At 42.3% G+C, this 144,179-nt stretch overlaps 2 protein-coding genes and 1 long non-coding RNA gene across 6 annotated transcripts; 2 read left to right on the top strand and 1 right to left on the bottom strand.

Annotated features, from left to right (window-relative positions):
• Positions 1 to 24,180: 24,180 nt before the first annotated feature.
• On the bottom strand, positions 24,181 to 46,110 carry WRNIP1 (WRN helicase interacting protein 1). 2 transcript variants are annotated; one of them, XM_023624359.2, is made up of 7 exons: positions 45,100 to 46,110; positions 42,751 to 42,942; positions 41,007 to 41,248; positions 30,458 to 30,687; positions 26,306 to 26,461; positions 25,510 to 25,589; positions 24,181 to 24,921 (listed from the first exon to the last, which is right to left on the bottom strand). In XM_023624359.2, exons 1-7 carry the CDS (start codon positions 45,925 to 45,927, stop codon positions 24,646 to 24,648), a joined length of 2,004 nt encoding a protein of 667 aa, XP_023480127.1. In that variant the 5' UTR covers positions 45,928 to 46,110; the 3' UTR covers positions 24,181 to 24,645. The 2 variants fall into 2 exon arrangements, with proteins under 2 accessions (XP_023480127.1, XP_023480128.1); XM_023624360.2 differs by lacking the exon at positions 25,510 to 25,589.
• Positions 46,111 to 46,249: 139 nt separating this feature from the next.
• On the top strand, positions 46,250 to 48,967 carry LOC138919324 (uncharacterized). Its single transcript, XR_011429442.1, has 2 exons — positions 46,250 to 46,398; positions 48,652 to 48,967. It is a non-coding gene; the product is annotated as an uncharacterized lncRNA (long non-coding RNA).
• Positions 48,968 to 63,683: 14,716 nt separating this feature from the next.
• On the top strand, positions 63,684 to 137,407 carry MYLK4 (myosin light chain kinase family member 4). 3 transcript variants are annotated; one of them, XM_014734696.3, is made up of 13 exons: positions 63,684 to 63,938; positions 65,267 to 65,537; positions 114,307 to 114,385; positions 117,898 to 118,003; positions 120,645 to 120,738; positions 120,811 to 120,920; positions 121,828 to 121,969; positions 124,744 to 124,814; positions 125,622 to 125,750; positions 126,393 to 126,545; positions 129,324 to 129,402; positions 132,917 to 132,986; positions 135,670 to 137,407. In XM_014734696.3, the coding sequence occupies exons 1-12, from the start codon at positions 63,922 to 63,924 to the stop codon at positions 132,959 to 132,961; spliced, it is 1,296 nt and encodes a 431-aa protein (XP_014590182.2). In that variant the 5' UTR covers positions 63,684 to 63,921; the 3' UTR covers positions 132,962 to 132,986; positions 135,670 to 137,407. The 3 variants fall into 3 exon arrangements, with proteins under 3 accessions (XP_014590182.2, XP_001488116.3, XP_070100148.1); XM_001488066.4 differs by having other exon boundaries at positions 132,914 to 132,986; XM_070244047.1 differs by lacking the exons at positions 63,684 to 63,938; positions 65,267 to 65,537 and adding an exon at positions 69,238 to 69,561.
• Positions 137,408 to 144,179: the final 6,772 nt, after the last annotated feature.

The following is a 144,179-nucleotide window of genomic DNA, read 5'->3' as shown; positions in this document are numbered from 1 at the left end:
AGCAATTCGGGGTCTTTTGTTGCCCCATATGAATTTTTGGATTCTTTGCTCAATTTCTGTAAAGAATGACATTGGAATTCTGATTGGGATAGCGTTGAATCTGTAGATTGCTTTAGGTAGTATGGACATTTTAACTATGTTTATTCTTCCAATCCATGTGCATGGAATGTCTTTCCATCTCTTTATGTCGTTGTCAATTTCTTTCAAGAAGGTCTTGTAGTTTTCGTTGTATAGATCTTTCACTTCCTTGGTTAAATTTATCCCAAGGTATTTTATTCTTTTTGTTGCGATCGTGACTAGGATTGAGTTCTTGAGATCTTTTTCTGTTAGTTCATTGTTAATGTATAGAAATGCTACTGATTTATGTATGTTGATTTTATACCCTGCAACTTTGCTGTAGTTGTTGATTGTTTCTAATAGTTTTTCTATGGATTCTTTGGGGTTTTCTATATATAAGATCATGTCATCTGCAAACAGCAAGAGTTTTACTTCTTCATTGCCTATTTGGAATCCTTTTATTTCTTTTTCCTGCCAAATAGCTCTGGCCAACACCTCCAGTACTATGTTGAATAAGAGTGGTGAAAGTGGGCACCCTTGTCTTGTTCCTGTTCTGAGAGGGATGGGTTTCAGTTTTTGTCCGTTGAGTATGATGTTGGCTGTGGGTTTGTCATATATGGCCTCTATTATGTTGAGGTAGTTTCCTTCTATATCTATTTTATTGAGGGTTTTTATCATAAATGGATGTTGGATCTTGTCGAATGCTTTCTCTGCATCTATTGAGATGATCATGTGGTTTTTGTTTCTCATATTGTTAATGTAGTGAATCACGTTGATTGACTTGCGGATGTTGAACCATCCCTGTGTCCCTGGTATAAATCCCACTTGATCATGGTGTATAATCTTTTTGATATTTTGCTGTATTCGGTTTGCCAAAATTTTGTTGAGGATTTTTGCATCTGTGTTCATCAGTGATATTGGCCTGTAGTTTTCCTTCTTTGTGTTGTCCTTGTCAGGTTTGGGGATCAGGGTGATGTTGGCTTCATAGAATGTATTAGGGAGTGCTCCATCTTCCTCTATCTTCTGGAACAGTTTGAGAAGGATAGGTATTAAATCTTCTTTGAATGTTTGGTAGAATTCTCCAGAGAAGCCGTCTGGTCCTGGACTCTTATTTTTGGGGAGGTTTTTGATTACTGTTTCTATTTCTTTACTTGTGATTGGTCTATTCAGATTCTCTATTTCTTCCTGATTCAGTTTGGGGAGGTTGTATGAGGCTAGGAATTTATCCATTTCTTCTAGGTTGTTCAATTTGTTGGCGTATGGTTTTTCATAGTATTCTCTTATGATCCTTTGTATTTCTTCGGTATCTGTTGTGATTTCTCCTCTCTCGTTTCTAATTTTATTTATTTGAGATTTCTCTCTTTTTCTTTAGTGAGTCTTGCTAAGGGTTTGTCGATTTTGTTAATTTTTCGAAGAACCAACTCTTTGTTTCATTGATCCTTTCTACTGTCTTTTTTGTTTCATTTATTTCTGCTCTAATTCTTATTATTTCCCTCCTTCTACTGACTTTGGGCTTTGTTTGTTCTTCTTTTTCTAATTCCATTAGGTGTCATTTGAGGTTGTTTATGTAAGATTTTTCTTGCTTATTGAGGTGAGCCTGTATTGCAATGAATTTCCCTCTTAGGACTGCCTTTGCTGCGTCCCAAATAATTTGGTATGGTGTGTTTTCATTTTCATTTGTCTCCCGATAATATTTGATTTCTTCTTTAATTTCTTCAATAATCCATTGTTTGTTCAGTAGCATGTTGTTTAGTCTCCACATTTTTTGCCCTTTCCCAGCTTTATTCTTGTAGTTGATTTCTAGTTTCATAGCATTGTGATCAGAAAAGATGCTTGATATTATTTCAACCCCCTTGAACTTATTGATGCTTGCTTTGTTTCCCAAGATATGGTCTATCCTTGAGAATGTTCCATGCGCGCTTGAGAAGAATGTGTAACCTACTGTTTTTGGATGAAGTGTCCTATATATATCTATTAGGTCCGTCTGATCTAATTTTTCATTTAATTCTGTAATTTCCTTGTTGATTTTCTGTCTGGATGATCTGTCCATTGGTGTTAATGGGGTGTTGAGGTCCCCTACTATTATTGTATTGCTGTTGATGTCTCCTTTTAGTTTTGTTAATAGTTTCTTTACGAATTTTGGTGTTCCTGTGTTAGGTGCATATATATTTATAACTGTTATGTCATCTTGGTGGAGAGTCCCTTTTATCATTATATACTGCCCCTCTTTGTCTTTCTTTATCTGTTTTGCTTTGAAGTCTACTGTGTCTGATATAAGTATGGCAACACCTGCTTTCTTTTGTTCATTATTGGCTTGGAGTACTGTCTTCCATCCCTTCACTCTGAGCCTGTGTTTGTCTTTGGGGCTGAGGTGTGTTTCCTGGAGGCAGCATATTGTTGGATCTTGTTCTTTGATCCATCCTGCCACTCTGTGCCTTTTGATTGGAGAGTTCAATCCATTCACGTTTAGTGTGATTATTGAAATGTGGGGGCCTACTGTTGCAATTTTATCACTTGTTTTCTGGTTCTTTTGCATTTTGTCCTGATGGAGAGCTGTTACTTTGTGTTATTGTCCTTCTGCTTATCTCCTTTGTTCTGGATTTTGTAACCCCTTTCCTTTTTTGGATTTTTCAGGAATGAGTTTCTTCCTGAGCAATTCTTGAAGAGGAGGTTTTGTGGTGATGAACTCCCTTAACTTTTGTTTATCTGGGAAAGTTTTTATTTCTCCATCGTATTTGAAGGATATTTTTGCTGGGTAGAGTATTCTTGGCTGCAGGTTTTTGTCCTTCAGAGTTTTGAATATTTCATTCCAATCTCTTCTAGCCTGTAAGGTCTCTCCTGAGAAATCTGCTGATAGACTTATGGGGTTTCCTTTGTAAGTTATTTTCTTCTGCCTGGCTGCCCTTAGTATTTTCTCTTTGTCATTGACTTTTGCTAGTTTCACTACTATATGTCTTGGGGTTGGTCTTCTTGCATTAATAAAGTTTGGAGAGCTATTGGCTTCTGTGATGTGAACTTCCATCTCTCTTCCCAAGTTTGGAAAGTTCTCAGCCATTATTTCTTTCAACAGGCCTTCTGCCCTCTTCTCCTTCTCTTCTCCCTCTGGTATACCTATAATCCTTATGTTGCATCTCCTAATTGAGTCGGATAATTCTCGGAGAGTTTCTTCATTTCTTTTTAGTCTTAATTCTCTCTCCTCCTCTGCCTGCAGCATTTCTATATTCCTATCCTCCAAATTGCTAATTCTGTCCTCCATATTATCGACCCTACTGTTCAGAGAGTCCAGATTTTTCTTAATCTCCTCCATTGTGTTCTTCATCTCCAGTATTTCTAATTGGTTCTTCTTTATAGTGTCAAGCTCTTTTGTGACATAGCTCCTGAGCTCATTGAGTTGTCTATCTGAATTCTCTTTTAGGTCGTTGAGTTTTTTCATAATGGCAGTTTTGAAATCATCGTCATTTAGGTTATAGATTTCGTTGTCTTTGGGATTGTTTTCTGGGTGCTTATCATTTTCCTTCTGTTCTGGAGATTTAATATATTTTTTCATACTGCTTGATGGCATGGATTTGTGCCTCCTCCTAGAGATAGAGTTTAGTCGCTGCTTCCACTTGTTGCATCTGGTGTGTGTGGGGGAGCAGCTGTTTAGACTGCCCCAACCAGGAACCCTGTCAGCTGTTACTGACTGGGCCTGGACCCCTCCTCATAGTCACAGTGGTCCTGTGGGGTCCCTCGTCGGTTGTGGGGGCAATCGCAAGGGAGTCTCAGGCTGCTGGTGCCTACTGCTGCAGCCCACCTAGATGCGCTCCCTCCTTGTGGTCTGCAGCAGTGTTGTGGGCTTTCCCATCAGCCAGGAGCAGGATCACCTATAATCTCCGATTTGTCCCTAACAGAGCCCACCAGATCACACTTGTCCACTATAGGTCCCAGCAGAGCTATGGGTATCTTCTGCAGTCTGTCATTACCTCACCCGTGCTGCTTTTTCCCCAGGGCCTTCCTGCCTTGCAATTGCCAGTTGGGACCTCTCCACTAGTGCTGTGCAGAGGCTTTCGCTGAGGCTGCTGTAAGAACCTGGAGATCCCCCCTGGGCTACGTAGCCATTTCACTGGAGCTCTACTCTGCCCCACTTCACTCTCATGGGATCTCTGGGAGCCCCTTGCCTCGTCTGGGACACGGCCAGAGTCCGTGGGCCTGGTGGTGGCTTGTAAGCTGCTGCCTTGTGGGGAATTCTGCTCTAGGGAGCTTCCTGGTGTTCCGAATGCTGGGTGGGGCCTCCCTGCCAATGGCGAGCAGAGGCCCTCCCTGCTGGGGAGGTGCGGGACCCTGGAGCGACCCCCTGGGCTGCAGAGCTGGGTGTTGGAGCTCCACCCAGTCCCCAAGCATGTCCACGGGAAGTCTGGGCACCCCCTGCACCAACCCGTGTGCAGGAGAACATGAGCCCAGCAGCTTGTGGCCTGGAGCTACCCCAGGGGATCCTCCCACTGGGAGCTTCCCTTTGTCCTGGATTCGGGGCGTGGCCTCCCTGCTAATGGCGAGCAGAGGCTTTCCCTGCTAGGGATATGTGGGACCCTGGAGCCTTCCCCCGTGCCACAGAGCCAGGCGCTGGAGCTCCAACCATGTCCCCAAGCACGTCTATGGGAAGTCCGGGCACCCCCTGCACCGAGCCATGCACCTGAGACTGTGAGCCCAGCAGCAGCTTGCGGTCTGGAGCTGCCCCGGTGGATCCGCCCACCAGGAGCTTCCTTTTGTCCTGGATTCTGGGCGTGGCCTCCCTGCTAATGGCGAGTAGAGGCTTTCCCTGCCAGGGAGATGCGGGGCCCTGGAGCCTTCCCCCGTGCCGCAGAGCCAGGCGCTGGAGCTCCAACCGTGTCCCCAAGCACGTCTACAGGAAGTCCAAGCACCCCCTGCACCGAGCTGTGCCCCGGAGACCATGAGCTCAGTGGCAGCTTGTGGTCTGGTGTTGTGCTGAGCCCGCCAGGAGCTTCTCTTTGTTCTGGCTTCTGGGCGGGCCCTCCCTGCTAATGGTGAGTGGAGGCCTTCCCTGCCGTTGGCTGCAGGACCCTGGGGATTTCTCCCTGGGCTTAGGTGTGATCGCGGGGTCTTGGGTAGGGGTGTTGTCACCTGTTTCCACCATCGCTCCGCTGTTGAGTGCACACTCCTGCCCTTGGTGTGTGGCGATGCTATGGGGGAGTTCGCTGGAAGAGAGCCTCCTGCAGGAACTAGGCTGTCCGGGGGTCGGGGGTCCGGGGTCAGAGAGTTTTCACGTATTTCCACCTCCTCCTGGGAGGAAGTCTGTCCGCCTTCCGATGTGTAGTAGCATGAGACTTTTAGGCATCTTGAGATGCTATCTGGATATCCTTTGTTAATCGGTGAATGCCCAATTAGTTGTAGATTCGGCGAGGGAGAGACAAAGAAGACCTCTCACTCTGCCATCTTGGTCCCGCCCTCTATCTCTTGTCTTTTTTAATTAGAGCCGCTCCAACAGGTGTGAGGTGATTATTTCATTGTGGTTTTCATTTGCATTTCCCTGATGATTAGGTGATGTTGAGCACCTTTTCGTGTACCTGTTGACCATTTATATGTCTTTTTTGGAAAAATGTCTATTCACTTCCTTTGTCCATTTTTAAATCAAATTGTTTGTATTTTTGCTAATGAGTTGGATGAATTCTTTATGTTTTTGATATTAACCCTTATTAGATATATGATTTGCAAATATTTTCGCTGGTTCTGTTGGCTGCCTTTTCATTTTTTTGATAGTTTCTTTTGCTGTGCAGAAGCTTTGTAGTGTGACATAGTCCCACTTATTTATTTTTGCTTTTGTTGCTTTTATTTTTGGTGTCATATCCAGGAAATTGCTGCCAACACCAATGTCAAGGCGATTTCCCTCTATGTTTTCTTCTAGGAATTTTATGGTATCAGATATTATGTTTAAGTCTTTAGTCCTTTTGGAGTTAACTTTTGTGAGCAGTATAAGATTGGAGTCCAACTTCATTCTTCTGTATGTGGTTATCCAGTTTTCCCACTATCATTTATTGAAGAGACTTATTAGTCGACCATATATGTGAGGGTTTATTTCTGGGCTCTTAGTTCTGCTTCATTGGTCCATGTGTCTATTTTTATGCCAGTACCACACTGTTTTGATTACTATAGCTTTGTAGTATAGTGTGAAATCAGGAAGTGTGATGTCTCCAGCTTTGTTCTACTTTCTCAGTATTGCTTTGGCTTTTTGGGGTCTTTTGTGGTTCCACACAAATTTTCTATTTCTGTTTTTTCTACAGTGTAAAATGCCACTGGAATTTTAATTGAATCTGTAAATTCAAGTGTTGAATTTATTTATGGCTTTGGATAGTATGGTCATTTAAAAATATTAATTCTTCTGATCTGTGAACACAGATGTCTTTCCATTTGTTTGTATCTTCTTCAATTTCTTTCACCAAACTCTTGTAGTTTTCCATGTATAGATCTTTCACTTCCTTGGTTAAATTTATTCCTAAGTATTTTATTGTCTTTGATGCTGTTGTGAATGCAATTGTGTTCTTTATTTCTTTTTCAGATATTTCATTGTTAGTGTATAAATATGCAACTGATTCCTGCATGTTGATTTTGTATCCTGCACCTTTACCGAATTTGTTGATTAGTTGTAACAGTTTTTCAGTTCAGCCTTTAGGATTTTCAATATGTAAGAGCATATCATCTACAAACAAAAACAATTTTACTTCTTCCTTTCTGATTTGGATGCCTTTTATTTCTTTTTCTTGCCTGGTTGCTCTGGCTGAGACTTCCCTTACTATGCTGAATAGCTGTGGTAGAGTGAGCACCCTTGTCTTGTTCCTGATCTTAGAGGAAAAGATTTCAACCTTTCACCTTTGAGTATGATGTTAGCTGTGGGCTTGTTGTATACGGCCTTTACTACATTGAGGCATGTTCCTGCTATACCCAGCTTATTGAGCATTTTTATCATGAAAGTATGTAGTAGTTTGTCAAATGCTTTTTTTTTTTTTGCATATATTGAGAAAATAATATGATTTTTACCTTTAATTCTATTAATGTGGTGTATCACATTTATTGATTTGCAGATGTTGAAACATCCTTGCATCCCAGTGACATATACCGCTTGATCATGGGGTATCATCCTTGTAATGTGCTGTTGAATTCAGTTTGCTATAATTTTGTTCAGAATTTTTTTTTTTTAAAGATTGGCACCTGAGCTAACAACTTGCTAATCTCTTTTTTTTTTTTTTGATTTTTCTCCCCAAATCCCCCCCAGTAGATAGTTGTATACTTTTAGTTGTGGATCCTTCTAGTTGTGGCATGTGGGACGCCGCCTCAACATGGCCTGATGAGTGGTGCCATGTCTGCACCCAGGATCCGAACTGGCGACACCCTGGCCCACGGAAGCAGAGGGCTCGAACTTAACCACTCGGCCATGGGGCCAGCCCCTATTCAGAATTTTTGTATCTATAATTATCAGGGTGATTAGTCTGTAGTTTTCTTTTCTTGTAGTGTCCTTATCTGGCTTTGGTATCAGGGTAATGCTGGCCTCATAAAATGAGTTTGGTAGTGTTCCCTCTTCAATTTTTTGGAAGAGTTTGAGAAGGATTGGTGTTAATTCTTCTTTAAGTATTTAGTAACTAAGCTGGTGAAAACATCTGTCCGGTCTGTGAGTGATTGTCTGAGACAAGTATCTTCTTGGGGCTCCAGGACCATGGCTGAAACGAACTGGAAATGGCTCACAGGCCATTGCGGGGTCCACAGTAGGGACCAAGGTCTTTCTGCCTATTACTCAACTCGCAGGTGGGCGACACTCCTCCCAGCTCCCTTGGCTTATGGTCCTGGATCCCACAGCTCCCACAAAGCCACTTTGTTCTTGAATGGATGCTGAATTTTTCTTGTTGAGAGGAAGATAACGTGAGAGTCGTCTTGTACTGCCATGATACTGCCATCATTCCCTCATATATAGTTTTAATATGCAAAAATTAACTACAAAAGGAAACCCAGACCCAAATGTAAGAGCTAAAAAAGGCATAACATCTAGAATAAAATATAGCAGAAAAATCTTAGTGACATTGGGTTTGGCAAAGGTATCTATATATGACTTAAAAAGATTAAACTATAAAAGAAAAAAATCAATATATTGATCTTATCAAAACAAAACAAAACAAGAAAACCTTGCTTCTCAAAATCAAGCAATAGGGGGCCAGTCCTGTGGTGGAGTGGTGAAATTCACACACTCCTCTTTGGTGGCCCAGGGTTTCACCAGTATGGATCCTGGGCATGGACCTAGCACCACTCATCAAGCCACACTGAGGTGGCAACCCACATAGCAGAACCAGAAGGACCTACAACTAGAATATACAACTAGGTACTGGGGGGCTTTGAGGAGAAGAAGAAGGAAAAAAAAGATTGGCAACAGATGTTAGCTCAGGGCCAATCTTAAAGAAAAAAAAATCAAGCCATAGACCAGGAGAAAATATTTGTAAGACACATATTTGACAACAGACATTACATAGATTATATAAAGAATACTTCCTACATAATAAGATAAACAGCTCAATTTTTTAAAAGAAGCAAAAGATTTGAACAGATACAGCAGCAAAGAAGATATATGGATGGTAAATAAACAAAAGAAAAGATGCTCAACATCATTAGCCGTTAGGGAAATGCAAATTGAAACCACAATGAGATATATACCCACTAGAATGAATAAAATGAGAAACATTGGCCACAGTAAGAGCATATTGCCGGTAGAAATGTAAGCCTCTACACCATTTTGGAAAAAAATTTCTTAGGAGTTTAAATATGTATGCCACATACGACCCAGCCGTTCCACTTCTAGATATTTACTAGAAAAGAAAGCATATGTTCACACAAAGACTTGTATCCAAAAGTTCATAGCAGTTTTCTTTGTAATAGCCAAAGACTGGAAACAACCCCAACATCAAACAGGTAATGAAGAAACAAATTTTAGTGAACCATACAGTGGAATTCTACTCTGCAAAAAAATAACAAATTATTGATACACTCAGCAACATGGATGATTCTCAAAATAACTATGCTGAATGAAAGAAGTCAGACCAAAACAAAGCCCCCTCTGAATAATTGCATTTATGTGACATTCTAATAATTGTAAACTGATCTGAAGTGACACAAAGCAGATCAATGGTTGCCTTGGGACAAGACTAGGGGTGAAGAGTCTAGGAAGGATTACAAAAGAGAATGAGGACATTTAGGGGGCTGATGGATATGTGCACTATCTTGATTGTGATGGTGATTTCACAGGTGTATATGCATGTCAAACTCAGCAAATTATACCCTTTAAATATGTGCAGTTTACTGTATGTCAATATGGGTCAACAGAGTTGTTTAAAATCTCTCTCTCACATCCCTTCTAGCTTTTCCATTCCCACTGACACCACCTATGTTCAGGCCCTTATATTTCATGTCTGCCCTACAGTTACACCTTAATACCCTCTAATTGACCCAACTGTCGATACCACAGGATTCAACTTTCTAAACTCTAGCTAAGAACACACCAATACCCTGCTCCAAAATCTTCAGCAACTCCCATTATCCACTGATTTAAGGAACAGTGATAACTCTATGCACCAGAGACTTTACATACATTATCTTATTTAATCTTTACAGTAACCTTTTAATGTAGGTATTATTACCGTCATTCTCGTTTTCAGAGAAGTTGAAAGACTTGTCCAAGTTCATACAGTAGCACCAGGAATAAACCCCACGTCTGTCTGACCATATTACCCTTTAGCATCCCTCTACAAAGCACACTAGCATAAACTATTCAGCTTGACATTCACAATGGGGCACCGCTTAACTTTCCCAGCTGTATCTATCGCTACTACAGCTTACATCATCTATCTTGTTGAGCCATATAAAATTGCCATTTGCAGGACAAAAATGGTGAAATATTGACAATTTCAAATGTTTTGACTATATATATGTACACACATATACATTATATATATATATATATATATCCTCATGTATGTGTGTCTGTGTGTTGGTATATATTCTGTATCAGGGTTCTTAACTGAGGTGGTTTTGCCCCCAATCCCAGGGGACACATGGCAACATCTGGAGACATTTTTGGTTGCTGTGACTGGAGAGAGGAGCTGCTGGCATCTAGTCGGCAGAGGTCAGGGAAGGGGTGAAACATCCTACAATGCACAGGACACCCCAAAACAAAGAATTATCTGACCCAAAATGTCAACAGTGCTGCGGTTGAGAAACTGTTTTCTATACCGAAGCAGAGCTGTTCACGCCCTTTCCTCTTGCTAGAACGCTGATTTTGACTGTCTGTATCTGTTGAAATGCAGCCAGCCCTGGTGGTCTAGTGGTAGATTAGGTGCTTTCATAGCCACTGCCCAGGTTCATTTCCTGGTTAGGGACCCACACATCTCCAGAAGATGAGAGGATGGCCCAAAAAGACTGGGTGGAACCAGCAGGAATCGACTTGATCGACTTGATTGCACTGACAACAAAAACCTGTTGAAATGGTACTTAGCCTCCGAGTCCCTTGTCAGATATTCCTCCTCCGCCCGAATCTCTTCCTGACGGAACCATCTTCTCACTTGCATTCTTGACGCTCCTTTTCTCTTTGCTGGCACCTCCTTCAACACTTACCAGATACTTCTTTGAATTATCACTGGTGTCCCTGTCTCAAAGCTGCAAATAGACTATAAAAACTCCTTGAGAGCAAAGACTCACTTCTTGTTTACCTTTGTATCTTCTTCAGATCCCAGTAGTTTAACTAAAATCCAAAGCAGACCATGAAAAGTACTAAAGTAGCGAAGATGCTGTACCAGCCCTGTTGGAGTATAAGGGAGAGAAAGATTAATTTTGATTGAGAGACATCTAGGAGATGGCATCAAACCAACCTGCCTGCTACTAGCAAATTTACTAGCTGACATAAAGTACCAACTCTTTTTCAATTATACATGAAAGTATTTTAATTATGTTTATATTCATTCTGCCATCTTGACTTGGAACTTCCCTCACTGATTTTTATATTCCCAACACTTACACACTGAATCTTTATTAAATGACTGAGGGAGGGAATGAATGAATGAATGTAATTAGGTAACCATGTCCTGTGACCAAATAGGGATTTAAATTGAGATGCTGTGCTGGGAGGTGGAGACTCTAAAATGACAGGCTGATCTCCTACTTCTTTCTTCTAAACTCAAGCCAAAGGAAATCTTTCTAGATCTTTCTCCAGCGAACTTGGACCATCCATAGAAACTGTGAGGGAATGGTGGGAATGTGGTGAAGTGCACAGAGCCTGTGCCATACTTGCTGAAAGGAGTCAGGTCTCAAGTTAAAATCTCCATAACTATAGCCTACCATTATTTTATTTATTTATTTATTTTGGGTGAGGAAGACTGGCCCTGAGCTAACATCTGTTGCCAATCTTCCTCTTTCTTTTTTTAAGATTGACCCCTGAGTTAACACCTGTTGCCAATTTCTTTTTTGTTTTTCCTTCTTCTCCCCAAAGCGCCCCAGTACATAGTTCTATATTCTAGTTGTAGGTCCTTCTGGTCGTGCTATGTGGGAGGCTGCTCCAGCATGGCCTGATGAGCAGTGCTAAGTCTGCACCCAGGATCTGAACTAGTGAAACCCTGGGCTACTGAAGCAGAGTGCACAAACTTAACTATTCAGCCACAGGGCCAACCCACCAATCTTCCTCTTTTTGCTTGAAGAATATTGTTGCTGAGCTAACATCTGTGCCAATCTTCGTCCATTTTGTATGTGAGACACCACCACAGCATGGCTTGATGAGCAGTATGTAGATCTGTGACCAGGATCCAAACCCACAAACACTGGGCCACTGAAGCAGAGCACACAAACTTAACCACTATGCCACTGGGCCAGCACCCTACCATTATTTTTTTTAATGTGCTATTTATTTGTTTTCAGGCAGAAATGTTATCAAGATGATTAAATTAGGGAATGATGTTTACTAGTGTAGATTAATGGAAAAAGTTATGCTTGGACAAATGATCTATCAAAATAACTGTGATTTTGATCTTTTCTTTCCCATCACGGTCAAGTCTCTGTCACATGGGCAGTGAGAGATAAGTGATTACTGTAGGAACTGCATTAAATGACTCAGAAGTTCCTTTCCAGTCCTGTGATACTATGTGAGACCGTGTTGATTACCTGTAAGTGATCTGGTCTTAGGGATGAAGCAGAGATTGTCAACCAGCACTATTTGTATATGTTTTAACAACACAAAGGAAAGGATCCCCAGGAGGAAATCACAGAAGGAAAGTTTGGCACACCTGGCTTCACAGGTTGAAGGAAAAATCACATCTGGACCAGTCCCAGCACATTGAAACACATCGGCCCCTTCTGAAAAAACCCAGGATCAGAAAGAAAAATCCTTACTTTCGATGGAAAGGGGTATTAACATGGGTCTTTCAAGATCTATAACAAAACACCTTCTATGTGCCAGGCGTTTTATGGTCATTATTTCGACTCCTCTATGGCCCTATAAGTAGGTGTGGTTTTACCATTTTACCAGTGAAGAGACCAAGCTCCAGAGTTCAGATGTAGTGAGTCAGGACTCAAACCAGGCTTGACTCCACAGCCCATGCTCTCCTCTCCTTCCCTCTGCACCTTGCGAGTGATTCTGGTATCAGGGCATGGGGTAGGGACGGATGGACTGGCCCAGAGGGACAGACGTGCAACCCTGGTTGCTGTCGATTGAGATCTCAAAAAATTAGAGAGGAGAGATATTCCCACCAGACTTTTATAGTTCTTGGAGACAAAGATCCTCTCCTTTGCCCCCATTTCAAAATAAATTTGGAGGTTTTCAATAAGAAATCTGAAATCCCACGTTCCGGATCAACAATGGGTGTGAGGTTTCCTCCACCCTACACCTCTCCGCTTCGACAGCTGCTGTGTCACGATGGAATAGTGGCCCCATCCTTGCTACATCCCCCAATCCCAGTCCCCCACCCCTAGCCCTTGCTGTCCATTGGTCAGAACTCTTGGTTGCAAGTTATTGAAACCCCATTAAAACTGGATTAAGAGGAAAGAAAGAGGGGATTACTGGAAGCTTGAAGCTACCACAGAAATGGAGGGGGCCAGCTGACCTCAGAAACACCTTCACTAAGGCCTTGGAGGCTCCTAGCTTCTCTTGCCCAGTTCCTTCTTCTGTGTTAGCCTTCTTTGCTCATAACGGCTTTCCTTGCAAAGCAGGAAACACATTTCACATCTCTGAGCATTATGACCAAAGAAGCACCAGACTTGCTCTCTCTGGTCCCAGGGAAGAACTTGGGCTGAAGGGTTGGGCCTGAAGGTGGGTACCAAACGAAGCCACCACTGGGGCTGCGGCTGGGTCGATTGGACCTGTGACAAGTTCACAGCTCCCCTTCATACCACAGACATAGAGCAGAGGGAGCATAATGTCCCCGAAGAAAGGGATTATCGAGAGATGTATGCAAAATTGTGGGTGTCCGTCACTGTCCGGGGCATCACAGCAGGTGCGTTCCCATCCACTTGCAGGAAGAGGGGCGCAGCTCTGTGAATTTGGCCGGTAGCCGTCCATATTGCAACATGTTTTATACAAGGATTGAAATCTAGTGGAGGGCTTTACATGAATTTTATGTTAAAAATATTATTTATTTAGTAGTTACAATCACTAACTCATATCTTTAAATCTCAACAAATATTTATTTAAAAAGTATCTTTTTGATACTGAAAAAAGATGAAACTATGACATTCAAACAAATTTGGGCTTAAAGGAGGAATTCATTTGAAGAAAGTGGCCTGCATTAGCTTGAAGCCAGTGGGGAATCTGAGTCTGAAGTAAGAAACAGCTTTCTCACCTCTCCTCCCAGAAATCCCCCAAAGCAACTGGGAGGAGGAGGAGCAGGAGACACCCTTCACCTCTGATGAAGCCAGGTGGTGACTGAAGCCTGCGTGTTGGTGTCCAAGTTTGGGGCTTCTTAGTTTGTGTGAATTTGAGTGGATTAGCTCCTGGGCAGCCGTCCCTGTTCCTTGCGTGCTCGTCTTCTTGAGGGCCTTCAGCGGGGACTGGGAATGGTGCTACAGAGCACGCTGCTCCTGTGAACGTCAGCTGCGCGCTGCCCTGGCGGGATGTTGGTGTGGGGAGGGCAGAGGAGGGAAGGGAGGAATCACTGCTCAGTATACTGAGGACACAGTCCTTCTCCGTCCTAACGTGAGGCTCCAGGGACATGTTTTGTCTCACTCCATCACTGGGGCCAACCCCTTGTCTCCCACCCTCACCAGCTTGGGGAGACTCAGGGGGCTTCTTTCACCTAGAATTCAAACTCCTGGATGAAAGGAGCCTGGAAGCAGATGAACCAAGTTCTGGAACACTGGAGGAATGGATTTGGTGTTGAGCTTCTGGGTCGTAGAGCCCAGCGTCAAATCCGGGGAGCTTCTCCTCACCTCCTTTCTTCTCCTGCGGGGCCTCGGTTTCTCAGTTCACTATATCACTTACTCCTCCAGCTGGGCTCCCTCTGTGTCTTGGTTCTGCAGACTCAGCAGAACCCCATGTGGGCCTCGTGGGGCCCAGCATGTGGGGCTGTCCCACGCAGCTCCTCTCTCCACCAGGGCCCACTGGAATATTTTCCCCCTAAACCCAGAAGGAATGGGTGGGCCAAAAGCAAGTAACGTGGTGGGCTTTGGACATACAAACATCTGAGTCGAGTAAGATTTTCCTCCACTGAGGGATATTCAGCCACAGCGTGTCCTGGACATTTCCTTCCAGGAAGAGATTTGAAGCTGAGGAAAAGGAGGGAGAAGAGGGGAGTGGATTTGCTCTCTAGAGACCAGGTTTTTGGCCGGTGTTGGAGGAGGGCACCGGATGGGTAGAGGAGTGGCCTGCCTTCTCCTCCCTTTAGGATGTCCACTGCTGCCCTGCAAATTTACTGGCACTGTGGGGAGATGAGCAAGGTCTCTCTGGCTCCCAGTAAAAGGCAAGGGAAGTCCCAGTGAGGATCCTGAGAAGATGGAGGAGAATCTGGAGAACCTGATGAGCTCTTTGATATTATCTGACTGTTACTGAACCACGATCCATTTCCCCGGTATGGTGACACCGAAGTGTTCCAGGGTAACTTAGAATTTAGTTTCTTAAAATTTAATGACACAAAAATCACATGAGACTTTGTTAAAACATAGACTCCTGGGCCTCCGCCCTTAGAAACACGGATCTAGCAGCACTGGGGCTTGGGTCCCACATCCTGCATTCTCATAAGCTCCGGGGATGCTGCTGCTGCTGGGCCGGGCGCCCCACTTTGAGCAGCCCTCACTTAGAAGACAGAGCTGGTTGTCCTGCAGAATCATAGAAGAGTTGTTGTCCAGCCTGGAGTCAGACAACACTCCCAATTCAAGTGTGACAGGAAGATGTTTGCAAAGATTTCCTAAGCCTGGATGTCATAACACCTTCTCTTGTCTCTTCCCAGTTCTGTCCTTCATGTCACTGTGACACTCACATGACAGAAGAAACTAAAGAGGTTCCTGATATGAAGGGGCCTGAGGTCTCATCTCCTTTGATCTTTCATGATTTCAACACCATTACAGTTTCTTATTCTGGGAATGGGGAAGTGGAGGCAGATAGGCCATGAGAGATTCAGCTAACGCTGCCAAAGGGGAAAAAGAACAAATAGAAACTCATTCAGGCCTGCGGCTGCTAGGGCCGCTCATTGGCGGGGAAGTAGCAAGGGCTGCAGGGAGAGAAGGAGGTGAGGAGACGGGAGAGGAGGACATATGTATCAGTTTTCCACTGCAATTCCTTCCTTTCCCTTTGGAATATCAAGCAAGCTAATGAAAAAACCTGGCTTCCATAACATTTGGTCCTTGAAACTTGCTAATATCTCCTAACACTTTCATATATAAATAATAGTCAAAAAAGTAATAGCCCCTTACTTCTAGATGGCACTGGATGGTTAATAAAGTACTTTCACCTATGCTATCTTACTTGATTTTCATAAGAAACTTCCAGTGGAAAAGTGGGCCTGGTGCATGCACGCATACTCTCACACACACACAGACACACACAAAGTGGGCCTGCAGCCTAAAATGTACAGTCAGCCTCACTGCAGAGCTGGAAAATTGAGGCTTGATCGAGTTCAGTGACTTACCAAAGACTGGGGCTTTGTCTCAAAATCTAGTTTTCCCAACAATGAAGAATACTGGAAGGATGTGAAATGTATACTTTAATTGAATGACTCATTAGCAAAATGTGGAGCTTCCTTTAAGAGGTTTTAGGATGTGGATAGCAACCATGTATCTTCAAATTGCAAGAGTTTTTAGAGGTTACTATAATCTGTATCTTCAAAAGATAAAGACCTTGAGGCTCAGAGAGACTAATTAGTATTCTGTGATTCCAGAAGTTGTCCATATCTTTTTTATGACTTATCACCTTAAGTATGTTAATTATATATTTTTTATCCTACTTCATGAAAACATCATGGGAAGGTAAAGAATACTGACTTTGCAACCGAGTTATTGCTTAAACAAAGGTATTCCAAAAGGGACATGGATCCTGTTCTTAGTGCAGACGCAGAAAATTCACACCATATCCTAAACTACACAGTCATTCCACAGGAACTTAGCAAGCCAGCCCAGGAAGCGGATCCCAAGACGTGACTGCTCCGTCGCCCTGAACCAGGGCAGGTCACGCCTGCACCGTCCGGGGCAGGGTGGTGTCTGCTCTTCACCGTCACCACCTTCTCTGCAATAAAGTCAACTAAACAAATTCTTGCTGAAGACCTACTAGGAGCCAGGCGTTAGGAGGTTAACATGGTCATTACTGTGATTGCCCTGGGAAGGCTCATCACCCATAGCTGAAGAGACGGAACCCATGCAACATTAGCTGCCAGGTGTGATGTGAGCAGAGGAAAGAGCAATTTAGTCTAACTGGATGGGTAAGTAGTGAAGACTTCACATTTTTGATGGATCTTGGGGCAGGATTTCAAAAAACAGACAATGGGAGAAATGTAGAATTCCAACTCAATACTTTCTGCTTCAAAAAACAGTTGAGCACTCGTAAGTCTGCCAGTTATGTAACTTCCGCTCACAGTAAAGACCCACCAGATCCAGGGCTTTGCAGGTTGCTCAAGCAGATGGCCTCCTCGACTCGACCCTCGCTTCCTCAGAGCGGCTTGAACCAAAGCACACACAACCCCTGGGGAGTGGCAGGGCGCCTTCCTCTTGTGCCCACCGTGACTCAGCTTCCCATACCTGTGGTCTGGGTGAGTTTCTCCACGCTTTCAGACCAAAAAGAGACGTTTTGTTTTCACTGATTGTCACAGGCCAGGTGGGGAGGCAGGCAGGCTGCAACATGAAGGCCATGTATTTGACTCCTCACTAAGGAGCCAAGTGAGGGCAAAGGTGTGTTTTCACTAAAAGCTGAAACTTAATCAAATAGGCAAGAAGCACAGAAATTGCCTTGTTCAAAAGTCTCCCCTCGCTCAGGGCCTGGCGAGCCCATGAGATGCCTTTGTGAGAGTTAGGAAAAGTCGCCCTTTCTGATTTCAGCTGACACACCCCTGGCACGCCTGGCTGGCACACTCACAGCCCTGCTTCTCCACTCACGCATCAATTTCACACATGGAAGACTGAAACAAGCTACACTCAGAGAAAACTAGCGGCTGCCATTTGAAGGGGCTGACAAATAGAAATGGCAAGCAATAGGATATATTGGAGCATATGAGGAAGCCATTTGGTATAAACCTAATTCGGCCTGACTTTCTCCAAAAGGGCCTGACGTGTCCATTGAGCATGCACTGTATATCTGCTTTAAACATTTGCCATGGCAAGAATAAAGGCCCTTAAGATAAAGGTGCAACTTCCCCCCATATTGGCATTTCCTTAAGGATAAGCATCTCTCCCTAGGCTAGGAACTGATTGCTGTGCTCACCTGTGATCACATAGCTCCAGACAACAGACTTGCCACCCCACTGTGTCCACTGAGACAGCAGACCTACTACCTGCTGTGTTTATTAATCGCTGTGCCGACAGAACAGTCTTGTGACTATTGTAAAAGGGACATTTCAATCATATGTGAAACATCCTCTTTGGGGGTATATAACCACATCGTATACCCCACTTCTTTGGTGCCCTTTCTTCTTCGGGAAGAAAGGCCCCGGGCCATGGTCCTCACATTTTGGTTCAGAATAAACTCACCCAGATTTTCATTTATAGATTGGTTATGGATTATTTTCGTTGACAGGGGCAAGGGATGAAGGTGGGGAGAGAAAGGAGGGAGGCCCAGGTGGCACAGGGATCTTGACAGGCCTCCTGGCTTCATTAGTCACTGAATGTGTTTGGAGCAAGAAAGAAAAGAAAAATGAGCATACAGATAGAGGTGGAGGGGGTAGGGCGGGAGACAAACCTTAAGGTTTTACTCTGGGTCTGAAAAGAGCCTGTTTGCCATTGAAAACTTCTTTCTAGGGTATTGATGGCAGAGAGCACAGCAAAGGGCAGCAGTTCTCAAAGTGTGGTCTGCACGGACCAGGAGCAATAGCATCACCTGGGAACTGAGAAACAGGAATTCTCAGGTCCATCGCACATTGACTGAATTATAAATTCTGGAGTTTTAGCCAGGCCTCCAGGCACTTCTGGTGCACCCACGAGTTTGAGAACCTCTGCAAGTGGCTCATCAGTTCAGATTGCAGTGACCTTGGGGCAGTCACTTAACCGCCCTGAGTCCCAAAGTCCTTCTCTCTACATAAAATAGATGTAACGACAGTACTAGCTCAGATAGCCATTTCGCAAATTGAGATTATAAATGTGAAACACTTTGAATAGTGCCCAACACATATCAGTCAGTACATACATGTTTGCAATGATTAATGCCAGCCAAAATTAAGTGTCAAGCGTCCTTGGAAGACTACAACCCTCCACTGTCCCCAGGTTAGCCCTCAGAGAAGGAAATGAAAGAGGATGCAGGCCAAGCGCTGGCCTCACATAGCTCAGGCCACAGGGAGAGAGTGATATTCAGTCAATGACCTGAGGCCCACAGAACTCTGAGCCAAAGTATCCGGCTGTGTGAGCATACCTTGGGCCTGTGCACCCTGGGTGGGAACCTGACTTGGCCTAAGGAGTCAGAGAAGGCTGCCCTAAGAAAGCGATGTTTGACCTGAGATAAAAAGAATGGGTAGTGGTCATAACAAACTTTCTGAGCACTTCTGTGTGCCAGGCATTATTCTCAGCAACTATGTATTTTAAACCAGGTAATCCCCACCGTGATTAGGTAATTTTTTGATCCCCGTTTTACAGATGAGGAGAATGACAAAGGTGATGACCTTGACTAAGATCACATAGTGGAGAAATGGCACAGACAGGATTTGAACCCAAGCGGATGATCGCCGGACCCTCATTCTTCACGTGCAGTTGGTGGAAGAGCTGAAAGAACCTGGGGGCAGGGGCTGAAGGGCAAGGCGGCATGGACAGTGGTGTGAAATGATGCTGGAGAGCGGGTCGGGGCCCTGGTGCAGGTCTCGTGGACTATAAATTAGGGACTTCTGTTTTTATACTAGGAGCAGAGAAATACCACACAGGGATTTTATGAAGGAGGAGGGGCTGACGGTGTATGATGGGTGCCCTTCCTGCCTGGGCGGACAGTGCAGACTGGAGGGGAGTTGGGGGCGGGGGCAGGGAGGAGTGTGCCAAAGGCCAGGTAAGGGGTGAGGGCAGCCGAGGCCAGCGGGCTGGCAAAGGAGATGGAGGAAGTGGGTCAAGGCCTTCAGAATGGCTTCCAAATTTCTCTAACGGTTCCTAAATCCAGTTCTGAGGTGCCTGCCGTTTCCTAGCCTATGTGAATGGCCCAGCCGGTGGTGGGCAACACACAAAACGTGAGAACCCCTGGTGTCTCCGCATGCAGCCATTAAATATCATATGCTGAAAGACTAATTTTGTGAGGTGAAAAATCATGTGGCAAGGTGAGAAAAAGCCAGCTGCAAAACAGGTGATGTACACTTCCAACACACACATACATACTCACACACGTTGGAAAAATATCAAGATGTATACTAAAATGTAACAGTGGCTATGCTTGAGAAGAAATATTAAAGTTTATTTTTATTTTTTTTCTATTTTATGTTTTGTTTTGTTGCATCCCCTGCTGTATGTTTTTTGCAATGATCACATAACTTTTATAATCAGACAAATAAATAAGCTCTTTTTAAAAACTGTTTATTAATCCATGAGGTTAATGACAAATACTGGAAGAGTCTTGGCTGACTGGTCATCTGTACCAGGCGGAAGCTCTGGTGAGATACTTAAATAGTGGCTCATTCTTTCACAGCTGAAGCCTGACTCCTGGTGGACAGAAATATCAAGGACAGACTTCTATTTTAAGGCATCTACATAAACATCTCAATGAAAGTTTACTTATTCACTCATTTTGTCATTCAACAAACAGGTACTGATCACATTCTAAACGCCAAGCATGATGAGACTATAGAAACAAGTTTAAAGAATGTTTATAATAAATGATGTTTCTAATAAAATCACATTTAGGATATGGCTTCTCTCGACTTCTGTCCAAGTTCTCTTCTTGTCTCAGTAGTTTGGCAGTTTCTTCCCTTGGGTCCTGCTCCTCAGAGCCTGCTGAGTGCATCTCTGGGCTGTTACTGAGAACAGGTTTCCTGGTACATTTTCTGATTACAATTAGCAGTGCAGAAGCTACTAATTTTCATATATTGTTTACATCTGACCATTTTCCTGGACTATATCATTAGTTTTTCAGACTATTCTCTTTGGTTCTCAAGGTATGCAATCATGTAGAAACAATTTTGTTTCTTTTAAAATTTAGTAGTTATATCTCTTATTTCAGAGACCTGTCCATCCTGGGTCTCCTCCAGCTGTTCCTTCAAAGATGTGCAGTGGCTGCTCAGTTCTTCTACCTCGATTTAAGGCCCCAGCTCTCGTCAGAAGGCCGTTGGCACTACCATTGCAGTCCTAGGCTTCCCTTTAGCTCCCTCCCCTTGCCTCTTCAGGATGTGAGGTGGAAAAGCTTCCCGTGGTTGTGAGCTGCAAATATCTTCATTATCTTAAATTAAATATCTTAAATATTAGTAAAGATGATATACTGAACCCATGTCTGATATCATTTTCTCCCAAGGCCCCACCAACACCACAGTAAAGGAATCTTTAAAAGCCATCAAACTTTAAGATGGGAGAACAAGTGATAATGACAACATTATGTTGGAGGTTGGGAAAATAATGGGTAACTGACTTGGCAGATGCAAGTGGGGGGAAGTCAAGAACCTGCCTCATCAATGTGGCAGTTGTCTCAAAGGCTAGGACAGTGGCAGACACCCTCTCCTACTCCAGGCCATTGGAAGATCTCTGAACTGGACCCCAGATAGAGCTGGGGGCCTGGGCCCCATTTCAGAATCAGAGATCAAGGGCCATACACACACTTGTTGCTGTATGATGACTGCCGTCTTTCCCTACATGGACCTCAGAGTGTAGGGAGCCAGTTACCTACTTGGTGGGAGAAGAGAAGAGTTTCTCTGGGGCTCTCACCAGCCCAAGAGGAAAGCCCTAAAATCAATGACTTCCAGGGTTTCCAATTGGCTCAGCAAGGATCAAAGTCACCCCCTCCGTCCCCAGCACACGTTCAGAGCATCCAAGCTGCTTTTCACTTCTTTATGTCTAAACGTGAGCATATAACCCAGGGTTATAGGAATCGACTGATATGAAAGACAGAGTCCAAAACGAGCAGGAAAAATACAGGAGGAGAGAGTACGCAGGGAGAAAAGGAAAAACAAATTTAACATCCTCAGGAAGATAAGCAGTCACCAAACAAGTAAGTAGATAAACACAGGCAACTACAAAAAAAGGGACACTAAGAGAAAAGTGAGCTCTTGGAAATTTAAAATAAATTTAAACAATGATGGCAAAATTGAGGGATGAAAAGTAAAGTTGAGGAAATCTCCCAGAGAGTAGAGCAAAAGACAAAAGGAGGGGAAATAAGGAGGAAAGAAGCATATCCAAGGACCAGTTCAAGAGGGCCAACATTTGTACTAGGAGTTCCAGAAAGAGGGACGAGAGAAAATGGAGGTGAGAAAAACCCATAGATGAGAACATGGGCTGTGCCTCAGACTACCTAATGTTCAAACCTTGGCTCCACCACTTATTAGCTGGGTGGTCCTGAGCAAATTACTAGACCTTTCTGTGTCCCAGTCTCCTTATCCTGAAAACGGAAATAATGGTACTTAGCTTATTGGGTTATTATGAGGATTCAAACAACGAATCCACGCAGCGTGCTGCGAAGCAGTAGGTATGTACATACTATATTCTCAATATCCGACAGCCATCACTAATCTTCTTTCACAGGTATGCGCTACATACAATCTGTCACCAACTTCTATTGGCTCTCCTTTCAAATATATTCATAATCAAACCACATCTTAGCATCTCCACTACCACCACTCTTCTACTCTCACCTCTCCCGAACACTGCAAATTCTGACTCCCCCTCTCCCGCCTCTGCACTCCCCACCATCTTGTTTCAACACTGCAGCAAAGGTGATCCTTACAAAGTTTGTCCCATTGTGACATTCCTTTGCAAGAAACCTTGAGTAAAAACCAGTCTCTCCCATGACCAAAAAGGTTCCACATAACAAGAGCCCCATCATCTCCTGACCTCAACTACTACTTCCTTCCCTCACTCATTAGACTGGCCTCCTTACTGCACCTTGAGTCTCCGGCACCTTCCTCCCCCAGGGCCTTTGTACTTGCTCTTCTCTGCCTGAAGAATCTTCCCCCAGGTATCTGAATGGTATCCTGCCTCCAATTCTCGACTCAAATACCACCTTTGTGATGAGCTCTACTTGACTACTGTAAAATCCAGATCCCAACTCCACCCTTTGTTTCCTGATTCAGTATTTTCTCCTTAGCACTTATTATTAACTGACATATTAAAATACTATTTTTCATACTATTCCACGAGCACAGGATTTTCGCTCTTTTGTTCATTGATGTGCCCCCAACAAGAGTGCTTAGCACAAGGCAGGCACTCAATATTTACTGAATGAATAAAAAAAGGAACTTTCCCAGAACTGAAAGACATGAGTTTCCAGATTGACAGGGTCCACTGAGCGCCCATTAAAATCACTGCAAACTTCCTGAACACCAGGAAAAAAAGAGAGAAGATTCTATAAGCTTGCAGAGGTCACAAATCAGAATGTCTTCAAACTTCTTGACAGCAACATGGGCAAGAGGAGGACAACTGACAAATAATTTCTGACCTAGAATTTATTCCCAAACTATTAAACAAGTTTGAGGGTAGAAAAAAGCATTTTCAGATTCACAGGGTCTAAATATATTTTTCCTCCCATGCACCCCTGCTCCATGAAGCTACTGAAGGATGTGTATAACTGAAGCAGAAAGAGCAAAGCATAGGCTCCTGCAATCAGATGTGATGCAGGCACAAAACAAAGGAAATCTCCAGGATGACAACGAAGGGAGATTCTCGGGATGACAAGAGCACTAATGGGCAACCAATCCAGACCGAAGAGGGGAGGGTCACGACATCAGACCTGGTGAGCGCCTGTCTCTCCAGCCTCATAAAACTAGCAGGGGATATGTTGCACAAAAATAATGGAATAAAGCAAGACGACAGGACAATAATACTACGCAGAAGACAGAATTCTCACTCAGGAGGGAGGCAGAGGAAGTCCCAGGACGAGAGCTGCGCAGCATTTCAGGCAGACACAAGTGGCTGCGCCCAGGAGGGATCAGAACCAACAGATTACCCCAGGGGACCATCCTTGTGGACATGTGTGCAAAACGGCTATTAAGGAGTTTGAAAAGACATCAATAGATACAAAGAAAACCAAGCTGAGTGTGCATGTGGCATTTAACTTTAGGAAACACAAAAACAAGAAGGCATCATTTAGAAAGAATGGAACTGGAGACTACTGCATCCCTTTATAAACCATTTAAAACTATATATATTCCTTTAAAAAATTAACTTTCAAGAGATACACTGACTTCTCACTGAGCTTTCCAATCTCACCTATGACAATTTTTCTTCCACAGTATTACCTACCAAAATGTGGTGGTGACAGATGTTGGTACCTAGGATCCCAGGTGGGAAAAACATGAAAGAACTGAAGAGTACTTTGAAATAGTTTTATTGGCTCATAAGACCTTTGCATATAAAAAAAATACCCAAAACACTATGCAGTATTAAATCACAATTACATTTTTTTTACCAATTGAAACTACCCAGAATATACATTTTTTAAAGAAAAAAAATCCTACAGAACTAAATTCTGAAATGACATTATGACTTAAATACTATGACAAAATAGATAATTCCTTGTAACATTAAATCATTGCACAAAGCTGCCGGATATTTTCATAAGCATAACCATTGCACAGAGTGCAAGTGAACACAATTTCAATGTCACACATTTAGTTGAAGTGACTGTGCCTCCCCCTAAGGAACTCTTACATTTCTGGCACAAAATGTTGGTCTGTTTTGACTTCCACCAAGTAAACAACTTCACAATTCAGTTCCTCTCTCTTTCTGGCCCTCCCTAAAAACAACGAAACGGCTTGTGCTGTCACAGCCTCCGAGTCAGCAGCGCCTCTGCTTGAAGAAGTCGACTCCTCTCAACTCCTCCGGCAGGTACTCCTGGGCCACGGGCTCGCTGTACGCGGGGTTGTACTTGTAGCCCTTGCCGTAGCCTAGATCCTTCATCAGCCTGGTGGGCGCATTCCTCAGGTGCAGCGGGACGGGGGGCAGTGGGCCCTGGTGGTTTCGCAGGCACGCTTTGACGTTGTTGTAGGCGCTGTACACCTCAATAGACTTTGGGGCTCTGGCAAAATAGACGACACACTGGGCCAGGAGCACCTGGGGCAAAAAGGAAACATTTTATTATGAAGGTGCCAGAAGGTCTGTTTTGGAGAAAACTTTCTGATGTCTCTAGTTAGTTCTGCAAAGATTCCCACCATGCTTTTATTATCCCTACTTTGCCTACAGTCTGGATAACCACCTCTGAGAGAAAGAAGAAATTCCTACAGGAGGCAAAAGGTTGACCAGACCAGCTGTTTTCTTTCTTTTCTAAACTAAAGACTTTTTATTAAGTGCAATTTTTCTTAAAACCCCAACACATAAAACAGATAACTATGAAGCTGCCCTGTGGTGGGTGAGCTTTCAGAGACTTCCTGCTCAGCTCCTTCAACACTTCTGCCCCCAGGAAACCCTGAGTACTTCCCCTGAACCCAGGACGCCTGGAAACAGTCTGAAACAGGACCTTGTTGAGATCCAGGTGCCCTCTCTCTAGCATCTAAGCTTCTAAAATGGGAGTTAAAAAGCCAAGTAGCTTCTTCAGTGGGCCCATACACTACTGGCGAGGGCAGACCATAGACTGAAATCCACAAAGGGACAGAGCACAGGAGAAAGGAACTGGTTTGCAGAGAACTGAGCTGATTACGTTACCTCACATTCGGGCATGCCTATAAAATGACAGCCTTGGTAGGCAGCAACTGCTTGTGTTAATGCAGATGGGTCTGCCAGACCTGTCACACACACAGAAAGACAAAGGAAAGTTTAAGTCTTGATGCACACCCCCATCCTGACCTGTCCACCTGCTGCCGTGACCACAGACCGTCACTGCCTGTAGACTCTGCCGACCAAAAACTCCCAGCTAGCAAAACAGACTGACCTGACTCTGACCTCATTAGCTTATTCAAGAAATATGTACTGAGTGGTGACTGTGTGGTGTCAAGAAGTATTTCCTTGTGGATAAAAACTCTACATCTCCTAGGAAAAGTAAGGGACTACAACAAACATAAGGAGGAAAGGCCATGAAGACAGTCACAAGGTTGGAGACATTATACACAACACATTTACTAACAGCAAAGAAAAGTAAAGCTTTTCTGATCTTTTTCTTAAGTGCCAGAATCTTCTGGTTCCATCTCAGGAGCCATCAATGAAAATCTGAACCCCTGACTGTAAAGCAAATTTAAAATATTTCTTTTATTCCAATACTCATGCTAAGAAAATCACCACTGAAGAGGAAACAGAAAACGGTGAGTTTAGGAACACACAGTGAAAAACACACACACGATCCCAGGAAATAAACCACTAAGTGCATTCTGAAGTCTCCTTATCTTCTCCTTACCTTTCCCACATGGTACCAAGAAATTCTTAGGCCAAAAAGCAGCAGCATTCCCTCCCCAACGCCACGCCACCCTGCGTGGACACCAGTTCTGGGCCCTCTCATCACACTTACCTATGTCCTCGCTGGCAAACCTCACAAGCCTCCTGGCCACGTACAGCGGGTCCTCTCCTCCTTCAAGCATGCGCGCGAGCCAGTAGAGGGAGGCGCTCTGGTCCGAGCCCCGCATCGACTTGTGAAGCGCAGAGATGCAGTTATAGTGCTCTTCCCCTGACACCACAAAAAGCACGCACTCAATGACAGGCAGGAAGAGGGAATCCAGAGAGCTCACGGGAGGGTTATCCAAGCCATACGTCCACCTCACTTGGCTGACTGTAAGGAAGCCTGGACTAATTTAAAGGGACCTAGGAAAGCCTGGGGAGAGCGAGGTTGGACAGCTGTCCTCAAGAGGCTCAGTGGAGGGTGCGGTTCCACTGCATGGGATGCTGGAGCAGACCCACGCAGTTCCCTGTGGGGCCTGAGGGCGTCTGGGAAGCTGGGCCCATTCAGAGTAGGTAGCTGCTGGAAAACCTGGGGTTGCCCACGCCAAGTGAGCACAGACCAGGCGAGGGGAGGAGACATTCACTTTGAAAGGTGGTCCTCCTGGATCTCAATGGATCTGCCACAGCCAAGAGAGGAGGGAGAGAGATTCTGAAGTTCTGGTCCCACTGTGTGCCCCAACTTTGAGGAAAGCAGACCCTGCCGTTAGGATAGAGAATCAAGTGGCAGGGACAGCTGTTACAGCCCATTTGTTCCTCAGTGTCATTTCCAGCTGCCTTTCCGGCATCTGAAGCTTGCGGTCATTTAAACCCCATGTAGGGACACCTGTCTGGCAGGATCCCAGAAGGACTGAGACGCCAACCAACAGCTCAGGCCCTGAATGCACTGAAGCCTTTCTCCCTCACCACTGGGTCTACGCCCTTTTCACTTGAGATTCACATGTAAACAAATCAATGAAATGTGCTTTAGAAAAACCTATTTAAGGAGGGAAACGTATAGCTAAACATTTGCATTTGCACACATTTCACTATTTTCTGCCCATCATCTCTTCCTTAAGTTTGAGGAAAGGGCATCCTCCTTGTAAGAAAGCAGGGGCATTATTTGTATTAGTGTTAGTCCTTCCACAGAAGCACCAATGTCCACAATGAGACCATGACCTGCTTTGCACAGCATTTGGGCCCCAGTAACAAGTCCCGACAGCTGACCATGCTACTAAGACAACACTTGGCCTTCAGATGAAGAGAACGCGGGACAAGACGCCGGGCTGCCTAAGAGGAAAGGCCCGAGAGGCTGACGGCAGGGGAGTGACCACCCCCACTGCAGACAGACACCAGGGCAGACCAAGGGCTTCAGCCCAGTTACTGGATTTCTGCGGACAAACCGAGTGGTCACCTATCCCAGGGCTTCTTCAGCCAAGTTACAATGCTATAGAGACTGGCTGGGAAAGCATCCTGGGGAGAACCCACATGGTTCTGGCCAACCCCCATTCCCAGGCCTGCCACGCTGCCCCTGGGCTCTGCTCCTCTCCAGAGCTGAGCCTGGACATGGGGAGAGGACCGGGAAGTGCAGCCTCGGCCATCTCATGCCACCTCCACTTCACTTGCTATCAAATGTACTGACACAAAGTTTATTCATTTTCTCATCGCTTGACTGGGGGTCAACGCTGAAAGGCAGTAAGGTTATGAGCATGGGCGCTGGGTTTGAATGCCAAACCTACCAGTCACATGAGCACGGGCAAGTTCCCCATCCCCTTTATGCCTCGGGTTTCTCAGCTATACAGGGGGATTACACAACTACCTAGCTCATAGGATTGTATAACATATGCCTGGAAGGAGTAAGCGCTATAGAAACATGGGAAGTGTCAGATGTTCTTCTGTGCTAGCTTCCATTTTTGCTTTCATCATATACCTATTTATAACCTAAAATTTCACATTATTTACGCAGAACCCTGACCTCAGAGTATGGCAGAGAACTTATTTTCATTTGGAAATTTCTTTACTTTAATGCAGAAATATCTGAGCTAGTTACTGGATCCCAGAAGTGGCTATATACTAGATGACGTTAAAAGAAAAAATTAAAATTCTGGGGGTGGGGGTCTGTGTCTCACCAGAGTTATAAAAAGGCCTAAGAGCATAAGCTAGCAGGTTTCCAGGGCAATGCTTCTATCATCCCTGTTTATGGAACAAAGCCTGAAAGAGAACGATTCTCTAGGATCTGAATTGTATTTGAGTGTCTACAGACCCACTGTGCAGCAGACAGGCTACAGTGGGGTAGGCTGAGGTGTGGTTACACTAAGTGTAGGGCTTGGAGAATGTGTGGGTTCTCAAGCCTGGCCCCAGGCGGCCTCCACTGGGGCAGCAGAGCTACAGAGAAGGTGATTCCCAACATGCACGGCTCCCTGAGATGGGACGTGAGCCCCAAGAAGTAGGAACCAGAGGACTGGACATGTCTGACATCCGATGTGTGAGTGTGAGCAAGTGCGAGGGGGCGTGTGGGTGTGAGAGAGGAGGTGAGAGTGTGAGTGCATGTGAGTGTGAGGGAACGTGCTCCAGTAGTGAGACTGGTGACTACCTGGTGGGGCTGGCAAGAAGGCAGCACCAACCATGGGAAAGGACAGAGTCCTGGGAACCGATGAGACCTGGAGCGGAGGATGAGTTTTACCACTTGCTTTGTGAACTTAGGCAAGCTCCGTCATCTGTAAAATGAGGATAATAGTAATAGCTACCTCCTAAGGTTCTTTTGAGAATTTTAAAAAAACCCAATGTATATAAAATACTAAAAAAATATTCAATGTTAGCTACTGTTATGTTAAATGGTAGCTTTCTGGCTACTAAATGCCAGTGTGAGACACATGAAAGAGCAGTTCCAGTCGGCCCAGTCAAAATGGAGAGTCCCTTTTAGGACACCTAAGAAGGGAGAAAGACCCCTGTGCTGGAAGCCCCAGAAACAACACGGAGTCCAGCATGTGGGAATACAGTCTCCCTCTTAAAAGTTTTAATTTTGTTCATATCTCCATTTCTTGTATTTGGCCAAAAGTAAAGCAAAGCTCCACAGCCAGAATGTCTTACTTTTCAGATTTCCCAAGCATTTCTATGACATTCAGGAGTGCAGAGAGCTGGCCATCTGAGATCCTTGGGCTGTGCCAGCAGAGGCCCTGCTGAGAGGCAGTCACATCAGAAAGCAGACAGCACTGTTGGTTGAAATGTCTCTAACGCGTCCTGAGTGCTAATTAGCCCCTCCCCCATCAGCTGAGGAGCACTAAGGCCGAAGAGCTTCCCCAAGGTCACACAGGGGTCCTATTCACTCATCAGGAGGCAGTGCCTGGAACCAAAGGCATTCTTAAGCTCCCCTGTCCCCTTCTCTAACCAGTAAGAAGTCCTTTCCATCATCAAAAAGCTTTTGGAAATATTACAGACATAGTACAGCCTACGTGATATCTAGAATCTTCAATTGTCAGCTTCCTTTTCTGGCACAGCTTTTAAAGGCGTGGAAATTCTACTCCAGTTACTGCAATATGACTCTGTCCAGAATCAAACAAACACTCAAGCCCCAGAAGTCCAGCCTAATCTACCGTACACTATCTTCATCACCCACTTCTTTTATAAAAAGATACAAATGTGCTGTGCTTATGACATTTAATATTGCCAGGTCACGAATTTAATAAGAGCTAGTATCAAATGTGATATTTGTAAAAGTGGCTCTATAAAAACAGATACAGACACATAACAAAATTAATTTTTAAAAAAGCTACGCAAAATAAAAGCATCAAGATCCATGTAAACTTAATTTTTAGTTGAGACTCTAGAAATTAAGAGTTTTAATTCTCATTAAACTAATAAAAATAAGTCACTGCAACAGTCCTCGTTATTTACTATCATTATAAAAGATCACAAGAATTACCATCAATTGAATGTATGAGCTTTCAAAAATGCTTGTCTTCCTAAAAGGTGCTATCAGAATGGAAAAATATCTCCCTTATAAGGTAAGTTTGAAGCCTGCAATTTCAAACCCAAAAACTCATCTCCGTTCTATCAGGACAGCTTCTGCTCTGTGCCTCTCTGCAGAAAGGTGAGGCAGAGCCTTTGAAGCCAGGCTCTGAGGGGGAGGTTAACTCTATTACCAACATGGAGAGCCAGCTGAGAATCATGGCTATGCTTTGGACACAGCTGAAGGTCAGAGGTCTGGAAATAAGAATGTGCGCACTCTTTTGACATTTCAGTTACTCACCTGCTCGGTCATATAAAATGTGAGATCGCTGGAGGCCTTCCTTCACATCATTTTCAGTGATCAGAACTCTACTAGGAGAATAGGTTTGCCCACTCTTCTTACAAAACATTTTCCTAGAGCTTAATCTGGCCAGCACCGCCAGTTGCAGTCCATTCAATCCAGCTCGGGCGTCCCCGTCGCTGAGATAAGCCAGAGTGTCTACAGCTTTATCCTCTATGAACACAGAGGGCCTGCAACACAACCAGTGTTAGTTACTGTTACACATTTTTCATTCTGTAGCACTTCTCAGTGAACTCAGGTATCTTAGCAAGGTCACTAAAAAGGCTTCTGCCCTTTATCCTTAACTCACGTTATTAATGCAGTTAAGCATTTTCAAGACTGAGAACTAACCTAACCTTGAGTCATGAGGGTATTTCGCTGTATAGACACCCACACATAAGCATATATGAAGGAGACAAGGAAAGTTTGAAAGTCACTGTTGACATGCATCTCTCTGGTACTCTCCTACAGAATAACGAAAATTACAGAAATACTAGCGCCCTATCGCAGTGTAGAGAGCACGTGCTTCAAATGCGGTCCAGAGCCCGACGTGCTTCAAATGTGGTCAGACCACTGTCCACACAGGACAGGAGCAGACTCGCACCACAATGCTAGCCCTGAAAGGCTCCAGATCATGCAGTTCAGTTCCCTCAGTTTACAAACAACAACCCAGGGCCCCAGTTACTCGGGACACACTGGGACCTAGACGCAGGCCTCTAGAATTTTGGCCTGGGGCACACTTCCAAGAGGGTATTAATCACATGAAGTCTGCAAGGAGTGGCAGAGAGGTCACTAGTCTGGGCTCTCAGAAGGGCTAGCTACCAGAATTTAGCTCTGAGATCTCGGGTAAGTCACCTAACCTCTCTCTGAATGTAAGGAGTAGAATTTATCATTATATTTCTAAATGTGGACCTTCATAAACAAGGTCTAACTAGGATTCGTTGTCAAGTCTAATTCAGCAAAATTTTCTATTTCTAGTCCAGTTAGACAAGATACCTAACACATCTGGTCACTTAGAGGGGTCTTATTAATTCTTGGCTAGCCGCTTGCTGCACATTTGCACAGCAAAAAGTAATTCTTCGAAGTTACACCTCACCCATGTCGTTGTCAACCTTCAGCTGAAAATGTCTATAGTAATTCTAAGTCGATTAGGACTGCCCAAATCAGTTACTTGGAAAATAATGCACAGGCACCCACTGGGCTGGGCCAAGGCAGGGCGGCCATGAGAGGGAGCCCAGCTTGTCTGTGCAGGTCCGTGCTGAATCCCCTTCTGTACACCCAGCCCCTCTACTTCGCTTTGGTGAATCGCTTGAATAACACCAATTTGCATTTTTTTCACTACAAGATTTGTTTCTAACATCTTAAAGATTGCTTCATCTCATTCCCTTATTTACCAAAGCCAAGACTTCCAGTTATTCATGTCTCACCACACACAAGCACGTTTCGTCTTAGCTTTAAAATGAATGACTCTCTCATCAGACTCCTGATCTCCACCTGGGTCCCAGGGCCATGGTTACAGTCCAGAGGCCCATTCTCCTCCCTTCCTGCCCAGACACTACAACACACATCACTGGCACTTTGTAAAGGCGACAGACCATTTCCCAAGCAGATACTGTTCAGGAGACTTTAGGTGATTTGGAAGAAAATGACAGACAACACATACTAAAGAAAATGTGTTAGAAGGGACCAAAATCAGAGGGGGTGCAGCAGAACCCCATGTGCCTGAAAGGGAAGGGCGCTCCTGGGGCTCGGTTAGTGCACATCATCTGCGTGTCCGTGGGGGCTGGGGGGGGGGCAAGGAGAACCACACTGCCTGATCATCTCATTTCAGCCTCAGAACTAATAAAAGCAATGCCATCTCTTTGGAAAGCTTCCTAGCAACCAAGAGCCTGCAGGATCATTCGCAGGAAGAAAAAGGAGTAAAGCAGGAGCCCTAATCAGTCCTGGCTGACTGAGGCGTCACTAGAGGCTGGCCATCTGTTGGTCACGGTGGCTCTCTCTCCATCCCCACTACATGTCACGCACTGAGGAGAGGAATTACATTTTATTCTTTCTTTGTATCCCCAGTGCCTGGTAGAGAATAGCAATATGAATAGGCTAATTTCAATTTTTCACAATCTCAGAGTGAAACATTTATTTTTTTAAAATTATAACATAAGTATAAAAAACCCTTATCTCCATCACCTAGAGATAAAAAGTTACTTGTTCAATTTCCTTTATGACCCATCCACCCATGCAATCATCAACCACATATTTAATTTTTAAAACAAAACTGGTATCATACCATGTATAGTTTGCATCCCTAACAATTAAATAATATTTTGAAAAACAAGCTACTTAAAACTCTGAATATTACTTTTTTACAAATTGCATATTATATAAAATTTAAAAAATAGACACAAAGGGGTAAAAATCACCTATTGCAGTATTACCTTAACATTAGTATTTTGGTGTATATCCGTTTTCTGCGAATTTGTCCGTGGTATATACTTGAGGCATTAAGTGCTTCTGGGATAGAGGAAAGATGGGAGGCCTTATATAAATGTGTACTTACTATACTGCCGATTTCCACTAGCCCTCACAGAGAGTCAGAGAGTGGACCTTATTAATTATGAGAAGCCAACTAGCAGACTGCCCACAGACGTATAAACAGTACACTGTGAATAAGCCTTTAAAAAAGGGTATGTATTTTATGTGGTTGGAAAATAGGATTCTTCCTTCAATTTTTAAACTCTTAACCAAAGTCCAAGTTCTACTCTCACTCTTCAATCAGGTTTGGAGCCATGGGGAACGGGAGTGCGGCCGCGATAAACCCAGACCTGGGTGCTTTTTCACCCAAGCTCCCACTGCTCCATCCTTCCTCCCCTTCAATAGGGTCCACATTCCAAGTTTCAGCCCTGTCCAAAATGCGTGAGTATTTTTAAACACAAATGAATCCGTCAGCAACTCTGTTCAACTAATAAAAGGCGACTGCTGACGGCACTCACAATGGTCACACAAGTAAATTACCAAATGGAATTCACCATGAAGTATACTGAACAGAACGTTCAAGAGGTTCTACCCACGCCCCAATAAATCCTGAACCCCAGTTTACACTACCTAGGTTCTGAGGAGTAATAAAATGTGTTAAAATACCTTGAGATCTTAGGAGAGAGAGCAGAGGAGAGTCCTTATGCCACAAATGATGAAATAAGGGAGAGTTTTATTGATATTCGCAAAGTTCCCCAGCAAATACTAACTATTGCACAAACTATCTTGAAAGAGTGTGCCTGGTCCAGAGAATTTAACATTATTTTTAAATGTAAGCATAAACTTATAAAATGTTTTCCATTTGGAAGTAACTGTCCAAAGTCAGAATAGAATTAAATGAAGCAAAATCTACTTTGGGGTTAGAGTGCTTGAAATTTCATAGCATCCTATAGAGAAATAAGCAATAGATAATAAGTTCTATTGTTATAATGTGATTAAAAAATCTGTTCGATAATAAGGAAAAAAATAGTTACGTGCATCAGAAAAGACCATAATCCTAATTAATAAAACCTAAAGATAAAAGACTTAGAAACTCTTTGGAAAGCTTCCTGTTTCCCCAGCTGAAGTGAAATGCTGGTCTTAGGGAGACGGGAAGCACACTGTAAAGACAGCCCCCTCCCGTCCTTTTCTCTTTCAACGCCCTGAATCTTTCTGCACAGTAATATCGGCATTTTGAGGATTCTATTTAGATGTTCAGATGTTTAAGCTAGACAAGGAGTGAAGACCGTGAAAAAGTACCTCTTATTTCACGGCATAACAAACAACATATATGGTTCAATTAAACTCTCTCTCCCTAAATTACAAAACAATACCCCACAAATCTCTTTCACTAAGGAAAAGGAACAGTCCACAACTAAGGCAAAAATTGCTAACCCATGATTCTCAACCAGGGATGTGCATCAGATTACAGAGAACTTTCCTAAAATTCTCTGTGTACACCTTACCACAGACTTACTGATTCTGAAATCTCCAGGGACAGACCATGGGCACGTGTATTTTCAAAATGTATTCCTGGTAAATGTGATGTACCACATCTGGTTCAAAGGCAGTACTCCGAACTATAGATGGGAATCTTTTGTCCCTAATCCTTTACAAATTAATACAGTGTTGCCCTTACATGAAGAAACATAGAGAAAAGTTAGAATTTTAATACCCACCAGTAGCATTTTAACTTGGTACTAAGTGAAAGTTACTTTTTTGGGTTTTTTTTTGTTTTTTTTTGTGGGGTTTTTTGCTGAGGAAGATTTGCCCTGAACTAACATCTGTGCCAATCCTCCTCTATTTTTCAGTATGTGGGCTGTGAGCACAGCATGGGTGCTAACAGAGCAGTATAGATCTGTGCCTGGGAAGTGAACCTGGGCTGCCGAAGCAGAGCACACCAAACTTAACCACTAGGCCACCAAGCCTGGCCAGAAGTACTCTTTTAACTTGGTACCTAGGCCCCTTCTAACAGCTGAGTAGTTAGAAACACACCTTCAAAAACTGACTCCATTCCATTGAAGTTGGGTGATCTTGGGTACGTTTACTTAACCTTTTGGTGCCTCGGTTTTCTCATCTAATAAAGGAGATAATAACACCTACCTGGAAGAGGATTAAACAAGGTAAGCTAGGTAAAGTGCTTAGAGCAGTGCCTGGCACATCATCAGCACTAAAAAATGTTAGCTATGTTTAACAGCAGTGACGAGCATTGATTTAATCAGACTGTTCAGTATCATTCTCTCTAGAACTGCAAATCTTCAAGGCAGATCCCTAAACTCTGCTGCTTCCATGATAACCAGAGTGAAAGTAAAACAGAACCAAACCTTACTTTCTGCAAGAGAGAACACAAACTTCACAGATGCTGCCTGTCTAATCCCACGAAGGCACACATCTTTCCTAACTACGCTACACTATGTACCTGGTAGGCTGCAGTGGGATGAACAGTGGCCCTAAAAGATGAGTTAAAGTCCTCATCCCTAACCCTCTGTATGTGACCTGTGAATGTAACTATGTTCAGGATCTCAAGTGTGGGCCCTAAATCCAACAACCAACGTCCTTACAGGCAACAGTCAAAGAGAAGCTAGAGGGACACAGATGAGATGGCGGTGTGAAGATGGAGACAGAGATTAGACTGATGCTGCCACAAGCCTAGGAATGCCAGGATCCACCAGTCCTGGAAGGAAGGACTCTCTCCTAGAGCCTTCGGAGGGAGTGGCGTGCCAACAGCTTGATTTCAGACCGGGAGCCTCCAGAACTGAGAGAGAATACACTTCTGTTCTTTTAGCCTCTCAGTTTGTGGTAATTTGTTACTGCAGCCCCAGGAAACCAATACAAGGTTTGGGAGATCTGTGTTTCTGGTTGCCAGTGTTTTTATGTCATCATTTTAATAATGCACATTAAGGTATCTTTTTTCTTTATATTAAAATGTTTTAAGGAAAATTATTAAAACCCACTCTAAACCCACAACTCACACTGATCAGTATCTTCTACTGTGGTGTTCCACGACCTTTCTTCCTCTTCAATGTGAGAAAAGATCATTACTAAAAGGCAGCAAAACTGTTTAAACTTCTATTAAAAACAAAACCAAAACTAAGAAACAATCCTGCAGCCATCCTGTTTTGGGGCCATCTTGTCTGGGCTCTCCTCTCAGGACGATCAGAGAAAAGCCCCAGTCTGAGTCAAGCCACAGCACCTTCACTTCAGAAGGACAGACGCCCCTTCAACTCTTTCAACCAACTCTCAGAACTCTGTCTAGTTAGACAGTAACAGAGCAATTAGGGCATCTCATTTCACTCTCTTCATATCCACCAACTTATGCACTGTCATCTGTGCATGAACAACTGATTCTTTAGGGGTATTTTTGAATACGCATGTGTTCCGTGATCTGGAGTCTACAATCCCTCAAAGCAGCAAGTACCGCAGGGTGATAAACACTAGTTTACTTTCTCACTGTCAGCAGTACATGCTCATCAGAGGATAGGGACCATGGATTTTCCCCCTGGCCTCCAAAATTAACCCAGTGCATAGATAATGTGCTTCACTGTTCGTACCATGTGACCAAAATGCTTAGAGAGCAAAATACATGAAAACTGTTCATTAACCATACAGACCAAGGGAACTATGGTACAGATAATTCCACATAAATTACCAGCTTACCTCTATTTCTCTCTTCACAAACAAATCACAACTGACTATAGAGTAGTCATGTGCTATACAACGACATTTCGGTTGACGACAAACCGCATGTACAACGGTGGTCCCACAAGGTTAGTACCATAGAGCCTAGGTGTGTAGTAGACTATATCATCCAGGTTTGTGTAAGGACACTCTACGATGTTTGCACAACAACAAAATCAACTAATGATGCATTTCTTAGAACACATCCCCATTGTACTATTTTACAGATGTCTCATTAAAGCTGGGAGGTAGTAAAAAGAGGGAGGAAGATCCTGTTCTTTGGCCATTTGTCCTTCCTGTTGCCTGAAATGCAGATATAACGGCTAGAGTTGCAGTAGCCACCTTGGGGCATGAGGTGGAAGCCAGTGCTGAAGGTGGAAGAGCAGAAAGTTAAGGGCCCAGGCGCCTGACCATACTGTGAAGCTGACTAGGAGCCGCATGTTTTATACCTGTCTACCTTCAGACTCTTTTACACAAGAAGGCAAATTCTATCTTGTTTATGCCACAGTTAATTTGATTTTTTCCTGTTACATGCAGCCAAACCTATCCTAATTGGTGCAACAATGCTGAATAGTCCCTCCTTGCAGAAGCTCTTCTCTGTGGGTATCCTCTGGTTTTCCTCCTGCCTTTCCAGACTTCGTCTCCTCGGGCTCTTCTTCCACCCAATAAATGCTGACCAGTCCTCAACTCACTGCCCTCAGCTCCTGGCTTAGGTCTCCCAGGGGAATTTTTCAAATGCATGGGCTCTACTATCTCTGAATGCGGGTGGTTCCCAAATCTCTGTCTCAAACCTCTCTACAGGCTCCTGACTTCTACATCTAACTGCCTAGGGGGCCTCTCCATACGAATCACCCGGAGGCCCCACAAACTGAACAAGTCCCAGACTGAACTTCACATCTTCTCTGCTCCTCTTCCCATGATACCTTTCTTGTTCAAAAGTGTAAACTACTTGCCCAGTCACTAGATACGAGTCATCTTGATACCCCTCTTCTTCCCTCCTCACACCCAGGCCTATAGACCTGACCGTGCAATTTCTGAGAGCAGCTCCTGCCTTTGTTCAAGTCACCTGTATTTGTCATTTGTCCTCAGCATCACTGCGATAGCCTCCTAACTGGTCTCCCTGCTGCCCCAGGGGTGGGGGGTGGGGCATCTCAACTCCCTCCAATCCACTCTCCAATGCTGCACTCACCTTCCTAAATGTACATCTGAGCATGTCATTCTCTTGCTCAAGATCTTTCTATGGTTTCTCATAGCTCTCCACATCGCTTTTCTTACCTTAGAACACAGGTCTTTCATAATCTGGCCCTGCTTCCCTCCCTGGCCTCACTGACCACCACTTTCTCATGCCTACTCTTCCATCAAGCCACAATGGATGGATCATGCTATTTATTACCACCTTGCCTTTCACATGCTATATCCCCTTGTCAAAATGAGCTTTCCATTTCATCTAGTTAAATTTGCTTATTCTTCAAAATCCAATTCAGCATCCTTTCATCCAGGAGGTGAAATATTTGATTTCACATATCCTAGATGCCTCTTCTCTATACTCACTGCTCCGCGGGCATAACTCAATCATAGCATGTCACTGCAAGCCAATTACTCATCTATCCCTTTATCACACTTGGAGCTCTCTAAAGGCACAAGGAATGTGTTTCTCAACACTCAGCCAATGCCTGGCACATGCAGGGCCTTCAATTTATACTGAATAAATAAACATAGGAGGGAAATTAAAAAAAAACACTTATCTCATATTAATGGGAATTTATCATGTACACGTGTATACTGTATGAGAATTCACAATTCCTCAAGTAAAATCAAGAACGGTGTAAGCATCAGCTTGCTTAGTTGCCAGATCCAGCACCTGCTCAGCTCCTCTAAAGCACAGCTTTAAACAATCTGGGAATTCTCTGTAAATGTTCTAGTTGCTATCTATGGCACCATAACATGACATAAAAAAACAAATGCACACATTTCCCAGAGAGAGAAAGTAATTACTTTGGGTTAAGTCCTTCCTTCCAGCTAGATTAGTGTAACCAAATCTAATTTACGTCTACAAGAATGCATATACAGTTGATGCCAGTCAGCAGGGATTTCAAAGTAAAATTTTACCTAAAATTGAAAGAACGCGATCCACTCTTAATTATCCATAGCAATTGGGGTGGCCGGGTACTAGGAAATCCTTATAATGTAAGAATTGGTTTTATGGCCCATGATATCTCCCAAATTAACTTCTTGTCAGAAGTGCTAACAAGCAGACCAATTAATTAAGCTTAAAAATCTTTAATTTTACTCTGCTTGCTGCTATAGTTTGCTTGGGCAATAGTACTAAAGAATAAGGTTCTTGATACCTAGATAATCAGCCCTTATGTTGGACCATACCAAAAAAACCCACAAAAATTAAACTATTTCTCTCATATCGAAAGCCACAATTTATTCATTCACGAACCATTTACTAAGCACATATTATATGCTAGGCAGTGTGCTGGGTGCTGGGGATATGAACAAGGAGGACAAGTTCCCAATCTCCGAGCCCCTTCAGGAAGGTGGGAGATATAAGAAAGTAAACAAGAGAATAAAAAGAAGTCATAATTAGGATCAATTCTAAATGAATGATAGTGGAAAAAGTAAAACAATCTACTAGATATGGGAGGTTTTCTCTCACTAAAATGCAATTTTAGCAAATTAAGAATCACTGGCTCATCTTTGTATCAGGCTCTCAGTTTCTGTAACTAAAGAAATCTTAATTCTTTCATTTCATCCTCTCAAATTTTAATGTGCATGCAAACGACCTGGAGATCATGTTAAAATGCAGAAATCCTTTTTAAGATGAGTACTGTGGTTCTACCATCCTTCTCATTCACTTAAATTATGGCATGGCAGTGATCAAGGAGAGGAAAAACCTGAGGGTATCTGAGGAGCCATGCTATAACATGATGACACGAATGAAATAAAATTACTCTAGAGAAATAAAATGCAGAATATAAAATTGTAGATATACTACAATAACCAGTACACAGAAAAATGTTGCATTGTTCCCCCCGCCTTTCAATTTTTCTTTATCACTTGGTTATATGAATTTTGTAGTGAAACTGTTGTTTAAAAGAAAGCTACACTAGAAGTGTGGAGCTGGCAGTAGCCCCTTTGACCCCGACAAGAGCCCAGCAAACACAGAGCTCGTAAGTACGAGCACACCTGACTGGTACCGGCAGGTTCCATACTTCTTGTTAGCCCCAATTCTGATGGCAATCTCATCACAATTCTCCTCTAAAATGATGCGACTTCGCTCTGCTGGGGGTCCCTGGCCATGTTTCAGGGCTTTCAGGAGGCACGGCATAAGTCCTCCTACATCTGAGACAGGAACAAATGGGAGGCCAGACACACAGGGAGAGACTGTTGAAAGCTAAACCCTGAGCCTAAAACTCTGTCTTGTTCTTTAATCCTCGGAGAAGAGTGGCTTCAGAACTGGGCCTCAGGACAGGCATAGCAGCTGTGGGGTCCACAGCATAAAGAGGCAGGCTTTAGCCTCTCATCAGACCAGATTACGTTCCACTGCATTATTTCAGCTGACACATGAATAAACGACATCTGAAGAATATATCCTAATATAAATAAAGGAGAACCTCTGACCCAAGAAATCAAATTGACTATCCACAATATATACCCTGTGTATTAATGAACTTACGCAGCACTCATGATACAGAAATAGATTACCTAAAGGAAAGGGACAACCTCTGATGTGTCAGTTTCAGTTAAAATTCCTTTACTCTCATGGAACTGATGAGTTTGACTTTTAGAGTGTGAAAAATCATTCTGAAAAGATTTAAACAATTCTATGGTAACAATTACATTAATTTTCACTTAATATTTTTAAAAGAAGAGTAACCTTCAGGAAAAAAGAAACTAGAATCCGAGTATAAATCTCAAAAGATTTGTCAGTTAAGACTATTCCATGAAAGAAAATAATCAATAAGGCTTCCCATAGTCTTCCAAGCCTTTAAGAAAGGGTGCTAGGAAAAGAACCAAATCCCTAACACAAAAGCAAACATCCAAGAACTAAACTAATAGGCAAGGCAATCTCAGAGCTTGAAAAATTACAGATGCGCCCACTATAAACTATAAAATGCATCTTAAAAGAAAGGAAATGTTTGCAGAGATATGTGTGTCGTATAACTGAGCACTTCCCTCCTCTTTTGTTTTCATTACTAGACCAACATTTCTTTTCTATTCCCACCCTCTCCTTCTGCTGTCCAGCCCTTTCTGGCCCTGTGCCAGGGGATTCTCCGGGAGGTGTGTGCCCCTAGGCTACTGCCCACAGTCAACTTACTCGGAACTGCTGTTGCTGCTGTGGCTCAGAGGGTCAGTGGGACGGCTGGAGTCTAGGACGTGGATTCCCAGTGAGTTGATCGCTCGCATTAAAATAGTCACCATTGCCTCTACTGGAAGCTTCTCAAGAACAATAACCCGACAGCGGCTCAGAAGAGCAGCATTGACCTGGAAGGAAGGGTTTTCTGTGGTTGCCCCAATCAGAGTGATCGTTCCACATTCCACGTGAGGAAGGAAAGTGTCCTAATCATGGGAGGAAAACAGAAGAAACTGATTCCAGTCAAGAACAACCTGCAGAATCCTATGTAAGTTGCTTATCCATTCCTTCCTCTTTCTAATTTTGAGTTCAGGAATAGCAGCTTTATATTCAGTGAATGTGGATGCAACACTGGGAGAGCACAGCTTGTGCTTTTTAAGCCTAAAACACATCTTCTGGAATGCCAATGTCTAAGCCTGTTCTCTTGTTGGTAGACTAACAGCTTAAAGTAGAATTCTAATTTCATTTCAACATAAATGATTTCTTTACTGAGAAAAGCATCTTCTATCCCAAGGCTGAACTGACACACCGCTTAAATACAACAGCTATTTATTTACAGAAGTTTAAGAAAACACAAAAATATTAATATTTCCAAAATCTCCTTCCCCTGTGATAGTCAATCATACTGTTATTCTTCCTAACAAACTTAGTAAATATGTACCAGTGAGTACGTAACCACCAGATGCTGCTGTCCTATGGGGGGGGGAAATGGTCCAATATGAAACCTGGAGCACTAACACCCAGTCAGAACTCTAAAGGGTCTATATAGTCAAAGAGATTCAAATCAGGAAAAAAACCTTAGTAGGGTTTTGTAAAATGTTTCTATCACTGATTAAAAGCTGCAAGAAATATATCAAAGAAAAAAGTATACCTAAAACAAAAGTTAATGTTTATTTAGGAAAAATACAAAAGTGGCTTTGTTTATAAAAATAAATTGTATTTTTACTTTTATTTCAGAAAGCCACTTAAATAAGTAGTAATGATTAAATCTTGTAAAATTCGTCTTGACAAGAGCCTGACGTTACAGAAAATCGAATCTTTAATTTTGAAAATAACAAGTAACACTCTATAGGGGAGAAATTAAAAAACATTAATGATTTTAAAATCAGTTAACCTGATCACTATGACTCCTAACATTTAGATAAAAAATTTCTGGTGGCTGGCCCGGTGGCGCAGCGGTTAAGTTCACATGTCCCGCTCTGGCGGCCCGGGGTTCACCAGTTTGGATCCCGGGTGCAGACCTACACATTGCTTATCAAGCCATGCTGTGGCAGGCATTCCATGTATAAAGTAGAGGAAGATCGGCACACATGTTAGCTCAGGGTCAGTCCTCCTCAGCAAAAAGAGGAGGATTGACAGATGTTAGCCCCAGGGCTAATCTTCCTCAAAAAGAAAAAAATTTCTGAAAGTCGGAAACTTGATCCAAAGCTGCTTTTCTGCTATGTATAGCTCAGGGATATCCCAACAATTTCATTTATTACACAAAGAAAGCATTTTATTGTCACCAAAAAGCACTAAAAAAAAGCGGGGAAATCAACTCAAAGGGCTTGGGCTGACAACCTATGCTTCTTTGTAGACAAGAAGTTAATAATGGTAACTACAGTCCCTAGCATTTGTACAGTGCTTTATGCTTTTCAAAGTGATCTCATCTACTTTATATTCTAGTTAATGTTCACAATGACCAAAAGGTAGAAGGAAGTTAATATACCTGCTGAGATTTATTGAATCGATGAATCTCATCAATAAAAAGGATGGTTTTCCTTTTGAAAAAGCTCTTTTCATTTTGAGCCTGTTTTATGACATCTCGCACATCATTTGTCTTGGCATTTGTTGCAGACAATGTCACAAATCTTATGCTATGTTTCTTGCTGTTGTTGGCTATGATGTGAGCCAGAGTGGTCTAGAAAAGATGAGAGATTTCGGAAAGCTGATCAGAGAGAAAAGCACCCATGGGTACTAACACAAGCAGCATAAGCACTATTTACCAAGCAACCTGAACTCTGAAGAATGCTTAGCAGCACAGATACAATCTGAAATACCACAGCACATTTTTAAAAGTTTTTTAAAAAATGTTATAAATAAAACAGGAAAGTAGCTAAACCTTAGGCTAATCCTGACCTTTTCTCCTTTGTACCTAACCCCATTTGATTCCTTTTTTGGGGACTCTGAGATCTTTGGAATCCCAGTTAAGAGCGGCTGTCTTGATTTAGCAGAGCCTGGGTGACAGCTGTGACTGCTTCCAGCCAAGAAAGCATTACTGCTGAAGGCCTAGGTGTAGAACTGGAGTGCAGGACCACAGAAGCAATCAGCTCTACAACTGGATGCTCATCAGTACAGCCGAGAAAAGGAAAGGAGAGTGAGCCTTTGAACGGAAAGGCCAATGACAACTGCCCAGTATTTAAGATGACCGCACGCCACTTCTGAATGTCTGCTTTGGAAGCAGATGAAACACCACCACTTTGATGGTGTTAGTATGTAGCAAAAAACAACAGAGAGATCCCAGGAAAACACTGCTCAGTACCTAGTACTTAACGGGTGCTCGATAAATACCCGTATGCTGTTATTAACATTATTATTGTCAGTGGTATAGTAATAAAGATGGGAATAAAGAAAAAGGAAGACTGTTTAAGAGAGGGACAAATGTGCTCCTGAATGAACGGAAAGGTGGCACTTTATTTTCTAGTAGTTATATTAGTAACATTAGATACTGCGGCTGCTTCTTCAGTAAACCCCAGCCTATGGGCTCCCAGGCCACGTACTCCTAGGCTTAGGAGTGATCACCAACCACTAAACTGAGAGCCAGCCCACTAAATCTCTTGACCAGCATCTTCTATAAGGTCGCCCTACTCATCTCCCTAGGGACTTTTTTCTTGCCATCTGGGACCATCAACAACAGGCTGATCAGGCGTTCTGACCATCTTACGTAAAGAGTTCATGGACAATTAAAAGAATGCTACTGCTCAATCCCCTAAATGGGGTAACAACTAAATCCACCACCACAGTACAACGTTATTCCGGACAGACCTGATTTATTCCTGGCCAAAGGAAAAGTGTGAGTGCAAACAAGGCAGCAAAACGACTAAGATGTATGCCAGGAATTGGAGTAAAGGGAGATGTGACTAACTATTGGGAAATGAAGCTGGAAAGAAAAAGTGCAGAAAAATCTAAAAGTTTTTGTTTACTAAGAAGTCAACCTCAAAGCTATGAGAGCCCCTTTCCACTCACATGCTGAATTTTGCCTTTCACCCACTGGTGCTCATTCCCCTCCCTCTTACTGCGGACAAAAACAATGCTATATTTAAACACTTCTTAGCCGCCTCCTTTTTCAGTCTTAACTCCTCCACCGTTTCTCAAGTGCTCTTCCAATGACATGTTTTAAGATTCCAATATCCTAACTGTCCTCCTCTGGACTCGTGCTAATTCCTAACAAAGTACACAGAACTGGACACCAAGGTGCACCGAAGTTTCTTCTGTAAAGTGCAAGACGTTGAGAAGACACTCACGGAAACGGCTAGATGAAAATGACTTGCAGAGGGAAAAGTTTTCATACTAGTCTTGTTAATATAGTCTCAAGGACAAATAAAAACCACTCTCTTAAAAGAAGCCAGCAGCTAGAAGGAGGGGAAGGAAGCACAATAGAAATAAAAAGTTTTTGATTATTTTTTTCAAAGCTGAATCCATATACCTACAAATGGAATATACAAATGTTCCTTTGCAATTTGTAGCATGCTGTTTCCTTGAGAATTAGGTCATTAAGGTGGAGCTGGAACACAAAGGCAGATCATAATCTAGGTCCACGTATTCTTGTAAACCTATGGATTCAGGCATTTTCATTTTGAAAACGACCAGAAAACACGTCTTAGGAATCTGGGAGGGTGTGCCTTTTTCACACCCATCACAGACTCGACCTGTGGACGCTGCTCTCTTAGGCCTTAACATCCAGGGGCGACGGGGAGATTCTCCGGAGGCGGCCTCTGCCACGGCTCTCTGACCGTCAGATCCACGGCCGACCCGTAGACATCTATACTCGGAACCCTTCGGCCAAGGCAGCACTCACCTTGCCGCAGCCCGGCGGCCCCCACAGGATGAGCGAGGGGATTTCGTTCGTCTCCAGGAGGGACCGCAGCAGGGTCTCCTGCCCCACGGCTCTGCTCTGTCCGATGTAGTCCTGCAGCGTGTCGGGGCGCATCTTGTCGGCCAACGGCTTGCCCTCCAGCATCTGCCGGACCTCCTCCGCCGCCAGCGCCCGGCCGTGCGCGCGGCCCCCGCCGCTGGCCCCGAAGGCGGCGGCAGCAGCAGCGGCGGCGTCGGCATCCCAGTGGCCCGGGTCGTCCTCGCCGTCCGCATCGGCGTCCCCGTCGCCATCGCCGTCGCCCCCCGCCTCCTCCTCCTCCTGCGCCTCCGCCTCGTCCCAGCTCCGCGGAGACGCGCTGCCCGCCGCCGCGGCCGCGGCCGCCGGCCTCTTCCCCGAGCCCTTCCTCCCGGGACTGCTGGAGCGGGCCACCGGGAAGTCGGGGATGAGGCGGGCGCCGCTGGGCGTGGGCGGCGCGTCATAACTCTCCCGGCTCTCGGTCTCGCCGCCGTCGTCGCCCTCCTCTCCCTCGCCCTCGCTGCTCTCGGCCGCCGTCGGGGTGGCCGGCTGCTTCAGCGCCGAGCTCTCCGACAGCCGCCGCCTCTTGGCGCTGGGCGGCGAGAGCCCCTTGGCCCGCTCCCCGGCGCGAAGCGGCCCGGCCGCGGGCTCCGCGTGCCCCGCGGGGTTGAGCAGCAGGCAGCGGTCCAGGTGCGAGTTGATGTGCGCGGCGGGCATCATCTGCAGGCACACGGGGCACTGCACCTGGTGCAGCTGCGACAGGAAGGGGTCGTCTTCCGGCCCGCTCACCTCCATGGTGGCCGCCACCCGCGCCCACGCCCGCGAGGCCGCAGCAGCCCCTGCGCACGCCGAGGGCTCGCGATGCCCCCGCTAGGCCCCACGCCGCGCGCCGCTCGCTCGGGGAGGCAGCAGGACGCGCGCGGACCGGGGGAGGGCGCGCTCTGCCTCACGTCCGGAGCTTCCCGCGGCGGCCCACCCTCGCGCGGCGCGTCGGGAAGAGTAGTCCAGCGTGGTTTGCCCCAGCCGCCGCGGGCAGCGTCTCGCGCGGCCTGTCGGGAAATGTAGTCTGCGGCGTTCGCCCTGGCCGCCGCGCGTCCACTTCCGGCCGGCGCCTCCAGCCACCCTTGCGAGCGGCCGAGGAGGCGGGTGCGCTGCGCGCGCGTGGCCTGCGCGGCGGCGAAGGGGGCGGCCCGGGGCCCCAAGCAGGAGTTCGCGGGCTCCGCGGTTGCGCCTGGGAAAGCGCTTCCTACGTCGGGGGAGCTGAGCGTGCGTGCGGGGAGGGCGGAGGGACGGGAGGGGGTCGGCACAGGCAGGAGAGCCCAAAACGCTCCAGTGGAAAACTGGTCAGAGGGCCTGAACCAAAGAAGGGGTGCGAACAGTTGCGCTGGGAGGAGACTCCCGCCTCAGCGGCGGTCAGGGAAACGCAAAGAGAGAGAACGCGCCCCGCCCGCGAGGGTTTTGCCTTTTTCTCCAGGGCTTCTAGCCGGAAGCGCGTACCTGGGTGATTGCCTCCCGTCTGCTGTTTAGCGGTTAAATATTAGAAATGGACAGTTCTACGCGGGGGTGGGTCCAGTTAGGGCATGTCTAGATGCTGTGAGGCAACCGATTAAAATTACGTTATAGACGGTGACAGACAACGCCCGCCATAAATGAAAAAAGATTAAAACCCAAGTGTGGTGTTCTCCATCTCTGAATGATTGGATTGCCATTTTCTGTGACTTCTGTAAACATCTCCTTCAAAAATGTATCATAAACCTGCATGTTTGGTCTTTGAGGAAGAAAAGAAACTGAGGGAGAATGAAGGATGAAAAAACAAGGAATTTTAGAAAGGAACGAACTTTTCTAAAAGTTGACAAAAATGGGATTTTTATTTCATCTTCTGCACAAGAGCATCTCCTTGGAACTTATGCAAAAGCAAACTCCTAAGGGTTTTAGGAGCCTCTTCCCGGAGATCATTTTACAAAAAGAGGAATGACTCACAAGGCACTAGAGTTAGGTAAAGGTTAATAATGAAAGAAAGGGCCAAAGAAGTATTTTTTCAATTGATATTGGATGTAAAAGTATGTGTCCCAACCTCCTGGCAATTGTTAAAAGGAGTGAAATCTGATTTTTTGATGGTTCTTCTAGCTAGATATGTTAGGCTCAAAAATAAGGTTAATAGAAAAGGTAAGTAAAAGTGAGTTAAGTAAAGGATCTTTATTGTTTGGCTATCATATGAATTGAAATTCTGCAAAAATGGAGGATTATGAGCCTTTATAGCCTTTGACTTATCTCTCAGAGGAACCATCACAGGAACCTCACAAAAGCAAGTACTTGGAGAAGAGGTCTGCAGAGGAGGGAAAAATCTTTTTTTCTGCCCATCTTAGGTTTATTAGCTGAGACTGTAAATTAAACTGATGAAAGACAGGTGAAAAAGAGAAAAATTGGGTAGCACACGCAGCACTCATACACATGGAAATACTTGGAGATGGACTCAGGCTTATATAGCATCTTAGCAAAAGAACAGTACAATTGCAGAGAAGTGATAAGACAAAGGGAAAGGACGTCCAGCTTCAGGGGTGGCGAATCGTGGGAAGGTGGCTGAAGGAAGCGGGGGAAGATGGGGCTCGTTGGTAAAGCGTGTCACGCAGTTTCCTCTGGTACCGTCTCTGGGCTGACAGGGTCTAGAGTCGTCTCTGTTGATTGACTTCCCTCCTTCCTGGCAGAGACTGCAAGGGGGCCACTGTTACAAATTTATGTGCTGCTTCTAGGCAAATAGGGGGAGAGCAGAGAGCTTTTCTTGTATCTGCTGCTTCTCACTTGCCTTCAACTCAAAATAATCCTTATGCCTCAGTGGAATGTTTTGGTGTGGCATATTCTGCTACTCTTCAGCTTCTACGGCTGCTCTCAAAACGGGGTTTGAAGGAAAGTATTACTAAATACGGAAATCTAATATGCTACATTAATTTTAAACCTTTATAGAAATATATGGAAACCCCTGTATATAATGGTTGCCCCTAATACAAGCAATATATTTTAAAATAATGACAACAAACTGGACAACGACTGTGAAGTTTCTTGAATCTCTTTTCTTTTAGTAAATGTAAGACAATTTTTCTAAGAAATAATACATACTTATTATGGAAAATCCACTCAGAGATCATCATTATTAATATTTTAGCACTTTCTTCCAGTCTGTTTAAATGCATTTCAACATCACGCTATTTACGTATAAATGTAATTCTATATCTGTCTTTATTGTTACTATGTATTTTCAAAAGTATTTATTTTAATGGGAAAATATTCAGTATGTAATATGGAGTGACAAATAAAAATGGCAAGCAATAGGATATATTGGAGTATATGAAGAAGCCATTTGGTATAAACCTAATTTGGCCTGACTTCTTTTTTTTTCCTCCAAAAGGGCCTGACTGGCTATTGAGCACGCACTGCATATCTGCTTAGACATTTCCTTTGGCCAGAACAAAGGCCCTTGAGATAAAGATGCAACTTCCCCCCAACATTAGCATTTTTCTTTAGGCTAGGAACTGATTGCTGCACTCACCTCCCAGCTCACCTGTGACCACCCAGCTGGAGACAACAGACTGCCACCCTGCTGTGTTCACTGAGACAGAAGACCTACCTGCTATTTCCATCAATCGCTGTGCCGACAGAGCAGTCTCGCGACTATTGTAAAAGGGACATTTCAATCCTATGTGAAACATCCTCTTTGAGGGTATATAACCACCCTTATACCCCCACTTCTTTGGAGTGCTCTGTTCCTTTGTGGAAAGACTCTCCCGGGTTATAATCCTCAGATTTAAGCTCAGAATAAACTCACCCAAATTTTCATTTATAGATTGGATATGGATTATTTTCGTCGACAGGAGTAAAAACTAGAAGATACAAAACTAATTTATACAGTATAATCCTATTTTCTATTTATATATGTGCTTGCTCCTATATATATTATATAAGAAAAAAGAAAAAGGAAAAATATAAAGAAAAGACAAAATTCTCCATGTATGTTTATATATATTTTACTCCCACGATCAAATACATGAATAAAATTGAGCTCTTTGGATGTAGTGTGAGGTGAAAATGGCATAGACTTGGACTTCAAAAATCTGTGTTTGAGTTGGCCAGTGTGACCTTGGGCAAGCAACTTAACTTCTCTGACTCAGTTTCCAAATCGAAAAGAGGAACAATAATGCCTACCTCACAATCTGTTGTGAGAATTAGATGATCTCATAAATGTAAAAGTGTTTAGTACAGTGCCTGCCACATGGTAAGCCCTCTATTCTTTTTTTCCTGAACCCTAACTCATTCTGTTGAAGTTTAAAGTTTTCACCACTAGGTGGTGATGGTAGAAAAATAAAATGAATAAACCACAACCAGCTTTTCTAAACAAATTAAACATTCTTTTAAAATCAGCATAAATACAAATAAATTTAAACTCTATTATAAGGTCTTAGGAAATGAGATCAATGTAAAGCAATAAAACCTGGGCTTAAGTTTTCTCATTTAATACCTCACTGCTTGATTGTTTTCGCCTGGCCTTGGCAGTTTACTGTGAGCCGTGTAAGCATCTTCTCTGTCCTCCTTCCACAGAGTCAGAATGGGGACGATGTATTCAGTGGGTGACTCAAATAAGCCCTCTGTTCAGCGGCCACAACGTCTCAGCGCGGCTGCAGTGCTTAAGCACAGGTATCTAGTAAGCCTCCTGGTGTTAGCGAACCTCCAGGCGTCATCTTGCACCCTCATATTCATACCCAAGGTATGTTGGACATTTTGAGTCCAGCTAATCCCACCATGACCCACATCCCTGACGTCTGGAGTCACCATCTTAAAAGTTGCCCTAGGGTTTTCTGCTCTCCCTGCTTTGCAATTCCTTTCTCCTAACCCAACCTCCTGCTCCTTTCTTTTCCTGACTTTCCCCTGTATCCTCTGGAATCTATGCCACATTTCTTACTAAGTTTATTCTAATAAATTATATACATTTTCTTGCTATTGTAATAAGACCTTTTAATTGTTCTATTTTCTTACTGGTCTTATTGGTATAAAAGAAATGCATTGATTTTTATTATTTCATATTTGACCTTTTTTTGAACTCATTAGTTTTAAGTGATTTTCAAAGCATACTTGTAGTGTAAAAAAACATATCTGAACTTTGTCCCTGGTTCCTGGCACAGAGCTTCAAAAACCCTTCGAATTTCCTGAGTGATAGGAAAGCCTTTGTTATGCTGATAAGGTTACTCCTAGTGGCTCCCTAGATAGCTTCAGGATAGGAGCTGGTCACCAGAAAGACCAACAACATAATTAGAGGGTTGGAACTTCAGGCCAGCCATTTCTAGGGAGGAGAAGGGTGTTGGAGATTGAGTTCAATCACGTGACCAGTGATGTAATCAATCATGCCTACATTATGAAACCCCAATAAAAGCTCTGGACACCAAAACTCAGTGCAACTTCTTGGATGGTGAACATACTGACGGGTGGGCGGGTGATGAGCCCTGTCTCCATAGGGAGAGTGCATGGCAGCTTTGTGTCCAGGACCCTCCCAGACTTTGCATTTGTGTATCGTTTATTAAAAACTGTAATTGCAAGTAGAACACTTTCAGTGAGTTCTATGATTTGTTCTAGTGAATTATCAAACCTGAGGGGGTTATGGAAGCCCCCAAATTTGTAGCCAGTTGGTCAGGAGTACAGCTGCTCCCTGAGTCTTGAGGCTGGTGTCTGAAGCGAGGGCAGTCTGGTGGGGACCTTGTTCTTGACTGTGGAGTCTGATGCTAAGTCCAGGTAGTGTCAGAATTGAATTGAATTGCAAGACACCCAGTTGGTGTCAACAATACTTTTGCCTCTTCCATTCCAATACATTTGTCTATTCTTTTCATTTTGAATTGTGTTGTCGAGTGTTAGATATTCTTAAATTACTGGAGAAAGCAGTTCTTTTATAAAGTGAAATGTGAAGCAACATAGACAAAATTCTTCTTCAATCCCTAATTTTAATAAACTTCTAGTAAAATGGAGAAAGATGCTTTCTTAACATGATGGTTTTTTTTTTTTCGCCTCAAACTAGCAGCCATTATTATGTTTAATGGTAAAAACACTAAAGGTATTTGTCATAATCTTCTCAAACCTGCACATCTCACATCCTTGCCCTGGAGTACCTTTCTAGCCCCTTGCCATGTCTGGCTTTACTATTTACCCTTCAGTTTAGATAAATCCTGTTAGCCTTCCCTGACCCTCCAGGCTGGTTTGGTACTCTTTGCCATATGCTTATTTGACACCTTGTCTATCCCTTATAACAGATTCTTCCTAGTATTATAATTTCCCATTTACATGTGTTTCCACTCCTGCCTCTACTTTCACCTTGCACCCCCAGTGCCGGACCCAATGCCTGCCATATAGTGGGCAGTAGGCACGTGCCTGAACAGAATCAGTGAGAGAAGACAACCAGGCAGCTTAAAGTATAGGCTTAACTCTTCCCCTAATGTTCACATTTGGAGCATTCTGTTTCTTCTGGAAAAACCAGCTGAATGGGGCTTTTAGTTATAAAAAGGTAGATGAAGGTTTTGTGCTGACATGGAGATATTTAGAGAACCCTTCCATAAAGAAAAAAGAAACTTTTTGAGGTGAGAATAAGATGGTTACCTTGGAATGATGGAGAATTGCCACTGGGTAGAAAGACTGGGTTACTTTTGGGAGAGATGGATTTTTAATTGAAGAAGGATGAGAATGTGAAGGGTACACTATGACATCTGTCTCCTTCTTGTCCATCGAACTGAATTTGAAACCCTGTGGTGAGAGAGCTGAAGACCAGAATGAACAAACTGTTCTTGAGAAGCTGGGTGTTCTGGGCATAAATGGTCCTGCTTTGGTATCTAGAAGACCCAGCAACTCCGAGTTTGAGAGGAGGCCGTATTCCCTAGCTCTGCTCTGGCCCCCGAGGATGGGCAGCTTAATGAGTACCTGTGGACAGCACCCGCAGCGCAGACCTCGGTGTTGGCAGCATGAGCACCATCAGCAGTGCCAGTGGTCAGGCTTCTTCAAGGAGGTTGATTTTAAAAAACACAATAAGATTCCATTTCATGCCCATGAGAATCGTTAAAATTCAAATGACTGAGAATACCAAACATTAGCAAGGATTTAGAGCAACTGGAACTCTCACACATTGCTGGTACATTGCTGGTGGATGCATAAAATAGTACGAACACTTTGAAAAACTTGTTGGTTTCTTATAAAATTAAACATACACTTACCCTATGACTCAGCAATTGCATTCCTAGGTATTCACCCAAAAGAAATGGAAACATATGTCTACAAAAAGACTTGTAGAAGAATATTTATAGAAGCTCTATTCATAATAGCAACAAAACAGAACTGGAAACAATGTAAATCAGTAGGTTCAGGGATAAAAAATATGGGTCTGTTTATACAGTGAAGTACTACACTGTAATAAAAAAGGATGAACGACAGATACAACAACATAGATGAGTCTCATAAATATTACGTTGAATGAAAGAAGCCAGATGCAAAAGGGCACAGATTACGATTCCATTGATAGGGAGCTCAAGAATAGGCAAGACTAGGGAAACTATAGTGTTAGAAATCACAAGGATGGTTGTCTCTGAGAGAAGGGGAATTGACTGAAAGGGAGCATAATGGAAATGTTCTGTGTCCTGATTGGGGTATTCAAAGCCCATCAAGTTGTGTATTTAAGATCTGTGCATTGCACTTTAAGCAAATTTTATCTCAATTAAAAAAATTAATGTGAGGGCCTTCTATTTCCAATAATAGCAGCTGGTAAATTCAGATCAACATCCCTGCTGAAAACAACTAAAAATGCCAAATAAAACATTTCAAAAATCTTAAAAGTATCAAAGATCTGTTAAAATAGTAAAGAAAACTACCAGGCAAAAATTCAAGGGGAATTCAAATCCAAAGAGGCAAGAGGAACCTGAGCACAAGAGTTCCCTTTGCCCTGAGGGCTTTTGCCAGTTCTGCCAATTATGGGCTTGGCTTTGGGTGGCCTCATGGGGCACGGGCGATGGTAGCAGAGCCCAGGGCCTACACACACTGAGGAGTCTGCTAGACCTTTCTCCGTTAAGCTGGCATCCCAAAGGACAACACCCTGTTGGTAAGGGTGGACCAGAAGTAAATCCAACCCCAACAACTCCTCCTGTGGGGCTGTGGGGAGGGCTGCCGTGACTCTGAGCAAAAGCAGGGAGACGAAAATGTTGAAAGTTCCTGTCTTTGAGCAGAGTGCCGGCGGGCTCAGCCTCCCGGGGATTTGCAGCCCGGCTTTACCGTCACCGGGCTGGAGCCTGGAGCCGCAGACTTGTTGGGTCCTGAACTGCCGAGAAGTGTTCCCAGGGGCTTTGCAGAGAGAGAGGGAGACCCTCTCCAGGGGAAGTAACACACTCCAGATAAACCATGAGTCAAAGAAGTCAGATTGGAAATAAGAAAATATTTTGAGCTAAATGATACAAAAATATTACACAGCAACAATGAGAGATACAACTAAAGCAATATTTGGAGAGGAATTTGTAACTTTAATTGCATATAACAGAAGAAAGATTGAAAATCCAATAAGGACTTTTTTAAAAAGGAAAATTATGGGCCAATCTCATTCAACAACCATAGAGGCAAAAATCTTAAAAATAAAATATTAACAAACCTCATTCAGTACTATATGAAAAGGATAACACATGGTAACCAAGTTGAGTTATCCCAGAAACTCGAGGTTGATTTTACACTAGAAAATCAGTAATGTAATTCACCACAATAACAATTAAAGGAGAAAATCATACAGTTATCTTAAAAGATGCAAAAAATAAAAGCATTTTATAAAATTTAATGTCCATTCATGATTTAAAATCTCTTAGGAAACTAGGAATAAAATGGAAATTTCTTAATATGATAATGAATATCCATGAAAATCTTAGAGCAAACATTAGTCTTAATAGTGAGATGCTAAAAGCTCTCCTTCTGCAATCAGGGACAGAAGCAGGATGCATGCTCTCACCATTTCTATTCAACGCCGTACTAGAAGCCCTAAAAGGTAAGAAAAAATCAAAGGGTATAAGGATTGGAAAGGAAGATAAGAAACTATCTTTATTTGTAGATTGCATGATTGTAGATGTGGAAAATGAAAAAATAAAAATTATGTACATATAAACTTTTTGAACTTAGAAGTTATATACATATATATGTAAAACTGCAAGTTTTCTGCATGTGTGATCAATTTAAAACTTCAATATTATTTTTATAAACAGGAAGAGACACAAAATGAAATTTAAAAACAAAACATTCACAGCATCAAAAATATGAAGTACATAAGAATAAACCTGATATGAAATGTGAAAGATCTCTTCAGAGAAAGAAAATGGTAAAATCTCACTGAGAGAAAGTAAAGAAGACCTAAATAAATGGAGTGATATGCCATATTCTCAGTTTGGAACACTCAGTAGCGTAAAGATGCAAATTCTTTTCATGCTCATTTATGGATGCAACGCAATCCCCACCTATGTCCCACAGGTGTGTGAAGGGTGTGTGTGTAACTTGACAAGTTGATTTAAAAAGTTTTTCAAATGTGCCAAGAATAGGCAAGACACTCCTGAAGAAAAACAAGTGGGAAGAATTGTTCTACTACATAGGAAGGCTTCGTATAAAGACAATAGAAATCAAGACAGTATGACATCAGCAGAGGGACAGGCAAATAGACGTTGAAACAGCATAGACAGTTCAGAAACATATGGATATTTGATATATGGCAGAGGTAGCTCTGAAAATTAGAAAAGGATAGACTTTTCAGCAAATGATGCTGTGGCAATACGTTAAAAATCGAACTGGACCTGCTTTATACTATGCTAAATAAAATCATCTCCTAAATATGAAGGGCAAACTATAAAATTTTTAGAAAATAATATGGGAGAACTTTTTTATTACCTCAGGGTGAGAAAGAGAGGAAGGGGTTCTTAAATAAGACACGAAAAGCATTAACCATGAAGGAAGAGATTAATGCGTCTTACTACATAAAAAATGAAAAGCTTCTATTTATTTATCGTAAAACACCACAAAAAAGAATGAAAATACAAGCCACAGAGAGGGAGAAGGTATTTGCAACACATATTGCTGTCAAGCACAGTATTTAGAATGAATTAAAAATTATTTTCTATAATTAAATCAATAAAATATATTAAAAACTTATATGGCAATAAGAAAAATGATAGAAAATGTAATAAAAATTGACCAAGAACTTAAATATGTACTTAACAAAAGATAATGCCTGAATGACATATATATGTGTATTTATGTGAAAAAGTCCTCAACCCTTTAGTGACCAAAGAAATGCAATTTAAATAAAAAGTGATGTATTATTGCACATCCACTAGATTAGCAAAAATTAAAGTGTTGTTAAAGACATAGGGCAACAGGGGCATTCTCACAGTGCTGGCAGGAGCCTATACTGGAATATGCATCAGGCGTGCACAATAATGTTCTTAGAAGCCCCAAAGTGAAAACAGCCCAAATGTCTATTAATAGTAGAGTACATGCTTAAATTTTGTAATATTTATTCAATGGAATCTTGTATCATAATGAAAACTAACAAAGACAGCTATTCATAATAATATGATGAATCAAAGAATTTTGACTGAAAAATGATACAAAATAATACAAATAGCGTGAATACATTTATGCACAAAACCAAAACCGGCGAAAAAAACCTCTACGTTTAGAATGCACATTTAAGTGGTAAAAACTACGAAGGAAATCAAGGAAATTATTCATAAAATTCAGATTAGTGGTTGATTCAAGGGAGAGGACAAAGGGATGAGGTTCTTGGGATGCTGGCAATATTCTAGTTCTTGGCCTGGTGGTGGCTTTATGGATGTATACTTTATAGTTATTTCTTAAACTGTACTGTACTTACAGTTTTATGTGCTTTCCATATGTATATATTCCAATGAAAGGAAAAAATATATTTTAAATGAACATGACTTCATTTTGCAGCCATAGGCAGGTGTGGCCCTGGCACACAGTGACAGTGGGTGATCTTGTATTTTGACTTTAGAAAACTCAGATACTTGCGAGTATCTTTTCCTCTTTAGGCTCTAAATTTCTAAATTTCTCAGCGGGATAATCTTTAATTTTTTAATAAGATTTAGTAACATTAATATCAATAATATTACCAATGATAATCATAAAGGCTGCCATTTATCAAGTCCCTCTGATACACCAGCCATTTTAATCTCATTTCCTAGATCTCAATGACCCTGTAAGGAAAATGTTATTATCTTCATTTATTTAGCAGATGAGAAAAACCGAGGCTTGGGAAGACTGAGCAACTGTTGTGAGTTGACACAGCTAGTAAACCTCAAATGCAAACCCCACCTATCTGTCTCTAATGCTTATGTTTTCCGTACTAGGCTCTTTATTACAGCATTTATACATTTATTTTGATGGAAGATTTTCAGATTAAAAAATACGCATTTTAGAAAAACTGTTAACTCTAACAAAGCACAAACCATAATTCCCATCCCTACTCTAGAGATAACCGTTGTTAACATTTGGAGTAGCAATCTTGTCTATTTTTCTAATTAGATATCCATCTGTGTTATCATCCATCTATATATTGATAGTGTATCTTTTTTTTAGTCAAAATTGTGATCTTGCTATATACTGTCTGCCCTTTCCCCCCTGATTGTCACATTCATTTTTTTCTCTTTTATTGTTAAATATTCTTCTACACGTGACTTAATGGAAGCATAGTCTTTCTTATCTAATATACCATATCTATTCTACCATATTTATCTACTCTATCTATCTATCTATCTACAATAACTATACTATATCATTATGCCATATCTATTCAACCAACTTGTCCTTAGGTTTTATTTCAATGTTTTAAATATAATAAATAACGTCATCATGGGTATCCTCAAAGATAATATATTGTGTGCAACTCTTATTTCTTTGGGGCAAAATTTTTAGAAATGCAATTGTGGGGTGAAAGTGCATGGCCAAATTACCTCCCATAAAGCAATTTACATTCCGATCAGAAGTTTATTAGCGTGCCCATTGCCCTGTGCCCTCCCGGCCTTCATTTACACTGAAAATGCTTTCTGTATAAAAACTGGGACTCACAATGCCATTTTACCATTTTACCTGCTGCCATGGTCCTTTTGCTCCAAAAAATGTCAATACTTTTGAATATTCAGGATAAAACATATTATGAAGCATTACATAGTAGCCAAATTTATTTTCTACCTAAAAATATAACTTTGACCTTTAATAGGAAATAACACACATCCCTGAGAGTGTGTGAAATTTTCACCCATCTCCTCATCAGCCACTAATACCCTCCCTACTGCAGTATTTTTCCCTATGGAAAAATTTCTCTCCGGAACCTTACCCTCTTGGGAAAAGCAGGCCAACATTTGGTCAGAAGAGTTTGACTTGGGCTTTGCACTTCTGTAATTTCATGCCTTGTTACTATCATAAGCTGCTTCTAGCTCCTGAAATTCACTTCCAATTTAGAAAGTAGAAAATCATTCCCAAGAACATAAACATAAATAGAGCTTTCCTCCGATTCCAACAACTAAAAAGTGATGACTCATGCTGTAGAACGGAATTTTTAAAAATTGGGCAGAAACACCAAGACTTTGCCCAACTATTTAGAATAGGTAGTCACAACAGTAGTATGAATTTTACCTTGTAGCAAGCATTCTATTTTGTTCTTTCATTTTCAGGATTCAAGAATTAGTGGGAGGGAGATACAAATGTGGAATGGAGGAGGCACGGAAAGAATCCTATAGTGTTGGGTTGGAATTAGAAATATATAAGCATGAACTCATGATTTAAAAAAAAAATTATATTTCCTAGCTCTGTCCACTGAAAGAACTAGAAGCAATAACACTCCAGTAGCAAAGAACACTCCTTGGTCTTGGTTTTTAAATACCATTCTTCTCCAAAGGGAACCAAGGATCCTTTGAGAAATGGCAGATTCCAGAAATAGGGCAGGAAAAGTACAAAGTGAGCTTTGAACATCTTTTTATGCCAGAAATAAGGAAGTACTCAAAAAAATAATACTGACTCAAAAGTTCACAGGAGCTGGCTACAAGGTACTCCCATTGACCAAATCTGGAACAATTTGAGCAATTAAAATGAATAATATAGGGAATGTATGTTCCTTTTAAAAATCTATGAGTTCATACTGATACTAAAAAGGGAGGGAAGCCATGATGGGGATGGAGAGCTCTATTTTGTAGAAGAACACCAATTAATAAATGTAGAGGAAATAATAGAATTAGAAAATCACCATTTAACAATCACTGTGGTGATAATTGATTCAGGCAAGGATGGATACTAAAATCATAGGGTGATAGATTGTTCGGGAAGAGGATACCCATAAATTCACATAGGTTACTTATTAATTGCAAAAAGAAAAAGGGTAACTTTATGTTGGAGAAATATGGCAGACACCACCTTAATCAGATCACCAAATGTAACGTGACTAGTCACGATACAAGCTGCATTGTATGCCACCTATTGTGACATTCTGAGAAAGATACAACTTCATTTATGTGGTTTTCGTGCCCAATACTTTACCTGGTTCCAAACATAAAGAAACAATTGGCAATTCAAATTGAGAGACAGGTTATGAAGAAATTGGTCTGGAGTCTCTGAAAAAAAAAGACTGGACCATTGTTCCCTAAATAGATAAAAGGAGACTAAAAGGACATGCCAAATAAATGTACTGTGTGATTTTTATTGATATTATGTGAGAACATTTGTTCTCAGAAGACATATGCTAATATATTTAAGGGTAAAGTTTCATGAGGTTTGTAACTTACGCTCAGGAAAGAGAGAGGGAGAGAGCAAATACGGAAAATGTTAACACTTGGTGAATCTACGTGAAGGGTATATGGCTATTCATGGTACTATTCACACAAATTTTCTGTAGGTTTTAAGTTTTAAAAAAGTAAGTCAGAGGAAAGGAAAAATATTTAACAGAAATTATATGAAAGTCACATGAGCTTTGGAAATTCATGAATTTGTGAATAGTATTTGCACAACGTACTTTGTTCTTACTGAAAGTCACACGTGTTGTTTTCTAAACAGTACAGTAACTCAGTGACATGTATTTACATTTTACAATGAAGTGAAAAAAGATACAATGAGATGAACAAATCATGAACCATTATAAAGTAATGAACTAGAACAATATTTAATATTTCTGAAGGAGATTAATTTTTAAATGGCCTCATCTATATTTCTATCTAGTTTTTAAACCCTCCTATGTTATTTTCACTTTTTATCAGACAAAATTTAGCAACTTACTCACTGTCACTTGAAAGTTTTATGAGTGTAACATCAACCTGGGTTGTAAACAAGTGTGGATGTCCTGTAACATCACTCTGTCTTCCTTGCTTGAAGTATCCTCTCTCTGAGTAGAAGATAAGAGAGAGAAATTAGTTTTAAATTACCATTAACTTTTCTGTTAATTATAAAATCATACATCATGTGGTATTCATACCAGGAGGAGGAAAGAGTGGGAGTCTGTACTCTTTCCCACTTATCATTTCCTCTTCCTTTTCTCTGGCCACAGGCGACCTGAGAAGGGTCGAGTATAATTTATGTCTCCTGGATCCCACCCTTGCTCACTTGAAACAGCAGGCCACAAACCGTCCAGCAGTGTTTTTGTTTTTTTTTTAACTTTTGACAAATTTATTTTTGTATTAATCGTATTATTGGGTTTCTTTTTTCTTAATTACTTTATTGAAGTATAATTTACATATTGTAAAATTCACCCATCTCAAGTGTACAATTCAGCAATTTTTGGAAAATTAGTGAGTTGTATCATCATCACCACAATATAGTTTTTGACCATTTCCATCACCCCAATAAGATTTCGTTTACTGTTAATTCCCATGCCTACTCTCAGCCTCAGACAACCACTAGTCTACTTTCTGTGTCTATAGATTTGCCTTTTCTGGACATTTCATATAAATGGAACCGCACAGTATGTGATCTTTGTTTCTGGCTTTTTTCACTGGCACAACATTTTTGTTTATCCAAGTGTAGCAGGGATCAGTGCCTCCCTCCTATTTGTTGCTGCATAGTATTCCATTTAATGCATATAGCACATTAACTTTTTCTATTCACCAGACCAATTGGTGAACATTTGGATTGTTTCCAATTTTTGACTATCATGAATATTGCTGCTATGAACATTTGTGTGCAAAGTTTTGTGTGTTTATATGTTTTCATTTCTCTGGGGTAGATACCTAGGAGAAGAATTGCTAGGTCACATGGGAAATAAGTATTTAAGAAACTGCCAAACTGTCTTCTTAAACATCTGCACCATTTTGCATTTCCACCAACATGTATGATGAGAGTTTCAGTTACTCCACATCTTCGCCAACATTTGCTTTAGTCTCTTTTTATTATAGCTCTTCTAAAGTGGATGTGAAATGCTATTTCATTGTGATTTTAATTTGCATCTCCCTAATGACTGATTTAGAGCACTTTTTTCATGTGTTTATTAACCATTCATTTGTATATTTTCTTTGATGCGATATCTATGCAAATCTTTTGTCCATTTTTAAAAATTGAGTTGTCATCATGTTGTTGAGTTGTTAGAGTTTGTTATATATTCAGGATACAAGTCCTTTATCAAATATGTGATTTCACAGTATTTTTTCCAAGTCTGTAGCTTGTCTTTTCATTTTCCTATGGTGTCTTTTGAAGAGCAAATTTTGAATTTTGATGAAGTGGAATTTATCAATTTTTGCTTTTATGGATCATACTCAGTGGTGCTTTCTGAAAGAAAGAAAATTCAATAGTTATGTGTATAACAGGGATGTCTTTCATTTGCATTTTGGTATTTGTGAAGATTGGTCCACTTTTGTGTGCAAATGTTCAAGAGGCCTTGTCGTGGAAACGTTCAAAATGCTGTGTACAAATAGAAACTATTAGCATTATCCAGCCTGGTTTAAATGCCAATCAGGACACAGAGTCATTGGCAATGCATGCTTTGTGTGGTTCCCTAGACAGTACAGCCTCTTGCTAGCTAATAGGAATGTTCCTTAAAAAGAATCACAATTTCCTTGGCTTTGTGGAATACTGTTTTACTGAGGTTAGTATTTTTTTTTTTTTTTTTTAAGATTTATAAGTCCAAAATATCAGGGGAATCCAGGAAAAGTATCACTGGGCCTGCTCATAGTCTCACTGTGAACTTTTCCAAGCATAAGAGCATTTTCAAGACATTCCAATTATTTTGTGGATATGGACTTAGGGTGCTGAGGCTCAGTGGATGGATGGCAAAGGTACACACGTTCTTGTTTTTTGGTGGTCAAGTATTGTTTCAGGCTGTTTGTTCTCTGTGCTATCAGAAGCTGGAAATAGTGTGACATAGCAGAACTAAACTACTGTCATCTAATTTTAGAAGACAAGTAGCATGGATTCTTTTAACTGACTTTTTTTAGGACAAATAGAGACAATTAAAAACCTTCTCTCTAGTAATTAATCAACAAATATTTATTGAATACATATTGTACATGGAACTATCTATGTGTGATGACTTCCAAATTTATATCTCCCACCTGGACCACTCCCCTGAAGTCCAGATTTCTATCTGACAATCTATTCAATTTGAACGTCCAATGGACCTGTCAAAAACTGAGCTCCTAACTTTTCCCCCAGATGTTGCTCCTTGCATGGCCTGCTCCATCTCAGTCAATGTTGGCTCTCCCCTTCAAATGCTCGGGAAAAAATTTGGAAAATCATCCTCGTCCACCATCTTTCTTTCATACCCCATATCCAATCCATCACAAATCCTAGTGGATCTAAATGGAATATGTTATCCTGGATGGGATTCTGACACAGAAAAGATACATTAGGGAAAAACTCATAACATATGAATAAAGTATAGAGTTTAGTGAGTAATAATGTATCAGCATGGATTCATTAATTGTGACAAGTGGACCATACCAATGTAAGATGTTAAAAATAGGGGAAATTGGGTCCAGGGCATAAAGGAACTCTCTATGCTATCTTTTCACTTTTCACCTTTTCTGTAGATCTAAAACTATTTTAAAGTAAAAAATTTATTAAGGAAAAAGAAAGCAAAGGAGTGGATTCTGCTGGCTTCTGGCTCACGGGAGCCTGTGTTTGGCTGACTGGAGCTGAGGGGATGGAAACTCTGGTTCCACTGTTTGGATGATCTAGGTGGAGGCAACAGTCACATCAGCAGAAGGCCATACACATTGTTTCCTTTTGGTAGGCAGATTTGTCACCTTATCAGCACTGTCTCACAATTTAATTACTCCAGAAAAATTGGTAACCTCAGATCAGTTCAGTACTTTCATAACAATTTTGTTAAAGAATTTATTTTTAACAAATACATAATTTTGTTTAGCTACTCCTCCTAAAGAACAAAGTGTTCTAATCCTAGAAAAATAGCCAAAGTTCTGCTTTCTAAAGAATTTGCCATAATTCTTTACATGCTACTCAAAATGAAAATGTGTATTTTTATTTTATATGGAATACATTGATCTGAACTAAAAATAAGAAGTTTTTGGGGGGAGAAGCAAGAAAGCACTAGAGGCTGGTGTTGGGGTGGGCATTGGGGAATCAGCAAAGCCTCCAAAGAGGTGACAAGTGTCTAGGCCTTGAAGGATTATAGGAATATCTATATTACTAGTTCTATTTTCCAAACAATTGAGGTTCCATACTACTTAAATAAATCTAGGAATACACTACTGTTAGAATCAGGCAGGTGGGGCTTTGCACTGAATTCTCTTTTCTTGAACTGTGGTGAAAAGTGAGGTGGGGGGGGGGGGGCCTGCCCCGTGGTGCAGCGGTTAAGTTCATGCATTCTGCTTCCGCAGCCCAGGGTTCACCGGTTTGGATCCTGGGTGTGGACCTACGCACTGCTTGGCAAGCCATGCTGTGGCAGGCGTCCCACATGTAAAGTAGAGGAAGATGGGCACGGATGTTAGCTCAGGGCCAGTCTGAGGAAAAAAGAGGAGGATTGGCGGCAGATGTTAGCTCAGATCTAATCTTCCTCAAAAAAAATGTGAGGGGGAGAGTCACAGCCTTGCTTATAAAGAGAGTTTACCAAAACTCATTCCTGTTCTCTCGATCTCCCTGAAAGCCCGTGCCTGCAACCTTTCCTTAGAGCTACAGCAGCTGGAGATACTGCAAATAATTTGAAAGGCTGAGAAAGTTAAAACTTGCTAAGTGCTTTCAGATGATCTCTCATGTTCTAGGTGGATGTATTCAAAGTGTGAAATGGGCAAACAGGGTGGCTGTGGGGTTCCCACACTCTGAGTCCTCCTGCTGGGAATGAGTACGCCAGTAATCCTGTGTCCCAAAGGGGCGGGATTGCCAAAGACAAATGCAGCTTTGTGATTCTGCGAGTATTGCCACACTGATGAGAGAAAAAGGGCAAAGGTGATATTTCATCCACTGTTCCCAGTTCATCCTCTCCTTACCTGACCTCTGAAATGGAGCCATTGGCCTTGAAAAGCCTGGTGTCTAAAATTAATATTCTTCTCCGTCTGACTAAGAAGGCAACAGCTGAGCAACATGAGATCAAGGACCTTATTAGTTTAAACAGAGCACAAAGTGGCATTTGAGAGACAGGATACTTCCTTTCATAGTGGACACTTGTCTTTCCAGAAGATTTATACTGACCGAGAGCAAGGACTTTTCCCAGAGAATCGTGTGGTTATTTGAACTCTGCGAAACTTCCCTTTATCTGCCGGCTCTCAGCCTCTGCCCTGGAGAGGTCTAAACCCCAGGATGTCCACCTACAAATGGTAATTACTCTATTTTTTAAAAGTTTGTTATAACCTCTCAAATCTCCTTCTTTTTCTCTGTATGTTGTCTTAAATAACAAGTTGTGCCAAACTCCAGGTGGATCTTAACCTTTAATATCTAAATGTTAACATTTCATTTTTCTTTGCAAAATTATTACATCTTGGACCTAAGCTTTTGTTTTAATGTGTTAATTTTTATGTGGCTTCCTGATCCAACTTGAGCACCATCTGCAACTACATTTTATATTTTAGTCATAGTTTGCCTTAGAAATAGCCATGCATCTGTCTCCGTATTTTAATAATGATTTTTTTTTATCAGGGCAATTTGAAAGAATGCTAATAATGGTCTATAATGTATCTCATAGAGCTCTGGTTGATATTATTTACATTTTAGTGTGTTTGAATGTAAAGTCTTTATGTGGCCAAGTAGAACGTTAGATTTTAAATAATTTGGAACACAAGGTATCATTTTACTATGAGTTGGGAAAATGAAAGATGAAGTTTTGTGGAGATAATTTCAGGTGATTTTAAATTTAGAAAAAGTTGGAAAAAGCAATTTTCTGAAAACATCCAGCAAGAGGCCTCAGAAGTCGGCCATGGGAATCTGCCACAAATTCAACTCAGTCTCTCTCCCTCCCACCCCAATATAGTCAAGTGCTGGGTAGATGCATGCATACATGTACATCTCTGGTATCAGAGCAGTAATAAGGAACTAAGTAATACATGTCACACTTAGTTTGTAAGGAAAGCACTTCAAGGAAAGCACAGGATTTAAACCCCTCGGTACCTAGTCATTAATGAAGATGCAAAAGAGGATGTCTGGTTATCTTATCGATGTGATAGGGCTGTAAGGAAACAAATTTCTTTTCTAAAATAAGCACCAAGATTTTAAAGTGTCAGCAGAGAAGGGCTCTGGAAATGGCTCATTTGGTGTAGACCACTTCCCAGAGTGGGCAGAATTCCCTGGGGAAGCATGAGAGACCCCCTTACACGGAAACCTTTCCCACTGGGGATGGGAGGAGCAAAGCCGGCAATGCGAATTAAACCCAAAGAAACTTGACATTCTCTATTTAAACTGGCCAATTGATAGAAATCTTTTGTGCAATGAGGGAAACTTAAGGTTGCTTCTTACTGTTTGCTTTTGTAGGAAAAAGTGAAGGAAAACGTCCAGAATTCAAAATTTCATGTTAATATTAGCATTTCTCTTCCTAATTTTGGATCCTCTCTCCAGTTTAAATAGAAAAGACTTCAAAATTCTCACTGGTCATTTTCCCAAAAAAATCGAATGTGTGAGTAAGTGATGAGAACTTTGTTTCCATTCTTTACAGTCAAGAGGAAGGCACACTCAGAAGTCACAACTGTGTCTTGATTTACAAATCGGAGGCAGAGGAGGATGAAAACCACACTCCGGACAGTAACTTAATCGGACTCACCACCAAGATGTTAAAAGTGAAGAGGCTAGAAGAAACCAACACATGTTACAACAGTAACCAGCTGGAGAAAATGGCCTTATTCCAGTGCATGGAAAAGGTTGAGAAAGTGAAATGTTTTCTGGAAGAATGTTCTAGTGAACAGGATTCAAGATCTGGAAAGAGTGAGGTAATTGTATGCTAATTTAGTCTCCTAAAAAGTATTGGTTCTACCTTATCTTTTCTTACATAAATCAATAAATGTAGCCATTATCAGACCCTTTTCAAATTCTATTTTGTCACTTGTGTGTAGAATTAAGGAGCGTTTATGAATAGACAAACTTCCATTTTGTTTCACTGAGGATTATGTGTTATAAATTATACAGTTGAATTTGGTAAATAATTACGAGGCCTTTGAATATGCATCTCTTCCTGCAGGCTACTCCACACTGGGGTTAGTGGCTTAGAAGCTATGAGAGCGAACTTATGGAAACACACATTTCTTAAGACGGATCATTTATAAAAGGATGGATTTGGGCATGAAATTCGGAGAAGCACTGTGAGGGGCATAACTGCTCTGCAGAAGTTTCTAATTTCCTCGAGACCTTGAGCGCCTCACAGGGTAGGTGGCAGAGCTGTTGACAGTGACAGTCAGGGACAGGGACAAGTAAGCCTTGCCTGATGGCATGCCGGTGTCCTCATTTGTGTAGAACGAGCTTCCTGAACCCCATTCTGGCTGCTTGATCTTTGGCGAGTTACTAAACTCAGCAGAGTAGTGAATGATGTGCTGACGGATACAAAGCACTTAGCACAGTATCTGTCTGTCACTATAGGAATCATTCAGTAAGCATTTGCAGCAGCAGCCCCCTCCCCTGCCCTGGCTCAATCGAGTCCCACTTGTGGGCCCACAGAAGTGTAGCTCCTGGCCCAGCACAGGCCTCACGGCATTTTGCCCATGCCTTTATTCTAGCGCGTGTGATCGCATTGAATGTGTCTGTCTCTTTTCTCCAGATAGCACTCCTCAAGGTCGGGACCTCGTGTCACTTGTCCTTGCATTCCCAGTTGCTTTCCTAGTAACCAGCACATGACAGGCACCAAAAATGCTTGTGGAAAGAACATATCTATTTGACTGAGTCCTGCATCCTGGTTGACAACTGGGAATCTTTATTTTTAATAATCAGAGCAAGTGATTCCTATCAGGCAGGTTTGGGAAACACATTTCTTTGTTCAGCTGCTGTTCTGAAAAACCCTATTCAGATCAGAAGGGTATTTCTAACAATGCAACAGACAGTGAAACAGAGCCGTGAGAAAGGGCAGAGCCGTCTCTCCAGTGTTACTGAATATGGAACAATCAAATGTACTGGAGACAAGAAATGGGTTAGGTTGGAACGTAGGTTTTTTGAAACCTCCTCTTTCCCTATGAGTTCACATCTTGTTCAGTGTATACTAAAAACAAGTTTCCACAGGCAAAATTTAAGTCAGATGTGAAGGGCTTCCTCATTAGGGCTGTTTATAATACAAACAAATAAGCGGAAAATTTTCCTTTTCTGTTTATTAATTTCTGTAGAACAGAGAAGACTAAATATTCTTCTCGGGTAACTTTGACATAACCAGCCATCTGTCATGTGACTTTGTTTTTCCAGTGCTGTTTTTCTCCAGGTTCTGTGATATGATTTTTATACGTAGGCAATATGTTTAAGGAGTGAGATGGTGCTCAGCTGGAACATAAACATTTTAAGCAAGAATTATTTTCGTGATACTGCTCCAGAATATTGGAAATCAAATGATTTGGAAGTTAAATAATTTACGATATTTTTGAGGAAAACACTGAGAATGTTGTTCCTCAGAAACTCTGAAAGAACATCCTTCACAATTGGCCCGATATCCCTTGTGCAACCCGTGCCTTCCTGCAGCTGGGAGAGAGGATGACTAGTGGCCCCATATGTCCATTCAGTTTCTTCTTTGTAAATGGCAAAGGGCCCAGAGATGTCAGCAATAAATTTCCCTGTCTCTCTCTCGCCTTGTGGAGAACGGATAGACACATGAATCAGAGGCCCAGAGCTCTTCTCCTTTCTGTGGCTGCCAAGGCCACTGCGCTGGAGGTCTTGCTTGCCCAGTCAGTGGGTGCCAAGGTAGCCAGTAGGCCTTGGCACCAGGGGGTGAAGAAGGGCATTCCAGCAGCTCAGATGTCTTCAGGCACGTAGACAGCTCTAGATTGACACATCTCCTTCTGCTGGGGCCACAGTAAGTCTTTACAACACTGCTCTTTTCTCCCCAGGACTATAAAAAAAGATGCTTGCCATAATTTTCTCCACTTATTCTCCTTTCTCTTTTATCCTGTCTCTCTTTGAGAAGTTCAGCACTGCTAGTCATCGTAGAAATCTTCACTGTGGCACACTGAAAAGAATTTACTCTGAATTTCAGACACTCTAGTGATGTGGAAGCTTTGTTTTGAAGGCTTGAAGTGCAATTTCTCCCTAGAAGCCTTTACTTGGCAGTCCCAACGGGAAAAATTATCTATACGTTTAACAACTTATATTTGTTAATATAATTTGGTAAAGCTCAGATTCTTTTTCTTTTCCTGCTCGTAACCAGGATTTTTTATTTCACTTATTTTTCCCACACTGGATTTATTTTTAACTATCTTCTTTCTTTTCCTCTCCGTTATTTTTTGTTGAATTTTTTAAATACCACATGTTCTACTTTTCATTTTATTTTTCTACTTCCCTTTTTATTCAGTTTTCTAATGACTTCTCATTCTATTATATTCTAAAGGGTGTTCAAAATCACCTTAATAGTGCAGAATTTTAAAAGCTTTCAGTGGATTTGCCCTAAAAAATTAGATCTAAACTTACATAACATGGTGTTGAAATCAAGTAAAACTTAAAAGAAAAATTGATCCGTGACGTATGAGTGATGAGCTTAATAGCTACTTAACTCATAAATGGCGGGCGACTCTCATAACCAGAATTAATATTACTTTTATACAATCAAATCCAGGTTTTCTTCTTTTATTAGCTCTCTATTACCTGTATAAATACCTCCCATGCTGCATTTATTTCCGATCTAAAATTTACTGTTTAATACATGCGTGCACACACACACGCTCTATATATTTGCTTAATGAAAGACAAAAGAGCCATATAATGTTCTCAGACAAGCAGAGTTGCATTCTCCCATTTGGCTCTGTCTGCCTTCCCCCATTTACTATACATATCCCTACTTTCTATGCCCAAGATTATCTGTGCTCACCTCCTTGTCCTTTGGTTTTTCTCGACCTTCCTGTACACTCCTAGTTACCCATCCTCCATCCAGAAGGCATGGTCTCGACCAGAGGAGTAAGGTGAAGCTGGGGGCACAGAAAATAAGGATGGTTCTAACAGAGGTGGGACCTCACAGCCCCTGGAATGTTTAAATGCCTGGTACAAATGCTCCAAAAATGCAACAAAACCAACTATTTAACAGGATGTAAATAGGACAGAGCGGGTTGGAGCAAAGCATAGCTCTCCCTATTTTGATTGCAACTGGTACATTTAATAGCCGGTGGCATTTCCTGACTAATCACTGTGAAATCGTACCATCGTTGGTGTTCATAATGACTATAACTTAGATCTCAAAATAACATAGCTGAGGGTGGAGGTTTTGTGATTTTTAAAGTTTCATTTCCCTACCCCCATCTCTTTGCTTCTCACCCTGAAGGGCAGGAGAAAGCATCCTGGCGGTGGCCCAGCCATAAAAGCAGATGCCAGTTTCCGTGGTGCTAATCGTCCTTGAACTGGGGACAAGTGCATTTGGGTTGGCGTCAATTGCAGCCAGCACGTCTCTCTCTGCCCCTGCACCTGTTTCAGATCTGTCACACAGGCCATCATATTTTTCCTTTTAAAGAGGCAGATTATCTGTTGACCGTATAACTGAAAATATCTGTTGCAGGATACTGCAAGAACCCTCTGCAATTCGGCAACGCCTGCTCCTCAGAACAGAGCATGCAACAAGTGTGTGCTTGGAAACAGGCTTGCGCTAGATCAGGGGAGGGAACATATAAGCCAAGTGACTTCTGTAGCTGCTCCCAGAGAATGGATTTATCACTTAGAAGAAAAGACATCTGGATTGTAGGTAGTGTGTGCTTTCTCTCGTCTTCCTTACTCTGGCGTGTGTTCCGGTCCATGATGACACGGGGAGGTCACAGACAGGCTCCTGCTCTTGAGGACACACAGGTAGTAACATCACTTTTAACTAAGACAGATTCATTTACTGTTCTATTTGAATGTTGCCAACCAGGGAGTGGTGTTTGTCAAAGGAGATGGAATGCATGCCCCTTCTTGATCCTTGCCCAAGGCCACTGTCTCAGGAGGGGTTGTGATAATAATAGCGGCATGTGGCACATTTCAACATTTCAGTCATTGGCACCAACTTTTGGGGAACCTCAAAGGAGCTATTCCTGATGCATATGAAAGTTAGTGATCTATTTTTGTTTGTCACAGCTCTTCATCCTCCTATTTCTTATATGACTTAATTGACTTAATTATGAAAATAAAATAACACAAAAGCAGAATTTCCTCTCCCCTTATTAAGAAGTCTGTGGCAAAAACGGTGTGTGCAGAGCGCTCACCTTTCTGAAGAAGCTGTCTAGTATAGCCTTCCATGCTTCCCCTTTGAACTGTTGCCGGACAATGGCTTTCACGTGATCCTGTAGCTATTCTAGGAGGGGAATTCCGTCAGGAAAATAGCAGTATTCAGAAAAGAGAGCGAGAATTCAGACTGTGAGGATTTTAGCACTTCCCAGGTGAGGGGAATTCATGTCTGGGTAAACAGCTCTTTCCGTATATTCAGTTCTTTATCAATTAGCATAGGATAAATCACTTTTAAAACAATATAAGACAATTTAGAAAATGCTCCAGAACACATCTGAATCGTTGTTCCTATAGGAAGTGGATTGACAGCAGTGTTCCTCAACTTCTTGTCATCATCATCATCTACTCCCCTCTCAGAGACTTCAGACTTTTTCCCCCTACTTGAACCCCTCCTAGTAAATCCTAATACCACAGATATACTGTGTATCTGTTCTTTATACATAAAAAGAGTAAGATTTTTTTTACCCCTCCTGAAGAACCAATTTTCACCCCCTTGGAGGTGATATTACCCACATTGAGAATGAACAGTTAAAAAAAACTCTCTCCAGGGGAGTTGGGCAATCTGGGCTGCACCACATAACATTTCAGTCAATGACAGACCACATATACGGTTGTGGTCCCGTTAGATTAGTACCATGTGGCCTAGGTGTGTAATAGAGTATACCATCTAGGTTTGTGTAAGTCACTTTGTGATGTGCACACAACGACAAAATCACCCAGCGACACATTGCTCAGAATGTATCCCCGTCATTAAGCGACACGTGACTGTATATAAATGTCTTATTTATATCTTATTCAACAAGAAATCGCCAACTCAGCCATCTTGGTGGTGTTTAGAGGACTGAGAGCCCTGAGTCAGGCTTTCATAATGGCCCTGAGCCTTTCCAGGGGACCCTGACAGAGTCAGTATTTCTGGGACCATCAAGTTCAGTTTCAGAGGAATTGCCAAACCTTGGAATGGTTTACCATTGGATCTGTCTTAGTCGAGGACAAGGTAAAAGAGAAAGGAGAAAGATGGATAGATAGGAACAGACTTTTTTTAAAGTAAGACATCATAAAACTTTGTAAGTCTTTAGGTCTGACCTAACATCACAGCTAGGTCTGCATTTTCACACTTGGTCACTGTTGCCCAAGCATTAATCATTTTTGGCTGGTTAATGTATCTCCATTGGAAAATACTAAGAAGGCCTTCATCTTCCATATGGAAAAGAATGAGTTATTCATCCAAGCTATGAGAATGTAGCCCTCATTGTATTTCTCAATGAAAAGGCCAACAAGATATATGGGCTAATGAGGAGTGTTGGGTGTATGTTTTAAAAAGTTTGTGCAACTTTTTAACTGTAAAGAAAATAAATGGCTCTTAAATCAGATTTTGTAACATATCCTCTTACTTTTTCCCATTGCTAACGATTATTTAGAAATGTGGGTAACCTATTGTCTCAGGAATTGCTATAAGCACGACAGTTTTAGGAACTGTCTTTTATAGGGGCATCAGAGAATCCTATTTGTGATATTAATGTGCTCTGTCTCCATTCAGGATATAAAACAATTGAAAGATTTTTCGATACACTGAGTACAGACACCTGCCCATGTGAGGCTCTAGGTGTCCCGGACCAAACACACAGACGAGTCACATTTACGCTTGTGTCATTTCGTGTTCTCCAAGTAATTAGAAGTATGATACTTTTGTGTTATTTGGTGCAATATGAGAAGAATAGCTTATTTTCGCTATCTAATAGTTAAAGCAACATAGTCAAAAATATAAATATTGCAAATCAAGTCTATGTTCTTAAGTAAGAAAATGCTTAACGTACTTGATAACAAAATTCCTAAATTTAATTGACTGAACTATGTCCTCATCCACTTACCTAAAATTTTATGGTTGTGAAAAAAACCCACATTTATCTATTAGTGTTTCCCAGACTTCAATTTTCACTTACCACCTTCATGATTTTTGCTATATCTACATATTACTTTTACTCCTGTCAATTAATATTTTCATATATCAAATCATCCAAAAAAAACTTTAGCAAAAGCAATAATAGAGTGAAATCATGGTTTGGATGTGCTTATCCTGGATTTTCAAACACACAATAACACACACACACACACGTATACACTTTAAGGGTAGTTTGGTAGTTTACAACCTAAGATCACCCCAAATCCCTAGCAATGAGGTGATCCCAAGTCAGCCTGTGGACACCTGGACTCAGGAGGCTATTTCCAGGTCTTTACCCTATGCCATTGTGCACTTTCGACTCTGTTTCTTGTTTTCTACCCCCCATGTAGCGACAATAATGAAGACCAGGGAAACTGGGGATGGCAGAAAGCAGTGGAGAAAAGAGAGATCCGAAGTCTCCCCCGATAACAGATACATAGAAAATCCATCGTAGTCAAGTTTGTTTAGCGCTTCTTATGTGCCTGCATCCATCATGTTCTCCATATTGTCGCTCCTGAGGTCCCATCAGAAAGCAGAGCTGAGACAAGAGCATGTGTGTAGATGGTTTGCTTTTGGAATTGGAGTGCAGGCCTGGGGAGTGTGAAATAGGGAAGGAGAGAAGCCCCAACAAGGTTGCATTGCCAAACTGACCACTGCCAGGCAGGATGACTTCAGAGCTGTCCACTTGTAGGATGGAGGGGAGCACTGATCCTCTGGGTGCCATCACCAGTGGTCAAGGGCTGTCCCGTAGGGTGACCAAACCCCTGGCATTTTCAGTTGTGTGTGGATGAATGCTAATTCCTGTGGAGGTCCCATGCAGTACTTCAAACTCATTTACAGCTTTTAATTAGGGAAAAGTGCCTGATTTGCTAGTCCATTGATTGTGTAAAAATGATATATGCTCATTTGGATACCAGCACAGATTTGCAGCATAATCCATGACATATGGCTTCATGCACTGGGGGATTCTGATGAGCACAGGTTACTGCAGTGTTTCCATAACGATTGGGACACTACAGGCCTGTGCTCTAGCATGAAGGCTATGACTCAAAGGTTAGAGAGCTTAGAAGCAAAGCTCTTGAGGGTCCTTGGAGGTCAGTTCATTCAAATACTTCTCTGAACGGGGAACTCAAAGTCCAAGAGAGATAAAATGCATTTGCCCAAGATTCATTACATTGAAGGACTATACTTTCCTAAAATCAGAGTTGTCTTCCAACCATATGTTCCATGTTGCTCTTTGCACATTTCATTTGATCAGAGCCATCCTTCTTTACAGAGAGGGTGGGCAGCACTTTGCATGGTGTCTGACACCGTGTTGGCTGTCTCCCACATGGGTACAGCACAGCAGCTACCAGAGCAGGCTCTGGGTCAGCCGGCCTGCCTTGCGGGATGGCTCACCATCAACCAGGCCCCCTGGCCTCTTGACTTGGCACCACTTCTTTCTAGGCAGGAGCAGCCTGCTTGTTAATTTCTCTGTGCCTCAGGCTCCTCTTCTAAGAACAATTCCCCCAAAGCCTCAATTTGGAAACTGGAAATAGCAGCAAGGGGCCCAGTTAGAAGGCTCCAGTTGCGATGACTGGGGCAAGTTTAACGATCATATCAGTGAGTTGATGTCAGAAAATTCTAGAAAAAGGCAGTGACCAGGCTAGAAATGAGGAGTGTGGGAGCCCCACCTCTGATTTATCTGATCGACCTTTAGTTTCTAGTATTTGCATTCCAAATGTGGGCAGTGAACAAGGATGTAAACATTTCCCGTTCTTACAGTTTTTATACAGTTTAGGTCTTATCTGAGCTAAATTACGATAAGAGGTAAGTAAAACGAAATATAAAGACAAGATTTTAATTCATAAATGTATTTTTTTGTGCATCCTTGAGAAAGGACTCTGCCTTCTGTGCAATATAAATGTTTTATAATAGTATTTTCCCATGTCCAGCCATACAATTCTAAGTCGAGTATTTGCTGTGTTGTTTTGGTCTGCCAGTGTGCAGGTGTGCCCCTGGAATTTTTAACTGCAGCGTTCTGACAGGGCATAATATTAACCTCTGGCAGGTGTGCTCCATCACCCTGGGCCTATTCCAGAGCATCTGTCACTTCCAGGGACCCACTTCCAGCTTGGATGTCTTTGAGTCTAGCATATATTTGGTCTGCAGGATGGTTCCAGAATCTGAAAGGGATTTTGAGCTCCCTCGGACACTACGGGATGAGAGGAGGAGCCAGCAGGAGGTGGTTTTATTTGGAGCTTCTAAGCTTCCCACAGTCTGCCAAAGGCTTTGGCACTCCCCTGAATCACTCAGGCCCCTTCCATTCTTTGGAGAGGACTTTAGAAAGTGTCATGATGGGGCCTCAGAATGCTCATCACCCACTCCAGCTTAAATCCCAAGGAAGGTCCCAACAGTCCTTGGCATTTTACCTCATTGCCCAAGGAAGGACAGGCTGGAACAGGCAAGGGGATGACACGATGAATTTACACTATCCAGCACTGTCTTTCACTGGGACATCAGTTATTAGACCAGCAGTTCTCAAAGTGAGGTCTGTGGACCTCCTGGGAGACCCTAAGAGTCTTTCAGAGGTCCTCAAGGTCAAAACAATTTTCATAATAATTCTAGTATTTTTGCCTTTTTCTCTGGATTGGCATTTGGACTAGTGATGAAAAAGCAATGGTGGGTAAAACTGCTAGTACTCAGCACAAAAGAGGCACCAAAGTATTCTAGCAATCCTAGCAGTTCTCACCGCCAGACACTCCAAGTTTTTGTTTTGTTTTTAAAGAGCCAGTTTTCCTTAAGAGTGTACTTGATGAACCAGGGATAAACATATTCAATCATCAACCTACGTCAAAGTCTAAGTATTCATTTAACTCTTTGTGACTAGATTCTGTATTAATTTACTCAGTAAAGAATTACTGAGCTCCTACTGCATGAGGATGCAGTCTTGGTCCTGCTGGGACCCTCCCAGAACTGTTGCTGAATATGACTCTGGTTTGGAGGGCAGACGCTTGACACCTAAAGATGCAAGCAGTTGAATGTATTGATGGTCATTGATGATCTCAAAAGAGGCAGAATCTGATGAAACAAGATAATTTGTTTAAAGAGTAAACATAGGTTACGTATTTAGGTTGCAAATAGCTCTGTTCCTTTCAGTCTGCAGCTCAACACATTTATAGAGCGATGTTCCACTCTAGGGTCTCTCTTTAGACTATTTGGCATTCTCTAGTCATTTAGAAATTTAAATATGGATAATGACAAGCGTTAGGTCTCATTTCTTCCCAAGCTTCTAGAACGAGCCTGTTGAACAGGTATGATAATATGGATAGGTTCCTGCATTCTCAAGTCGGTGTTTGCATTTTACTCATTTGGGATTTATGCTTTTCACTTGAGTCTATTTATTTACTTCTTTTATCGAACAAACATGTAAATAGCCTTCACTGTGCTAGACCTATTCTAAGCACTGAAAATAATGGGAACTCATTGAAACCTTATGAGCACTCCCTTGACTGGCTCGATGGATAACAATAATGATCGCCAGCATTTACGTTGTGTTGGTTGTGTTCCAGGTGCTGTGCTACGCACTTTGCATGCAGCATATTAGTTAATTCTTCCAGTGGCCCCATGAATTTGGTTTAATTATTACCTCTGTTTCATAAATAAGCAAACTGAGACTTAGCGAGCTCAGGCACTTGTGCACAGTTATGCAACTATATACCATGGTCTCTCTTTTTGAGTAAATTAGCTTGCCCAACACATGCAACAGGTCATTGGTTTTATTTGTAGAAAATTTAACTGGAATTTATTTTTTAAATATTACACATTAAGTATTTGAAAACAAATCATCTCAGATAAATCTTCTGAGGACAGTTTGCCTTCACGTTATCTGAAATGTAGTTCACATCTGATGATTGTTTTGGTGTTTGTTCTATTTCTTCATGCAAACACAGCCAGAGTGGTTAGACAAAAATGGTCTGGTTTCTTTTTTCTGGCAAATTGAGGTTCTTCTCTGGAACTGTGATGTAACAGTGCCCTCCAGTGGGAAGAAGTTGCAAAACTTACTGCTGTCGGTGGTGCTGTGAAGTCAGACCCCTTCAGACCAATCCTTCTGTTGTTGGAGCGAACGTCCTGTGGCTGCTGTCGGCCTGTTCTCAGCTGTTGCTTCACAGACACAGGAGAAGCCAGGAAAGAATACATTGGAACTAATGATTCTCTCAAATATATAATAAGATTGGAAAATAGAAACTAAATGCTGTTTGTCAGCATACAATAACATTTTTTTGTTATAGAATGCACAGCAGTTTTCATATTCTCCATACTTTATTAATCATAATTAAGTCCTGACTATTGAATGGAATTGACTTTTCTCTAGAGGTAGACCAGGAAGGTGGATAATCCGAAGGTTATCTTCTTTAGCTTTTTATACTATTATGTGGTACTTTTGAAAGTTTGTGTATGCGTGTTTTACCTGATAATGAGACGTTACAAAGTGAGACATTTTCACTGCACAGTATGGGTTAGTGTATGACCACAAGCTTGAATTTCATTTCTGCCTCTTGCTAACTTTATGAGACTGAGCATATTATTTAACCTCTCTCAGCCTATTTCCTCATTGGAGTTAATAATATGGAGCCCACAGGGTTGTTGTATGAAGGAGTTAACACAGTGCTTAGCATAGAGAAATTGCTCCATCAACAAAACAATAAGCTTTTACTATTATTGGCAGCTAAACTTTTACACAATGGTGGGCATCTTTTCTGTGGCCTTATCTCTTTTCTAGAGCCCCACACATCTAGTTTCCTGAAGGACTTCTGTCCTTTAACATCTTTCTGTCCCAGATTTCCTTCCACATTTCCCAGCAACTGGCTTGGAAACCTTAGCGATCTGGACTCCTCACTGTCCTGTACATTGACCCTTCCTTCCCCTGTCACATCCTGTCAGACACCGAATTCTGTGTCTGGCTTCTTGAAAGGTTTCTTACAACCCTCCTTTTCATTCCCACAGGAATGATGGCAAGTGGGTTAGTGTTTCCCCCAGTCATCTAAGGATGTGTATAGATCAGATGCGTTATCCCCAGAGAATCTTAAGAGGGAGGAAGGCACTCCATCCAGTTCAGCATGAATTCTCTCTCCTGATGCCCAACTATTCACAGGACCATAATGGGAACACGACTGAGAAAATCAAAACATTAACCAAATGCTTAACGGTGGGATCATATTATTTAATATATGAAAGGATTTAGCAACATGGACTTAGTAGAACATGAGAGAAGGCAGAGACTATTTATTTTATTTAACGCTTGTTATCCAATATGCCACAAGAGCTGGGCAATGCGCGGCTAGTTCAAGCATGACACATGCAGTTTACAAAGACTGATACACTCTCAAATTACAAAAATTACTATCACTCATACGACAAAAGGGGCAGGAGAGATTCCACTGGGGTCCTGTCCAGAATTGCTGTCTCTTGATATTTCAAATGGTGAACAACCAGGCCCAACTTTCCTAGCTGTTGGAGACCACCGGGGAAGCTGCATTCTCCACCTCCCGACTCTCTGTCCTTGTTACCTGAGAGCCGTCCCTCATCCCAAGCTCAGAAGGCCACACATAGCTTATTACAGAGCTGTATTTCCTGATGAAATTATCCAAGGATAAAGGGAAGAGTGGAAAGTCACCAGGCATAATGTCTAACTCTCAAGCTTGTCCACCAGAAGATAATGGCTTATAATTGAAGCCCAATGGTCTATTTCCAATTACTCTATTTTAATATTACGTGTTTGCATGATCAATATCATCTTATATGGGATTATTAATATTATTCCACAGTACATAATATTGGAAATTCTCAACGCATTTTAGAATATTAAAGGCTCTGAAAGGTCCCCCTATTAAAACAATAACAAAACTGTTTTTAACCAGGCACGTGGGAAGCAGTCGATGAAGGCTAACTCACGTCTGAAACACCATGACCATTATTGCTTATCCTAAGAGTTTTCAACATTCATTTGGCCATTGAATTCCTCTGTTTCCTGACTGGCATTCCCATCTCAGGCGCCATAAGGTGTGCCACTGGGGTGCTGGTTTAAAGGGGACTGATTGTTGACTGCTATCAAATAGGCCCAGATCCAAATCCCCGTGGGACCCCTTACTAGCTGTGTGATCTTAGTCGTTTAACCTCAGTCTCGGTCCCTGGGTCGTCAAAATGGTGTAATAATACCAACCTTGCCAGATACTAGGGAGGATTACGTTAGCTAATCTAACTAACAAGTGGCTTGGTGCCTGGCCCAGAGAAGTGACCCCCAAATTTAATTTCTGTTCCCACTTCTTTACTTTTCACCACACCACTCGTTGTTCTCTCTCCGCTTCTGTGCCTTTTGAAATCCTTCCTGTCTGTCGAGGCCAGATTGAAATCCCACCACGGCTGACTCTAGTCTGACTCCCCAGTTTGCACCGACTGCACCATCCTTTAAGTACATCATTTAAATACCCTTTGCCGTTTGTGTGGATAGTTTTGGGGTCTTTCTGGTGATTATTATTTCACAGGTTGGGCCTCTGCTCCTAACAAGCCGGGCTCCTTTCCGTGGGGCTCATTCGCTGTATTTCTTTGTATCCTTCATAGCAGCTGTGTTATGCGTCCATTTTCATTTGTGTTCTAGTTATTATCAACATGTGTTAGGAACAATTTTATATTTTGAGTCTTAGAAGTGAGGACGATTATTAATATACTTATTTCAAAAATTTAAACAAAGCAATGAGTAGGGCCAAACTTCAAATAGCAGAATATTTGGAATAATATTAGTGTTGGAAATTTTTCCCAAGAATTCAAGAGGATGTACGTGAGTGAAGTTTTAATCATTTCTAGACTGGTAGAATCAATTTTGAGAGGGTGGTGTGATCTGACGTGCCCCAGCTTTCTTCATTTACCCACGGATTAGAGAGTTCGCACTAAGAGACTGTGTCATTCTGGGGGCGTGTTGCTCCTTCTGAAGAATAAGGCAAACCGCTCCCTCCTCCTCTCAAGTCAAAATTTGTCTATCAACTTGTAATCTGAAATGGTTCTAGTGAAACTGAGTGAAAACTGTTGATAATTATAGCCAAGAGGCATTGTATAGATTCTCAAGTCCCTTTTGGAATTAATTATCCAAGAAAGAGTAAGTTAATTTGAACATAATTTTTATTATGTTTTTCTTTGTTTTTTTTGTATATTCTAATCTTTGACAGTTGCCATTTTATGTGTTGTGAAGATGGTCATTCACCACACGCCAGAATCCTGTTACTCAAAGAGTGGGCCACGACTCCTCAGGGTCTCCTGGGAGCTTGTTAGAAATGCAGACTCTCAGGTCCCACACAGACCCACTGAATAGGAAACTTCACTTTAACAAGGTCACTGGATGACTCATGTGCACATTAAACTTTGAGAAGAACTAGAATATTCTTTACATCCTGCAATGGAGAAATGGAGGCTTAATTAAAGTTTACTGTAAAAAAATTGCTGAAAGAAAAATAAACATTTACCGCCACAGTCATGAATATATGCTTACCTAAGAAATGTATCTGTATATAACATATACACACACACATATATCCAAAATATATATGTATATGTCTGTGTGTATATATATACTCTCCTGGGGGTCTCTAAGGCTGTTCCTTGGGAACCAGGCAATATCCTTTCTTGAATATTTTAAGAGCATATTTTCCTTGATAAAATAAATATGTCTAATAATAGTTCTTTCCATTAGATTTCCCAGGCAGACAAAATACAATATTTGCACCGTGGCCAGTTAGATGGGCTGGGGTGAGGGAACGTGTGAAGTGCCAGGCATGGCCTGCCCTCGCTGTGGAGGTCGCAGTGTTCTCTCAGAGATGGATCTGGACATGGAGTTCCTTTCCCATTTAAAAGGTAGTGGCCCTGTGAGGAGACGCTGCATCATGGAAATTCCTTGGTCTGCCCTTGTCTGCAAAGCAGCAGGCGGTTTAATTGAAAACCACATGCGTGCTGAGTAAAGGACTGACCCTTGGGATCCTATCTTGTAACTGAGTCGCTTCTGCAGGTGTCTTCCAGCATGTAGATGTGAACATGTGTGTCGTGGTGTGGCTGAATCCACCGCCTTCTCCTCCTGCTGGTTTCAGGATGGCTTTTGGTTCAGAAGCTCCCATGGTCAAGTGAAAAGGTCACTGGTATCTGGAGTTTGTGGGCCATCTGGGCTTTACCACTTACATTGAAAAAGTGACCTTGACTTTGAGCAAGTGCTGTGACTCTCTGGTATTTGTTTATCAGGGATGAGAACCACTGTTCCAAGGCAGCGTTTCTCAAACTCTCCTGAAGAGATAATCACCTAGGATGCCTTATGAATATCCAGACCTCCATGCCCCCCAGAACTACTGAAGCACAATCTCCATGAGTGGAGCGTGGGGCTGTGTGTCTTAAATAACCCTGCGGGGATTCTTAGGGGAAGTGTGCTTAGCACTGTTCTAGGGAAGACATTTGACTATGTCCCAGCTCACTTTCTTTCCTCTATTCCTAAATTACTCCTATCAGGAGATGCCATTGCAACTAAGAAGATGATACTGCCTCACTTCTGGGGATTCGTCAGACTATGAAGAATACACTGAACTTTAAAATATGTGGCCTCTTTCTGGGATAAGTACTCATCACTCTGCCTCTTATGGTCAAGTTAGTCTTGGGACCACTTGAGTTTTCTTATTTATGGACTAAGGCTGATAATAATACACACATGTAGGATGGTTCTTTCTTCTGAGTCAATGCTGAGACATGAATGTCAGCTGATATTATTGAGTTTCTTGTCCCTCCTATTGCTTGCTTGGTCTCTGAGGTCTCTTGGTCTCTGGGGATTATGAATTCATGGAAAATTGTGGGAACTATAGTTTTTATGTATATATTTCCATTTCTACCATAACTCTTATATCTTTGCATCAGTAGCATCAAGACTGAAACAAGAAATATTTTGTGGGATTAAAACTTTGGTTCTCTCATACCCAGTACAGTCAGAAACCTTTCTCCGAGAGAAGGCTGCCTTCTTTCACAGTTTGGTAGAAGAGAAATAATATATAGTTGAGGTAGCAAAAGAGGATTCAGGCAGGATAAAACCAAGAGAGTAAAACTAACTTTAAAAGAAGAAAAATATAATACCAAGGTTTAAAGAAGAGTTAAGTTGAGAATCATTTTGCCCTATGTGCAAGCAGGTGGAAGGACCTGTCTCTGTCGGAATAATTGCAGTAAAGTAAACCTTCTTTGAATCTACTTGAGAAACTGAATGAAATCCAACCCTAGTGTTATCAGCCCTAAACACATCCACAAATAGGCTGAGAGAGCAGATGGGGACAGAGGGTCAAGGAAGGTTGCAAGTGGAAGAATGTTTGGGAGGAACAGCCAAGGGTGGGTGGAGCCAAGCCCAGACTCTGCACTGTGAGGTCACTCTCAGCTGAAGCGTGGCACCAGTGCAGTACCTTTAGCCATTCCTGCAAAACCCTCTAGATCTTCAGTTTTACAGCATTAGCAGAAGACTCAGCTTTCCTCCGAGAATGTTGATCCCACACTCTCCCTAGACGCCAGCAGCTTCAGGGTTCACTCAGCACGGTCTGACACAGAACAGCATTCCTAGAGTCACTGCAGAGCTGGCCAATAAACTCTGTCAAGACCAGGGTCCAGCTCAGACGAACTCTGGCTGTACATATGGGCCTAGGTGGAAACTGACAAGTAATGCAAGGACTTGTACTGTTCTGCTCAGGCCAAGCAGAAAGGATTTATTAAACACTTCCCGAGTGCCCAGATACCTGCTAGGATCCATAGAGGAGGAAGGCCGAAGAAATAGGACTTCCAGTGCCCCTCATGGTGAGCTACTGCACCTGTATCAATTTCTGTGGCTTGCTGAGTAGGTATTTGGAATATGCGTTAATAATATTGCTCTCATGCGGCTGCTGTGCAGAATACCAGAGATTGTGTATAGAGGGATTAGCGCTATGTCTGGTAGGAAGTGAGCATTCAGTAAACAGTAGCTAACGTTATTACTAATATCATTGTTACTGTTACTCTCGAAGCTTATCATTTAGTAGAAGTTGTCTGATTATATGAATCAGGAAGAAAAGAAGACTCGGTGAATTCAAGAGTGGTTCTTGGGTACTGACATCCTCTAGGTGTGGCCAGTAGCCTGTCTGGGCTGACTTCCTGGGACGGGTCTGCAGACTACCGTTGTTGAGGGCTTTCTCTACTCTCACTTAAGTTTATGCAGAAATGGAATCACCCCACAGGTCATCAGCCAGATTGTCTGTCGATGAACTCACTACTGTGTAGGAGGATAATGTTAAGGCCAACTGTCCTAATGGCTATACCCTCCTAGCTGCCACTTTCTCTTCTTTACCAAGCCCCTTAAAACTCTAACTTTGGAGCTGAATTTCCAAGTCCTTTTGGAATAAAAGATAAAAGAGGCATATGAGACTGGAATCACAGAATCTGGCATTTATTCCTTTCACCAGGATTCATTGAGCCATGGGTGGTATCACATGGGTGAGTGAGAGAGGTTGGACAGTGGTGAGTAAAAGAAACAGTCCCCCCTCTCCACTCGCAATCTTACAGAGCAGTCAGGTGGTTGAAAGGGGTGCCAAGGGTCAAGGGAAGATTAGACGCAGGGGCTTTGCCCAATCTGTAGGGATTCAGGAGGGCTCTTTGAGCAGTGGCGTTTCGGTTGGCACCTGAGGGATGAGCAGGACTAGAGCCAGGCGGCAGATAGGAGGCGCTCCATAAAGGTTTATTCTCAAGGTGAGTGAAGGAAGGAGGCAAGGCAGAAGGAGATGGAGAAGAGCAGTGGGGGCCACAGCTTCGTGGCTGGGTGACTTTTCAGACCTGCCTCGCTGGAGGCCAGAGAATAGAGCCTCTTAGCTGGCCCCAGAGTGGAGACACCCATCCTCTTTCCATCCCTTTGACAGGTCTGATTCCCTACTAATAGTCCTATCATTATTGTGTCGCTCCTAAAAGTTAATGCTGGTGGTTCCAGGGCTCATTCCTGGGACTTCTTAGAAATGAAATTATACTTGGTGCCATTTCCTTTCCTTCTGAAATTACTATTGCTATATTTTTAGTAGGTTTCAGGGAAGTAAAAAGCATTACTTACCTCTAGTTTTCCATATAACCACTTCTGATGACTACTTCTTTTAAATACTTTTTTTTTTTCAGGCTATCCAGCCTGAATTAACTTTTCTGTAAAAAAGGGTCTTTCGTGGTTTATAAATTTTAATGCAGGATGCTAACTGCCAGGATAGTTTTGGACCACAACCAGGGATTTAAGCAGCCTCCCTTAACAGATGGAATGAGGCGAGCCCGCCCTGCACCTGGACACAGTGGCTCTTTCATCGTTCACTTTCAAAGTCATGACACCTCCTGGTTTTAACCTCAGGACGTCAAGAATTTTCTTTTAAAACTTGTTTCCTGGAAATAGGTCTTTGCTGTGCTAATGGATATTTTTTCACTTCATATTTTTTAAGGTGCGTAAATTCTATTTCTTTCCTCTTGCAAATAAAAAAACCCCAGGGTATGAGGGGGCATGGTAAGAGTCTTCTCTGTATTAAATAGTACAGGCCATCCCTGTCCTGGATTTCTAGATCTTTCATTAGCAACAAGGGATTCTCACACTGCCCCATTCATTCCCTCTTCCTCCTCAGACACTGGACTGATTATTTTGATTAAAAGTGCTGAGTAAGAGAATGTGGCCTGAAAATGAGCCTCTTAAGTGAACGCCAAAGGCTTCACCACGTAGGGACCGCTCCTGTGGCTGTTTAGAGTCCTTTACTCAATGCTGCAATTAAGGAACACTGGGTTCTTGAGGCTTGCCTCCTACCTATGTGTTCTCATCCTTTCCTCCCCGAGTCTGGGCAATTCTCCTGGAATAGAGGGTCACTCCAAGCTGGCAAAGTACCTGTGTGCAAAATGTTAAAGTGCTTCCCCCCGGGGCAGCAGATTTGTGGAGACATCCTTCTCCAGGCTCTGTGGGCTGACGTCTTGGTCAGCTCAAAACTCCTGTGGGAGAAGAAAAAGACATCCCTTCCTTGGGCTTAGCCAAGGGAGCACAACCGGCTTTCAGCCCATTTGCCTCTGCCAAGGGCAGCTTTATTCAGTGTGTGAACCACACGCTGAATGTCGACGTCTTGCTGGGATGCAGAACAGCTGTCCATTTGTTCTAGTTGAACTGCTGTTAGTTTATTTGTAAGATCCCACATAATGCATTTGCGAAAGAAGCATAGTGGGTTTCCTGGTAAGGCAGTGCTTTAGGAAGGAGAAAAGCTAGCATCTGAAGATTGCCAACTGCATCTCCATCTGGATGGAGACAAAAAGTTGCATTGGGCACGGTGATCCTGCTGGGAGAAATTGCTTGAGTGACACTTCTGGGTTGTGTAAATGAAAAAAACATAGAAACTGTGCCTCCAGGATAGGGTGGGTTGTTTTTTGTTTTTTGGGGCTTTTTTTAGTTTTGTAAGTTGTGTGTGTGTGTATGTGTGTGTTCTTTTTAGTGAGGGAGATTGGCCCTGAGCTATCAGCTGTTGCCAATCTTCCTCTTTTTGCTTGAGGAAGACTGTTGCTGAGCTAACGCCTGTGTCCATCTTCCTGTATTTTGTCTGTGGGACGTGCCACAGCATGGCTTGATGAGCGGTGTGTAGGTCCACGCCTGGGATCCAAACCTGTGTGTGAACCCTGGGCCACCAAAGCAGAGCACACGAATTTAACCACTATGCCACCAGGCTTGCCTGGTTTTATACGTTTTAGCAGGGTCCTTTGCAGTTTGTCAAAAACTTCTTTCCCAATGATCTGGGTGTATAAACGCTGAAAAATGCCCCTGAGGAAGAGCCTTCTAGAAAGAAACAAAATGAGACCTTCACTTTCTCCCCAGTGAGGTTCAAAGTTACTGAAACACATCTGATGAACTGAAGCCTACCGTCTGGAAACTATCCCGGAGGCCTCCTTAGGAGACTCCCCTTGAGGGAGTCTGGCCCACCGCTGCAGGTAGCGGCTAGGGTAGGGTTGCCAAATAAAGTTCAGGGCCCCCAGCGAAATTTGAGTTTTAGATAAACAGCGCTTCATTTTTAGTGTAAGTGTGTCTGTGTAATATTTGGGACATACTTAAACTGAAAAGTTACCAGTTGCTTATCTGAAATTCAAATTCACTGGGCGTCCCGTATTTTTATTTGCGCAGTAACAGGGCATGGCCCGCAGGTGTGGCTGCAGGTGAGGTGCTTTGTGACGGTGGCTGTGAGCTACAGCGCTGGAACCTCAGGAGCCCAGTGTGAGTGCAGCTGGTAGACTGTCACATAGGAGGGAGTGGGAACACCCGTGGCACATTGCTCGAGTACATAGGCAGGGACCAGCAAAGATGCCATGGCAGTGCGGGGCATTGTCATAGGCCAATGAGGAGGCAGCCGCAGAGGGCAGAGCTGCAGAGACCGGGGACCCGCGGCACTGTGGTTGTTCTCCAGCTCTCTCTTCTTGGGATCGGGTGTGGGTGGGTACGGGAAGCCACAGAAGCTGCTGATTGGAAGGTGGAGGCTTGCCAAATTGATGTGAAGATAGAGAGAAAACAGATGTGAATTTACTGGGTTTCCACATTGCTGAAGAGAAGCCTGCCAGGTACAGAGGACTTTTGGTCCCCGTGATAACCAGAACAGAAGAGAAATACATCCTGTGGTGCCCCAGTTGGTTCCCAGCCTCACCAGGCATGACAGGGGAGCCAGTGGCCAAGGGGGCAGTGAGGAAGGTCACAGATGGAAGAAAATGCATTGCTGAGCAGGGCCCAACAGGCCGAGAGGTAAACCAGGCAGTGGCAGAAGGTTAGGATGGACAGGGAGGCAGGCTCAAGGCCACTGAGAGCCCAATAGAAGAGCTCGAATCTCCTGAAGGCTGGGCATTATCCAATTTTTTTTTTTTTTAATTTTTAAGCTCTTTCTTCAAACAATACGTGATGAGTTAAACGAGACATAAAAGTGGCCCCCTCCACAGGGACGAGGTGTAAACCTCCGCTTCTCGGAACACAGCAAGGTTTCTCCCCACCGCCCGTGTCTTGTGCGTGAGAAACACTGCAAACAAACAGAGGAAGCCGAGCGCACAGCACCAGGATCTGCCGCTCAGCGTCTGGTGCCGCCTGCTGGGACTTTGTTTTTCAAACTGTGGTACCTGAGTCACCTTTCAAAATAGAGATATGTGCTCTACTACTTACTAGCCAGTGACCTGGAGTCGGTACTTAACCTCTCTGTGCCTCAGATGACGTGTGTGCAGACGAACGCTTACAAGGCTGAGGTGATTAAATGAGGGCGGTGTCAGGCCATCGTAAATCTTCAGTAAGTGCTAGTGATTAATAATAATAATAACGAGATATGAACCAACTGTGTTCCTTTTTTTAAAAAATTTTTTAGCCCCACTCTAGATCTATGAAAGCAAAATTTCTGATCCTCATGTTTAAGTATAACCCCCAGTGACTCTTCAGCATTCTAAAATTTGGGAAACACTGACCTTTGTTTTCTCTGAAGAAAAGGCTGTCCTTGGGGGGCTTCCTACCCACTTATGGGGAAGGTTGTGCCCCTGAGACTTGGAGGAGGACGGGGAACTGCCTAGTGCCCCCCTGCCCGCAGCTCTGGGGCAACCCCTTTTCCTGGCATGCCTCGCATCCTTCTCAATTTCTATTTTCACCCTGAAAACCTTGGGGGGCTTTCCAGTTTCTTACTCCTTCCTTGCGCCAGAATCTTAGAGGCGTAGAATCCACACTTCTTATGTTTAGGGCGGAGCAGTGGGTATATTTTATTTTAAAGGGTAGCAGCCTTTTACTTTGATTTAGTTAATGGTGCCAGTTCTTTAAGATTCATGAAGATTGATACATAGAACAGAAACAGCACATCCGCCCTGCCCTTGGCTTCCCCTGCTTGCCTGCGTCTGTGCTCTCTAAAACCACACAGAGGACTTGACTTGGACCGCGTTTCAGATAACAACAAAATCCGACATATGTTTACAATTGCAAAGTATTATGTGTCATTAAATTGGTCTTTCCTGCCGTAAGGTAGTAATCGTGTTTTAAGATATTTGTGTAGAAATTTGTTTTAGCACGAGTTCTCATTTGGTTAATCACATAGTAAGCAAAGCCAATGATTTGGGGTTCCTCTGAGCCGCTCCACTCTCTCGTCTCCTGTAATGGCCTAACAACTCTGCACGCGGTCTTTGTCTCCTTGAAGTTGGAGTGAGCACTTTTCTCAACAGCTAGAAGGAGAGCGCAGCAAGGCTGGACTTTGCTTCAGCGGACACCTAACACCAGGATCTGGTTACAGGCAAACCATTCACCTACAGACCTACAGTCTCAAAAACTGAAAACCATTTCCTGGCAAGTGGCTATGGCTTTGTGTGCCCAGAGCTCCTGCCTTCCTCTCACCTACTACGTCTTCGCTGCTTTTTATTACATCTGTCTTGAAACTTGAAACATTGTACTTTTTTTGCAATTCTGCAGTTACAGAGTCTCGGTACCACGTTTGGACCTTAATAAGCAGCGCGCATTGCCTAAATACATTGGAGATGCTGATTATTTCCTAGCTCCTTTAGATCTGAACCCTCTGAGATTCCTCTTGTTTTTCCTTAGCACACCCCTACCCAGAGCACACCCCTGCTGGACCCTCAGGAGCAGGAACCTCAGGATGCGTGGGTTGGGGGGATGACGACTAAGCGGCCACTGGTGCTTAGCCACTGCGCAGGTGCTGGGTGAAGATGAGAAACGTCATTCTTGGCTACAGGGGACTGAAGGAGGACAAGGTCATCTTTAAAATGATCAATCAGAGAGCCAGTGTGAAGGTTATCAGAAACAGACAAGATGACTTTGTGTAGAAGATGACCCAGCTGTTTCAGAGCCCAGAAACAGCGAGGTTCCTAGGCGTGCTCACAACCTAAGGAAGGGCATCTGTCTAGACAGGGATGCCTGGAGCCGGCGTCACCCACAGCCCGACCACTTCCACCTGAGCTCTTACTGAGGATGCGAAAAGCCAAAACCGTAACTTTATGAGGCGCTCTGACTGAGCCATGAGGGAAGAGGAAATATGGAAAATGGATTCCAAATGAAAGAACAAATGCAGACCTTGGGGTGCCGGTGAGGGAGAGAGAACCTCCGGAGAGCCGGCCATGTGAGCCATGTGAGCAGTCACTCGGTTTTTTTGAGACCTTTGAATCTTTTGTTATTCCAAATATTTGAAAGCTGAATTGCTTGAGCAAGTTTGTTTCAACTTCAAACTTTAAAATAATCTCTTTCTGGAGTTCCACAGGGATGGGAAAGGTTACATTTAAAATCTTGCTTAAACATCTTAATAATTATCAGTGCTCATATAACTTTTACTTTTTAATTAAAGAAGTGAAAATATGAGAAGTTGGTGTCTCATTGTAAAAATGTGAATTATTCAGTGTAGAAAATGAATTACTAAGGTGATAGAATGGAGTCTCAAATTGTCATGTTAAAAATTGGGGCAGCCTACTCATAATTGAAACATTTTATATATAAAATACACATAAATACTTTTACATAAAAATCTCTATATTTTTCATATACATTTTTTCACATTCATTATACATGCACGTAATTTAAAGAGCCATAAAGTTCTACAAAGCTTTTTGTGAGAAATAGCAGTCCCTACACGCCTCTTGTCCATATTTCCCCCTCGTCAGAGGGAGACATTTTTATGTGTTTTAGCTGATTCTTTCATTTACCTCCATATGTTTAAATAACATGTATATGTTCTTTTTCCTTTTTCATATTTAGGCTTTTTAAATTGAATGGTGTAGAGAGAAAGATAAGGATTAGGCCTCTCATCTCCCACCTCCAACACACACACACACGCACACACACACTCACTCACACACTCTCACACACACCTTTCATGTCCTGCCCCCCACCCCCATTCTCCAAACATAATTATATTATAATTTTTGGTTAAATATAAATACAATATTTCAGTTATTGTAATTTTGAACATTTTTTTCCTGGCTGAGAGCAGTATAGAGCACTATTATGAATTTTCATTCCTTGCTCAGCCTTTATTCCCTGCAGTTACTGGTTGCCTTTACTTCTAACATTTGCTTAACTTTGAAAAATACTTGTCATGAATTCAAAACCAGATATATTAGGTATCCTATCAATTTTATCTTCTTGAAGAAATTCCTCCCAGAGACTTCTCACCAATCTGATCTTTATTCCTCTCTGCGGTGGTCACCCTCTAAGCCTGCAGCACAGCTGGTGGCCTAGGATTTCTACCCGCCGACAGGCTGCAGAGACACTGTCTCCTATGGTGGGCATTCTCTGCTGGAGATCCTTTGCTTTTCTTTCTTGTTTTACTCCTTTGTTTAGATGGAATACATATGCCAGTGGATTCCTGAGATGTCACGGAGGGTTGTAGTATTTCCGAGACCTACATGTCTGAAAACGTCTTTACTTTACACATGCATTTGGATAACAATTTGTCTGGCTGTATAATTCTAGGTTGGAAATGATTTCTTTCCAGAACTTGAAAGGCACTGTGCTGTTGTCTTCCAGCTTTCACCTTGCTGTTGAGAAGTCCAGACAGGTTCAGAATCCCGATCCTTTGTGTGTGGTGTGTCTTCCTCTCGAGCAGAGATGCCCTATTTGTCCCTGATATTCTGAGATGGCGCAAAGTGAGACCTTGTGCGGGTGTTTCCTCCACTGATCAGGACATTTGCTGGGCTCTCAATCCCTCAGGCTGGGAACTTTCTTGGATGATCTCATGTCCTTTTGCTCCGCTTCTGGGTCCCCTATTGTTTAAGTGTTGGATCTCCTAGTCTAGTCTTCTCAATTTCTTATCTTTTCACTTCTGTTTTTCTTCTCTATGTCTGTTTACTCTGCTTTCAGAGAATTTTTTGCTCTATTGTGGAAGGTTTCTTTAAGTTTTCTTGTCTACTATCATAGTCTTAATTTCCAAGAACTCTCTTTTATTCTCTGAGTGTTTTTTTATGTGAATCCTGTTCTTGTTACATAGATTTAATCCATTTTCTTGTTTCTCTGAGGATGCTGAGTTAATTTTTCTTAAGTTCCCTTTTCTCCGCATGATCTCTGTCTCCCCTAACTTGCTTTGTTTCGTTAGTTTCAGTCTCTTTTGTTCATGTTAGGGCAGGGGTCCCAAAACTTGTATGCACATTGGAATCATCTAGGAAATCTTTAAAAATTCCAAGTCCAGGTCACGTGCCAGACCAATTAAATAATAATCTCTGGGACTAGGACACAGGGATCAGTATTTCCTGAAGCTTTCCAGGTGAGGTTATGGGGGCGTTTGCAGGACAATTCAAGCTGCTTCTCAGTGTTCTCTGTTGTCTTAAGACTCAGCATTCCTGGCTATGCCTAGTTGATAACCACTTAGCCATCTTCCAAAATTCTGTTACTGTTGTCTCCTCTCTCTTTTTTTTGACCATGCATATTTGTGTGTGGGTGTGTGTGTGTGCATGTGTGTTTGCCATTTCACAAATCCGTTCACTGTTATTTTAATAGGGTTTAAAGAAGGAGCAGAGCCTGGAGTAAGACTAGGTAGGAAAGGAAACTTTGAAGAGGTGAGTTTTGAACTAAAAAGGTCTTATTGACATAAATAGAAATATATCTGCAGTAATTTCAACTTCACTTTATTTATTCAAAAAGGGGATGTTAGCTTAAAAACACCTAAATTTTCTTTAAGTATGAGAGCACTGGCATCATAGTCAGTTACACAGTAAACTTCAGATAGTCAAACTTTACTAATTTATAATTAGTGATAATGGACTTGGTTAAAGTTCACTTTTGCTGTATTTGGCAGGGAGAGGATTTGATTAAAAAAATTAGTATAAACAAGGTTGTAGATTGGTAACCTGGTTAAGAGAGAATATATTCAAGGATATCATTAGAACATTGTGCTGCTTCTCAAACAAACTTCATAAACTTTTTTTTACAGACTTCTCATCTACCTGAATTTGAATTGTTGAGGGTTTACACTAATGAAAATAGCAGAAAGACAAACTGTGAAGTATAACATGTCATTTATAATTAATGAATCACTAAACACAGGCAAGAAATTCAAGGGCTATAAAATGCCATGCATTTTCACAGTCAATTAATACTAAATTATTTGGCACATTCAATTCTGTAGCTGGGTGGGAAATTGCTATATTTAATTGCTTTTAAATTCACAATTTTACCTGTGAAATGGTGGCACTCTTTTCGTGCTCTCAGGGACTATTATAAAACATGGGGGAAGTTGTGCCTCAGCCTTTCAGTTCACAGACCTGTTGCTGGTTTGTTTCTTTTCACTACTGCCCATTGTTCTTGTCTTCCTTCCCTCCCTCCCTTCCTTCCTTTCTTCCTTCACTCCTTGCTGATAAACATGCAACGTGCTGGTCTTGATGCGAGAAGCTGGCCGCAGTGTTTTCTCCCATGTGTGGGTGGACGTGACCTCAGATTTGACTGCACATCCTGCCCTTTGAAGAGGCTTTTTTGTGAAGAGTGCTGGATCTCCCTAAGAAGCCGCGGGGCTTTTGCTTAGAATGAGCCTCCCATTTTTGCTCACTCCTTGCTAGAGTGGTCTGTCTACAAGAGCAGTCCAAAGTGATGTCAGCAGGATGGTGGAAAGAGAACTATATCATGAGTGCAGAGAACTGACCTTAGAAAGTCACTTTAAGGACCAAATGAGACTAGTGACATCCAGCCTTATTAATGTAAAAGAAAAAAATTAAAGACTCCCTTATAATAGCAGCTATATTTCTATTTCCTGTTGAGAAAATACATAACTAAACTCTATTTTTACTCAGCAATTCTTTGAGATAAGTTTGAATTTTACTAACCACACCAGTGTAAACAAACATTTGAACAATAGTCAGACAGTCAGTATGTGCTAATATTTAGTCAGTGTACCATTTATGAATTGTATGTGGCTTCTAGAAATAGAACTCTAACTCTGATGGCTTAAATACATAAATATTTAGACTCTCACAATCAAGAAGTCCAGAGGTATTGGTTTATAGCCAAGTTCTCTGAAATTCTCTGGCCTTTTTTTCATGGTCCCAAAGAGGTCGCTGGAGATCCTGCCACAACATCTGCTTTTCCTGAAGCTTGAAGAATAGAAGGGCAAAAATTTTCCTCGAAAGCTTTTTATTCTTTTATCCCTGTGTCTCAATGTCCACTCCATCTGCAAAGGAGGCTGAAGAATGTAGTTTTTCATCAGAGCACATTATCCAGGTGTCCGTCAAAAGGGAAGATGGGAGAAGAGTATTGGACTGGCTATCAGCGATCTCCGACGCGGCCAGTCTACAGACAAGGCTGAGAGTGCATCTGGAATCACGGGCAGTGAGGGAGTTCTCAGCGTGCACATTGGAGGCCACAGGGCTGGCTGTTCCGGCTTCCTTACGTCTCTAATGCTCCGTGGTTCTACAAGGCTGACATCTTGGGGTACTGAGTGTGAGGCATTTCTTGGAAGGGACAGCACGTAGCTGTGAAAAGACTGCTGAATGTGGAGTGAGAAGATGTGGGTCAAATCCTGAACTATTGATCAGGAACCCGGACAAAGTGCGTAACTTCTCAGAAGCTTGGTTTCTCCTTACAAGAAGGAAACAGTCAAGTCTGCCCAGAGGCTCCTCGTGAGGACAGGGTGAGAAGAGGTTTGCGAAAGCCTCTCAGTGCAGCCTCGAACTCATGTGCTGACTCAGTGTGACTGCAAGTCAAGGAGCCCAAGGCCACAGTCTCACCTCAGATCTGGGGACAACCAGGGCAATGTGACATGCCACACCTTTACCTTGAATCCCACCCGGTGGGTGCTGAGATGGGCCCTTCAGAAGGTCGTTTATGATGAGGATTTTTAGGCTGGTTAATTTTAAAACGGTTTATGATGAGGATTTTTAGGCTGGTTAATTTTAAAACGGTTTATGATGAGGATTTTTAGGCTGGTTAATTTTAAAACTACAGATGAGAAGCAGGCTCCGAGGAGTGGAATTTGCTTGTCCCTTTGTTGGGAAACATTTACATTTCTAAGGGAAACCTCTATCTGTGAAGATGCCTCCCTCTCTGTGCCAGGAAGAAGGGGGATGGCCTTATCTCTAGAAACTCTTAATCAATGCCAGAGGCAAGAACTTAAGTTGTTTACTGTCTGGCAACTTCATGTAACTGACCGCCCCCCCCCCCCCCCCCCCCCCCCCCGCCCCGCCACCAAATCCTCCTTTGTCTTTAGCTGAGGATAATATTTAAGCGGTGACTTCTGCCATTTACTCAATCTGGTTTGATTCTTGTCTAAAAGTTGTGGGACTGCCAAATGGCCGGACCCTACAGGCACTGATACCATTTTAACTGTTTTACATATTCTTTCCTTTGTCTTGTAAAGAGATAACTTACATACCTATGCCTTAAATTTAGCCTTACTCTCCACCCAACTGTGCAGCAGAAGCAGCAGCAGAAGCGGCAGCAGCAACATGCCAGCAGCAGCTCTGCCTGCCCATGGGTCCTGTCCCCACGCCAGTGGCGGCAGCAGCAGCTCCCCATGCCAGCAGCATCTCTGACTGCCCGTGGGCCCTGTCCCCACACAGAAGCTCTGACTGCCCATGGGTCCTGTCCCCATGCTGTCCTATACTATTCTCTAAATAAAAGAGCACTACTGCCAGATCTTAAGAGTCTAAGAAATCTTTCTTTCGACTCCTTGGCTCACCGACCCCGCATCAATTTCCCAATGCCGAACAGCACGTTGCAAACTCCCCGAGCCCAGAAGCAGGTGTAAATTGGATTGCGGAGGTGTGAGGCTGCTCCACGGGGCATGTGTGTGTGCTGGGGCTCCACGCAGGTATCTGCGTGACGTTCCAGGATTTTCATTTTTTATACTAGCTCATTTACAGATGTTTGATCAGGTGTGAACTTCTACCAAGAAGACTATAAAAAAGCAATTTAACAAGTGAGTCTGAAATGCCGGACGAAGGGTCAGACTTTACACAAATTACATACTGGACTTTTAAAATGAACAAAGTTGCTCTTTCTTTTTCATTTCCTTGAGACGCTCCTGGAAGGAAAGTTCAGGAGTTCACATGGCCTGCTTCGGGCTGCTGTGCGGGCATCTCCCTGCCTGTTCTCAGGCACTTTTCTTTTCCTGAAATGTCCTTTTCCTCCTATTCACCTGTCAAAAACCTGTTCATCTTTTAAGGCCTGGCTCAAGCAGCATCTTCACTTCAAAGCCGTGATAATCCAGGATTCAGGCAGACTCTTTTCCCTGTGCTGGTGTGACGCCTGTCTCACGTCTTTACTGTGCACACATTAGGCGTCTATGGAGAGCTCGCGCAGCGAGCCGGCACTGTTCTCGGTGCTCTGCATCTCTTCGCTCACTGAATGCTCTGAAAACTCTATAAGGTAGGAACTACTATTATCCTCATTTTGCAGAGGAAATTGGGACACAGAAAGGTTAAGTAGCTTGCCCAAGTTCACACAGCTAGAAAATGACCAAGGTGGGATTTGAAGGCTGGTTCTTAAACAATCACAGCACATACGCGGTAATTAGTTGGACAAGGTGCTTACCAGTCTCCCTCACTAGATTACAGGGGATTTTCTCTCAGGGGCTGTCTTACTCCTCTCAGCACACCCAGCATTTTATCCTGAATGAATGAATGAATGAATGAATGATTATGTATGCACACATACTAGCATGGGGTAACAAATTTAAATTTAAATTAATTTAAATTTAAACAGAAGACTCTAAAATGAAGAGAGATTACTCTCTGACCTCAATTCAAGTTTCTATCTCCACAGTAAACACTGTCAATCATTTCTTGTGATTTCTTCCAGAAGTTTTTATGGACACACACACACACACGCTTTGAAGAATTTATCCAAACAGGATCACACTTACACACATTCTGCTCCTTGTTAGTGCATACAGGTCTATTTTCAACTTATAAAAAACAAAGAAAAATGATTCATGATATTTTGATTAACTATGATACTTTGAAAATTCCATTGACTTTAGTCCCAAATCCACTTTTTAAAATGTTCTAACCACATGTAGTAACCTCAAATACTTTGGAAAAGAGGGAAAAAAATAAAGAAAGAGATGATTATCTATCTTAACCAATGTGCTTGTAAAGAGTGCTCACTCAGAGCCCTTTCGTTTCTGTTATTCCTTTGCATTTACACAGAAGCACTCACTGATTTTTTTTTTAAAAAATGAGCAGAGGAGTGGAGAGCTTTGGGCAGAGCATGTAGACCCTAAAATCCATGGCGGCGACAGTCTTGGGAGCCTGGGGGTGGGGTGCCTAACAAACCACGGACTCTTGGCTAGCAGAGAGAAGGTTCCATAAATCTTGGATTTTCCAAGGGACTGTAGTTTCACACATGTTCTGAGTTCTTCCAATGTGCACACATTTCATCTCCTCCTCTGGCAGGGAAAACACCTTCATTTTCCATATGGCACAAATGTGCACCTCTCTCAGAAGCGGAGAGCGAGCAAGAACTTTGCAGACGTGAGCCTCAGAGGCGCATATTTGTTGGTGATTTTGACCCCCACCTGCAGACCAGGCGCTCGAAGCAGGCCTCGCTCATTCCTGGAGGTCAGCAAAAGCTCCATTCAGGTCCTCTTTGGGACGCGCTCTGCTTCCCTTTGGTGGATAGAAGCTACGCTCAGGCCTTTAGTGCAGCAGAAGACTGTGACAAGGCCCATGGCCCACAATTGTCTGGATCAGCCTACTTTCCCCTCAGAAAGTTCCCAAACAGCAAAACATATGAAATTAGCTTTTATTACTCAAAAAATATTGTGGCAAAATACACATAATGTAAAATTTACCATCTTAACCATTTTTAAGTGGACAGTTCTGTGGCACATAGTTGGTTCATACTGCTGTACAAACATCACCACCATCCATCTGAAGAACTTTTTCATCTTGCAAAACTGAAATTCCATCCCTGTAAATCCTAACTCCCTATTCTCCCCTCCCCCGAACCCTTGGCAACCACCCTTCCGCTTTCTGTCTCTGAATTTGACTATTCTAGGTACTTTGTATAGTGGAATGACACAGTGTTTGTCCTTTTGTGAGTGGATTATTTCACTGAACATGTCCTCAAGGTTCATCCGTATTGCGCCAAGTGTCAGACTTTCCTTCCTCTTTAAGGCTGATCAATATTCCATTGTATGGTTAGGCCACATTTTGTTATCCATTCACCTATCAATGGACACTTGGGTTGCTTCCACCTTTCGGCTGTTGTGAATAATGCGTCTGTGAACACGGGTGTGAAAATACCTCTTCGAGTCCGTGTTTTTAATTCTTTTGGGTATATACCCAGAAGTAAAATTGCTGGCTCATATCGTAATTCTATGTTTAATATTCTGAGGAACTGCCACACTATTTCCCACAGCGGCCACATCATTTGACGTTTCCACCAACAGTGCACAAGTGTTCCAGGTTCTCCACATCCTCTCCAGTACTTGCTACTTTTTGTTTCTTCATAGTAGCCTTCTGATGGGTGTGAAGTGGTGTCTCATTGTGGTTTTGGCTTTTATCACTTTTCACACAAGAAAAATCACTCTTTACCCTGGGTTTGGTGGGAGTGGCCATGAGTTGTTTGTGTTTTAAGGAAGAATCATAAAAGCAAAGTTCTTTGCTGAATAGTAGCTCAGGGCATATTGTCAGCCTGTGCTTGGGGCTAAATATGGCATACTACGACGACGACGACGACGACGAGGTTTAAAAGGGGCTGGCAGGGAAACCTGGCACCACCTGCCTGTGCTGACCGTCATGACCGCCGCAGGGGAGTCCTAACAGTTAAATCCTGCCTTGACTCTCGGAGCGGGGAACCCTCCTCTCCAGCATAACACAGGTGGCAGCTTCGTGCTAACTCTTACGGAAAAGGGAGAATGTTCTTCCAAGTGTCAGGGTCACGCATGGACACTCCTATTTCAGCAGTGGTGATGAATGCAACACAGAGATGTAGAGAACTTTTTCTTTTCGCAGTGGAGGATTCAGAGCAGACACTTGAAAATGCTTGTTGGAGGAAGACTAAGTCGAGTTAGTGTTTTTGTTGCTTTTCTTTCTCCAAAACACTTCCTCATTTGTCACTGTCATCTTAGCCTCACAATAATCTGGAACTAGTGTGAAGTAAGCCCATTTGACAGAGAGAAACACAGTCTCTGAGATAGTAAATGCCTTCTGCAAGGGCACACAGTTGGTTAGCAGAAAGGGGACTAGAACCCAGCACCTTGGCTGTAGACCAATATTCGGTTTTGACAGAGGTGATCCCATCCGGGAGTTAACATCTCATGGATTTGAATAGCCTGCTTTCTTCAGGAGCTTTCGTGGCTTGAGGCAAGACACTCTGTTGAGCAGTGGCAGAGAGGAGCTTGTGTCTGGCCCTTTCTCCATAAAGTCTTGGGGTTAAAGCCCAGAGCAGGAGGCTGGCCCTGTGAAGACAGGTATATCTCAGCTGGGCCTTCTTAACCTCTTGGCACTCCTCAAAACGCTTAGAGATTCGGTCTGGTTAATTCTGCTTAACTTAAGTTTAGAAACCATTGCTTCTGACCTTCATGATCATTAAAATCAATGTCTCAAAACATGAATGTCATAGACTAATGAATTGTCTGGGTTTTGGTTATTGTTGCCCTGCTTAAGTCAAAGATCACTTGAAAATTTATATCACTGATGATGTTCTTTGAATGGCTGGTGTTTTCCTACTGGATTTTAGATGGGCTGAAGTAGACACACAGGTCTGGGCAGAGCTTACCAGGCTATTTGCAAATAGGCAAGCCTACACATAAACGATCCATCTTCTGGAATTTGCTAACTCCAGACTTGCGTGTCAGAGAGAGCACTTGGGTACTCAGGAACACAGCAGGTGAACACCATTGATAGACAAAAGGGAACCGGCTGAGATTTATGGCTTCTCTCCACAGAGGTTATCCATGGGCTCAGCCGGCCTCTGCTGAATACGAGCCCCAGGGCATGATGAAGCTGTTGTTATAGGGAGAGTGGTATCACTTGAGTTCTTGAGGGTGTTAGATGACGGTGACTATTAGTGGGAACATGGTGATGGTGTCTTTAAATAAACCAGTTAACAGCAGTCGCTCTTCTGCCTTAAAACAAAAGATGAGAAAAATTTACTTCAAATTCCCAACTCTGATATGTATTCTGATATATATTTACCTGTGTAAGGATAACTTTTATTTTTACTATTTATATCTCTACAGAAGCACGTTTTGTCAAGGATGCCATGATTGCAGGGAGGAGCTTTAGTTACTGTGAAAAACAATTATCATTTGTGTCTTGTTCTTTGGAATGAAATCCTCAAAGCCCACTTTAAAATTATGTACCTCAAAGTTTGCCTTATTTTTTTTAACCAAAGATACCCAACTTTAGCACTGCTTAGAAATTATTTTTGATTAGTCATTAATGTTATGTATTAAATGCCTGTCTCAGATGCCCTTCCAAACCATCTTTGCACCTCAGAGCTTTTCAGATAATACCACCGTGTTAAACTTTGTTCATGAACAACTGTGTTCATTCCGTGGCGCTGACACTCCACAGAAAACCTCATGCAAGACAACCAGAAAAGTTTCTTCCTGTGTCCTTATAAAAGAAATGATTTAGACTAATTTCTGCCAGTAAGTTTCTTACCATGTCTTATGGGAAATTCAGAGGCATGTAACCTGGATCACAGAAGAGCTTGGTGAAGTTGTGGTTAATTAAAGAACCATACTCAAGACTTGTTAATTAATGGATTGATACGAACCTGGAGCCATGGTTTTCAGTATGTTTTCTGTCATGGCACGCATGGAGGGTGACTGTCCTCACCCTAACCTCATGCCCACAGTGGTATGCAGAGTTATGCACAGCCCAGCAGACTGGCCACACCATCACTCTGTCTCTCCCACTCAAGAAAACACGCCTGGAGACAAGTTCGTACAAGAGACATTATGACGAGAATAAACTCACCATTCTGATTTGGAAAATTAAAGGCTCACAGATTTCTGTACCTCAGACATTATTAGTGATAAATTATTTGTGATCTACAAAATACTAGGTGTGACTCGGCCCTTTTCCCCTCCATCTCATCCTGTTCAACATTTTACACATCAGCTTTAAAGAATACTGAAAAATGTGCTTTGACTCTCCTAAAGAACCACACGGCTTATGAGCTTCTAACAGCGAAGCTGATAGCGGCCTGTAGGAGGAGGCATCCTTCAAAACTGGAAGTGGCTTTCAGGGCCCGAAGACCTACGGTGGGGGAGAGCTTTAAGCCAGTGTTAGCAGGGTTGAAAAGTTGTTAATTTTTGAGAAAGTACTTTTGATACCGCCATTTAAAGAGGTTTTATTTCTGTAAGTCTTGCTCCCAATGGGCTTCTTTTATAAACAGAAATGTCAACGTGATCAATTACTATTCAGGAAAATATTTTAAAGAAATGATTTCTTATTTTAATAAAATATGTGTTCAATGATGGAAGATTTTCTTTTATTTCACCTCTGGACTGTTAGCTCCTTGAGGACAGGGGCGGTATCTTGATTATTTCTCTGTTGTCAAATCCTAGCACGTCTCCAACAAATACTATTAAAGTTGGGTGAACCGAACTAGTCAACCAAATCTGAAAAAGAAATCTCAACTGGGACAACAGAATTCACTTTCCACTTAAGACAAACTTTGCAAATTAAAGGGATAGTACTTTAGTGAGCTAACCCTTGGGCGATTGTTTCCAACCCTTGACTGCACATGAGAGTCACAAAGCTTGTGAAAAAACATATAGGGCACCAGTTAAAATGGACTTTTGGATAAATGAATGGCCTAAATATTGTATGGGTTATTTATGGTTACACTAAAAAAATTATTTGTTGTTTATCTGAAATTTAAATTTAACTAGGTATCCTATGCTTTCATTTGCTAAATCTGACAATTCGAAGCCTTTAGAAAATACCAGAGTATGGGCCTCACTCCAGAGATATGAATATAATCGGTCTGGAATGGAACACCTGTATTGGTATTTTTTAAAGGCTCTCCAGGTAATTCTATTATGCAGCTAGGGTTGAGAGTCAGTGCCCTATGAGGTGTGTTGCAACTGCAAACCTTGTTCCCATGACTTACAAGTATAAGCTTCACCTCCTTTCCAAGGTATCCTGTGCCTTAGCTTCCCATAGGCCAACATTAGTGAGCTGTGGACCCGCAGACTTGGTGTAAAATAGGGACTGTTAGGCAGCATTGACCTCTCTGTCCTTCCTTAAACAAGAGAGCTTTTATTTTAGGAATTACTCCCTATTCGAATTTTTGGGGAATGAAGTGTCTCTCAGCAGACACTGGGCTCCTTTTGGTACCTCAAGCCACTGCACGAAGCTTAAGCCAATCCTGGCCTCTACATGGTTCGCAAATGTGTGGCTCCCCCTGTGGGCACCCTGAATTCTCATAATCAGCCTCCTAGGCCTAGTCCCACACCAGAGCACCTCATCTCCCACGGATGCCCCACATATTAGAACCGGGTTCTGCTGGTCCCCATTTCAACCTTTGGTTGTGTGTGTGAGAACAGAGTCTAGACCTAAAACTTGTCAGCGTGTCTCCTAGAGACTGGAGCTGCATCCTTGGACCCAAGTTCAGTATCTGTGTTCTCAATAACCATGGGCAGACCTTTCAAAATTTAGTCTTCCCGACTGGAATACAGAGCAGTGTTTCTTTGGATTCTCACTTGTTCCGCTGTACTCACCTGTTGGATTTCTGGTGCCAATCATGTGCTTAGACATTGGAGCTTGCTATGTGGCCTTGGATTCTAAGGTGGGTGAACCTCCTTCCTGAACTGTGACCAATGTGAGGATGGAGGACTCTATGCAAGGCCCACGCCTGGCTCTGTCTTGCTTTGAGTGGGAGCCCCTGCTTCACTGGCAGATCTACAAATAAGACATAAATGTCATAGCATTGCGGACAGAAATGGAAATAACAGGAGGGCAAGCCAAGGTGGGCTGTAAGATGTTGGGTTTGTTTAGATGCATAGAATTCAGAATTCTTATAGCATGACCAAATGTTAAGATCTAGTAATCACTGGGATTATGGGAATAAAGACAGAATTTTGAGATCATTTGTATAGAGTTTAACCGAAAAGTTTGGTAAGTCCTACAAGAGGAATAAATCGTGGCTTAATGTTCATAGGTGTCAAATACACCAGTAGACGAGAAGACTGGTAGAGTGTTATGATGGCCAAAGTAGGAAGAAATGTCACACAGCTATCAGTTTCTGATTATGCATAAACAATGAGTAATGGGATACATTCTAAACTGAGAAAGATCTAAGAGAATGGGGACCATCTGAAATCTGATAGGTACATGGCTTATGAAGGGAGGTTAACCTTTTGTGATATTTTAAAAAGTACCATATCAGAGTTGCTTTTTCAGAAAGAAATCACATGCTGTTTTCAAGGATATGAGCTGTCTAGGAAAATATACTGAGGTGTAGAAGTCAGAAGACAAACCTAGGCCTTCCTATCATATAAAGACTTCCTATAATATAAAGACCATAGGGAGGGAGCCATGTAGGGAGGAGACTAGAAATTTTAGCTATGAGTTGGAGTTCAAAGGAACAAGCCAAAAGATTAAGTGGACTGGAACATATAGTCCTGGGTATAAACAAAACAACAACTCTGTGGGAAGTTGAGAGCTGCCAGAATCTCTAAGTGGACTGAGAGTAGCAAATGTCCTTCTGGGCTACCGAAGACGATGAGACTGATGGCTTAGGTGAAAGCAAATACACTTTTTTGAGATTGGTAATTTCTTCTGCTTTGTTAGTGAAGGAAGTGGAAAGATGAGCCATGATTTTATTTTCACAGTCAAAATTCACAACAATGAAGGCTACATTGTACGACAAATCTGTTAAGTTAAACTTTGATAAGCAAAGATCAACTCTTTGGTATCCTCTGAAAAATGATTTGCAAAACCATTGGAGGAAAATGTAATAAAATACGCTTAAAGGCAAATTTTTAAAAATGGGATTTTCATCAAATAATATCACTCAGAAGTGCACATTTCTATTATTTCTAAGCACAAGTGTGTTTACAGGTTCACTGTTAACTTTCCCAGTTTCTATTTTGGAGCTGGTGTTCTTTGATTGATACTTGAACTTAGTAAGAAAACATTTTAGCATTATTAATTATTAAAATAAGTTGTTTAGAGCAAGTATATTTAGAGATGAGGTGGGATCAATTCTATCAAAATTCCTCCTATTTTTAAATTTTAATAAAGTGTTAGATTATCTGGGGTAAAAGGTTATGTACACTCTGCAGATGTGAATTTGGCTAAATCAGTATTGATGTGAGCAATATTTTTAAAAAATATGGATGATTATGAATGGTATGCTATTCATTAAAAATATATATCCATATTACATAATAAACTAGTCTTAGTTATTTAATCACTTGAAAAAGTTGAAGATTTTAGGATTTCGAATTGGAAAATTTTTTGCAGCTGGAATCCCCATTTTATAGAAGGCGGATTTTCACATAAGCTGTAATGTTCATCTCGTTAATTTTCCTTAAAATTCAAAAGAAAAGCTGCATTCGACTTTGACATTTATTGTCACGACTTTTAGTAAAGAAAAATTTTGAGGTGATACTAACTAAAAGTAGTATCATAAAATGTGCTTAATACTTTTTATAACATCTACCTGGAAACTGAACTTACTTTTACATAACACTGCTTCTCTATTAGATAGGAAAAGTTGATGCCAATATGAGTAATTTTGCAGGAATGAATAGAAAATGAACAAGAGCAAAGTAGGAGCAGGTGAAGGACGTTTCACGTTCCGATCTGACTGATGTTGCTGCAGCGAGTTATATACTCGTGTAAATGTACTCCACCGATAATGAGCTCAGTTTGAAAAATATATTGCTTAGAACTAAATTAAATCAAAATGAAAAATTTTACAGTGATTGTTAAATGCCAAATTGAACTGATCTCATTAAACGTGAAATTCAAGTATATTTAGACTGTTGCTTAAATTTTAATACATGAAAATAATGAGATATGACCAGAATAGTTTGAAAAAGTTCCTTCTATTTTTTTTTAAAGCAGTTTCTCATTTCACAGTTTAGATTTATTTTCTGGAATTTGATGAAATAGCTTAGCACATGAGTATGGAGCAGGTAGTGCCTCTCAGTTAGTGGAGGAGAAGCAAACATGTTTTGGCCCACGTTTTATACAGGTATTTTGCTCATGATTTTTACTTAAGCTTGTTAACTTTGCGTGTAAGTCAGAGTTCACAGAGAAGAAAAAGTTCATTAAGTGCTTTGAGAGGCACAGCTGCATGTAGGAAACACAGACAGAGCACAGTTTTGTACGAGGTTTCTAACTGAAGGCAGACTTGAACTCTGTTCCTGGAGTACCCGTAATTGAACTTTCCACTGGTGATTGTGCATTTCTGCTGCAAAGCCACCTGTCACCTCATTGTAGGCATTTATTGATTTATTGCTCTTCTGGGTGTAGTCCAGCAAACGGTCTCCAGGAAGGTCGATGAGCAAGTCTGCACTTTTTTTGGCCTCCTAAGGAAACACACAGCATTCGTGATGCGGCTCTCCTCTTCTTCCACGGAGAATCCAAGCGGGGCTCTCTACAAGCCAGGGAAAGTAGGCCAGTCCCTCCCAGGGCTCAGGCGTTGTCTTGCCAAAGGCTAAAGAGCCTCTTCGGATACTTACTGCAGGTGCTGATAGAATTTTCTTAATCCCGTCTGTTATTACGTCTTATCTGAGAAAGATTTTTTCCTCCAAACAAATACAGTCACTTTAAAGTTGACTTGACCTATGTACTTCTCACTACAGCAGCCCAATACCAAAACATAGATTAATGCTTATGCTTATACCAGTCCCTAACATAAATTAATCTGTAGGTGTCTACTTCTTCTTAACATCATAGAAAAACAATGTATGACAACAAATGGAATACTGAGAACTGTGTGCATTTGAATAATGCATTGTAGTGGAATGTGGAAAAAATCACCAGTATTATCAAGAGCCATCCCTTTTAGCAGAAACGTTTTTAAACATTATTTAAATCTCCTATAATCAGGTTAAATTGGGTAGAATCTCATTTTCTCCTCTCCAGTTGAGTTGATTGGGCTACATGGTCTTTAAGGTGTCTTCAAATTCTAAATGGATTTTGTGATTTGCTAAGTTTCCTATTTCTTTGTGTTATTTTGAACCTTTAAAATACTGTGTTCTTTTGTGGTAAACTGTGTGGCTGGGAATACAGAGCAGTTATGGATCTAACCCACTGCATTGGGAGGCAAACTCCTTCCATTATCTTAATTTCTTTCTAAAATCTAATTTAAATCCATGATGTTTAAGTCTAAGCTGATTTTTCAGATTTCTTCTTGTTCTGCACTCAGGCAATGTGGATAATAAATAGCTAATTTCCATAATAAAAAATGCTACCTTTTGTTTGTTTTGGTTTTGCTTATTGAAATAGCAATCTATTGCCTTGGAGAATAAGAGAATTGTTATTCTTATTTGAACCAGCAAATAAAGCTCCCCATTTAAACAGGGAGGCGGGGTCACTGCCATTGCTGCCTGAGACCACAAATTTGAAAAGGGACCGGAGGGACCTGTCTGATAAGCCCATCCCCCACACCACTGGTTACTACCTGGGTCAAAGTTTGAGAAGAAACAGTAGAAGAGCCTCAGGACCACTCCCATCGCACCCTCTTCCCTTGTAGGAAGGGGCAAATGGGAACCTTGATGATAAAGTCCCCAGGGGAGCTCCTTCCATGGTGCCTAGGCTAATGCAGGAGGGAGAACCTAAAAACTACATTGAAGCAAAGCCCTGGGCTGCTGCGAGATGGAGAACTAAGTAAATAGCATCCCACCAAAGAAACAAGCACACTGCTTCTTTCTATGTCTGCCATGAAGACATGTTTACTTAGGCACTTGGTAATACTAAACCATCCCCACAACAGAAGACAGAGTCCAGGGGTGAAGATATTTGGGAAAGCACTGAGAAGCGGTTTCTTGTCAGTGTATACAGCTTCAGAGCGTGCTCTTTAACTGTGCCAAGCTTTATTGTAGATTCTGTGGTATCACTGAACTTTCGAGCAGAGGGGACGGTAGCGTAAGGAATGTCGTGTACAATTAGACTGGCTACTGAATCCCCCTTAGAGAGGCTGCAAAGGACTTCAGCAGTAAAGCGCAGAGGCTTTTGTTTCGCACCTATTTTAGTGATGAGTCAGGCGATGCACAAAGAAGTTTAATCTGACAGCTCAGAGAACATAGCTGCTGTTGGCTCTGCCTTCTGGCAAAGTTAAGTTCCGTAACCACAATGAAGCAAATGTGGCAGTAACAATATCCAACTCTGACCTCTTCTCATTTCCAGCATCAAAAGCATTTAGTGAGTGTCTTTCTGAGCTAATGTGTGAAAGCATGTTAAAAAAGTTATGGTCAATGCAAACACACGAGTAATAGATCTTAAATAATACATTCAGCAAACGAATGTTTATAGTACAGTCCGATTTTCATAGATATAAGATTGGTGAGAAAGTGGTAGAATAGTAAATTACTGCAGTAACCCACAGTGAAGAGCGAGTCTCAGATGTTATTGGTGACACAAACATTTGGATTCCCACAAGGGTCTGAGAACACTATGAGCTCATTCCGAGAGGGGCAGGCCAACAAACCGCATACGTGAAAGTGGGAACTTCTAAGTGCCCCAGGAGCCTGGAGGCTGGACATGAAAGCCTGATATTGAGGAGAATATAAGAAAGGATGTGCTATGGCATTCCTTAAGGCGCCTTCTCTCTCCAGTTATTAATCAATCAGTCAATCAATAAATCAATCAGAGACTGAGTTAAGTGCTAGAGATACTAAGATGTCTAGGCAGAGTCAGACACGCAAACAAATAATTATAATGCACTATGATAAATACATGACAGACACGTAGACAACAAAGATGGAAGAAAGACTGACTCCTCTTTTAGTATAAGGATATGGGAAGGCAGTGTTTCAAGGAAGAATCCACAAAGGAAACTTCTTGAGTAGGGTCTTAAATAATGAGCAGGAATTCCCTATGTTTTCTCAAAGTGCGGTCCCTGGACCACTCACATCAGAATCACTTCGAGAGCGTGTGAAAATGTTCTTGGGCTCCAACCAGACCTACTGATTAAGAATCTCTTGGGCAGGAGTTTTCTGAACTTCAGGATTGCTGTCCCGCGGTCAAAGGTGGGCAAAGGCTTTGCTGGCAGCAGTGCCCCCACCTCCTCTTCACTCATCAGCCCTTGCTCTCTCCTTGACTGTCAAGGCACACTTTCCAATTTCCCATGAATAATTAACTACAGAGATAGCATTAAAAAAATAAAGAACTTTTATTCAAATATTGAAAATTACAGGGCTAGGAGCCTACCATTGTGGCCGTGTGTGTTCATATTATATTCATGTTCTCTGGGGCAGAACTGAATTTAATAACTGGGACATCACAGTCACTCGCCTATCAGAACGGACTGCATTGGCACGGAGACCTGAAGTGCCCTGCCATGCCAGATGGTGACCCTCTAGTTATTGGATCTTATAAGGGTCCTGAGGTGTGGCAGGGAGGCCAGGTCAGGAGTCGGGAGGGGGGGCCTGGGGATCTCAGAACATCCACTATTCACCAATCAGTACAGAAATATTTTCCTATTTAGTAACTGGCACAGTACTAGTATACCAGCAGAATATTTTCCAAAACAAAAGACAATGAGATAGAAACACAAAGGATTCAGTACGGTATTTATACTCTCCATTAATTGCGAGCTTACTCTTAGGAGCAAAAGCAAAGACAAGTAGATGGTATTAGAGAGTATCTGCACACTTTAAAATTTTTGATTCATAAGAACCGGGCTAAACAAAATTACTTTTCTTCCTTTTAAAGTTAATAGTCACCTTTATGGCAAGCAAATTATAGCACTTGTATTAATAATCCTAACTGTATTCTTTACATTTTGGAGCTGATCGGAATGCATTTCTAATTCTGCAGAGCTGATCCTTGGCGCAGTTTCCACTGCAGCTTAGTCACTTCAAGCTGCTGTAAGGAAAGAGACTGGGCGGCTTACCCAGCAGACATCTCTTTCTCACAGTTCTAGAGGCTGGAAGTCTGAGGTCAGGGTGGCAGCATGGTCTGGTTCTGGTGAGGGCTCTCTTCCTGGCTTGTAGATGGCCACCTTCTCTCTGTATCTTCACATGTCAGAGAGAGAGAGGAAGGCCCTGATCTCTCCTCCTTTTCTTATAAAGACACTAACCTTATCATAGGAACTCCACTCTCATGACTTCGTTTAAACCTAATTACCTTCCAAAGGCCCCACCTCCTAGTACCATCATATCGGGAGTTAAGAATTCAATATGTGAGTTTTGGCGAGTCACAAAAATTCCAGATCCAGCCTGATCCTGATTGGGTAGGTGGTGGGGAGGGGGCTGAGGGTCTGCGTTCCTACCAAGTTCCCAGGCAGGCGATGCCACTGATGCTGGCCAGAGGCCTACTTTGAGTAGAAGCAATTAGACAACTAAATGTTTGGGGATAGTAGAAACTCATTAGTTTATATCTACAAGAGTTTGTATTACGTATTCCAAATGCAGAGGCTTTTAAAGAGTTTTTGCAGTTTCTCATTGCTTTCCAGAGAGAACTTTTTAAAGACACTTTGCTTTGTAGTGTGTTTGCAAAATTTGCCATACAGGAGAAGATGTGGAAAGGCAAACTGCCAGGATGTTAAATATTTTGCTCAGTAAATCTAGGTTCAGATCTCTGAACTTCCTTTACAACCCACAGGACCACACATCACCTCACCTTAGGAAACACTGAGCTCCCGTGAGCCCCTGCCAGCATACGCCACCTCCACGAGCCAGCCTGCGGGGAGAGACTGCACTGAAAGCTCACTGCTTACTCCGAGGAGACAGGAGATGGAGTGATAAAAACGAACCTAAAATAAAAATTAAAAAGCATACTCAGAACTCCATGTGAAATGAATGCTTATAAAACTGTCTGCGGTGGGAAGAAATCAAAGAGTTTTATTAGGTGATGAAAAAACACTGTAAACTTCATGTGAAAACATTCCAAGATTTGGTCTTGTGAAGTACAAAAGAGGAATTTTACTAAGACTCATTTTAATCAAATGAACATCAAGGAGCAATAATCCCATTTATACCTGCATTTGAAATTGGTTATTAACACACGCACGCATGCACACACACACACGGTTGCACTTTCTTAGTAAGCTTGCTGCACGGTTTTTGAAGTGCTCAGGTGCTATTCTGGTGACGGAATCCCAAGAAGGCAGAGGCACCCACGATTTATGGTGTTCAGATACACTTTTGTGTTAAGTGCTATAAATCACTCTACGTCCTCTGAGGTGGTGTTTCTCCACTTTTGCCTGAGCCCGCCCCTCTCCTGCTCACCTCCATTTTGGTGGAAGAATTAAATCACTTTCAATCATTAAATTTTGACCAGGAAACCAGGCAGAAGGATTTCAGGCTAAGGAGTGGTTGGGAACGTCGGCTCTTTTATGGGCCTGCCCTCCCTAGACGTCATTTTTGGACGAGGGGATTTGTGGTCTCCACACTCATTTCCACACATGTAGTTCCGGGTGGCAGGTGAGGAAGAGGCAGTGGTTTGCTGGGTAATCCATCTGGGAGAGGATCAAAGACCCTTGCTGGTGGGCAGGAGGCACCACGGATTAAGGGAAACATGATGTGTCCAGTGTTATTATTATTATTCAAAACTGTGGCAAAGCAGAGCAGCCTGGGTGGTGAGGAGGACTCAAAAAAAAAAAAGAAAGAAAGAAAGAAAGTCAGAGTGAAGGGAGCCAGAGCTCACAGAGGCAGGGACTCCAAAACCCTTGCACTACAGCAGAGTCCCTGGGGCTTGGGGGGATTAAAAAAGAAATACCAGTGTCCAGCCACACCCCCTCCTCAGGGGTAGGACCAAGGCATTAATAGTTTTCAAACACTCCCCAGGGGTGTGAGAACCACCACCTTAGAGCAAGAGAGAGTGTGGGCCGGGAAGGTGGCAGATGGCACACAGGGTCTGCAGGACGTGCAAAGTCCCAGTGGCAGTTTGAGTGGGAAGATAAGAGCAGTTATAAGTCAGAGGGCTCCTCACTTTCTGTTTGGGGGGGACAGGAAAGGTGACTGTGGGAAGGAAATAAAAATATATGAATCTGTTATAAGACATGTTAGGTAAGCTCATCCATCGGACACAGATGAGGAAAAAATAAAATCCATGTCATCAAAGTAACTAATATTTTAGGTGAAGATTCTTAATTTGTTCCAAGTTAATTCTAACTAGTTCTTTTAAAATCAACAAAGGCAGGCTGGATAGAAGAATGGAGGAGAGTGAACATTTTTAATAATTTGTAGCTCTGATCCACTGCCTGGCCCCAATGGTAGCAGGGCAGATATTAGGGGTCGGTCACTAACTGATCTCTTCTTGGCCTTGTCACACCTCCTCACGATCAAACACGCGGCCCACATGGTCTTGGCTCTAGCAAGGGGTTGTCAGGATAAGAAAGCCTGACAGTGTATTTAAACTAAGTCTGTTGTCAATAAGGGATGGCCTGGGAGGGCACATTTGACCGTGCTCTTCTCTATTCAGTCTTTTCTTGCTGCGGGAGGCTGTTACATGTGGTAGCACTCTTTTTTTATGGTACTGCCCAATATATCTTATAATCGAATGAAAGTGAAATTATCCACGTATCTTTACTTGGCAGATGGTCCAATTGGACGTTCCTGAATCAGCAGTTTTAATTTCAGGCCCCTTCTTGATATATCCCCGAGAAGTCCCGTTTACCTGGATTCTGAATGAAGCACTGTCAACGTCACTGTGGGTGCCTCCAAAGCCTTTAACGTCCTGGCTCGGGTGTTTTCTCAGGTGACTGTTTGATGACACTTGATGCTTCCAGCAGCCTGGGGAGGGTGCATGTACTGAGTTCTGAGGTTAAGGCGAACACTTTCCCTTCCTGGATTTGGGCAGTCAGATCTGGGCCAGCCTTACTCCACGCCAGTCCCCACAGACCACAGAAGAGGTGACTTCTTCTCTATGTGTAGACTTTCTCTATGTATTCCTTCAAGCTCTGTTTTGTTTCTCTCCCCCAGAAGGAGCTTAATCAAACTTTAACAAAGTCATTATAAATCGTTTTAATATTGTTTTTATGTTTCTAGGCATTAGGTTAAAATTACCTAAAATTGTTCATCTTGGCATCTCCGTTAAGCAGTAATATGAAAAGCCCTCAGCTCAGGGTATGTAGTTAGTCTAGTCATGTCCCACTGTGATGTTAAGAAAACAATCTTCTGTAGCAACGATGATCCCAAAACGCAGGGCTGTGGATATCACGTAAGTGACGTGATGTGATGCAGAGAACATGAGAGTCAGTGACAGCAATGCATTTCAGGCAGCGCCCGGGGTAGGCTGGCTTTTCAGTGCTGTAGTCTGATGCAAGAATGTTCTCTCAAGAAGAGCATCAGTCCTGAGAGCACCTTCCTTCATTGCACATGGGGTCACCATCATTTTTAGAACCCTGACCCCCTGTGTGGTGCCGAGGGGATAAAGGTGAAGAGATTGGTCCATATCCCAGTTGGGGGGACAGCCATGTCAACAGACGGTGTAATAACCTGGAAAATGAGCTCTGCATTTCAGAGGTCCAGAGAAGGGGCAATGCTCTTAGCCTTTCTGTTCTTTTAAAGTGAAGTCCATTTTAGGGTTGATTTTTTTTTAACTGATTTTTATTGAACGGGAATGAAAAAGGAAAAGCAAAGTTGTTCAATTCAATGAATGTCCCTTTTGGTTACTCCACCACTTTCAGGACAAGTAGAGCTGTAGTGTAGGACTGGGGCAGGCTTGGAGTGGACGGTGAGAGTGAGCCCCTGGACCCGGGCAGCCAGGCACACTCTGTGGATTTGACGTTGCCGTCCTCTTCGGGTCTTGACTCTACGGCAGTAAGTGAGTCTATAACCAAGACAAGAGTATAAAGTGCATACAATTGGTTTAAATTGTCAAAAAAATCACTTCAGGAATGAATCTTAACCTCTTAAAAGCAGTATTTTGTAGAAGGAGAAAAAGAGTTTGCTAGAATTGAGCCGATAGTTCTAATTATGTACTTGCCCTTGAACCCACTAATTCAAATGATTCTTCTAAAACACATATTTCAGGAAATCAGAATGTGAAACATAGTGTTATCTGGAAGAATCGTCTCCAAATTATTTTGATTTTGCACTGCCATCAGTAAAATATTTTTAAGCATCATCCCAACATGTTTATTTACAAGTTGTATACATTGATAAATAATTATACATGTATATTTATTTTTGTAAATAACATTTAATATATTATAGATACTTATAAATTATATATGTGTCCAATTTCATTAATACATATTTTAAAACATATGTAAAATATAAGTTTTGAAGGAATGGAAAATGAACAGAAATGAGTTCTAACATTTCCTTCCTGCTCTCTGAAGACTGCCTTCTACTCGCTCTGGGGACACAGTCCCACTTAGGACGCCGGCGTCGGGCACTGGACAGAGAGGGCAGAGAGCAGAACTGTGCACTGAATACTTGGACATTTGGGCCAAGACTCTTTCTTCCTTACGCCATTCTAAATTCACTGATGTATTATTATAAAAGGCATGGATAAATGGTCCCAAAAGGAACCCATGTGCAAATATCTAAGTATTTATTCAGCGAATGAATAAGTGAGTGAGTTTGCTTGAAATGAAGCCTTTGTGCTCGTCTTGGTCATTGGCATGAATTCAGCAGAGGAAACAATCTCTGACATGATTTTGATCCCTAAGCAGAGGGTGAGGGGAATCCTTTCAGGAACATCATGCTTAACAGCACTGTCCTGTCCTCTTTAATCAGTAGAAAATATATTCCTTTTTAGACAACAAACTAGATGTTTCTACAGACTTGTGCTTTCTATTTTAGCAACTTCTGCCCATAACTTGGAAGCACAAAGTAAAAACTCTTCATATTGAAGTTGCTGTCCAGAAACAGAAAAGGAGAAATGCAAATTGTTTTTTGGAAACTCTTTAGTTCAAAGTTCCTCTAGATGTCAGTATTGCATAGGGAAATGAAAATACAATACCCTGTGGCAATGAATAAAGACCTTCCTACATTATTGAAATGCTGAAACATATGTGATATACAATTGGTGAAGAAAAAATCAGCCTCATTAGGAAGCTAGTTTCTCATATTCCTCAGGATCGATGCTTCTCCTGTTGGTCAAGTCAGACTCCTGTACCCAAAGAATGTTGGCACAGCTGGTGGACATTTGCCACTGACACGCAGATGGCTTTAGAGGCTAATGCCGATTGATCAGCATTCCACGGAGTCTTACAACCAAATTCTCAATTTTACATATTTTGATGGACTGAAATTGCCTGACACACATCAGTTTTCATTTTCCACCTATGGTTTCACCATCATTTTCATGCCATCAGAGTAAATCCAGAAGCATAATGCCTATCCACCAGGAGTTTTAATGTCAAAAGAGAAATGTTGAAAGATAAAGTTATAAAATACGTTAAATATAATTTCTTAAACTATTTTATTTGACTAATTTGAACATACGCTTTCAAAATTTCTTTTAAATTCTCTCTTGCCTTCTTTCCATGTTAATTCTAATCTTTTGACCAATAAATAGTTATTTCTTCACTCTACTATATGTTTTCATTTTATGCCCTTCTCTCTTAATCTTCTTTCTTTATCTACTCCAGTTGCCGGCTATGTGGTAGGAATTCAATAAATACTAACAATTAATGTTGTCTATAATCTTCTATTTCTTTTCTCAGAGTGACAGTACAGTGTAGTAGTTAGGAGCACAGACTGAAGTAGACATTTGAGTTAGAATCCTGGTTATACCACTTCTGAACTATAAAACCCTAGGAAATTACTCAACTTCAACATAAAATGGAGCTAATAGTGTCTAACCCAAAGCGTTGCTGTAAGGAGCAACTGAGTTAATAATGTAACGTGCTTAGAAAATTGCCTTGTCATGGTCAGTGCTGAGTATATATTACCCACCAATATTCATCATCATTGCTGTCTCATCACCACCACCATCATTACACGGTCATCATCATTAGCACCATCATAACCATCATCATCGTCATCACTGTGTCCCAGTCTCCGGGCCAAGCACCAGGAATTCAAAGATGAACCAGCCTTCTTGCTCACTTGAGGTACATAATCTAGTGGGAAATTGAGAGGAAAAAAAGATTAGTAAAGTGTTGCAAGGGAGACCAAGTTTGGGGGTACGTGCTGAGGGTTGTGCAAGCATAGAAGAGGGAGCAACTGTCTCTGTTTGAGGACGCAGAAGGACACTCTCCCTGCAGATGGAAAAGTATGCATATACCATTCCTGAACTTGCGCTTAAAAGAGAGAGGAAGTTACAAACTCCAAAGCTTTAATCTAATTTAGTTTTCCACAGATTTACTAAACATGACTCCGTGTTCCAAGTCCCTGGCCGGAAACTGGAAATGCTCTGAACCTATGGGACTGGCCTTCAGACTGTTTAGAAGCACATTTGCAATGTGTCTTGCTATCTATGAGCGGCACTTACATGGTATTTCATGCTTGCAAGTCACCCTAGGGCAAATTTTGCTCTTTCCAAAGACAAAAAGACCGATTCTTGGGACATCTGTACAACTTCATTACTCTACAATGAATAACTTCAGAATTTGTGATGATTTGGGTGGATTGGGCTAATGTTTACCTTTTATGTGGTATTTAAAAAGGGTTTGATGTGCTAATTCAAAGAAGCCAGGACTGTGACAAGAATGTTTATCTGCTTAGGAAAAGGGCCATCTGTTCTAAGCAATGTGAAAGCTCCATTCATAAAAGCTTACCTCAGTCTCCTACCTTCTGGTTTACAAAACCCACTCGTGTATATTCTCTCACTTTTATTCGATTTGTATGTGAACCATATCTAGACAATACAAACAGCAATCAAGGGTCACATACACATTACCAATATTCTTTACTCTGTTCATGAAGATGAACAAATGTAGATGGTTCTACAAACCATGCCCGAGTTTTACAGAATTTCTTTAAAATAGTGAGTTCATTTGTTTTCAAATATTGCAGTTTATACAGGGTTTCATTAATTCAGATTGCTCCTCCCTCTAAATTACTATTAATTTTTGTGTTTTTTCTGTGTTTGAATCATGTAATACCCTGGTTCTCAATCTGGGGCAATTATGCCCCCAGAGAACATTTAGCAATTTTGGGACACGTTTTTGGATGTTACAACTGGGAGAGGGAACGCTATTGACAGCTGGGGGACAGAGATGCTGCTAAAGATCCTGTAATGCACAGCACAGCCATCGCAGCAAAGGATCATCCAGCCCCGAGGGTCAGCAGTGCTGAGGTTGAGAAACCCTCTGTTTTATGTAACCTCAATTGTCAATTGTATATTCACAGGCTAAGGAGAAGGTGCGGTCACACCCCAGCCAGAAGGAAACGGCATCTGTCAAAGGCAAAAGGACGTCAGCCCTTGCAGGTAACATCTTCAGAAGACTAGAGATTTGTGGGTAAAGACAGCTCAGCCATAAAGTCCTGTCGTTGTTGTTCTCATTCAGAGGAGATGACACATTCATGAAGCCCTGTGTCGGGAGAAGAGCTGGAAGGACACCTTTATTTGATTGGGGCTTTGGTTCCCACTAGTGTACAAACTAGAAAATCTTTGGGAACCCAATTGTCAGTCCGTTGGTGGTGTTCACGTCTACTTTGCTTTCCAAAGCTTATTTCTGTTGATAAAGAGAAACCTGAATAGAGATACCATTTTGTGAAGCCAAAATTATACTGATCACGTGTGTCTTCCATTAAAATATTTTGTGTCCTATGGTGGCTTTTAGAGAGATCTTCCCAGAAGAATCAGCCCTCCTCTGAGAAAGAAAAAGTTAATAAACTCAACAAGAAAAATGACGAGAAGACCAGTGCCTCTCTGGGTCAGAGAACTTTTGCTACCTTTCGTACAGAAAGACCACAAGACGAGGTAGAAGATTTTTCTCTAAGAAATTCCATAGAGCCAAGAGAAAATATAGAGGAAAGAGACATTTCATGCACAGAGAGACTGAACAGACAAGAAAATAATAGTGCTGGAGATGATAAGTACGCTACTGTGGATAAAAAGGAACACCTATGTTTAAAGGAGAGAAAAATGGGCTTCATTCCAAGGAAGAAACTGGTGAAAGTGAAGCTAAGAGAAAAGGAGGATCAGCAATTGTGAACGAAACAGTGTTGGACAAGTGTTCACATAGAAAGCAATAAGTTGATAAAACTAATGGGGATCAATTCTATGAAAGGTAGTGTTTAAAGCATTACACCTCTACAGCTGAGGATTTTCATAGACCTGTGTGCCACTGCAGTTGAAGGCCATATGCAAAGGATAACTGAAGCGAGTTTTTAAAGCAATGGTTTAGAAACCAGTTTCCCAGGTTGTGTGGATTTCTTGGCCATGTTTTCTTGCCATTATTTTTTCTCCCTGCCTGTGACGTTTTCAGGCTAAATTTTATTGTTTTCTGTCTTCCAGCAACTGATAGACAAAGAAAATGATTATTAGGACTCATGTCTATTAGTAGTTTTTAAAGATCAAGAAGAAGCTCTTATTTTAGCATTATAAAGCACATCCTTCCTAACAAGAATTGAATAATCATCAGATTTATTTGTAAGTTAAAAACCTAATTCTTAAAAAGTTTACCTACCTTATTATACGTGATAAATTTGCTATTTTCTCCAAAATCTTGTGAGGATTGAGTAACAAGTAGATTATTGAATGACTCTCCCTCAACTGCAAAGTTTCACGTATAAATTCACGTCATTATGTAGCCAATTAAAATTAATTACTCTACATTACGATGAGCTACAGAATGTATTTGGAACAAAGAGTATCTAAACATCCATCTGGGGTCTTTTTTAGGGACTTAAGATATAATTCTTATTTCATTTTTTCATAATGTATATGAAATTTAATCATGGAGAAGTCTGATTTTCCAGGAACTAGATATATACATTAATGTTTACTCAGAAAGTCCATCTCTGGGAAGCTGTGCTTACCACGGTCAGGAGCTGCTGAGCAACTCCAATTAGGGCGAGTCTCTCCCCAGTTAGGCTCCTGTCGCTGCTGTTAATAATCAGGGGGACCGTTGCTTCTTTTATTATGCTTTAATTTAGTCATTTCTCTCTTCTACGTTAAAGGAAGTGAAAAATGAAGATCGAATTAGGTATTCATAAAGTGACTGCTTTTGTAAGGGGTCAGCGGAAGGTCGGGGTGGCGGCGAGGCCGCCGGGAGAGCCTCTGGGATTCTGGTTCTCTCTGCCTGTTCTCGTGCTGCTTAGCCTTGACGAGGAAGCATACTGCTCCATTTCATCCGCAAACACTGACATCGCCAGCTCTCCGTCACAAGCTTATGTCCCTTCACCAAAACAGCATTTTGGGGAACCTTTAGTTCTAAGAAATTTGATTATCTGAAAGTTTTGTCCCTGAAACTTTGAGAGCTGCAGCTGGATTTTATTTTCCAGTTGTATCATTGGCGCAAAAGCCATTTCTGCATCACGAATCCCGGGAAACTCGGGGATAGGACCCATTTCCCAGAAGTCTGAACCCACAGAGCATGCTGGCACCAGCACGCGGGGAGGGACTGAGGCGCGCGCCATCAGGGAGCATGAGAGAAAGAGCGGGCGCCGCGCGGGGCGAAGGACCCGGACGGGACGCGCCGGCCCAGGGCGCCTGCGAGGCGAAGCCCTGGGGGCCGCTGGAGCTGCGAGCGCCACGCGCCAAGACCTGGTGACCCCGTTGCGTAGGGAGTGGCTTTTGTTTCAGCCTCTGAAAGCTTCTTAACCTTTTCCAGCAAGCATTTCCAGCTAAATTTCACGTAGCCTAACAGCCTGAAGGAGACCTAACGCCATATTGACGCCGTTTTGTATGTCGCACAATCACTCTCTCTTTTTTTTTTGGTCTGAAGTGATGAATGCCACCAAGAGAATTCTTCCATAACTTCTCTATTTTTCAGCATATTTATGTGAGAGGTGACTGTCCATATCATACCAGACTCCTGGAGATTTATATTATCTGAATTTTTAAAAACATTAACTCTCGTCAGAGAGCCTAGCACCAGAAAAGTGCTCAAGAAATACATGTTGTGCACATTTTTGAAAGCAAAGTTCTCCTCTCCTGACCTCCCTTCTATCCTTTGTACCCATGTAAGAAGCCGCGTGTAGCAGATGCTTAAATAATGAATAAATGGGGAAGTGAATAGGTTCATGGCAAGCAAATGTTAACAGCAGCAATCATGGAAAAGTGAAAAGAATACTGGAAGAATATTATTGAGTAATTGTGTATTTTAGAACTGATCCTGAGGTAGACTAGAGTTTAAACACTTAGGCTGGAAGGTGGAAAGTGGGAGAAATTTGAGAGCTGTAGAATATATACTTAGCCAGTTTGACTGGGTGTTTTATTTCCAGCCAGCCGGGAAAAATTCATCTTTGTGCCTTAAATGTGTCTTAAATAAAGCCTAAAATATTTTGGAAAGTAATATATAATAATATCAAACCTTTCAATGACGTGAAGAAACTTTTTATTATTCTGTTTCCTCTCTGCTTTAATTAAAATAATGAACTATATGAGTGGTGCTTTTTAAAAAATAGGTCAAGCAATTTCTCATGTTTGAATTTAAATGGTCTCAGGCTTGGAAGTATTACCTGTTTGGACTGTATCGGGATTGGAGATTTTTCAACTAGTTTAGCATTTCTAAAAGTTGTCCTGAATGATGGTATGACCTGTCGTTTTGTGGTCCTGACATTCTTTCTCAAAGATGTCAGGTGTCACCTTCATGAACCGCAGATCATAGCATGAAATGAAAATTTATATTCCCTGGGTCATTAGGAATAAAACAGATGCCCCATTATATTTTAATATTAAATAAGCAATTTTTACTCTGAGGCCCAAAGCTTGGGACCAGAAAGAGGTCTGACTGCTTAACAGAAGGCCCTTCTTTTCCTCCCACCTTCTAGATGATGGCCCGGCTCCTTCTGCCCCATTTCATCACCGTATTGTGACAGCCAAACAAGCAGCAGTCAACAGTTTTTATACTGTGAGCAGAACTGAAATTTTAGGAGGGTAAGTAATGTTCACTTTTAATAATCTTTCAACAAAAGAAGAGAGACTTCAAAGACAGGGATCCTAAGGACTTCATAAATATTTGCCAGGCTCAACTTGAAAACCAGAAACACCATAAATAAACATTTTAAGGGATTTTAACCATTTCTGAAAATTGTCACTGATGCCAGAAAGGTTGATGTGGTGACAGTGACTAAACTTCACATTTATTATCTGCTGTACTTTGCGTGTTGTAACGTCTGAAAGTGAGAGAAACCCTGTGTGAGTCACCAGAAGTTTTAGAAGCTGCGTAAAGCTTAAACACTGAGAAACAAAATGTAGACATGAGCGAACACTGCGTATTTTTTGCTGGATATGTTAAATCCCTGTTGGTTTTCCATTTATATTGTTAGTGCATTGATTACGTTCCTCACTGAAGAACCTATCTGAAGCACATCCGCATGCTCACTGTCTCGCTGAGGCAGGAAGAGTGAAGACCGCCAGGGACCGAGTTCTTTGTTGGGGGATCTTCTTTCCTCTTCTCCTTCAGTCACAGTCTCCGTAAGATGTCTTGTAATTTAAAGCCTAAATTGTAAAGTTTACTTGCTATCAGCATATCTATAGATAATAGGAAGAGGAAAGCAGAAAATTTATACAAATATATACAAAACTACCTTACCAACACATGCAAAATATGCACACAACTATAGTGCGTGTTTCTGAAGTTGGTCATTGTGTAGTTGATATTTGTAAAGTCCTTTCTTCCTCTTCCTGTTCCGTATTTCTTTTGCCCTTTGCCACCTGAACTTCTTCCTCCTCAACCAGCTAACCGTAGAGAACTCCCCTTGAGACTGGGGGGATGGGTTGAAGGAGAAATGGAAATTCCAAAACATGAATAGGTGCCGTGGGAGTCTGTAGTATTACTATAAATAAATAGCAGCTTCTTTGTGTCTTCAGGGACTTCAGTGGCAAGCCAGTGACTGTTTCTCTAAAGGAAAATAGTTATTTGCAGAAGAGGCTTTGAAACAATCCTTAGGACTTGTGCTGTTTCTGGGGGTTTGTCAGTGCCTCCTTAAGAACTTCCATTATGTCCCTTCAGGACCATTGCATCTTCTCAGTTGTATTGCTGTCTGGACCAGCTGCTGGTCATCTTCTGTTCTGGGCTCCACTCAAAACTGGCAGCCATCACTCACTCAGTGAATAAGTTAGAGGAGCACAATCAAATGTGCATTGTTGCCTTTAAATGCAAAGGGATCATCCAGTGTGTACCTCCTTTTTCGTAGTCGGAGATTCAAGATGCAGCAAATTGTCTTTCACTTTTAGCAGAGATGTTGCAACACGTCAAGGAGCAGTGTATCCTGAAAACCTTGCCTGTGGTGGCAGGCCCTGAATTTTCCTGGAGTTCACCTCCCATCCTGTGGCCTCTAGGGTATATATAATTCCTACTTGTCATGTTCAGTTAGCATGAGGTTATCAGTATGGTGGACCAGCAGGAATCCTGTGAGACGGCTTAAACATTTAAGACCCTTGCAGAATAAATCACGCCGGAGAGACAGTTGAGGTCGCCTTGAAGTCAAACAGTGATGTGGCTCTGCTGCTGGGCCAGGCAGTTCTGGGGCCGTTGCTAATTAAGAGAAGAAAGCTTTTTTTAAAATCAGCAGCTGCGTATGCGGTGCCCGGGGCTGTGCTCCTGGGCTCCAGTAAAGAGACTACACCTGCACTGGTGGTTGGGGTTGAAGTCACCACTTGGCTGTGTTTGCAGTAGTGTCATTCTCCAAGACCCATCTGCTTCTGCACAGGGCGTGTGGCTGAGCTGAGTGGCATGTGGTGGTGGTCACCACTCTGCGTCTGTCACTTGTCTCACCTCTGCAGTCCTCCAGGAATGTGGGGGGGCCTTAGGTTCCCAATTTTGTTCCAGAAGCTTCCCTTTCTCTCCTGCTGTGATAGCCACCACTGCACAGACAGGGGCCTGTGTTCTCCCTATTTTGCTAAATCAGGAGTCAAAGCAAGCAAGTCAAATTTAAAACCTGTTCATGAGTGTGCGTTTCCGTATGTGATTACATATGTAAGAAGCTGTCTTACAAAGTTTATGTAAATTTATCCAACTAAACTGCCAAAATATCTCATAGGTGACTATGTAATGTGCATTTTTTATTGTGTGTGTCTGTATGCAATATCGTCATTACTTCTTACTTATTTATATGCAGTTTCCAAAAACAATTTGATGTGCTTGACCCACAACAATTGTTTGTATACTTTCGAAGTCTAGCTTATTACATTTGTATGTATTCAGAGATTCTACTTTTTCTATAATAGAAGTTCTCAAATTTTAGAGTGTGAATCACATATGACTCACCCATGGAACATGGTGGAAATGCAGATTCTGGGGCCTCACCGTGGATTCCTGCCTCACTATGTCTGGGGTAGGGCCAGAAACACGTATTCCTAATAACTTCCCAGGTGATTCTGATGCCAGTGACCCACAGACCACACCTTGACACTGTTCTGGAAGTTTATTGGCTGTAGAAGATACACTAATAGGTTTGCTCCTTCAGACTCAGAAAGAGAAATGCCCAAGGCAACTGCACGGTCCTCTTGGCAGGGCTGAGGCGGCCCTGTTGGGAGAGAACCTCACACTGCACCACCTCCTTTTCTTCGGCAGGGGGCGCTTTGGCCAGGTTCATAAATGTGAAGAGAAAGCAACAGGTCTGAAGCTGGCGGCCAAGATCATCAAGACCAGAGGCGTGAAGGATAAGGTAAAGGCCGTGTGATATGGATTTCTCCTTGCCGTCATCTTCTCAGCACTAAATGCCTCTCTTTCTTCTCAGGACGAAGTGAAAAACGAGATCAATGTCATGAACCAGCTGGATCACGTGAACCTCATTCAGCTCTACGATGCCTTTGAGTCTAACAATGACATTGTCCTGGTCATGGAGTAGTATGTGTTCCCTCCTGCCCCGCTTCTGCTCCCCTGCAAACCTGCACACTCACATCCAGAGCGTCCCACAGCACCAGTGACCACAGCTGCAGCTCGGTCCCACCTCAGAGCTGCCTAGATCTACCCTTGGTGCATCACTGATTCTGACTCGTGTGTGTCAGACGGTTGTGTCGGTTTCAGAATGGAAATTACTTAGGAATAGACATCTCCGTACAAGCTTTTATTGATAAGAAGTAGAATGGCAACCTAGACCTATCTCTGTATCTAAGCTACACTGTCAAAAATCCAGCTTAAATATTATTTTGATTAATCTGGAGGAAAGTGATTTTTGAACTACATTTCACTTTCAACCTAATTGCTAATACATAGTTGATGTTAAACCTAAGAATTAAGGGTAAGAAGTGTCCATTTAAAATCACCTTTATAAAAATTTAATGTGTTTATTTAGAAAGTGAGTAGTTCTAACTAACACTGAATCAGAGTTGTGATTCAGTTCATTCCCCCCCACCCCCACCCCACCCATTTGGGGCTTTACTTATCATTGTGCAATACAGAATTTGGGATAATAAAATATTTAGCATCAGCCACATAGAAACACTTTATCACTGAAATAAGTCTGAGGAGACCTTGCCTCCCCACCCTGCCTTCTTAGAGTCCTCTTTATGTCCATGTATGTTAGAAAATGGAAGATGTGGACTTGCTCCAGAGCTGCAGCCACTGGACGACACTTTCCATTCGTGAAATTGCTGGTGGCTAAAATAAGGGCCTTCAACATAAGAGCCATCTCACCGAGATAGGCAGAGAAATAACTGTGCACACATCTGCTCGAAGAGTTAGAGGAGCTTCAACACCAAGCTGCTACAAGAAAGCCACATGTTCATTGAGGAATCCCCCTCTCCCCCTGCAGTGTGGATGGCGGGGAGCTGTTCGACCGCGTCATTGATGATAGTTATAGTCTGACTGAGCTGGACACCATCCTGTTCATCAGGCAGATATGTGAGGGGATAAGGCACATGCATCAGATGTACATCCTCCACTTGGACCTGAAGGTAGAGTGTGTTGATATTCTATGAAATGTCCACCCTTCCCAGCTCTCCGTCGTGTGGAGGGTGGGCCGTGTCAGACACTGCACACCAGCTCAGGATATTTATCCTGCCACTAGGTACATATTCAGGAATTAATAAAGCTTGCATTCTTAGCTTCCTCTCCCCATTCCTAACTTCTGTCACCCCCGACACTTGCTTGTCTCCATCTTTAGGGACTACTATTCAGATACTTGTATCTTGCCTGTGTTGAAAGAATCCACGGGGGAGATGGTTTCTCTAAAAGTTTAGAATTAAAACCATCCCCACCACCACCCTGGTTGTGTCCCCGCTCATTGTGAGGCTAAGTAGGTGGAGGATTTTAGCTATCACAGACCTCCTTAGTAGTAGCCAAACTTTACAGCTCTTCAAGAATCCCCAGCACGCTCCGAGAATCTTTCAGGAAGCTCTGGGTTTCAGGGATTTGTTTTCTATGAGCATACTAGAGCACTGAGGAAAAACCTGTGGCAGAATGGGTTACAGGGCTGCCAGAAAGGGGATGCTAAAATGTTAAGGAACAGAGAAGGGTTGTGGGGGTGGGGCTGGGCACCAAGCTGGAAATGGTGGAAAGCCTCTGTGAACTGCGGGAGCCAAGCTGCCTTCTTTTCTGCTCTTATTTAATGACCCTTCCCTTCTGATCTCTCTCCCATTATGAAGTCCCTCGAATTGGACTGTACGTAGTCCTAGTTTCAACCAAGGGAAGATCCAGGCCCAATAACTCTGACCAGCTCTAATATTAGGGCTGAGTATCATAAAGTGCATTTTCGTGTGTGGCTCAGTCATTTTTTCATTTCCCTGTTTGCACAGCCTGACAATGAGATAAAATATATATTCTATGTAACATACCACCTATTGGAAGTCATCAGGGATTGTAGAGCTAAATAAATTTAACTTCCTTAAATAGGTTTCCATGGGCCTCTCTTCCTAATTACATGGCGTCCCTCACTGTCTTGATTTATGTGCATTGAGTCTCCCATTCACAGGGCAGGAGGAAGTGGTATATAAAATGACGATGTCAGAGGTTAAAAATTGTTGACAAAGCCCTTGGCTATGAGCTGAGTTTGATAATGTGTATTTTCGCGGAGCATTTTCATTGAGCGTAGATATTCTACAGATATCCCTAAAGGGATTTGATTGGCAACTGGAACTAGGACCTGACCTATCGTAAGTCAAACAACTCCATATGTGGCTTCATAATGTTGATTGAGAACTTGCAATGGGCGCTTTTAGTTATGGCTTGGATGTAAAGACAATAGTAAAGGCAACAGCTGGATGGGTCATTAAGGACCACTCAGCCCTTTCAGAAAGCTCCTCGGAAAGAAAAGGCCAAAAATATTGAGAGTACTTGTCACTAGATAGAGGTGACTATAGGTGACTTGAAAATGGTCTTTATATTTTTCTGTGTTTTCCAAATCTTACTCATGAATATGCTTTAATTTCATAATTAGAAAAAATTAACTTTTTGAAGTGTTCTCAAAGCTGTTTCTTTACATTCTGCAAATTTTTATGTCATAGTATTCTTTGACGGTTGGACAGCTTTATACATGATCAGTTATTAAACATGAAACTGAATGTTCTTATATAGAATTCACTTCTCTATAAATAGCTTTTACTCATGGACATCTGTTTCAGAGATATTTTGGAAAAGGGCTTCAAAAGACATTATGACCAACCAAATGGACTATTGAATATTGATAAGGAGACACTACATGATTTTGCAAAGTGTTCCTGAGTTTCTGATTTCATCTGAACCTCTTTTCCACACAGACAGCAGGGGAGGAGCACCCAGGATCCCCGCTAAAGGATGGGACCTGGGTTCCTGGGGATTCAGAGACTCAGCTAGTAATGCCCGCCAGCTCTCTGGGAAGAGTTGGGGCGAGAACTTGAGAGCTCCAGGCAGTTCTTTGAAAACTTTCTCTCTCTTTTATGGATGACGTTGGCTTTAAATCAAATCAAATCCCTTATTTTTCCCAGGCCTCAGTTTACTGTCCTAACAAATGGCGGTCCACGTGTAAGACGCTGTCGATGCAGAGTCGCAGCGCCACTGTCTACGTCTCTCCCTCTTCACCCCAAGACTGTCAGACTGGCAGGGTAGAGTCTTACCAGAGTCAAACTCCAAGGGGACACTTAGTCAAGGGTTTTAGGCATTGAGACCAAACTCAGCAAAACTGGAATTACTGAGAATGAAGAATGAACAGGGCGAAAAGCCTTCCTTTTACATATGACTTTCCCATAGGCCAAGCGCAAAGGGAAAATCTGGAGGTCAGGAACGTTCACGTTATATTGCATATTCGGTGTGGCTGTTTAAATGAATCAGGCCATTTCTCTTGGAACTCATAAATCCTTGGGAAAAATATTCCTCCAAGAAGGGGAAATTCATACTTAATAATTTTAGGGGGCAGATGTCAAGTCCGAGACGGCCTCCACCAGTCCATTTGGAAAGCACTGAAAAGCCTCCTTTTCTTTCTTCCCTCAAGGAGGCCTCTGCCTGAACTCACGAATTATGGTAAACTGCAGAAGCAGGGAGACGGACCGGCAGGGTAATGCAGGGTTGGCAGGGTACCCACAACCTCATCCACCACATAATTAAAGGAGAAAATACCCACACAGACAAGCCAGCCCCAAAGTGAAAGGCCTGATATGTTTTTCCTGAGCATCGCTGTATTTTTAGTTGTGGTTCAAGGACAATTTGAGTGAATGATGGTTGTTTTCATTGCTAATGTGTCTCTTTCTCTTGGCAGCCTGAGAATATCCTGTGTGTGAATCGGGATGCTAAACAAATAAAAATTATTGATTTTGGATTGGCCAGAAGGTATGTCTGTTCGGACATAGGTGTATGAAGGAGGTTGGGAGCATGATAGCTTCTCTTTCTTTGCAAAGATAAATTTGATATACCCCTTGGTTTCATACCTTCATCTAGAATTAACTTAACACAAATTATGTTCAGCCTTACCTTGCTGACTTTGGGATTTGAATGTTTAGAAGTTTCTAAGTACGTGCAAGAAAAAATATGTAAAATTAAAACCCAATACAGTGAAGTTATTAAATTTGAAGATGTTAATTTAGAATTTATAGCACTTTGTTGTAGTCTTTTAAATTTCTTCCACTTGTAAAGAGAAGATTTACTTTAAAAAAAATTAGAAGTGTAAACAAGATTGCCAATTGTGCTGGCACTTACAGGCTTCTTAAGGGAACAAAGAGTTTGCATGGACTTCAGCACATCAACGATGAAACAAAATGGATGTTGTAAATTATTGCATTTCATTTATTCATTAATATGGGCTGATTCAAGCCATCTCCCTGTTAAGGACTGTGTCAGTTTTCCTTTTGTCGTATTCCATAATTCAGCTGTTCTAATTATTCTGAGTGGCTTTTCCCACAACTGTTTCAGATTATCAAGGTTTTATAGTATGAATTATGATCCCTAAAACTCCTGGAACTTCTCTACAAGTTTGTGACACTAGCTCTTAAATAGGTGATTTCCTTTAAAGTCTGTTTATTTTAAATTCATTGTGTGGCTGAAGTTAGTCTGTCTTATGGACTGCATCTTTTCAGTTTCCGTGACTTTTGATTTTTGATTGACACTCTCCATCCCTCCACTTTCTCTCCTAAATTTCAGATACAAACCCAGAGAGAAGCTGAAGGTGAACTTTGGGACTCCAGAATTTCTTGCCCCTGAAGTTGTGAACTATGATTTTGTTTCCTTTCCCACTGACATGTGGAGTGTGGGGGTCATTGCCTATATGCTGTAAGCAGATCTCCGGTCTTTCTGACACACATTCTCAATCCCCGTGCATGTTTTATGAGGTCTTGCTATTTTGAATAAAAGCCGTAATTTAGGTCTTTCAAAAATAAATAACACAGTGCCATATTCAGTTACTTCCTAGGCTCTGTTGAATCCTGTGGGTGAAAGGAGTAAATTCTTTCCCTGCGCATCATCAGAAAAGAAAATGTATGTCTTCTTCACTCGTCACTTTAACTCCTAGTACAGCACCAATGCCTTAAAAATAGTTAGAAACAAACAGAGAGCTAGTGTCCTCATCTCCAAAGTGACTAATGCTAGCCTTACTCCAGAGGTGCTCCTCCTGGTGTTTGCCATCTAAGCGTGTGACAGCACTTGGCTAGCGGTAAAATGCTTTAAAAAAGAAGCTGTACTATTCTTTGAGATTCGTATTTGAGTGTAGCTGCTGCCTTCATTGTTGCAATTGTTTAATTAAGTGTTGGGGTGGTAGAGGTAAGCATTTTCTGGATTGCAATAATATAACATTATGCTTAATTATTGGTTATTTGTCTTCTTTCAGTTTTAAGTGACAGAACTAAAAAAGTAACCTATCTCTAAAGGGTTTGAGGCTGTGTAAAAAATACTCACTCTAGATTCTGTGTCTTACAGACTTAGTGGTTTGTCCCCCTTCCTGGGTGATAATGATGCTGAGACCCTGAACAACATCCTGGCCTGCAGATGGGATTTAGAGGATGAAGAATTTCAGGACATCTCAGAGGAGGGCAGGGAGTTCATCTCCAAGCTTCTGATTAAGGAGAAGAGGTAACCCCAGTTCATTCTACGCTCTGGAAGAAGTAGGCCTGATGGGGAAACAGGATGCCATCAGGGTTATTAGAATTCATGGCAGATAACCACCAAATTCCCTGAATGACATCTGGGATGCTCCTGCAAAGATGTAAATAGAATGAGTCTGAAGCTCTTGACCCAGTTTACTGAGATCACAGACTGCTTTGGTCATGAGGCTTGAAAGGGGCTGCGAAAACTTCCCTCCTGTCTCTTGCAGCTAGGTTCTAGCAGTTAGGGGCTCCTCCTGGGTCCCAGTGGACTCACTCTCAAAATGAAAGGTTTGGGATAAGTTATTTCCATGATCCCTTTAACATCGACAAAGCGCATATGCGGCTCTATGTAGCTGAACACTTTATTACTTCATTTGAGAACCTACTATGGGCCAGATGGAGCCAAGAGCTTTATAGACATTCTCTCTTCTGTCCCCAGTCCAAATCTATGAGGTGGAATGACCATTACTACTTTATGGGTGAGCCTCTGAGTAGTTTGCCATGACCATATGGCTAATAAGTTGCAGAACTGATAACCAAACATAAGTCAACCTTACCCCAAGGCCACACACTTAACCGTTAGATATTATATGGCCTTCTATTTTCTGTCATGCTAAGACCACATTAATTCAAAAATCAGTGGACAAAGAAGAGTAGTATTAAAATGTAGGGCTTTGCATTTTAGAATTATAGGGTGGGGGGGGTCATTGTGATTGACCTGTCAAACTCACTATTTTAGATGGTTTTATACCTAATACATATAATGGTAGATAGTATTTAAGATTTTCAGAGCCAACAATATTTGCTTTATTGTTTTATTATCTTTCTGGCTTGTAAGTTATTAATAAACCTGACCACAAACCAATAGATAGGAGGGGCACAAGTTGGGGGAGGTAGGGAAACAGTGTGGGGAAGGGGCCCGGCACAGTGCCTGACGCTCCAGCACTGAGTCATTATCTACAGCCTGCCAGGAGTGTGTCTGGAGTGTCGAGAACAAATATATAGAGCCCAGTCCCTGCCTCTTGATCTAAAAGAAGAGAGAGGTATTTTTAAAAAGAAGTGGTACAGTGTGGTTAATGCAAAGATAGACCGTATTGACAAGGGCCAGAGTTGAGTCCTCAAGGGTGAGGAGGATGTGGCCAGGCTGCGGCATGGCTCTGAGAGGAGGGCAATGAACAGGCACTGGTTTTACCTTTAAGGGACAGGCACAACAGCTGATGTTACTATTATTATTGCTTGCACATTACCATATGCCAGGCAGTGATCACACGGACAATGTCAGCTCTATCGAATCTGTGGTGGATGAGAAGTGCGCATTTCCTGAGACCCTGCTTTACAGATACACTTTTTAAATGTGCTGTCTGACTTAATCTCCTTGATAATCCCATGGTGTATGGATATTAGCACCATTATTTTACGGATGAGGAAACTGAGGCCGAGAGCAATGAAGCAGTCAAACAGCTAACTCAGAGCAGAGTCCAAACCGTGCCTGGTGGGCTCCAGCGCCCACGCACTGCCCACGCCTTAGTCTGAGGGCTTCGTTAATACTTCAGGAGCATCAGCCACATATTTGCACAGAGGGACAGCTGGCTAAGTATTCAAGTCAGTACTTGGATGAGACTAAGGCCAATGCCAAATACGACTATCATAGAATAAACTTCTGGAGTACAAAAATAAACTTGAAATTGTATTAGGAATTTAATTATTAGTATGATGTTACTGTTAACTTTTTAACAGTCAGATTTTAAAAGTTGATATCAGAGTATAAGAATAATAATTTTTCGGCACTTTCAGCTATTGAAATGGCTCTGGAGGTCCAATACTGAGAATTTATGATATTAAATGGAATAACACTTCCGACTGAGGTTGGTGAAGGTCGGGAGTTTTTTAAATCATTTTATGTCCTACTAATGGTGATGTCACCAAGTTATTAAATTTTCCTTCATTGACTAAAAACTTATCTCCTCTTGTTATGCTCATATATTTATATCCGATGAAGCAATTTTATTGAAGCACTCCTACAAACTGAAGCTTCCTGACCACGTCAAACGACTTTATTGATATCGTTTCGGAAGCAGACGGTAGACTGTTCACTCACAATTTTTTATTTTGAAAGGTTATTTGGTTTAATGTGATAAACTTTAACACACAAAACAAGCTTACAAAGCTTAAAATTAGAATACACTACAATCCTCAGAATTTTTTCTCATATTTTTAAAAATTGTATAAACATTTATTGGAGCAAAAGAATAGGGTTTTTTGTAAAAGTATCCAGTATCCTTTCTCTCAATACTTACATTAACTCTCCATCTACTTCTCTGTTTCTTTAACTCTTCAAAACTTTTTAATTCAAAAGTTAATGCCTATTGTTGAAAAGGTTTAATACTTCAATTGCTTTTGCAATCATCAAGAATCATTGTGGCATTTTACTCTTATTATAATAATAAATACGTGTTTATTCTTCAGCTGACTGGTAAAAGTTCAATTTATGAAATTACATCAAGAACGGGACCTTATATCTGAAAGTAGATGTTCAGTAATTAACAAGAATGTTGGATCATTTGTCCCGCTTGTCTTACCAACGTTGTTATCCTGGTCGGCCTGATAGTAACCTGTGACCGTCAACAATTCCAGAGAAGATAGAATTGCTCGTGAATTTGACTTTCAGCTATCCGCAAAGGCGGTGGCCGGAGTCGTGGTGGAAGGGCCGATTCAGGCCTCGTTTGGTGTGTCCTCACTAATAACCTCCTGAACTTCCCTTTAGTTGGAGAATAAGTGCGAGTGAAGCTCTCAAGCACCCCTGGTTGTCCGACCACAAGCTCCACTCCAGACTCAGCACACAGGTAACAAGGCTGGTTGTTTCTCCTCTTCTTTTCTGGTCGATCTCCAGTGTTTGGTGATCAGATGCTCGAGGCATCTTAGCCTTAAGTGAGTTTCTTTCTAATTCCTTTTCTCACGGGCTTCAATTCTTGTGCTAGTGTTAAACTACTTAAAATACTTTTCTTGAGCCATTGGTGTTTTTAAAAGTAAATGCTAATTATGTTGTTTAGTAGAGTATTATTTTCAGCGTAACTATTTATTATGTTTATTATTAAATCATTGTATCCATTATAAAATGAATTACATCACTGTACTATGACATATACTTACGCACACATATGTAGCCTGAGATATAGAAACATATAAAGTTTTGGAAAAATATGCTAATGTACATCAAGATAAACAGGCCTCCTTAAAACGGAACTCAGAATTTTAATTTCTGTGCTTATTTGGTGTAGTCTGCTCTAGGCACCAATAAACTATAATACTCAACTTGGTCCAGAGAGTAGTGTAAATATATGTGAAGGAGACGCTTCCCAAAGACTAAATAAAGATGAGTGAAGGGCTTGTTGAGAATAATTGAGCCCACATTCTGCACTAACTTTTTCCCGTAAAATCCCTATCTACTCTCATGGCCTTGATTACTGTTTGTGTTTCTACTCCCTTCTCTGTCCCTTTGGCATAAGTTTCCCTCCTAAGCTTCAGATCCATGTATCCACCTGTGTATGGACATTTCCACTGGGATCTTCTCAGTCTTACACGGCACTCATCCCCAAACACCTCACCTCATCCTCAGCTAGCCCCTCAGATGAACGGCCTAAACGAGCCCCCAGGGCATCTTCTTTGTGTCCCCCCTCTCCCTCGATCCTCTCATCTCATGTTTAATTTATCTCCAAGTTCAGTACAATATTTTCCCCAACTGCTTCTGGAATCCGTCTAGTCGTCTCCATCCCCGTGGTTCTTCTGGCTTGGGGCACTCCTTACCAGAATCACCACAATAGCCTCCGTTAGACTATCTCCATCCAAATCACTGTGGCTTATAGAAATAACGCAGAAGCAGATGTGTAACATTGAAGTAACTTTGCTAAGCATTTAGGATGTTCAGTTGGGTAAGATACATATAGAGGCAATATGCAATCCATGCCTTCACGCCCCACTGGGGACAGGTCTGCCGTGAGATGAGTTCAGACAGCTGCTGTATTGCCCTGACGAAGTCTGCGTGTGCTGCACTGTCATTTCCTCCCCGTGCATTCCTCATTCTCCCACTCCCCGGGGTTGTGGAATGGGGCTTTTTCACTGACCAACAAAGCTGGAATGACTATGCTTCAGGTACTAATCTTTTCCACATCCAGTTTTTATTGAAATTAACTTTACTTCTAAATTCAGCATCAGTACTAAGTTTTATTTGTGTCTGAATATACCTTTCCTTGATAATTGGTACTGATGTCAAGTAAAAATAGACTTATTACCTAGTCGGTACCTCACCCAGACTGCATAAACTGCTTATTAGAGTTACCAACCTATTTTGGGCCAATTTTCCACCAATGTATTTTTATCCAAGCTTATTGGTGTCCAAATACACTTTGACATGGTAGGACAATATAGAAACCACAGCAGATAATTAATGACATTATACAGTTTCAAAAGTGTTTAAAAATATTTTTAAAATCATGTAACAACAGCAACAAAAATCACCTTTTTGTTATTCTATCCAACTGCTGGTACCTAAGATGAATAGATATTTCAAAAATAGTGAGGATTTTCTTTTTTAAAAAACAAATTTCACTGTATAAACTTAGTTATCATGAAAGTTATAATTATATGACTCTGTGCCAGGCACTGTTCTAACTGCTTTACAAAAATTAATTCATTTAACCCTCGTACCAACCCTCTGAAACGGGCACTGTTATTATCCTCGTTACATAGATGAGGAAACTGAGGAGAGGGGTTAAGTGCTTGCCAGGATCCCCTCAGGAGCGAGTGATGGAGCCAGCATCCCAGTGTGGGCTCCGGAGTTCGGGCAGAGCTTCACGCTTTGCTCTCCTGCTGGATAATGGGCTCCTGGGCAAAGGAGGCCTGATGACGTCTCCAGAACCATTCACGTACTGTACATTTTTGGTGTTACTGAAAGAAAATATTCAAGCTTAATATATTCTATTTTTCAATTAAATACTGAGACTAAATTTTTCCAGAAAATTCATTTTTGGAATAATCTTGGTTCTGGTATGTTTTATAAAGTCAGAATTTAACTTTATGTTGAAAATTTAACTCTTATCCTAAACTATTTACTCTTAAATCTAAATTCCATATTTTTAAAAGTCATTTATAAACTTTTATTTGTCTCTTTTAATTGTTTCATGCTTAAAAGCACCTCCTGCTTTAGCATGCCTATGATCAGTTACTAAATTTGAGAAGGATTTTTCTTCTTAGAAATTAAGGTTTTGAAGTGCTCTGCCTTCTACAATATGTTCAAGATGACGTGCTGTGGTTCTCAACCTTTCTCTGTCCCCAGCCATCCATACGTAACCCATCTTCCATCAGAAACAGCTCTCAACTAGGGTGGAGCAAAGCATTTCCAAAGCACAAATCGAATAGAACTCAGCAAGCACATACTGCAGACTTAATAAATGCTTTGGGGCCGAAGGAAGGAAAACTGAACAAATATGGCAGTTTCCTTCCTCCCAGAGCTGCGAAGCCCCTTCCCTTTCCTTTCCGTCCCCAGGCTACTACCCCAGCCCACACCCTCCTTCCAGTTTATTGAACTAACAAAATAACCTGTGGGCTGATTTCCAACCTCCAGCCACTCTCTATCTAATTCACGAATCATTGTTCTATTACTTACAACTCTGATCGTATTACTCTCTAATCAAAAAATCTTCAAGTGTCCCCACAGTGCACACCAAGCAAACCCACCAGCAGTGCAGGCCTGCTCCAGGAGATCCCCATCTCGGCTGTCCAGTGCTGTCTCCACTCCTTCTTCCGGATCAGCCCAGATCCTAGTGATTGTCTCAAGCCTAAATGTCACCTCCTTTAAGACAGCTCTTCTCAATCCCCAAACTAGAGGTGCTTTCTCTGTCTTCCTGAGCCTCTCTTATGGCACTTAAATAATTCTTGTCTACTAGACTTGGAAACTTTTGGAAGAAGCAGTTTCTGTGTCTGACTCATCTTTATAGTCACTGCAGCCTAGTTTCAGTCTTGACTCTTGTGCTTTGTCTAAGTGAATGTTTTTGAAGGAAGTTTTGACAAAACACATATGTGTAAAAATTGTGTCACTAGGTGCTAAGCTCTTTGTCCCTGACTGTTAGAGGAAGGGTGGCGATGACAGGAGCATTAGGCGCGGGGGACCCGTGTTTGAGCTGGACTTCGAAGGTGGCTCAGTGTATCTCTCAGAGGGTCGTCAGCCATTAGGCTTCAGGAAAATGCTTGAAGAACGCTTTCTACTCAGTAGCAAGTTATTGACTCAAGTGTTTTCGTAAGTCAAGAACTGTTGAAAAAAGTTCTAATCCTTCCTGAAATGTCTTCTGGTTTTCCTAGAAGAAGAAGAATTGCTGCTCTGACACTCAGGACCGTGTGACCAAATAGCCTACAGAAGGTGCCCGTTTGAAAGGTGGGTCTCAGGGTTTTTCCTGAAGAGATGCTTGTGCAAACCTCGAGAGAGAGGAGCGAGAAAGGAATGGAATGTTGATTGCATACGGGATGCAGGGCAGTGTTTTGGTTGAGAGGAGGCCCCAAAATCAGACTGCTGAGTTTGCACCCTGGCTCTGCCATTTCCTAGCAAAGAAACCTCAGTTTCCTGATTTGGGGGGTGGGGACAGTCTTACTTCCTAAGCTTTTGAGTGGCTCCAATGAGATAAGTCACGCAAAGCCCTGAGAGCAGGGTCTGGCACATAGTAGGTACTCAGTAATTCTCTCAGTAGGTGCCAGTACCTGATCAGAAACTGTTTCTCGTAGTCCTTACAACAACGACGCGATATCAGAGGAAGTAGTATCTTTTTTGTATAGATGGGAAAACCGAGTCTCAGAGACTCAGAGACAAAATAAGTCCCCCAAAGCCATACTGCTAGCAAATGGTAGAGCCTCATCCACTCCAGGGCCTCTGAATCGATAGCCCACGTTTGCTTTTCTCCCCTGAGCTGCCTCCTGGTCTTGCTCCACTCTTGGATCCCAAAGAACCACCACTGGATACAAAGTCTCTATCCTGCTTAGAATTTTGTCACAGTTCTTAGGAGAGACTTTGACATGTGAGCCTCTTCTATTATATCAATAAGCTGGCCCAATTTATGCCCTAAAGGGGAAGCCTAAGAAAGTGCACTATTACAGAAGACTTAGAAATCCCAACATTTATGTCCTTGTTGGGGAGCCATGCACCCTCCAGCAAGTCGGCTCCCTAATTTGGGGCAGTAAATCCATGGCTGTTTCTGCAGCTTAACTTTAACTATGTAGGACTCATGACTCGTGAGTCTCCATTCTGCTGCCTGGTCTTAATCTTTTATTCTGATTTGTGTTTATTCTGGTCCTGAGGTTTTTGTTTGTCAATTTATATTCTTGTAAGCTGCCTTGAATCTTTTGAGAAATAAGATAGGGTAGAAATAAATCAGTAAATCTTAATAAAAGTCACAAACCAGCGTTAGGAAAGCCTTGGCCTTTGGTGTAAGGGTCATTTACTTAAGAGTCTATCACTCATCTAGAAGTCTATGAAAAGTCAACAGGAAGGCTTGTGCTTTCTATTTGCAAAGACCATTCCCATTTGTCAAAAATAGCAAGGACATTAAAGTTTTGGGAAGAGCAGAAGGTAGTTTTGTGTTGTGTGACAATGTGGAGAGAGAAAGCCCTCTCTGTGCTCCTGGGCCTGGGGTGCGAGCTCGCTGAGTGCGGCCCGGCCTTGGCAGGGAGTTGTGAGCACCGGAGTCTACAGGCAGCAGGCCTGTTTTTCCTTGTCTCTCCACTCCCTCCTCCTAAAGCAGTTTGGTCCCAGGGTACCACAAACCCCAGGGGTTTGCCACAAACCACCTTCCCACCATGGGCACTGCAGTCACTTTTGAGGCCTGGTGGGAATGAATTCACTGGGTGACTGGAGGCTGCCTTGCAAGGCAGGCCTGCTGCCAGGGTCTGGTGGGGGAAGTATGAGGAGGAAATGGTGGTAGGAGGTGGAGGAGTCTTTCCACACCAAGTTGGCGCTTTGAACCTAACGTGATGGAAAAGAAGGAGTGTCAGCCCAGGCAGTGGCAGCTACGCAGAGGACAAAGACAACAGCACCCAAGCTGGTCATGTTGGCCCCGTTAGACGCCATCTTGTTGGGGTTGCTGCAAGCCTCTCTCTGAACTTGGTCAGGTCTGCCTCCTGATGGTCCCTTAGGCTGGCTGCCTGCCTTTCTGGGACCCCTCCAGACATTCGCCTCGGTCCCGCCACAGGGGAGAAGAGTCATTTCAGGTCCACTTGAGGTGGATGCTTCCTAGTTTACTGTCCTAATTTTTTTTTTTTGTCAGATTAAAATGTAAGCTTAAGACATTAATTCTGAGAGCAGCCTCATTTGAGAAGAATGTGCAAAAAAAAGGAAAAGATCATTCTTCACAATATTTCCTGCCAGGATAAGATGGGGATTTTGGCAAGATCTATCATGAGTAAAACCAATTTTGAGATAATATTGATTTTTAAAATCTGGTGGTTGAAGATTATTCCTGTGGAAAAAGAGCGACTTCCAGGCCCTGTGGATGAGGCATAATCCACAATGTAAATTGAGGCATATAAATCTCCTGCAATTTGTTAGAGGTTTTTTGATGGGTTGAGGAAACACTCTAAAAGTCAACCTGGTGGCATTTCATTTCTTGTTTCTGTTGCATCTTTTGCCAACCTGTGAGACATGATGGAGCACACCTCCTCACATCTGTAGGAATGGTGTAGGACAGCAAGCAGCGTGCGGGCCTGGGGTCAGACATGGTCATAAAGCAAATAGAAACCTCCGCACACGCCATCCACACTCTCCCCTTGATGCTGGGATTGAGCTGACAGAACGGACGGGGTGGCAGCAACTTTGGGAGTTGGCTGTGCTTCAGAGGAAACAAAGCGGCCTTGTCCTTCGATATTGCAAATAGTACTAAAATATCTTGCAAAAACTGAAAAAAACCCAACTCTGGTAAGCACCGGGATCCTTCAAGGGGTTTCTTTTTTTCTCTCACATACACACATGTTATAAAAACTCATGTGTGGTTTTCCTAAGGGGCGCAACCAACTAATGACAATTGCAAAAGCGCTGCTGAATTAACAAGAGTCATATTTTGTTTGCTTTGCAGGAAAACTGCTGTGGTTGCTGCTGCTTCGAGAAGATTTTTGGAAAAATCAGCAGTTCTGTTGCCTTGACCCCTGTGACGACTGGTGGCCGTAGCCAGAGGAGCAGCCACGCTTGAACTCTGAGCCCCTTGGCCGTGCGCAGAGGGCACCCAGTGCTGCAGCCCTGCCCGCCTGCCCTCATGTCCCCACCCCTATGGTAGTGCCCACTTGGGAAGCCGTTTCCCTGCCATCTTAGGTTGTATTTTCTATTTTTATTTTTGATTTTAGTCACTAGGGCAAGGGATGCATTATTTCTGCTGTTTCTCATATTACTAGAGCAATCATCCTGGAGATTTATTTGGGATTTTAAAACCTGGAGGATGTATTTAGAGGGAGAAAACTGTTTCCAGTCATTAAATTGTGACTTTCAAGTGATTATATCCCCAGAAAACATTCTAAGTGTGGTGCATCCTTCAACACGTCATTTCTCAGACTTTATTATTTTGATTTGGTCTGAAATCAGGTGAATCCAACTGATAAATAATTTGCTTTCTGGAACATAAGCTTTCTTTGAATTCTGAGGCAAGAGGCATCAGCCATTATATCTTCCGTTTATTCTAAACTTTCCTCCAAGCGCATCAGTTTCTTCCACGTAGCTGCTTCTACTTTCAAATGAGTGGCATGCATTTTCACAATGTGGTCCCTCCTCCCTTCTGGTTGAACCTGCATCTGCATGGAACACACTGGTTTTGAGAGGCGGTGCAAGAGGTATCTGTTCATGGTGAGTCTTCAAAATGGCCACCTTTGGAATAATGTTGACAGTCCTGAGAGCTTTCCTCACTGCAGTTGTCAAGAAGAGATGGGTCTGTGTATCCTGAGGAAGGACAATGCTTTGTTTCCAGTGTTCAAGTGATCTGGGAAATAGCACTCAAGTTTCTGGGTAAACTCAAACTTTTGTGAAGACGAGTGATCTCAGCTCCGCAGAGTCTCATGTGGCTCCTGGCTGTGAAGAAAGGGCATTCAGAAGCCGAAGACAAGGGGAGCACCTCTGCTCACTTTTTCTACACGAGAAAGATTTCCAGTTGGAAGTTCCTTCTTGTTCCTGAGGTCGTGTGCCATCTCCTCACAGCTGTTTAATAAGCAAAGGGAGCCCTACTGTATACAGCACAGAAGGGTACAGGGACTCCAAAGAGCGAAACAGCCGCGCCATTTCTTTAAGAAGAGACAAGGCAAAGCCACGCTTAACTCCTGGTACACATCCAAGCTCATCATTCAGCTTCTTAAGCTCTCCTTCATTTTCCATTTCCAAATAACCATTGTGTTGAGATCAGCTTATGATAATGTCTATTTTGGGCTCTGGTTGTCATAATGGTGATGATATGGGGTAAGAATAACGTGGTGGCTGTATGAGTGAAGGCAGATTTGATTTGCACTGGCTTTTCTCCATTATTTCTCACATCCACTTAGTGACTCCTTGCAGCATGGCCACACATAACTATATGTGCAACATCCTTATTCTCTGGGTAAGGTAAAGGAGGAGTAGCAACAGAAGAAAATGTGTAATGTAGTGAAGGCCACATGCCAGCTTAGTGGTCATGCCAGCTGTAAGACTGACTCCTTTCTAGCATTTGCGCTTACACTGTCATGCATTTCTTTTTTCCTTTGGCCTATGCATTTACCCAAGGTTGGTTTCTCCTGTTCCTGTTATGTGACTATGCTTAAAATGTTTAATTTAGTTTTCTTAAAAAAAAAAAAAAAAAAGCCCTGTGACTGCAGTGTCATATTACTGTGCTATCTTTAGCTGATGGTATTCATCGAGTCTAGAAAAATACAAGCCAGTGCATGCATTAATACTACTCAGACCACAGAGAGCTGGCATTCACTCAGATGCTAAATAGGACACAAGGGTTTGATTTGAAACCCCTCGTGGAAGGGCGTGTTCTGTCCTGTGGTGTAGATTCTCTATCAGATTGAGCAGGAGGTCTTTCACATGTGCAGTGTGCATCTAGCTTTGACTCACGTTGGCAAATAAACTTTCCCCAGGCCCGGCCACACATAGAAGGGACAGCGTAGGCCAAATGAAGGAATGATTTCTTTGCCAAATTAATCCACTGATGACCCTGCAGTTAGTGGGTGTGGTTTGTTTTTTCTTTTAGAGGTTTAGAAAGGAGACTCTACTTTAAAAATGGATCTCCTTTGAATTTGTAGTTAAATTTCCACATTTGGATTGGGGAAGCATCCCCAGGCCAGTGGGGTGCCTTTTATATGAGAGTTGGGGATAGTTTGCCTTGCAGAGTTGATTATTGCAGTCTAGAGTTATGGTGAAATGGGAGAATTTGTCTCCTACTCATCCTGTCTCCTCTCTCCTCGCCAATGTGTGGCTGCTCCAGCAGAAGCCCATAACTTGGTCGATTGCTGCTCTGATGGGAAAAGAGGGCTTTGCAAAGCGAGGGAATCAAACCAGATGTGAGCATGGACCCAGAGAAGCTGAGTCTGGCTAGACTAGGGCTATTGTGATCAATTTTTCCAAGAAGTCATTAGGATTTGAGAGCCTGTATTTCTCCTCCACCCTCTTAATGGAAGTTATGGCTTCACTCACTCACATTAGGCAGTTGCCATTTTTTTAGTAAGTGGAGGAAATTAAGCACTGATGGGGTCCTTTTACTGCCTGGAGAGGAATAAACCTCATGAACTATTAAGGGAAAAGCACGCCCACATTTGTAATTTGTAAGATACCAACACTTAGCCAGAATTTGTTGCTATTTAAAAGTCAAGGAAGATAGGACCCACACCCCAGTTTGTGGCATGAAAACCTCTGGAATGGATTCTCACCTGAGTAACTTGGGGAAAAGATTTCCAGGTTGAAATTGGGTAACTCTCATGTCTGTTGAGTCCTGTAGGTTTGTTTTTAGTTGCTTTTTGTCTGACTTGATATTATTTTACCTTCTTTCCTCAAAATGTAAATAGGCATGCTGTCATTGTCATGTCATACTTTGATGTGAATGTGTCTTGAAAGATGTGAGAACTTATATTTTCTCCATTTTTATAGATATTAGTATAGCAAAATTTTTTCTTGTTTTAGAATTAAAATGTGGGTTAATATTAGGGAAATGAGAGTCTTCCTCTTTATTTCATTCCTTTTTGCCCCTTCTGCTCCCACCACCCCTGCTCCAGCCATTAGACAGGGGTGCCAGCCAGTCTCATACATGTCCTTGTTCAGTTTGGACTGCAGACCAGTTGAGGGAGTCTCATTTGGAAAATTTATTTGTGTAAGTGTAACGAGAGGGAGAGGAGGGCCCCTCAGCGATGTGGTCAGTGGCCTCAGTTCCGCTCTCCGTCCCTAGCAATTCCGTCATGGGCATAGGGCACAGCACTGCTGGGGCTCACTTCTCAAGGGCCATGGTGCTCCCTACCTTGCTTTTGTCCTGTATTTTTTATTTTTTCACTTCTTTCTGTTTTTCTTAAGTTAGAATCAAAGTTCATCTTTTTATCCATCACAATGTTTGCCGAAAACCTCTTGGAGGTGAAAATTATATTTCCAAAAGGCAAATTGCTTTCTGTCCTAAAGGAAACTTGACGCTGGACTTATTGGATGTTGAATTCCTGGATTAGGATGACTTCCTTGCATAGCACGAAATTTCCTACAGTTTCTCATGTTAGAAGTGCTGTATTTTTCTCCTAGCTCCACTTAGTCAGGTGCGTTTTCCATAAGGGGTCTTTATATGGGCAGTGTCACCTTCCATGAAGGCTTATAACTCAACTACTATTTATTCAAAAAACCAGAAAACAGCTGAGACCTGAGCATGCATATTTTGACTTCCATGTATTTTGTAGTTGTCCCAGCTGGTAGATGTCAGTGCGTCCTTTGGATAAAGTTTATCAGTGTAGATAAGAAATAAAGATATCTTCATAATGTGATTGCATATTCAGGTATTTTTTAAATTTCTGATCATAGTTTCATTCAGTTGTATTTCTTTGCCTTATAAAGATGTATAACTGTCATATGTGTATTATATTGAAGAATAAACATGGACTTTAATCCTTTGGCTAATGAGTTAAATTACTCAACAAAGAGGACTTGGCAAATGCAATACAAACTCTTTCCTTTATGACGAGGTCTGACATGTTAAATCCTGTGATATTAAGAAACTAAGATAGCTTAAAAGAGCAATATCACACTTATAGGGCTCCAGAACCATTCGCAGGAATACTGGTCAGCCCCATGAGGGAAAAACAGCTCCCCCATCTGAAAGCTTGGTGGTCACAATGTACCATCTCAAGGCTTGGTGTTTTTCGCCCTATAAGTACAAAAATATTGACTGAGATATAAGTAGAGTGTCTAGTTCCAGAACAGAGTTTAAGGAGTTATTAAGGCAATTTGCAGCAGTCCAGCCTCTGTAATGTACCTCAGTGAACATTCCTCAGACCCTGTGGTAAAGTTAACTTGTATATTGGGACCCACAAAATGGAGGCCACCTCAGTGGCCTGGCCTGTGTCACAAATCTAAAACTAAGTCAGCCTGCACTTACGGGAAACACTCGTCAAGGAATCCTAGCATAGACCCATCATAATCCCCCAACTCAGCTTTAGCGGGCTCAGCTTACCCTAGAAAACAGGACCTTATAGGGCCTTCCAAGGAAATCCCTGACCCCCTGGCCACTCATGCCCTGTTTCCGTATTGCCTCTTCCAGCCTTTATAGAATGTGCTCTTGCCCCAAATCCCTCAGGAGCAGTGCTCCCCTGCTTGTGAGGCACTGGACTCCCCCAACCTATGTATTGTTTTCCCTTGAATAAAGGACATCAAACTTGTCACTAAACTGCTTTATTTTTGTCCTTTGAAATCTGAAATGTGTCTGCTTCAGAAAATCTATTACTGAAGAATTTCAGTATACGATGGCCACCCTGTCGTCGGCTGCCACATTGCTTTCTGGGGTCGGTGTCTTGGCTGGAAATGCTGTTGTGACTGTTCAGCTCCAAGGCCTGTGTGTGTCTGAGGGTGACATCTGGGTCCATGACAACGTTCCTATTTTAGTCCAGCAGCGATCAGCTCTCCCAGTGTCAATGAAATCCCTTACCCCAACTTGGCTTGAGACTGTCCCATTGAATTTCCATTCTTTTCTTTTTTTTTTTTTAAGAGTGATCAGTTTTTTGTTTTTTTAAAGATAGGCACTTGAGCTAACATCTGTTGCCAATCTTTCTTTTTTTTCTTCTTCTTCTTCTTCTTCTTTTTCTCCCCAAAGCCCCCCAGTATGTAGGTGTATATTGTAGTCGTAGGTCCTTCTGGTTGTGGCATGTAGGCGCCGCCTCAGCATGGCCTGATGAGTGGTACCATGACTGTACCCAGGATGTGAAGTGGTGAGACCCTGGGCTGCGGAAGCGGAGTGCGAACTTAACCACTCGGCCACCGGGCCGGCCTCTGTCCCACTAAATTTTCTATTATCTCAGTTTCAAGCATAAGTGGAGCCTTTATGTCCTCACACAAAGCAATCCTGTCCCTCTCTGTCAGATCCCAGTCATTCCCACTTGAATCTCTAGGTGAAGCGTTCTGACTTCTTCCCCAAAGTGAGGAAACCTTATCGACCCGCTGTGATCTTGTGAGACAATAAGAACTATGTGTTTGGTTGTTGTCCTCTGTTTCAGACACAGAAAGCCTTGGAATTTCCTGAGTGATAGAGGTGAGAGGAGCATCTATTTTATTTATCATCAGCCCCTTTTAACCATCCCTGAGTTTATGCCACTGAGGAGACTCTTGGAGGATGGCAGCTGGTTGCCAGATGAACCAAGCCCATGATTAGAGGGTTAGAACTTTCAGCCCCATCCCCCCCACCTCTGGGGAGGGGAAAGGACCTGGGGGTTGAGTTAATCACCAATGGTCAATGATTTTATCAATCATGCTATGTAATGGAACCTCTATAAAAACCCTAAATGAAGGGGTTTGGGGAGTTTTTGGGTTGGTGAACAAGACTGCATTCACATGCCGGGAGGGTGGCTCGCCCCAAGTTCCACAGGGACAGAAGCTCCTGTGCTCATGACCTTTCCTGACCTCACCCTATATATTTCTTCATCCGGATGTTCATTTGTATCCTTTATTATAGCCTTTATAATATACTGGTAATAGTAAATAAGGTTTTTCCCTGGGTTCTGTGAGCCATCATAGCAAATTAGGAGGGGGTCATGGCAAGCCCCAATTTGTAGTCAAGTGTGGGAAACCTGGGGACCCACCACTTGTGACTGGTGTTTGAAGTGGGGCTGAGCCCTTAACCTGTGGGGTCTGAGCTAACTCTAAGTAGCTAGTGTCAGAATTATTGAATTGGAGAAAAAACCCATACATTTGGTGTCAGAAATGTTTTGAGTAGAAAAACAGTTTTCCTTTACCCTCTGATATAGGCACAAGATAGGTCCCAGTGGACAGCCCCACACTTTCCCCGGAGTAGATCCTCAATGCTAGAGCTTCAGGGCCTGGGACTCAGGACAAGAATCAGTCATCTCCCTTCCAGTGCTTCTCCTTGCTCTCCCCTGTGGCAAAGTTCAGTGGGGCCATTCTCCCTTATCATCCCCCAAAAGGGAGGGTGCCAAAACCTACTTCATCACTTCCCCAACCACTGCCTGCAAGGAAAGGGGATGTCAACCCGACCTCAGGCCTGGACCCATTTGGAAGATTGGTGGTTCCTGATGCTCCTTCAGTGGCTTATTCCCACCACTCATAATATAGAGCTTCCGCAAGAACTTGTAACCTGTTTCCCAGACATCACTGTGGTACAAATAGGGTCTCATGAAAGATATTAATCTGCACCTAGCTGGCTCATGGCCTCAACTGCAGAGTTTGGGGACTCTGAGCCCCCTCAAAGCTTACCCAATTATTTCTAGAGACTTCCAAAATATTCTTACACAAGTTTAGGAACCAGCGTGTCAGGAAGAGTGGCCTCATCTGGCAGGACACCACCCGAGGGCACCTCCCTTCCATTGCTCCAGTCCACCCCTACAACAGCTGCCCCTGCCAAGAACGTTGCCTCCTGGCTTCCCTCAAGAGGCCAGCTCCAGGTACCAGCGAGGTGGTATTTCCTGGAGTCCCCATCACACTAATGCTATGTGCACAGTCATGCCGAAACGCAGAGTATGCTCACTGCCCAGGCAGCCTCGTTCTTTGTGCACAGATGTGTAATCTTTTCAGGAGTTCATATAAGCTTCCAACAGGTAGAGACAAGTGAAGGCAATGGTCTCCTCCCCCATAAGCTGACTACTAGGTGGCATTTGGTACAATGAAAGCAAGGGTCAGGCTGAATTCTGCCATACCTACAAACGATGAGAAGCAGGACAGTCACAGTTATACAAACTGTTGTGCGAGCCCAGTGAAGCCCCAGCTGTCTGGCTTTTTAGGCCCTCTGACAGTGCCTTGCATGAAAGGTTCATTCAAGGCAGATGTGACAATATTCTGATCAAAAGATCCAGGCAACTCTTTAGTTGGATCAGATGACAGCATCCTCCAGAAATGGCTGAACATAAGACCTAATGGAATTCTAAGGCCTAGGGGCAGCTCCCAAGAGATTAGGCTCCTGAGCTTGCTGGATTCTTATATCACTATATAAGAATTATTACAACATTATTATTCTAATATTATGTTATATTCTTGTTCTTCATTTAAGTAGAATGTTGTCGTTCATATCTGTTCAACATTTCTAGCCGATCCATAGTTTAAACACTACTTATTTTACTCATTAAAAAAAAATCATTTTCTAGTGTCCATTATGCTAGTTTCACACTCTTCTGGTGTTGAGTAGATGTAAGGATAGAAGAAGAGTTTGTGAAAACCAGCTTTTTTATGCTAATTTAAAACGCTACCTACCAAGCCTTGGAGTATCCAGTCTGGATTAGATTAATATCCTTCAAACGTTAACTGACTTCCATGCCAGAGTATTTTATAGTAAATCACAGTGTAAATCATACAAATTGGCCACAGCATCTCACACAGTTCTTCCTAAAAAAAAGCTCTTCCGGCTTCTGCCTTTGACCTCTCATTGTGCCAGTTGAGGAACACACAAGGACGGGCTACAGGTCCTCCGCTTTTCCCTTCTCTCCCATAAAGGCCTGTTCCAAAATACACATCTCATAAAGCCCCTCAGTTCTCTCTCAATCCACGAATCCCTGCCTGTTATTTTCAGTGACATCTCTGCCTTATAGTGTCAGCCAATGCTCACGAATCATCACGGGTGTTATTTCTCTTTATCACAGATAACTAGGACTAGAAAAGACCATGACTGGGGCTGGAGGATCCATTTCCCAGATGGCTAACTTGCACAGCTAGCAAATTGATGCTGACTTTTAGCAGGAGACCTCAGTTCCTTGGCAGGTGAGCCTCTCCATAGGGCTGCTCATGTGACAGCCTGCTTCTCAGAGTGAGTAATCAAAGAGAGAGTAAAATAGTAATCTCAATCCGTTTTACGCCCTTTTCTCAGCAGCGTCTCACTCCCTAATTTCCTCAATGCCCTATTCAACGTGAGAAGGGATTACACAAGACAAGAATAACAAGAGGTGA

This window comes from Equus caballus, chromosome 20 (assembly GCF_041296265.1).
Source record: "Equus caballus isolate H_3958 breed thoroughbred chromosome 20, TB-T2T, whole genome shotgun sequence".
Taxonomy (NCBI): Eukaryota; Metazoa; Chordata; class Mammalia; order Perissodactyla; family Equidae; genus Equus; species Equus caballus.
This window is presented reverse-complemented; position numbering and strand designations above follow the sequence as displayed.

Coding starts and splice junctions, on each gene's coding strand:
- MYLK4 (XM_001488066.4), top strand. Junction 65,538..114,306: donor CAAGATCTGGAAAGAGTGAG/GTAATTGTATGC, acceptor GTATATTCACAG/GCTAAGGAGAAGGTGCGGTC. Junction 121,970..124,743: donor TCCTCCACTTGGACCTGAAG/GTAGAGTGTGTT, acceptor TTCTCTTGGCAG/CCTGAGAATATCCTGTGTGT.
- WRNIP1 (XM_023624359.2), bottom strand. CDS start 45,927: ATGGAGGTGAGCGGGCCGGAAGACGACCCCTTCCTGTCGCAGCTGCAC. Junction 26,462..30,457: donor CATTTTATATGACCGAGCAG/GTGAGTAACTGA, acceptor TTGTGGTGTCAG/GGGAAGAGCACTATAACTGC. Junction 24,922..25,509: donor TAGGCATGCCCGAATGTGAG/GTAACGTAATCA, acceptor TTTTTGCCCCAG/GTGCTCCTGGCCCAGTGTGT.